Source organism: Parasteatoda tepidariorum, chromosome 7 (genome assembly GCF_982258835.1).
Source record: "Parasteatoda tepidariorum strain Cologne lab strain chromosome 7, Ptep-v5.0, whole genome shotgun sequence".
NCBI classification, from domain to species: Eukaryota; Metazoa; Arthropoda; class Arachnida; order Araneae; family Theridiidae; genus Parasteatoda; species Parasteatoda tepidariorum.
The window spans coordinates 44,825,543-44,969,721 of NC_141761.1; the positions used below are offsets into that span (position 1 = coordinate 44,825,543).

The 144,179-nt window shown below is 27.9% G+C and overlaps 3 protein-coding genes across 10 annotated transcripts; 2 read left to right on the forward strand and 1 right to left on the reverse strand.

Annotated features, from left to right (window-relative positions):
- The first annotated feature begins 8,347 nt into the window (after positions 1-8,347).
- Positions 8,348-50,054, forward strand: Pkc98E (Protein kinase C). Its single transcript, XM_016061126.3, has 15 exons — positions 8,348-9,343; positions 16,912-16,966; positions 17,077-17,239; positions 18,771-18,802; positions 18,888-18,970; positions 19,224-19,362; positions 19,504-19,646; positions 20,390-20,477; positions 24,219-24,358; positions 27,682-27,855; positions 37,510-37,664; positions 40,021-40,159; positions 44,935-45,123; positions 45,207-45,353; positions 46,721-50,054. The coding sequence occupies exons 1-15, from the start codon at positions 8,981-8,983 to the stop codon at positions 46,895-46,897; spliced, it is 2,187 nt and encodes a 728-aa protein (XP_015916612.1). The 5' UTR covers positions 8,348-8,980; the 3' UTR covers positions 46,898-50,054.
- Positions 50,055-54,172: 4,118 nt separating this feature from the next.
- Positions 54,173-67,584, forward strand: twr (signal peptidase complex catalytic subunit SEC11 homolog C twr). The gene is made up of 6 exons (XM_016061127.4): positions 54,173-54,618; positions 58,020-58,129; positions 60,182-60,331; positions 62,796-62,915; positions 65,735-65,792; positions 65,875-67,584. The coding sequence occupies exons 1-6, from the start codon at positions 54,574-54,576 to the stop codon at positions 65,923-65,925; spliced, it is 534 nt and encodes a 177-aa protein (XP_015916613.1). The 5' UTR covers positions 54,173-54,573; the 3' UTR covers positions 65,926-67,584.
- Positions 67,585-79,795: 12,211 nt separating this feature from the next.
- LOC107446463 (forkhead box protein N2) lies at positions 79,796-132,245 on the reverse strand. 8 transcript variants are annotated; one of them, XM_071183513.1, is made up of 10 exons: positions 132,002-132,245; positions 126,108-126,192; positions 101,423-101,486; positions 98,667-99,281; positions 95,703-95,848; positions 94,000-94,058; positions 91,747-91,791; positions 90,991-91,056; positions 84,905-84,977; positions 79,796-81,957 (listed from the first exon to the last, which is right to left on the reverse strand). In XM_071183513.1, the coding sequence occupies exons 4-10, from the start codon at positions 99,255-99,257 to the stop codon at positions 81,627-81,629; spliced, it is 1,311 nt and encodes a 436-aa protein (XP_071039614.1). In that variant the 5' UTR covers positions 99,258-99,281; positions 101,423-101,486; positions 126,108-126,192; positions 132,002-132,245; the 3' UTR covers positions 79,796-81,626. The 8 variants fall into 8 exon arrangements, with proteins under 8 accessions (XP_071039614.1, XP_015916617.1, XP_015916619.1 ...); XM_016061131.3 differs by having other exon boundaries at positions 131,997-132,189; XM_016061133.3 differs by lacking the exon at positions 91,747-91,791.
- Positions 132,246-144,179: the final 11,934 nt, after the last annotated feature.

Here is a 144,179-nt window from a genome sequence, read left to right on the forward strand (position 1 = left end):
TTTTCACTTGTCTTTTGAGTTGGGTAGAATACAAGTGGGTAATAAAAAGCATGGAATATGAAGGGCGGAAATTTTTTCGATATAATCGTTTTTGAACTATTATTAAGTTGCAGTTAAATTTAGATGCATAATTAAGAAACATTTTTATTATTTTTTTTATTTTTCTGTTCATACTTTAAATGCGAAAATTTCATCTTTTATTTTCTAAGACAAAAAGATATTTTTACTCTTATATCTATCTATAATGCCAAAATATATTCGACAATTTATTTTTTGAAAAATTATCTATTATTTTTAGGAATAAAATTTGTTAAGATTAAGATTTAAAAATTATCAGAAAAAATTATAAGAAAAGCGTTTTAGAGTTATTTCTTAATCTTCTGTTTGACATTTGATCTTTTTAAAATAATTACTCCTTTAATAAAATGGTAAATAATAAGTTTTAGGGTGGAAAAAAAACTTAAGCATTATTTTCTTTTCTGTTTTGAGATTCTCCATTAAGTATCAGCTAAGTTATTCTAAAGATATTCACTTATATCTATTTGCTATTATTAAACTAGCGTTATTATGTTTTTATTCAAGTAATACTTTAAATTATCTTAATGTATGCGATTTATTCTACTTCAAAAAGCTTTTTTCGAATTTTTGCGACGTGTGAAAAGAGAGAATTTCTTTTGAATTGCTTTAGCATAATTCATTTATATACAGAATGGTAAATCATAAGAAAAAAATATCCTGCGTCAATCAGAAAAACAATTGAGAAAATTTTGTTCTTAAAAATGTATGCAATAAAAACTAGTTCATATTTGCATCGAGCTAAACTACTAACACGAATTTGCGATAAAATAAAATCACGAATAATCCTTATGGCTAGACCATTTTCCATTGCTGTACAATGGAAATGTATAACTAAAAGTTCTAACTCCCAAAAGTTCTAACAGAATTCTCACGACTTGGCACCCTTGTCTTCTGAGTTGGATTCCATATAAGAGCATAATAAAAAGACCGGAATATAAAGAAAGAAAACTTTTTTAATAAAATTGTTTTTGAATTAATTGTTTTAAAGTTGCTGGTAAATTTAGATGCATAATTAAGAAACCTTTTTTTATTATTTTTTTCCTTAATTTTCCTGTTCTCAATATTCCAAGAAAAAATTATTTATATTTCTAGTCTTATAATTATGACATCAAAATATACTCGAAAATTTGTTTTTTAAAAATTATGTAATATTTTAAGAAAAAAAAATTGTTAAAATAAACATTAAAAAATTTCTAAAAAAAATCACGTTGTTTTAAATATTTTGTTTAAAAATTGTACTAAAAAAATTGTAGACTAAAGAAAACTTTTTAGTTATTTCTTAAGCTGTTGTTTGACATTTGAATTTTTGAAAATACTTATTGTTAGTATTACAAATTTTAGGGAGAGAAAAAATCAAGCATAATTGTTTTCTCTGTTTTGAGATTTTTTTTTTAAATATTAGTTAAGTATTAATAATTTGCTAAGTATTATTAATTTTTAAATATTAACTAATATATTCTGTTTTACCTGTATTCATTGGTAATTATTATACTAATCTTTTTTTGGTATTATTCGAATAATATTTTAAGTTATCCTCATTGATGCAATTAATTCTAATTCAAAAAATCTCTTACAAATTTATGTGGCACTTAAAACAAATATTTTTCCGAATTACTTTTTCATAATTTATTTACATACACAATGGTAAATGATAAAGCAAAAAAAAAATAAAAACCAGCATCAAATATAAAAACAATTGAGAATATTTTGAAATTGAAAATGTGTTTAATTGAAAGTATAAAAAATACTTGTAACGAGTTAAACTTTAAAAACGAATTTGTGATATAAAAAAAATCACGAACTGCCCTTATATGGTTAGAATGACAATAGTGAAATTGTGTAACTAATAACTCTAGCATGAAATTCTTAAATAAAGTACAACTACTTGGCATCCTTGTCTTCTGAGTTGGGTTTAATGTAAGAGGGTAACGTAAGGCAAAAAATTCATTGCAGAGAATTTTTTTCCAAATCTAGTTCAATATAACACAACGATTGAAAATACCATTTTCAAAAAAGAGATAAATTATCAAATTTGAAAAATAAATATTGCATTGTTTGAGTTGCGAATTGTAATTTATTATAAAAAATATTATAAAAGAGAAGAAAATGATGTTTTTCTTGAAAAAATAACTTACAATTATTAAAATGTATAAGTTTGCAATTGCGAAAAAAAAAGAGGAATCATAACAAAAAAGAAAGTGAAAAATTGAAAAAGCAGTTTCTTTTAAAATTGTAAAGGAAATTTTTTTTAAGATTATTTAAACTAACAATTATTTAAAAAATGCTAGTTTAAAGTTTATTTCATGCATTCTACCGATTTATTAAAGTTTATTTATTGCGCGTTATTTTGATACTTATTGTAGCTTTAAAACTAAAAGATTTTAGTGTTATAAAGTATAAAGCTACACATTTTATCAATTGCAAATAATAAAAAAAAATAATAATTATAAATAATAGAAGGTAATAAAGTAATCATAAATATAATAAAAATTTTATAAATAATAAAATAAGTAAAAATAGAAAATTGCAAAATTTTGTGAAATTAAATAACCTTTATTAATCATTAGTTCCTTAAATCTAAAAGCACTCGATAATATACATATAATTTCTAAAGTTTCATAATCTAGTGATAAAATTTCTGATTGACTCAATTACATTTATTTAAAACAACATTCAAAGTATGATTTTTAGAAAAGGTAATAAATAAAGATGTATTGGATTTGTATTATTTGACGTATTATTTTTTATTTTAAGAATATTTCTTTTTTTTTGGCAAACTGTTTGTAAATATAGTTATAAGTAAATCGATTCTCTAATAATAAATACAATAATGCAAACAAGTTTAAAACGAATACTACATATTAAACTCTTGAAGAAAGATCAAAGATTAAAATATGTAGATATTTATTTTAGACTATGTATGTAACTGTCAAAATGAAAGAAGAATACATTCTCTTTCTGAAAGAACACTGTAAACTCTGGGATAGAGGTCACGACCCCTAAGCGAAGGGAGAACGATTAAAGGATAAACAAAAGCCATTGGTCACTTTCTTATAACTATCGATACAAAACGTCACTTCCTAGGGGGAGGGTCCGAACCTTTGTTCGAGGGCTGGGATTCCCTTCACCGCTCTCTTCGGGAGTTGCGAGGTTTGGATTTTGTTTTACTATCGGACGGTGGTATAGAATAGACTCCGGGGAATAGTGACGTCACCGTCCGTGTTCAAAAGCTGCGAGGTTTGGGGTCCAGAGATACGAACGAGAACCTGATTGACGAGTTTTTCACAGGGAACGAGCTTGTTGTTGTTGTTGTTAATTTACGTCGCACTAGAGCTGCACAATGGGCTATTGGCGACGGTCTGGGAAACATCCCGGAGGATGATCCGAAGACATGCCATCACAATTTTGATCCTCTGCGGAGGGGATGGCACCCCCGCTTCGGTAGCCCGACGACCTGCACGCGAAGTCGAGCACTTTACGGTAGCACAGTTTAACGAGGACCAATACCGCACACCCTCGGTCCCTACGCAGACTGATCCAAGTGGGTCACCCACCCGCACACTGACCGCAGCCAGTGATGCTTGACTTCGGTGATCTGATGAGAACCGTGTCTTAACGATCAGTCCACTGCGGGCCCAGGGAACGAGCTAAAAATCAAATTTTTTTTTTTTTTTTTTTTTTTTTTTTTTTTTCAGGGAACGAGCTAGAAAACGCAGAAATATTTTTAATTATTCAATAGACAGGGACAGTGATGACGTATTTTATGACGTCAAACCCCGCCTCCTTCCAAACGCGTTCCAAACATTTTTTCGAACGAACCATTTCAATGGCATTTCCTATGTGAATTTAAGACGGCAAGATTTTTAGTTTATTATTGAAATAAATAAATTTATGTAGCGCTTCTAAGGGACTTATTCCTAATTTAAGTAGTTTTCTTTATACGGGGTATCAGTAGATTTTACGAGTTAAATGCTATAAAAAAAAGTTTCAAAATGGTCAAGTTATCTTTAATTTTGATGTATTAAAATTTAAGCGTCAATATTTTTAACTCTTGTTTCATGTTTATAGTAATGTCTTATTTTATTTAGAATTTGTTACATATTCTTGATCTACATCTTATTTTTTCTTTAGTTATGGATAGGCATGCATTGTTTTAAAACGTTTTGTAATTTTTAATCTATAATTAGATTGTATTTATCAATACTAAATGTCTCATTGGCTTTAGTTTTTAACTACTAAATAGGAATAAATTATGTTACTAACTTATTTAATATGTATACATATTGTTAAATGTGCACAGAGTTTTAGTTTTAACTGAGATTTATTTTGACTTGAGATTTTTTCTTGTTTATATTTGTCAACATCATCATTAATTAGTTTTTAACAATAGTTTTATGCATTAATTTTTTGAGAAAATTAAGATACCTTATTATTAGATAATTAATATTAGATTATTCTTAACGTTACTAGTGTAGTGCTATGTTAATGTTTAGTGTTATGATAGTGCAGTGTAGTGTTACTATACTATGTTTAGTTTCCAGAATTTTAATACATAGAATAGCTAAATTATTTTAAAATTTTAAATTTCTAATTTTCACTTTAAAATGTGAGAGGAACAATTTTTTTAGGTGTTATATATGAATTTATCTTAAAATCTCAGATTCCTATTTTATTCGATAAGAAAGTGCAACATGAAATTTTTTAGAATTCTTTAAAACATACTTATCCCATACATAAACTTTTATTTAACATTTATATTTATTAATCTATGTATTCACATAGGTGTTTAAATTTTACTTATTTAATAATATTAATTTCGCATGCATTTCAAGTAAATATAATTCAAATTTTTAAGAAATTTTTTAATTTAGAAACTTAACTCTTTGATGCATGTATACATATTTAGTTATAATATTTGGCAAATGTTACTGTTATCACTTTTTATAGAATAAAATTTGCATTTGACCGTCAGAATCAAATTTTTTTTAAATTACCTTCATAGTAATATTTTATTTGTTACAGTGAACGTAACATTCAAGTCATCCAAATTTATTTCATAATTTGGTTGTAAATATGTTTTAAGACCAGTCAACTCTTTTGTTTACATATTTTTTTCTTTTTTTTTTTACTTCCTATCATTTTAGCTCAAATTTATTGGCAAATTTACTATTTTAAAAACGTGTATCTTAAATGCTTTATAATTTTCACTAATTTATCTGACTTTATTCATGCTCCTTACATAACTTTTTAATTTGTTTTAAAATTTTCATTATTATTTACAATTAATAAGTTGTCTCAATATTATGAAAAAACAATTATTTAATATAATATACATATTTTACGAAAAATTAAACATAAATTAGAATTAACATTTTCCAAATAATAAGATTCACAAATTTCCAGATTATAACTACAATTTATATGGTAAATATTAAATACAAATTCTCCCAATCATACATACAAAAAGTTTTCATAATCATTTACAATTAATAAGCTACTCCAATTGATATCATAAAAAGAGATTAATATAATATTAATATATGCAACACTTTTTCTTGCCATTTCAGAGGTTAAATTCGACTCTATATTAATATATTCAAAGCTTTAATTGACCCTCTTTTAACTACATGAGAAATGCCATGTTGTTTGCTCCGTTCAAAACAAAGTTTGGAACGAGGAGAGCTAGTGACGTCGTTGATGACGTAGGACTAACCCTGTCTATTCGCGATCGCAACGCTTGAGTACGTCCTCTAGCGGGAGCCTGAAAATATCGGGCATATCCAACATAACCATTGGCAAAGACGGACGTCATTTTCTTAGCAACAAATAATAAGCCGAATATCCCGAAGGAAAAGGTAGAAGAACTTGAAAAAACTAACCAAAACATGCCAAACATTGAAGCAAAACATGCCAAGCACTTGAACAATTTCTCAATAATTTTTACCTTTCTTTTACCGATTTCATGATCACTTGCTGATACAGATGTGTGTTTTAATGTAAAATAATTTTTTCTGTCTTCAATTAATTACAAATTAAAGTGAAGTCAACATTGCTTCCGTTATTCCAATGAATAAATGCGAATTCAGAACGTACAGAACTGTAATAGTTATAGAATATTCTTCTTCTTTATAGAATAGTATATATTTCTGTATCTATATAATTCGGAAAACAACAATAAAGAATCATCCAAATTACTTGAAATAGTATCATTTGTGCTTATTATTAATAAATTTTTATCGCTTTCTTGATAAGTAATTTTTAGTTTTGAATGAATAATTTAAACTAGAATTCAGCTATTTTGTTTTTAAGCTACATATTCACAATCATATCGAGATCATACAATTATAAAATTTTGGTGTGTGATATGTTATCTAAAAGTAATGAAGGGATAAACTATGCATAGATTATTTGAAAATAAAATTTTCAAGCGAAGAACATTTCATTTGGAATTCTGCGGATTTCTAAAACAGGTGAGTGTTAAGATTTTATAATAAAAAATTTGCTTGTAAATAATATTTTTTCTTATTTGATGATAGTTCCCTACAGAATGGTTTTTTACGTCTGATTAAGAACTATAAGAATAAAAAGAAAGAAACAATATGAAAGTTTTTATTTCAATATAAGGAATTTTCGAAATCTTTTTTTATCCTAAGATATCTTTATTTTACTTTTTTTAGTTTATAATTTTTTGATAAAAATTGTTGTCAAAATACTTTTTTTTAAAAATTAAATGATATAACATAATGTGTTTACGTATACTTCTTGCATATTATCTAATGTTTGAAGTAATATGATTCAGAAAAGTATGGAATAAAAACTCGGTACTTACTTATTAACGCCACTGCCGCTGCAGATTTGACGGTTTTTAAGTGCCGTCAATTTACACTTGAAATTCTTGCAACAAATCATTTCTTTTTCTTAATGGCGGGCACCTGGGATGTATTGCCCCATGGGGCTCTAATGGAAAAACTGCTTCTCTCTTCTCGTTACCCAGTGGGCACCTGTGGATAAGCCACGGCGGTGGAGCAGCGTCGCCCACGTCACACAACCACAAACCCGTTCATAGGGCGAGAGCGGGTCGCATTTACACAAAGGAGAAAGGACATAAAACACACAGAGAGAGAAAGAAACATCCATGCCCTGAGCAGGATTCGAACCCACAACCATCGGATTCGCAGTCAGGCACGCTTACCACTCGGCCACCTGGTCGGCTTGTGACAAATCATAAAATAAAACACTTTATTTGAAATCAAAGTAGTCAATCGGATTTCAGTGGACAATGGGCCGATATAGAGTTCAGCATAGATTCAAAACAATCTCTATTTTCTTTCACCTTATGCTGTAGCCATATCAACTCTAATAAATAAGAATCCAAATGAAATAACATTTCCAAAACGTACGTTTACTAAGGTAAAGTTTCATGTCATGAGAATTGGTACTTTTTCGTTTTTTTCGATAAAATATTTCGCTCCTGAAAAAATAAAATGGCATCTTGTTTTGTTTTTGGCAAATCCCAAAGACGCATTTTTATAGCACTTAAAAAAGGCGTCAAAAAGAATTATTATTTTTTTTTGTTTCGTAAGCATTCTTTATTTTACGTTTTTGAGTTTCTAAATAATGATTTTCATTGAAACTTAAAATGTTTTAATATAAATTGTTGTCAACAAACTTCGTTTATAAAATTAAACTATATAAAATTATGAAGCTTTATGTCCTATTTTTTGTTCATTTCAATTTCTGAGGTAATATGATTCTTAAAACTATGGAATTTAAAGTTTAAATAGGCCTTTCATGTTATATCATAAAGTGCAGTGAAACTATTTCTTAGGCATTAGATTTTAACCCTAATAAGAAGATACATATTTTTTACTGTTTATTTACAAATATTTTTCCGATGTGTTTTGGATGTTCCTTCTCTAAAAAAAAAGGAATACAATTTTTTTCCCGCTTGCATAAGAAAGAATATTAAACGTTTTTCTTTTTTAAACTTAATAAGACGCAATAAAGAAGGAACGTTACAATGCTACTCGCTATATTAAAGACGTTTCCAGAACTCCTGAGTTACTGAATGACTGTTCATAAAGAAATCGCAGGTATTCGTCGCATACAACAACGCTCCCTATAGTTCGTTGCGATTGGGAATTTGTGAACAAATCGATACGAAGTAATAAACGCTTATTACTACCATCTGCCGAGAGTCGAGTGAATCACCATCAAGAATAAAGTGAATTAGAAATTTGGAGAGCTATAAGCGCGTAGCATAGTACTCGTCGCACCTACAATTTAATCAAATCCGACAACAATTTGTTTAAATTCCAGTGAATATAATAGAAATTAATTGATTTATTTATAGTTCTATTATAAATATTTCAATTAAAACTCTACCTAATCATTTCAGAGTTAGTAGCTAATAAGGAATTAATATAATATATTAATCTGAGAATTTACTCAAGCACCTTAATTGGTTCTTGTTTCAGTTTCATGCCCCAAATTATTTTAATTCACTACATTTTATTTTATCTTTTAGAGTTGAAAGAAATATTTTCATGATTTTCCTATTGTTATTATTTGATCTTAAAAACAAGTAAAATTTGTTTACTGTCGTTTTCAAAACATACTTTTGGTTTCTCTTCTTTTTCCCTTTTCTCCAGAGAAAAGCATTGATAAAATGACGCGCTTGCGCAGAAGTGTTACTTTCAGGTCAAGGAGAACTGTGGGATATCGTATGGTAATGACCATAATGAAGATGGTTAAGGCCATGTTTATATTGTAATGTTAAGGAGATTTTTTTGATTGAATGCGTAAAATTACGCAGTTCGTCAATTTTGAGAAAATTTCATAATGTGTTGAAGCATATTTAGTGAATTATTATTTTTTTTAACCTAAGCTGCCGCAGGCAGAAATGCCGCAATTTACAGGAACATTAAAATTGAAGATTTGTGAAGCGGTGGATTTACGTCCGACAGAATATGCTACTAGACATGCTACAGTTGTGGGAAAACAACAGCTAATGCTAATTGATCCTTATGTTGCAGTCGATGTCGACGAAATTCATGTCGATCGCTCCACAACCAAACAGAAAACATTCAAGCCGGTATGGAATGAGTTTTTTATGTCAGAGGTTCATGCAGGACAAATTTTGGGACTGACTGTTTTTCACGATGCGGCAATTCCGCCTGATGATTTTGTAGCTAATTGTAACATTTCATTTGATGAGCTTCTTCAGTCATCGAAAGAATCTGGCAAATATGAATCTGACGTTTGGGTTAGTATTTCATTAAGTAAATTGACTTAAATCTATTGTTTACTTATTCTCCCTATTCATCTTGTATTAAAAATCTTAAGAAGTTGCTTTATAATTTAATTATTAGTTGCTTTAGAATTAAATTGTTTTAATAATGAAGATAATTTGTGTGTATTATTTAATATAAGTCTGTCAGACAGATTTTTTTTAAACATTTCTCTGTTGACAAAAACACAATGGCCAAATTTTTTTTTATTTCCAAAACTTTCTACGATTTTCAAGTAATTAAGTCCTATTGTGCTTTATTATGGGGAGATTTCCGTAGTATGATCTGTGGGAGGTTAATCACCAAGTCTTGGCAACTTCTGGGCAGCAGCCCGCGAGAAACTAAAAAAAATAACAAACATTACAGAAGGGGACCAACTCAAAAGATATAACTCATGGCCATTTCCGGGCAAACATCTACGTGTTTTTTTTTTTTTTTTAATTTGTAAGTTTAAAATCTATTAGGCACTTTGGTGATTGTAGTTTTCATGACAGATCACTATATGGAAATATCCCCTTTATCATCTGTGTTTTTTTTTTTTTTACAGAAATTTGACATCCAAGCTTTCCTTAATGTATTGAATGTATTTGGCATTAAGTAGCTTAAGGATCTGCAAAAAGCTATGTCAAGTTAAAGAAATATTAGCAAGTTAACTTTTTAGCTCTATATTACCAAAAATTATGAATTTTCGATATTAGAATTATAGATTTTTATTATAAATCTGTTTGCAACTCATAATATTTGCTATTTGTAATTTGCTAACTTTCAAAAGAGTGCCATAAAAATTTCTCATATTTTCTTATGGTTGGTTGTCTTGTCCATGGATAGTCTATGGTGCCTAGGGCGGTCCACACAGCCTCATCTATCTGCAAGCAATTGTCTGCATAGAGGTCCTCTTCGGGGACAATTTGCTGTATTGCAGCCATTTTAGCAGGGCAGGTGAAACCATGATGAGGTCCCAGTTTGGTGTTGAGGCAGTTGTTGCAATTAGTGTTCATTCTGGTTCCATTCTCCTGAAGTGCTGGGTTGTCAGTCTTGTTAGGGTTTTGTAAGTTTTCTGCTGGTGTTCTACTAGGTTCCCCTATTTTTTATCTTTGAAACTGGATTTATGTCACAAAGCATGACAGAATGAAGAAATTCCTCATTTAGTTGTATCACTTCTTTGGCTAAGACCATAGCCTTGTTGCCATCTATGCCTATATGTGCCGATATCCATTAGATCAGTGTTCCCCACCCTAACCTTTTTATATCCGCGGACCTGTCAACGTTTGATAATTTTACCGCTCTCCGCTGGGGAGAGGGGGGACGTTGATTGTTTATATTTTAGATAATTTGGATTTAATAACTTTAATTTAATTGTACTTAAACATGCCTTCAAAATAAAATACAGTTACACCAAAAAATGAATATAAACTTACTAGCACGTTAAATCAGAACCCTGAGCATGTTTTTTTGCAGTGAGACACCTCCATCTGGGGGTAATCGGAGACAATGATACATTACAAACATTAAAAAATTTATGTCACTACCTTCGGGCCCCCCCCCTTTTTAAAAAATAAGTAACATTTTAATGGAACACAGATTTGGGTATAAGCCTAGGAATTTAAATTTAATTTCAATGAAATAGACTGCCCGGTACCATTTGATCTACTGACCGGGGATTGGGGAACACTGCATTAGATGATGCAGTGTTTATTTTGTTGGTTTGGTCCAAAGCAACATATTTATTATGAGTAATTCTTGAAAGATCTTGTTAGATTGCTTGGAAGGCAGCCTTAGAATCACTGAAGATTATTATGCCTCCAACCGCTGTATATGCTTCTTATCAGGGTTGGGTTTTTGACGTCAAAAAGTGGTTTTTGACATGACAAGGGTATAATACTGGTTTAAACCGTCAAAAACCCGTCAAAAATGTCAAAAACTGAAGTTTGCCAAGAAAATATATAAACTTCAAAACTACCAACAGTTGCCATGCATTATATTGAAATTTAATTATACTATAGGTAATCAGCAGGTTTTAAAATATTTTTAAATTAAAATTAAGGTAAAATTACAGATTTAAAATCTCAGAAATTTATATTCAAATGCATGTGCACAAAAATTGTTTAAATATTAATATTTAAAAAAAAAATTTTTTTTTTGATACTTAAGAAGATTAAAAGTTTATTACTATGCATTTTTGATATGTAAGGAACAATTAACTAATATTTATAAGGAACTTACAAGTTATGTTGTATAAATACAAACTTGATACAAGTGCATAAATTTTTTTTTTTAATGTTTTACCGAATATCTTTATTATCCAGTATGTTAATTTGAATTTAAAAGTAGTTATATTTATGAATAATGATAAATATAATTCATATTGTTTATTATATTTATTTATAATTATTACACTTATCATTTTAAAAAAATTTTTATCTCTTACTTTTTTTTTCTCCACTTGTATTAAGAATACAAATAATGCATATCTTGAAAGCAAGAAGTAATTATTCAACAGCTGAATATTTAGATATTCAACAAAACTATATCGTATTCAGCAAAATGAAATTCACAAGTATTTGGATAAACTAAATTTTCAGCATAGTAAATGAATAGGCTGAATATACTGTAAATCGACACTAACTACACTGTGTATTTAACAGAAAGCACTTAAATTTGTATTGTCTTATGTTAAAAAGATTATTAAGAAGATTTAAAAGAATATTAAAAAGATTTTTCTTTAAAAGAAGATGTCTAATGTACAAAACTGCTAATGTTTATCTTTAAAAATGTCTAATTTTTAGTATAATCTATACTACACACTAAATTTGGTTATAAATAAATTTCTTAATAATATCACTGCAAATTTTCAATACCACATGAAAATGAATACATAATATTACAAAAGATGTAAGTTTTCAAAAGTACAAGATTTTGGTTACTGTTCAAAATATAAGTGTTTCTTCAAAATTTTAAATTTATTTTTTCTAGAACATTTTGAAACACTATCCTTTATAAAAAATATATAAATTTTATGTATTAATTAAATTTCACATATGAATATAGGTTTTTGACATTTTCGACATTTTTGACAGTGAGGTTTTTGACGTGACGGTTTAAACTATGGTTTAAACTGTCAAAAACTGTCACATGTCAAAAACCTGCCAACCTTGCTTCTTATAGATGCTTATGGCTTTCGAGATGGTAGAGAAATCATATTTGTAGTTCGAGGCAATTTCTACTGCCCCAATTTTTTACTGTTTTGTGCTGCCATCTTAGAGAACAAAGTTTATCCCAGCTCCACCATTAATTAACATTTCGTCTGAAAATGCATCAGTGGAAGCCCAAACAAAGCCATTCTTTTAGTAGGACTCCATGGTCTTGATTTTTTAGCTTTGATGTTTAATAGCTAGGTCTTTTTTGGAGCAAGACTCTTGGAGATCAAGTATAATGGTAGTGTTCATATTTTTTTATACAGTAGGAAACCGATTATCCGGAACAATCGGATCATCGCTATTCCGGATAACTGATTTTTCCGGTTTTCTGAATCGCTACAAAAAGCCGTTTTTTTAATTGTTAAATCCAACTAAAAAAAAATATATATATTTGGAAATAATCTTAAAAAGAAGAAAAAACGATGAAGTAATACACTAATGATTATTTCCAAAATGATGGTAAGGTAAACATCTTTCAAAAAAGAAAGAAAAATCCTAAAATCTTATGAGGAAAAAAAAAATTTTTTTTTTTAAAAATGGAGGGAAAATTCCGGTTTTTTGGTTTTCCGGTTTTCTGATTTCCGGATAACAGGTTCTGTACTGTACTTGGTACATTTGGATATGCATTTAGAGGCTCTTACATATCGCTCATAAATAAGATTTGTAAACAATTTTACAAACTTGCAATGCAATTGAGAGGTTACACAAATATTATTTAGATAAAAGTCGGAAATGTAGCAAAAAATATTATGACATTAACATGCATTTGATTTAGATATGAAATATAAATCCATCCAATAAATTTTTAGAACGATCACTAATTTGGTGATTGATAATTGTTATTTTTTTATATAATTTCTAACAATTGGTATTAAAATTTATACTAAAAATGCTTTTGAGCTTTTGCCGAACATTATTGCTTTTGCCAAGCTAAAAAAGAAATAAATAAATAAAATTTAAAAGAAACATTAAAAAGTAAACACCAAAATTAGAAAAAAAAATTCTGACTGAAACTACTATTCTCTACAGGAAAATATATTTTTATAGTTTAACTTTTAAATCAATCGATCATATTTCATTCTATTTGAATTCATCATTTCAACAATAATCAATAAATATGCCTTATAAATTTATACCCAAAATCACAACTTGTTAGATGAATTCAAAATAAAACTGATATAGGTGATACGTTTGGATTCTCACACTGACATGAGTACATGACCAAAGACCAAACTACGTGTTAATGCTGTTCTAATTCAAAATAACGAACACAAACTAAGCAACATAAAGCAAAAAGGAGCATGGTAACAAAATTCAAGGAATAACAACGTTAAAACATTGTTCCATTGCTGTTGTCTGCCATCCAAAACTCCCCATGTATAGCACCTGCAGTTCTTTCTCTTCATATTACCTTTTCTGCTCTTGTTCTACAAGAACGTATTATTTCATCACCTGCAACATATCATGATTAATGAGATGTATGCCAGAACCAATTTTTTTTTTTTAATATTTCATCTCAAACACTCTCACTTGCTAACCTTTTTTCTTCTATCTATGCTTACCTTTTTTTTGCTCTCTCTCTCTCTCTATATATATATATATATACAGTGGAACCTCTGGAAAAAGGCCACACCTGCGTAGCAACCTCCTCTGTTTGCGACCTCTTTTGGGAGGCACAGAATTTTTTCTGGAAACTTTGTGTTGAAGAAAACCTTTAGGAGAGACCACCAAAACCTCTCCCAGGTACCAGGAAAACCTCTGCTCCAAATGTGAAAAGAGCCTCAGAAACATGAGAAAAAAAATCAAATCAAAAATATTAACAAAACAAATAAGTAGATTCAAATTTATTCAAAATATTTGTGTGTGGCAGAGCTCTTTTTGAAGATCTTTGAAAGAGATTCACAATCTCATGTAGCAGAAAGATGATGCAATTTAATTTTCAGAGTTGAAAGTTAAATTAAAAAAAATACATTGAAAAAAGAATTCAACACCTCAAACAAAAATCTTCTCATTTTTTTAAGCTAACTAATATTTATGATATAAAATTAAATGCAAACTTAAACAAAAAAAAATATCTACCTAAAATAACTCTATTATTCATAATTGGTAAATTTGTTTTTACTCATAATTATATCAGTAAAGGCCATTTTTATTGGCGCTAAATTTTATACATCAATCTGGTTTTCATGATGCCAACAGAAGTTGCATTTCCGCACCAAGAAAATGACACTCAATAAAATTAAAATTGCTTGTGAAAAATCATGTGCCTTTGCATTTTGAATAAAAACAGGTCTTAGGTTGGGGAAAAGGACATCAATGTTCATTTAACCATTATTGGCAAGAGAAAAATCATCCAAGTGACACAAAATCAAAGTGCTCCTGAATAAATTGCGATTGGTACATTAAATAGGTTGAGGGAGTAATATGGTTCTCACAGTTGGGGAAAATTTTATATGTTAAAATTCCTACATACTTGAATTTGAAGATAGACAGGATGCGAATAATAAATTATGGAGAATTTAGTTAAAGAAATAACATAAAAAGATTTGTTGAAGCTTTTTATGTGACGGTCTATATATGTATGTTATGTACAGTGTTTGTGTCCAACCGAAGTGTGGAGAATTTCCGAAGTGGCCCACAATGTCTTAGGTTAGTTAGACTTGTTATAGTGATCGCGATTTACATGTGGAGTTGAAAGGGTCTGTAGCGTTTTAAAATATTTTTAAGGACATTTATTGATGATTTTTAAGGTGCTTTTTCATTGGTTGCTTGTAAAAATGCTAAATGTTCTTTTACAAAATTAGACTTTTTCTTTACCTTGTCGATTGTCACCTTGAAATGTGAAAAAAGAGTGGTTTTCAATATACAAGGTTTTCACAATTCAATCAACCAAAATCCATTTTGTATACCGTTGTTATGTAGCACAAGAAAGAGCAACTTTACTTGCCGAATAAATTACTCTTTAGTTCGCATCCGCACACAATGCTCTGGATTCAGTGGAAAGTATTCTTGCAAATACAAATGCTGAGTAGCATGTGCACTCTCACATGCTACTCAGCTTCAGTTTGCGAGAGATTCCAGATTTAAGATTTCAACTTTCGCCCTCTGAAATCAAAGCTAAGCTAAAATCTCTCAAATTTTTGCCAATCATGGGAACCAATTTAACATTGTAAAATTCTTTTCTTCATTGGCAATACAAAATTTTATTTCTCCTTCTTGTTAACTTTTCTGCTGGTAACATTGCTGGTGGTGACTCCTGCCATCGTGTATGATGTTCTATTTAGGTTATACATCAGCACCACAATCCTTGTACTTAAGGATCCCTGTGGTCATTCACATTTTTAAAGAATTTTTTTTTTTTTTTTTTGTGGGTCGTCACCCTTTTATTCGTTTGATTTCATAAAGATAGGAATTAAATGAAATTTTTTAATAATGAGAGTTTTTACCCAGAGGACCATTCATTAGATGCATAAAATATTTTAAAATTTTATTTTAGTGTTATTATACTCTATGTGTTATTAAAATTTTCAATCCTCTTCAGTTACTTTATGAAAAAATGAATAATTTTTAAAGGTAAGGTTTTAAAAATAGTAAAGTGAAGGGCTTTTCACTATTTTAATATTTTTAGCAGATGCGTTAAAAAATCTTATTCTGTATAGATTTGTCATTACAAAAAAAAAATTATCTCTTTATCATTTGATTTAAAGACAATTGAAATAAAAAATTCAATCATCTCAGATTTGTTATACCATGAATATGGTGTAAATATAATAATTTAATTCTGTCAAAACTGTTTAGTTTCAATTTAATACTTATTGTATTAACGTTTGTAAATTACTGAAATTTATTTAACCATTTCATTAAAGAAATACTGAACCAAGTTGCATGTTTTAATAAAAATTATCATATTTGATTGAAAATGAACTTTTTTCAATAATAATAATAAGAAAAAATTTATTAGTGTGCATATCCTAATAGTATATATATATTTTAAAGAAAAGTGCTTGTTTTTGTTGAAAACTTTGACTATACATCCTGTTTGAATATAGAAAGGGAAAAATAAATAAAAATCTGTATAAAAAGAAAGGAAAGTACTTAAATTTAAAGTAATATATTTTATCTAATTTATATGTGATAAAAACGGGATGAATGAAGTTTAATCTTTTCGTTTTCATTGGTTTCAACTCAATATTTTGGGTTTGATCTGTATACTTTAAACCTGAGTAATTATATAAACATTGTGATCTTCCAAATAAAAAGTTTTTATTACTTCAATAGATAATATTCAGCTTAGGCTTTATTAAAGACTAAAGCTTTTTTTTTCTTTCTTCTTTTCTTTAAACTAGATTGATTTGGAGCCTGGCGGAAAAATACATGTTGTTATTGAACTTATTCCTGAAGGCAAGTTAAAATATCTAATTAGAATATTTTCATATTGTAAACTTGATAAATAGTTTAGATTAAAAATGTTTAGTGTATTTGTTTTTAAAAGTTTGATCTATTAATTTTAGAAAGTGCCGCTCCCAAGCAACCTAAAGTATTTAAAGAAAGACAGGGTTTCAACAGAAGGCGAGGTGCCATGCGCCGAAGGGTTCATCAAATCAATGGCCATAAGTTTATGGCTACTATACTTAGGCAACCTACTTTTTGTTCTCATTGTAGAGAATTCATTTGGTATGTTGCAATTTTTTTTCCTACATGGTTCATAATTTTATTTATTAATACAGTTAAGGCTGGGTAAATAAAAAACTTAATTAAAATATACTATAATACTGTTCTTTAAAAAAAAACAAATCTTTTAAAGCAGTTCTGTACTAAAGGGTTCATGAAGCTAAAACGTTAAGTTCCAATAATATAATTGTAACATTGTGGTCAGCAGTATCCATAAGCTGGTATCCATCAATCTCAAGCTGGGTGACCTTCAAGCCACATTATAAAGTAAAAATGATGTATCATTAGGCCACAAAAATAATTCAAATACTATCCCAAATACAGTTTACAAAATGAAGTCATTAAATAAATTTTAAAAATGCTTGATATAAAGGGTTGAAAAAAAAAATCTATGCACCCATTAAAGAAAATGACTTTGAAAATGTACTTAGTGCAATATAGAGTATATATTATCTCTATTATAATAAATCATTTGCAATAATTAAACAAAAAATAAATAAAGTAGGATGTAAATATTTCTCTTAACATAAGAATAAACCTCCTAAGTAGGATGAACATTTCACACAAAAAATTTGAATGTAAGTAAAATTATCATGAAAGAAAAATAACTCCATAAAACTTAGAATAATAATGGTCTAAAACTGTTTCTGGATGTTGTCAGGGCCTGAAAAATCATGTGATACATTCTTTGATAAACAAAAAAGATTCAGACATCTTTAATTGTCCTCAGCTTAAAATTAATTATATATGACAAAATTTAGTTGGTTACAGTCAGTTGAAATTATACTGTTGCCATACTAACTATATTTTATGCTATAAACTAAAAAACTATATTTTATAATATAAAATAATTATATTAGAAAATTACAGTTTCTGCAAAAAATTAGAACTTTAAAAGCTTTCAATATACCTTTAGTTTTGGTAAAAGCCCTTTTGGAAGTAAAATGGTTTAAAGTAAGTACTTAACTTGAATAAAATGTAATAATAATCTAGTAATAAACTGGGTTAAAATGTTTTGCATAGTTGAAGCATACAAAAGCCCTATAATAAATAAGCTTAATATAACCAACAATTTAAAGTAATTAACTTTTTTTTTCAGATTATGTTCAGTAGCTCTAAATTTTCAGAAAACCTTTTGGTAATCAAAAGTTCTGAAATAAGGAAAACCACAATAAGTAAATAAAAGTCTAGTTAATTTCGTGCTAAATAATAATGCTTCTAAATAATGAATACTTCTAAATAATAAAAGTCTAGTTAATTTCGTGCTATATTCTCTTCAGATCTGACTATTATTCCAAAGATTCAAGTGTCAGAAAGAAAAAAAAGATGATACGGTTCTAAACATGTGAAACCTATGCTGTTGTGGATTGAATATAGAATTTAGTTACAAAACTTATTAATCAAATGTTATTTGAGCTTTTACTTTAAAAAATTAAGAGTTTAATTTAAGATGAATTCATATATTGAATTAAAATTTTTTCTGCTTTGATTATTGCAATTCTTTTTATGTAATTACTAATTTTGTTTTTAATAGGGGTCTTGGCAAACAAGGTTATCAGTGTCAAGGTAAAGTTTTTAAAATAATTTTTAAATTTTCTTTTTTTATTAAAATTTATTTTTTGCTTAACACCAATTTTAATTTAATTTGCAGTTTGCACATGTGTTGTCCACAAACGTTGTCATGAATTTGTTGTAACGAAATGTCCAGGTTCAAGAGATGTGACCACCGAAGAAGTAAGTTCGACACATAATTTAATTAAAACATAATTTAATGAAATTTCAGGTACAGTTAACATTTAATAAGTTAACATTTTCTTTTCTCAAGCTAAAACTGACACTTGGTGTATTTTTGGTATTTTAATGTATTTACTTGTTATTTAAGCAATTAAGATAAACTTTTTAATTAACAGATCTTATATAATTTGTATGTTTTGAGGTAGGGATAAGACTTGATTTCATTATCAAGATATTTTAATTGTGCTTTTAGGTAATAACTGGAGTTGGTAGCAGATTCAACATAAACCTCCCTCATCGTTTTATTGTACATAACTTTAAGAGACCTACATTTTGTGATCATTGTGGTTCAATGCTGTATGGCTTATTTAGACAAGGCTTACAATGTGAAGGTAGGACATGCATATTAATAAATTCTAAATTATCAAGTTCATGTCTGTTGCTACTTTTATCACTTAGTTAATGATCTAAGTTTTGCTAAAAATATATTTCGTGTGTTATTTTGTTAAATTAACCTTAATTTTATTATTTAGTTTGTAGCATGAATGTTCATAAGCGGTGTGAAAAGAACGTAGCAAACAATTGTGGAGTTAATTCTAAACAAATTGCCGATGTTTTGAGTACCATGGGTATGTCTAGTGATAAATTGGCAAAACCTGTGGGGAGAAAAAAGAAGGTAATTATACTAATTGCATCTTTAAGTTATTCTTATAATTATCAAGTTAGAATAAAAATAACATGATTTTCCATTTACTTAAAGTTGACCTATAGCATGAATGTAAATTGTGTTGGATTAAAAATTTAATTTTTGTTTTAAAATGTGAGAGGAGTGCCTCATTTTCAACAAAATATGCAAAGAAAGTTTATTAGTTATGTAAGCCCGAAAAATTTCACAGTCACATTTTTCTGAAAGTACTAATTGATACTTATTCGTTCTATTAAATAAAACCCCTCTTTAAAAAATTATTTTCAGTAAACAGCCAATATAACTCTAATTTTTGTTAAAAAAAAATTCTTTCAAATATTTATTTTTTATTAATAATCAAAACTTTTGTCAAATTTGAAATATTCTTTAAGTTTATTCAAGTCAGGAATTCACTTCTATAGCATTTAGAAATTTCCTTTTTACCCTACAGTTAGTAATAAAGGATAACAATAATTATTTTTTTCTCTAACCTCATAGTGTTTATATATTTTTTTATTCTTTGACTTTTTATTAGTTAAATATCACTGTTGCTTAAGAATGCTGACTTTTTTCGTCTATCATATTATCTTAATTCAAACTGTCTTAAAATGTAACCAGTTGTTTAAAAATCAAAAAAATTATTATATTTTTCAAAAAAAAAATTTGTTATCCTGTATTACAATTTAAAATTTGAATGAATTACGAACATACATATATATATATCTTTATTACAGCCATCCATTAGTGAATCTCCTAATAAAATGGGTCAACTATCTGAAAAAATGCATACCTCACCCCTTTCTGTAGAATTTGATTCACTAGGTAAGTTTAAAAATGGAAATTCTTTCTTTCTTTTTTTTAATACATATGGTGTTCACATAAGAGTTATATAATTTGAGTTTAAAGTAAACACACAACTACATATGTTAAATTACAATGATAACTATTGATTATAACAATGATAACTAACCTCAAAATTACAATGACATAACTATTATCTACATTACTTATATGAACTAAATATCTTTTATGAATTTCTGCCTTTTTAACACCCCAAAAAAAGAATGTAAAATAGATTCTTCACCTATAACATCATATTCCAGACACATTGCAGCGTATTTTGATATGTACGATCGCTGCGAACCCGTTTCAATGAGAATCAGAATGAATTTGGTTTTATTATTCCCATGTATTCGTACTGCTAATGTTTGTAAATAAACCTGACGCATGTATGAAGTGTTAGTTAAAGAGCTTTCCGTAATGATTTTTTCTTTCAACCTCTTTTTATTAATTTTATTGCCATGAAATTCTTCATCCATTTTACACATAAATTGCAAATGCTGCCCATTACATTTCAAGCAATTAACTTTATTTTTACAATAGCACGCACTAAGTCTAGGTTTATAAGTCGAAAACAGATGCTCTTCTCCATAAGGATTTTTTTTTTCGAGCGTTAAACTCATAACATATCTACATTCTTGACTTAAATGGGATTTATTACAAAATATACGCTCATCCACTTTCAAATTCACCAGATGTGAAATGTTTTGTTTAGAGCTAATAATTAAATCAGCGGCAGAAATCTTATTCCTCTGGCAATGGTGAGTCATCGGTTTTCTATTATGATTTTCTAGTCCAAAAGGGGAACGAGCTATCAAAAATTTTTTGTTCCAATTTGATATCTTTTTTAAAAAAATTTAAAAGATTAGTTAATTTATCGTTTCCAGAAATCTCTGTTTTTAATTCACTTACCCCCATTGATGTACCCCCCATCACCCATTGATGTACCTTCAATAAATTGCTTGGCAATCAAGGGATATAATAAAATAGCAGAAAAATTATCTTTTGCTACACCTAAAGCTTCAAGACATCTCAATTGACCTTCTAATGTGTGGTACAATCTGACTAAAAAATACTTTTGATCTTGAGGATTCGTATTATTTATTACTAACGCAAGAACTTCTCAAATATAAACTTCAATCAACAAATCATCCCTCCCAAAACACTGTTCTAAACATTTTATAATTTCTTCATAATTTTGGAGAGGAAATGATTCTACTAACTGCCTCACTGCAGAATTTTTTGCAGTTGATTGAATTAAATACTGAGGTTTATCATCATCCTCAATGTCTGAATTCTTTTGAATTGCCCCCTCCACTGAAGCCATTCTTTAATGTTTCCATTAAATTGTTTCAATTCTTATTCAGGAAGTTTGAACTTGCTTGGCGAATTAATATTTTCAGGAGAATTTTTTAACATGGGTTCTTCTAATTTTGGTTTTTCTATAATATTCAATCATCTCTTTAAGTTAGTACTCGTTTCTAGAAATCTATCTTTGTACACAGTTATTGCGTCATACTCTAAATCAAAACTATCGTGCGAGCATGTTGAATCATCATTTAAAATGGATAAAAGTTTGTTATCCAATTCTTTCAACTCTTTGAACTTCTATTCTTAAAAAAAAAAATTTGAGTGGTTATAATATCGGGCTCATTTTCTTTCAATAAATCTAATGCCTTATTCAATGCCTTTGAAAGATAACTTCTCACTGGCTTTCGTAATTTTTTAACACTCGTATATCAAGTTTCATAAAGTCTAATAAAGTTCTTTTCTAGTTTTTCTAATTCCTTAAGTCTATCTATGTCTATTCGAATCCCAGCAAAGATGCCAGATTTTGAGTATTACTAAAAGATATCAAGAAAGGAGATAGCTTACCTCCACCAAAAGGCTGGGAACACTTCTTAATGTTACATAAACTTCTATAGAACATCTAAATAATTGTAACTGAGAGTGTAACATTCAATATTTAATTTTATCTACAAATATATGGACACACAAAATATGCAGGGACACAAACAAAAAATAACAACAGGCTTCCCAATCGGAGTTTTAATTAGTTCTCTATCGAGTCAGTGTTTGTGGGAGGAGTCGGGATTAACCGTAAAGATCATGTGCTCACGAGATGAAATTGACCGATGGGATTTTATAAATTTAATTGCATTTTCCAACGGCTTGAATAGATTAATTATTTTTGTAATAAATTTTCAAGATTTTTACATGCTATGCTACTGTGTATTTGCCATAGCCTGAACTACCACTGGCGAGTAATAAGGCAGCTTAAATGACTATTTTGAAGAAAATGTGACTATGGCAGTCACTCTTGTGTGACTCTTGGGGGAAAATAAAAAGGAAATTTCTGAAAAATTTTAAGAAATGAGGATATGTAATGCTGATTAGTTTCAGTATACTCAAATTTCTTTTCCATTTGACTAATTCATTGTAGTTAATAATTCTTGATGAAATTCTAATTACACATTTAATTATTACTTTTGCTTTAGTAACAGAATTTATAAAATATTGGTCTTGTGTCTGTGTATTTTTAAAGTATAGAGTTTTGGTTTTCTATACATTTGTCTAATGCCTCTAAATATTTTAAATTAGATTTACACAATTTATTTTTAAGTGCTAGCAATCATCTGAAAATATATAGTATTTATATTTGAATTATTATATATTTTTAAAGTGTCAATATTGTAAAAATAAGTTAAATGGTTTGACAACTATTTAAGTACCTGCAAACTGTTTTGGAGACCATTTTTTTGAAGCAACGATTTTTCAGTCTTAACTCCGGTGGCAGCCCTGAGATAGTAAAAGCATCTCTTATCATATGGTTAGGCCATTTATGAAGATATGATGATGCATACCCAGCTAAAAAGATAACCTTTCTAAGGAAAAAAAAGACCCGGCTAAGAAGAATATCCCCCAAAAAATTGCTGCAGGATGTTGAAAAAGACTAAGATTAATTGGGTGTGAATCGAATAGAAAGCAGTAATGCGGAATAAGATCCCTTAGAAAAATCTAAGAGAGGCATTTTTGGCCTGTAGCAGGCTTTAATGCTTAAGAATAAGAGGAATTACTCTTCAGGTTGTGTAAAAATTGTGTAAATGTTAATAGAAACTCAATAATTATACATTTTGAATAACTTTAAAAAAAAAAGTCTCCTAAAAATCATAGACATGCATACTCCTTCTTAAAAATTAATTCGTGATGAAGAGAAATTAGCTACTATAATTTTCAAAGATTTAAAAAATGTTTAAATTTTTCAATAGTTATTGTCATCAATATCTTTTAACACTTCATTAATTTTTATATTTTATTTAGCATCTTTCAATATATCTTGTGTGTGTATAATATTTGAACACCTTTTGTAGTAACAGAGATTTCCTTTAAATTGAGAGCTTTAAAAAGTTTACTATATAGTGTAAGTATAGTTTACTAATAAAATGTAGGAAAAGGGGAAAGTTCATGAATTCTCATAAAAATTGTTTAATTGAGTAAATAGCATGTAATCAAGAGTCAATAAAAATGAGAACAGCCAAGAGTGTTAGACTTAGTTTTGAGTAGCTGTTGAATATTATTTTACATTAAATGAAAACAAACTTTTAAAAAGTTACATTAGTTTTCCTATTTCATTTATTGTACTATAAAGTATAAATAAAACATTTACCAAAGAAATTTAATTAATGATTAAATGTTATATCGTAATTTCTGACATTTTCATAGATATATCAGAATCTGGTGGAAAGCGATTCTTTCCTACAGGCCAAGGAGATTTTTTGGATATGGATAAAAATCGACCACGAAAATTAGGCTTAGATGATTTTATCTTTATTAAAGTATTAGGAAAAGGAAGCTTTGGAAAAGTTAGTATTTTTAAGTATCTTACCATCTAATTATTGAACATTTATTTCTTAAATATTTATTATTTTATTAGGACTGAAAATGTACTAAATAGCTTATTGTCCATTTCTGTTAATAAGTAGTTTAAACAAGAATTCCGAAGTTAATGTCAACAGCTTTTCTATAATTTAATTTTATGAAAAATGTTTCAATAAATTTTCATAACTTATATAAATATAAATATTTCAGAAATTACTGTATCTTTTGTATTGAATGCTTTGAATTGCTTTTTTCTTTGTCTTGAAATGGCTAGTTGAAATTTGAACTCAACTCTGGACGCCATAAAAGAAAAAGAATTTTAGTTAAAAACTGTTTGAGGGAAATTAACTTCAGTATATTTTAAGTACTTAGGTATATTTTTTTTGAATAATGGAACTTTACATAATTTGATAAAAGGTTTTAATTAATTATCTGTGTACTTATAGAGATATTTTATGTCAGTCATTATATGGCAGGGGTTTCAACGTCATTAAAGTAAAAAACAAAGCTAGAAAAGCTATGATAATAAGAGTTGTAAGGAGAAGTATACGGATATATACAGAGTTACAAATAAAATTTGCAGAAAAAGGACCTGGTTAAAATGACATTCTTAAATTGATTCACTACAAAGGCAAAATGAATGAAGGGAACTATAGAAAGCACTGAATTTTCATTCCAAAACATTTGATCCAAATATTAATGGCTTTAAGAGTCATGGTGGTAGATAAATAGGTGAAGAAAAACAAATCCTAGAAAGGTGAACAGAATATTTTAGAGATTTACTAAATGAAATTAGAGTAAAGATTTAAACGTGGAGACAGTGCCGGATTAAGCGTATCATTTAAGCGTATGCGGAGCCCTAGGCCATTAAAATTTTTGGAGCCCTTAGATTAATTTTTTTTCTCGTATATTTTTTTATTTATTCAAATATAAAAGTATTTATATATCTTTTCATTCTAGAAAGCGTATTTAAAATTAAAATAAATAATAATAAATTGAATTTTACTTTAGTTTGTTAAATTAGAACTAAAAAATAATCATAACATATATATTTGAAATAGATTTTTTTTTAAATCGTTGTTTTTCTTTATTTTTTAAATTTATTTAAAAAAAAATCCATTTTAAGGAGTCCTCTAATCATTGGGGGCCCCAGGCCATGGCCTAGTCGGGCGTAATGGATAATCCGGCACTGTATGGAGATTAATAATGAGGAAGATCAAAACTGTTGATGAAGACTTTACACAAACCAGAGAAGGAACTGAGCATGGTGTCAAAAGAATGAAAAAAATTAAAGCCTTAGGAATGGATAATATCATTGATGAATTATCGTAAAATACTGTTTAAGCCTCCATATAAATTTTAATGAAATTTACTGCTAAGTGGGAGGTGGGGAATAAATGGTAGCATAGAAAAAAATGCTGATTTTTTAGGAAAATCAAACATATTTAATAAATTTCAAATGTTACATAATTTAATTTAGTTTAAAATAAATGAAGGTAAAATTAAATCATAAAAATAAATAAATTGTATTGAAGAAAATGTAAATTAATTGACATTTTCTTCAAATATTTTTCTCCCATTTAAAAATTTAGCAGCTTGGCACTGTTTTAACTAAAAATTGTGTGTGTTCTATTTCTTTTAATTTTCGATCTAAATTCTCTTTTTATATAAATTTATGCTTTATGTATCTATATCCTCGGTAGTAGAAATCTTCCATCATGGAAGATGGTGCTGCAGATTATCAACACACCTGCAGTGCCTGGTAAATTATTTTTTATCTCAGTTTTTTCTTTTTTAATTGTCATGGTACCTCACCTGAAAATTGTTTTTCATCTCAGATTTAAAAAAACACACTTAAAATATTACTGAGAGTAGAAACAGAGATGTAAGATCATTTTTAATCTTGAAACTTACTCAATTGCTATTTGTTTCAGGTCCTTAACAAAAATTGTTTGTAGGTCTGCTAATTCGTGAATGCATTCATAAAATTCAAATAATTTTCTTAACTTAATAAGATAAAGAATTTAAATGATAAGAAAAAAAATTTAAAAATAAGTTCTAATCTATATTATATAAAACGCTAATATATACGTATGTATCAATAAAACCGATGATATTTCTTTTCTCGCGTTGGCAACAGTTTTCATTTTTAATTGATAGACTTCGGCAAGAGCACGTAGTGAGCGTCATATGGCTGATCTATATTATATAAAACGCTAATACGTTTTAATTGATAGGCTTCGGCGCGCAAGAGCACGTAGTGAGCATCATATGTCTAATCGGGTGAATTCTCACCGAATTATAAAAAAAATTCTCACAAAATTATCTTCATCGAAGCAGATGCTTTACATCCGGCTTTCAGTACTATTTCATATTGTTTTACAACACATGGTTTTATCCCTCTGGTGGGAAAGACTTTAAAACAAAACTTACAACAGTTACTTTTCTCAACAACTGAAATTTAGAATAGTGTGAATAAGAAAAATATGTGAACTGTTTGCAATTTCAAATTAATATTGAAATGCGCAGGCTTAGAATTTTCGACAGTAAAAACTTTTCGGAACTTCAGTGTTCAAAAAAGTATACAAAAGCTAGACGTTATGAACGTATCCAATGGGCGAGCAAAGCGAGCATCGGATTGCAAAGCAATCCGAAATGAACTGCGAAACCAGTTCCGGGGGTTGGCGAGCGGCAGCGAGCAGGGGGCGTAGCCTCCTAGTTTCTAATTAAAACTTTAATTCTAATTAAAAATGAAAACCCCAATTGCTTGTTTATAAACTGTTTAAGGATTGCTTGTTTATAAACTGTTAAACTGTTTAAAGTAAAATATTTTTTTTTTATTTGAAATAAGAAATTTTTAACGTAAGTATTTTTGTGTATAATTAGTCCCTTATATATGCTAATTTTGCTGTGCACATGTTTGATTAAGTCTAAATTTGCAATGATAGTTTTTGTCTGACTGTGTTAGGGCCACAGAAATGAATTAATGAAGATTATGCTGCAGATTGAAATTATGCTACTCGGTGTATATATATTGTTAAGATATCCACGATAATCAACTAATAAGATTTCAAGCAATAAAAAAATATCCTTGAGTTATTGCAAAAACAAGTATGGAAATTAATGGTTACTTAAATTTCACTGTATTTTAAATTATTTATTTAAATTTGTCCTTATGAATGATGAAGTGATTATTATATATTTGATTTACAATACAGTATGAATTATTTATAGTTAATTTTAGCCTTATTATTTATGATGAATATCTTATCTAATCAAAATTGATTTGAAAACTTTTCATCTAAAGGTTCTATTAGCAGAAAAGAAAGGTTCAGATGAAGTCTTTGCTGTGAAAGTACTTAAAAAAGATGTTATTCTTCAAGATGATGATGTTGATTGCACTATGACAGAAAAAAGAATACTAACGTTGTCAGCCAAACATCCTTTTTTAACAGCTCTTCATTGTTGTTATCAAACAGAGGTAATCATTGTTTCGCTATGCCATTGATTCTCATTTTTTTTCCTTCTTGTACAATGTAAGCTCCGAAAATTTTCCTACGAAATTTGAGCTGAAAGCCTTTCAAAATTGTGTGTATATACATACATATATATATATATATATATATATATATATATATATATATACACTGAGGTGACAAAAGTCATGTCATAACCTCTTAATATCATGTCAGACCTCCTTTAGCTCTATGAAGTGCAGCAACTTGGCGTGGCATGGCGAAAGTCTCTTACAGGAATATTCAGCCTTAATAGATATCCATAATTGCGAAAGTCATGAACTGACCTCTCGATTATATCCCTTAAATATTTGATGGGAGTCATATCAGGTGATCTATGTGGCCAAATCATTCACAGTATTTTGTGCAGAATGTTATTTAAATAATTCGCGAATGATTAAAGTCTGGTGACATGGTGCATTATCATCCATGAAAATTCAATCATTGTTTGGGTACATGAAGTCCATGACAAGAGTGGCGCTAGACTTAGCCCGACAGGGGGTCAGCAATGCCCCGACAGGGGGGCTAAGATAATTTTGAAAATAAGCAATAATTTTTAATATACGAAAAATAATTAATATGACATAGACATATTTGTTCTGATAAAAAATTTATCATGATTCAAATATTAACAAAGAAAAAATATAAAAGTGATATCTAAATAAATAAACAATATATGCACATCCATCATAAGATTCTACAGTGTTCTCAATTAAATATTCAACTCAAACAATGCAACTCAAACAATAAAAAATTTATGCACAACTAGAAAAAATTCCAAAAATTCGAGCTTACTACTACTAATGTTTAATTCCGTAGCCTTGTAGTTTTGAACCTAATCCAGCAGACAAGAGAACTCCAGGATCAAGTAGTGGAAGAAATTTTTGCATTCGTGGAGGACGTTTTGATAGCCCGCATTTGAGTTACATGGAGAGGAAAACCACGAAATCCTCCTACGGTTAGTCTGATACCAAGGGAACTCTAAGAAATGATCCGCTTACCACTGAGGATATTTCACGTCAGCACTGTGGTCGGTAAAAGCCGGGTGTGGAATTCATATCACTCAGCCATCACTGGGATTCGAACTCGGTGCACCTCATTCGGAGGAGAATGCTCTATCCCTTGAGTCCAACTTTATTGAGTAATAACTCTGCGGCAGGTACCAATTTTCCAATTTTATTGATTGGTACCAATTTTATTGATTTACTTAAATTTAATCACCTTCAAAATGTAAATGGTAATTCAATCGTAATTTTTGTAGAAAAAAAGGGAAATAAACCGTTTTTCCTCTAAACCTGCAATGAATGCAGAAGCAACCACGAGGGTTAGTGAGCAAAATGAACAGGTAGCGGAGCCTTCCAGTTCTTTAAATAATTATTAAATTACTAGTTATTAACATGCATACTTAAAAAAATACGAAAAACATTTTTCAGTATTAAGAAATAATAATTAAAAACTGCCATCAGCTGGAATGGAGCCCCCGATCTCACAGTTTTGTGTTAGATTTCATAATCATCAGCCCCAAATATACAAACCTGCCTTGCGGATATTTTTTAAAAAATTTTTTTAAATTCAATAAATTAAGTCATTTGGATACTTAACATTCTTGAAAAATGCTTTCCAAATTAATCAGTTCATTTAGAAGTAAACCATAATTCGGCTTATCTTATTCATTTTCAGCTTATGTATATATATACACCAAAAATTATTCAAAACTAGATTAGATATAACTCAAGGACTGCAAACTTAACTGTCGGATATAAAACCTTATTTAAGATTGAAAATGGTAAAACGAGGAAAAATCTACATTCCTCGAATTAAATATTTTAAATATAGTCTGTTTTTAGGTTATAATATTCGTAATTACCGTAATAAACTTTAATCGTAATGTCGGGGTTCCGCCGATGGAAGACATTTAATATATACACACTAACGCTTTATATCAATTAGTTTTAGAATTACAATTATAGAATAATTATTATAAGATTATTATAGAATTAATAATTATTATAGAGTGAAAGGTTTTAAAAGACAAATATTTGTTAATGTTTAATATTTAATCTATGAAAAAACATAACACATATTGAAATCTAACGAATAGCCCCTGATAAATTTCGTGACAAAAAAAAAAAAAAAAATTGAAGCTTGATTGATTTCCGGATTTTAGAAACACCTTCTAGTTTTACTATTCAATCAAATTGGTTTCGATGTCGTTCATCCCACCTGTCTCACTAGTGATTCAGCATATATTGATATCATTTTTGTTTCGTTCTTACTTAATATTAATTTGCTTGCGACAATTATTTTTTTACGTATTAATTGTTTAAATATTAATTGATTTTTGAATTGACAATTTCAATCATTTCTTAGGTATTTAAAACTGCAGCATATCACATGAAAATATTAAGTATATATCATTTTTACAATAAAGTAAAATGAAAAAGAATTCTGATCCTTAGGAACAGATATTAAATAGTCTCATGATCGAATGATGGAGCATAATTACCTTTTAAACAAATCAAATTTTTTTTTTTACCTTTTAAACTAAAAATTTGCTTATTTTTATATAGCTTATTAATACTCAAATTATTCAAAAGATGATATGACAACGAAGTTTTTTTTTTTATTCAGTCATTTATTTACATTTTTTCCACTTCTTTATTTATTTTTATTTCATTAAATTAAATGCACACGGTTAAAATAAAAACAAAGCTGTCAAATTTTTATATATAGTTTCGATTTATAACTTTAAGAAATTGCTTCGACTTTGATTAGGAAATTTAAAAGCCTTATTAATGAAAAAATTGAGAAGCCTTATTAACTTTAAACACATAATAACAACAAAAAGGAGTTAAAAATAGAATGATCAATGAACAATAAAATCGTAAGCTAACTAAATTAATTAATTTCGTGTACGAACTATAATATTACAAATTAAGCATATTTCATATTTAGGGGAAACATGGAAAATTTGATCATACAGGAGTTTTAGACAATTTTTTTCTCATGTTGTAAAATTTTTTTAGCTGATGATCATTTGATTTTAATGCTTTATTAAACAAAATCATATGTTGTTTCTGTCTATTAGCAGTAATTAAAATTAAATTACATTTGTTATATCAATTTTCTCCGGAACAGACCAAATCAAGATTTTTGGCAAACAGGCCAGTCAAAGAGGGAATTGAATAGTGGCCCGCCATTTAAATAAATAAACAAAACAAAAAAATCTCAATGTATATATAAAAAACTGCTCAAATCTTTCACGTTTTGATTGATTTACCAAAATTGATTTAATAGAAACATTTGCTTACCTCCATGTGAAAGATTTATGTCTTCTTAATATCCTACAAAAAGTTGATATAGAAATTCCTATTTCATTCTCTTACGATTGATTTGAAAAATAACAGAATTAAATCAACTACAATAATTAAATAAAGTAAACAATTATGCTAGTTGAAACATTTAGGATGATTAAAGGAAAGAAAAGCTTTTATAATAAATTAGAAAAAATATCTTCTAAATTTTGTAAGAGAGAAAAATTCGAATTGAACGAGTCCCAATTTAAGGACAGTATGGAAATCTCAAGACAGATTCTAACAAGACCCTCCCCCTATCTACAGCCCTAGAAATGTTTTCTTCTTAGAAATTTATGACCAGAAATCAAACAAAAGGGTGTTTCTGTGGATATCTGATATTTCCGAAGTTAGGAGAAAAGAGCCCCTAGGCAATATCAAGAAGCTAAAAACATATTCTCACAGTGTAAAGTGAGGAGGCTATTTAACAACTCTGTGGGTGGTAGCTACGAAAGTGGGGATATTTTCATCAGTAGAAAAAGTTTTTTATTGCTCTTTTGGTTAGAAAAGTGAAGAATAACAATTATTTTATGTTTGTAAGCACTTCGATTAGATTTTGAAAAGCATCCAACTATGTAAAAAAGAAAAAATAATCTGAATAAATCTCTGAATAAAACTTTAAAAAAAGAAGAAAAAAGTGGGATCTGGTGGCCCTCTTGAGTTATAAATAATAAATAAGTTAGAATTTAAAAAAAAAAAAAAAAAAAAAAAAAAACAATTAATGCAATGAGATTTTAGACTTTTCGGGGGCCCCATCAGAACTCGGGGCCCTGGGCCAGGGCCCAATGAGCCCATCCTTAAAAATTGCTCTGGTTCAAAATTACAAGGCTACGGAGTTAAACTTTAGTAGTCGTAAACCCGAAAATTAGGTCAGCTGTTCAACGACGGATAGAATAAAATAAAATAGCAAGATATACAAATTTTTATATTATTTTGTGGAAGGTAATTTTAAATTGTAAAATACAAAATTTGAATAAAATTGATTGAATAATTAAAGATAAATGAAATTTAAACAAACCGACGTTTTTAAAATTTGAACTCAGAAACTAATCGATCGATTGCTCTGAAAGTTTGTGTTTTGAAATTAAAAGGATGTAAAAATATGTAGAACATGCAATTCAATATATCTTATTATTACTTAATAAACTAATGAAAATTAACAAATAATTATTTAAAATTATTTCTGCTTAAAATTTTGTGCATAATTTTTTTTTTTTTTTTTGTAATTTAATGTATGCATTTTTCAATACACTCAAGAAGTTCTCGAGATAATGCACAATAATCGAAGTATGAAGTTAAAATTAAAGGACCCAAACTTTCCATCTCTCTTTTTGCCATAACTTTGGACACTATCATCTTCCAGATTCTGTTTCCGCATTTTGAAAATTAAAAACCCGAAACTAAACTTTTGACAAACTTGCATGTTTATCCTGAACAAAATGCGCTTTAGTGCTCTTTTTCGTAAAAATATGGTATTGACTCTTTATACGTGAATATACGATTAAATCAAAAGTTAATCAAGGTGTTCCCTTTTTCCATTTCATACACTGTACATAAAATAAGTCAATGAGAATCTATTATGTTGATTAATATATATTTTAGGATATTGAATACGGACAGTTTCATTGTTTCTTTGAATCAATCAACAATCTTTTTACTACTAAGAAAATGATAAAAAAAAAATAATAAATTAAATCTGCCAAAAAAATTAAAATAAATTACAAATATTTTGTTAATGTTTGTTTTTCTTTTTTTTCCGACTGCTTATTTAATGCGTTGATTAAAATATAAACCTTGAATCCGAATAAGTAAATGATTTTCCTCATTTAAAAGTATTAAAAAAATGAAAAAATTAAAACTGAATTTTTTTAATTTTATTCTTTTACTTTCATTTTGCTTGAAAATTTCACAAAGCAATTATGTGATCCCATAAACCATTAATAAACATGTTACATAAAAAAGAATTTGTAAAGAGGACCTGCCTCTCTCTCTGTCCCTCAGGCTTTTGTCAGTTATTCTCCCAGTAAAGAGGGGTGATTATCTATCCCCTCCTCAGTTCTCGAGAAAAAAGAATAGCAGTTTGAAAGATAAGTTTCCAAGAAAATCAAGATGTGTTTGAGGGGAAAGGATTTCTATGGGTCTTTGAAAAGTCTTCAATTTCAACCATGTCTAATCACATCCGGAGTTTAACAATGTATGAGCAAAGTTAGGAGTAGTGCAGTGAAACTACAATTACATAGAATTTACAATATATTTTACTAAATTTTGTTACTAATTCTTAAAAATAAATAAATAAAAAGTCAACTACAAAAATTTTTATTAGGCATTTGTAAATGAATTTTTGACATTTTTTAGAAAAAAAAATGTGACCAGACTATTTTCCCGACGAGACTTTAAATTTTTCCCGATGGGGGGGCTGGCCATGCCCGACGGGGGAGCTCCAGCCCCCCCTGACCCCCTACTGGCGCCGCCCTTGGTCCATGAATAGCTGCAAGTGGTTTTCAAGTAGCTAAACATAACCATTACCTGTCCAAGATCGATGTAATCGGACCATAGTACACAGTCCATCCCACGAAAAAGCAACCCTCATCATTATGGAGCCACCAGCAGATAGCACAACGCCTTGTTGTCAACTTGGGTCCATAGCTTAGTGTGGTCACTCTCCAGACAGCTCTGAGCAGCTAAAATCGTGACTTCATCCAATTGCCTAGGATCCAACCAATATGCAAACCCAGGAGAGGTGAAGGACATGATGTTATGTTATTAGTAAAGGCACTTAAGTCTCTCTTCTGCTGCTATATCCCATTACAGGCAAATTTTGTTACATTATCCCAGAGGTCGCCAAAGTGGTCTATATAGACCCCCAGGGGTCTATTTAACAAAAGCGGGGGTCGATCTGAGCCAGGGGGTCGAATGGGGGTCGATCCGAATCGGAGGGGTAAATCGGTAAATTCAATCTTAACTACGTACAGTTATAAATTAAATGTGGAATTTCGAGGGGATTTAAGATTAAAATTGACCAATTTTGAGCCCAATATAGCGAACCTTGCAATAAAACACAGGGCACACCCATCTCATTGATTAAGAAGCAATAAATCTGTAGTTACTTTACTTATTATTTCTACTTATTTATAGTTACTTAATTTAAATAAATAATAAGGTATTTAAATTTCAACATTAATATATTTTTCATAAAACTATTGTTACACAATGTACTATTACTCTAAAAAATGCTTAAAATGATAAAATAAATGTACAAACACAGTATCTAATAGAGTTTTATTTTAATTAACAAAAAATTAGTTTTATGGGGGTCGATGGAGATTTCGAAAAATTATATAGGGGTCTATGATCAAAAAAGTTTGGCGACCCATGCATTATCCTAACGGATATGTCCATTTCACGTGCGGTATTGATGCTTGCGGTTATTTCACACAATGTTACTTGTCTGTTAACACTAGCAATTCTACGCATACATCGTCAGACTCTGTTATTAAGTACAGGTAGGTGGCCGGACACTATGTTTGTGAATGGTGGGAGATAACGCCTATAATTAGATATTCTCAACACACTCTTGACACTGTTGATCTAGGAATGTGGCCCTCACAATTTCTGAATTGAAACATGTTTGGAATTCGGAATGGTTTTGACGTGCTTGGTTGGTAGTGATTCCATAATTTTCCGATAGCTTTTATTTATTTATTTTTGCAGTTGTTAGCGCTTTTACCGCCATTTATTTTCTCAGTTTTTCAACTGTTGATGTTTTTAATATGATGTTATTACAACACACATATTTAGAATATCTAGGTATCATTTTTAATAATTCAATTCATAATGATTCCATCATAAATCCCTGTCATTTTCCGATAATTTTTCCTCTATTATTTATAATATTTTTTATCACTTTCATGGGATTTTTTAAATTTAGATGTTAGTAATATGGTATTTTATGACACACAAAGAAATTTGCATATCTTGAAGCGCTTGAAAAGAAAAAAAAAATCCTGTAAATAAATAATTTAAAATTTAGATTTTAGTGACCCTTTTTCAAATTTGGGACTTTTTAGTGGCTTTCACAATTTTCATGACATGTGAACCCCTAAAGTGTTTATATAAAGCTGTTGGAATCAATATAGGCATCTGCACATGCGCATTTAATCGCAACCCAACCCCTTTGAAAATAACTGATTGATTCCTCCTAAACAATCCAGTAGAACTGACAAGCCATGGAGGTAGGGGTATACATCCCCCTTTTAAACAGTTTCGTCTCCTCTCTTTCTAAACTGAGTCATATTGCGTTATTTCCATTGGACGAGAGGGCATTCTACCTACTAAAATTCTACACCCGAAGATTGTGAAAGTGAAACTTGTTTCCGCTTCTCTCATTTCTTCTTGAGAACTTTTTTAGTGCACACTTAGTTACTTCTTATTCCTGTTATTATTAGTTATTTCGTTATTATTAGTTGCTTCATTATTATTTTTTCTATTACTATCCCTGTTATCATTTACCGTTGATTATCATTTACCTTCATCAACTTAATTGCTTCAAGAAGGAATAAGAGCTATACTGCCTGCTTAAAGCTGTCTGTAGTTAAGCGGGGCAAGAATATGAAATAAACGACAGCTGCATCCACCGATGGAGAGAGAAAAGGCCACTGTGAACAAGACAGGTGAGCTAACGGTTTCCATTGAAACTACAGACCATGAAAAATCTAGCTTCACCTGTGTGTTGGCCTGTTCTGCCAGAGAAATTAAAACCACTCATTATCTTCAAAAGAAAAACTATTCCAAAGTGCAATTTCCCTAAGGAAATCGGTGTATATGCAAATGAAAAGGGGTGGATAAATGAGAGTATGATGTTGGAGTGGCTAGATGTTGTACATTGACGCCAAAAGAGCTTCTTTTTTTCACCCAAGTCTCCTAATCAAGGACCTTTCTGCTCATAGAGTAGAAGCAATTTAGAAAAAAATGTGACAAAATGTCCACCCAGTTGCAACCCTTTGATATAACAATCAATAGGGCATTTAAAAATGAAATTAGGAAAAGATGGAAAAAATGGTTGTGTGAGGAAGGAAGGGGATCCTCATACGTAAACTGCTAGTGGAAAGAAGAAGAGAGCAAGCTACATAATTATCATCAAGTGGGTAGTAGGCTCCTGGGCTGCTGTACCCGTCAAGACTGTCACTCGGGTGTTTGCAAAAGCCGGCCTCATCGAGCGCAGCTGGAATAACTCCGACACCACCGACTCTACTGAGGATTCTTCTATTGGTGTTAATATGGCAAATTATGAAATCTTGAAATTATTTGTCTCTGACAGTGATAAAAGTAACTTTATAGGATATTGAAAGTTAATTTTTTACATTGTTTATATTTTTTCCTCAATTTTAAACTGTGATGATTTTTTAAATCTTTTTTTTTTAAATAAATCTTTATCTTAAAATTTTCATTTTATTTTTTTCATTAACATTGTTTTACAGATTTTTATCATCAGTCGCAGCATTAATTCCTCCTCTAAATATGGTTGAATTCTTCAACCTTTCTCTCCCAGCACAAGGTCTTTATAGGCACTGCTGAGCATATTAGTTTTTTTTTTTGTTGTTGTTAATTATTTGCTCTCCTGAAGTAAAATATGACAGCTTTATTTTTTGTCTCGGTGCCAACTGGTAAGAACAATTTTTTTTTTTAGATGAAAAAGAAAAATTCTCTTTTCGCGTGAACTTTTTGTTAACGCATTTTAGGCTTTTATCTCCCCTCCTCCCAAATAATTTAGGAATTAAAATTACGTTTGTTGATGTATTTAAAAAATATTTTGTTGTACTTAATATTATTTTTTGACCATATAAAGGGATTATTTATTATGCACGCTTATTCCAAATTAACCTGTACCAATGATGATCTAGTTAAGCCTTGCCTGAACAGTCTATGTGTTGGCCGTAAGTGGGTGGACTTGTTAACAGATTTTATTATTTTTTTTAATTTAAAACTTAACTTTATGAAATGTATAAAAAATGTTTTTATTATGCAGATATTCTGAATGATAATTTAAATGTCTCTCCTCTAAAGATGCTGATATTCGCAGTGCTGTGCAGCTGTAGCGCTTATGATGACTTTTTAAAAATCGAGATGCGACGCTTGTGATGGTGTGGCGCTTTCACCAGAAAATATGATATATATTTAATTTTCTGAATATTTATAAATATAAATGTAACATAAATTAATGGGCTTATATAGATATAGCTTTCAACTATATTAATAACTTTTTTTTAGGATCGTTTGTTTTTTGTTATGGAATATGTCAATGGTGGGGATTTGATGTTCCAAATTCAAAAAGCTAGGAAATTTGATGAACCTAGAGCTAGGTTTTATGCCTCAGAAGTAACATTAGCTCTGATGTTTCTTCATCGTAATGGAGTTATTTACAGGTAACTTAATCTAAGGTGTTCTAAAAGCAATCAATAACATTTAACAATTCAATGGTACATTTTCAAACCGTTAAAAGGAACATTATCATGTGAATGAACATTTCCTTCATTGTTATCTAGGTTTTTCTTTAAGTTATTTCATCTTTAGAAAAAAAATTTTTACTCTTGAATTCTTTAACACGAACTTATAGACCTGAAATTACAAAAATATTTGCAATTCATATATCGAGGATTGTGCATGAAAATTTATTATTACATTTCATAAATCATATTTTGTATTCATGGGGAGTATGAAAGTAAAATATAATTCAATGACAACTCTCCTATCATGTTCCTTACCCATTTTAGGAGTTAACTATGTGAAGGTTTTTATATTATTTTAAATGTTAAGTATTCAAAGTTTTGTAAATGCTCAACAAAAAGAGTAGTATAATCTGTTAGCTAATAATTAAATTATTCAAATTGCTAGAATTTTCATATATATTCTATTAAGTTCTATAGTTAAAAGAACAGTAAGTACTTGTTAACTTATTTTTCTGATTCATTCAAAATAGACATGCTTATTTAAAACACATATTTATTTCTCCATCTTTTTAGAAGTATTTTCATTTTTTTTACATATAAAATGAAAATTTATTTAGCAACAAAAAAAAAATTAAATAAATAAATAAAGGTTGTGTTTCAATTTTTATTATTCTTTTTTCTTTCTTATTTAATTTTTTTTATATATTTATTTGCAAGTGATTGACTAAGTTGAATATCATTAAAAAAATTTATGTGTAAAAGTTCACTATCAGAAAATGCTCACACTTTTAAATGTAAAATTTTTCTGTTCAATGCTTCATATACCAGAAAATTTTTATAGTTCCAACCACCCAGTAAAATGTGCTGTCTAATTTTGATAAGTTGTATATATATATATATATGTATTTTCTTTTCAATGCTCTAAGCATTGAGCCTCTAAGAAAAGTTGTCAAGAAATTTTCCTGCTATATACCACTTAACTGTTTCCTTTTTACATAAAAACTGGTAACTTCATTGCATCAACTTAAAGTGTAGTAAAAAAAGCAGGAAAGCAGGATTCGTAATTGTCTTGACATTTCTGACTTTCCCGATAAAAAAGATTTTATCCTTATTTGTCCTGATTTATAGCTTTTTGTTCTCATATTCATAATTTTAATACATAGTCAAAACATCTCATTTTCTACGAATACAAATGAAATTTTAAAAAGAAATAGATTTGAAGGTATTTGTTATTGATATTGTCTCTAATCTCTGATATTATCTTCTTACTTTAATAAATAATACTAGTAGAAATCATAAAATTGGAAAGTTCAATTAAAAGACCATCCACTTGTTATATACAAGGTTCAGGCATAGTGTCTCACCCACAGGATTCATTGCTTAAACCTTTCCAGAAATTCAGTCATTTTATGAAACAGAGACTCAATAATTTTATATTATCGAATTTTTATAGTGATGAATTTAGGGGTATACACATATTTATTATTTTAAGCAAATGCAACAACAAATCTTGAAATATAGATTTTTTTAGTTACATACTTATTGATTTATCTCTTTCATGTGATTTTAAAAGTTATTGGTTTCAATCAATAATACAGTGTTATCATAGAATTTTTAAATTATGAATTGAAAAATCATCCATTAAAATTACTTTTGTACAAAAGTGTAAAGTGTCATTATTCACTGTATTTTTTTTTAAATTTCGAATTTGTTGAAACCCTAACTGTAACGCTATTTGATTAAAGAAATCTTGCACCCAGTTGCAACTTTTAATTTCACATTGGTATGACTGAATATTTTCTAATTGTTACTGGTTAGTTTTTTTTAATGCTGTAGAACTTTAAAAGATTTTCCATGCATTGATTTGAAACTAGTATTCAGTTTTGTAAAATTTTACTGGAAACTGTTAAAACTTTCTGTTCTAAACTGAACAAAGTAATTCTGATATTAAAAATAATATATTTTATTTTACTTTAGTTATAAAATGTGCTTTTATTACACCTAATTAGAGCTAATTATATTTTTTTAATACAGTAAAAGCAATTACGATTTGTGCTTTTAAAATATTTATAAAGTTGCTTAAATAATTGAACGATAATCAAGATTATTTTAAAAAATGAGTTGTTTTATTTTAAATATATTAATAAGTATTAATAAATATAAAAAATATATTAATAAATATTGCTGTGTCCCATTTTCCTTTAAATTTCGATCTCTGAAATATGTATTATTACAGTTTAATTAAAGTAATCTAATTAGTGCCTTTTTAAAGTTTTCTTTATCTAAAATTCATTACGGATGTATTACTTTTAATTTTAAATAATTTTTTTAGGGATTTGAAATTGGATAACATTCTCTTAGATAGTGAAGGTCATTGTAAAATAGCTGATTTTGGCATGTGTAAAGAAGGTATACTAAATGGCTGCACAACCACTACATTTTGTGGAACACCTGATTATATAGCTCCAGAGGTATATAATAAAAATTGTTTTTCAGATATCCCTGCCCAACTTGTAAAGTTTTAAGCCGAATTGCCCCAAACTATTAAAGGAATTTTTAATAAAGGGGTATAAGAGTAATAACACATTACCTTTATTATTATTTGAATAGCAGAATTTGATATTAAGTTTTTAATATTATTTGAATGATTTGATTACAATAGTTGTTTCTCTCAAATATGTGGCATAGCACAAAACTACTTCTTGTTTCCCCCCCCACTTTTTTTATTATTATTAGCTCTGTTTAAAGTTTTACTTGATTAAGTTTTACTTAAGTTACTTGTTAAGTTTTACTTGATTTGTATATTTCTGTGTTTGATTAATCTATTTTTTAGTTTTACATAATGTATTAAAAATCAAGAAGGGGCTAGTGTTGTGTGAACATAAAGATAAAGTTGACAAATGGAATATTTCTTTTATTTATTACTCAAAAATTCTCAGTAAATTCAGGCAGAATGGCATAACTCTGTTAATCAAAACACTCAATTGTAAAGAAGCAGATTTAAAAATAAGGTTCTTCTGATGGGAAGGTTACTTTTTTTTTTTTATTGCAGTTATAGACTATTGATTGTTTTTTTAAAATAAGGGACTCTATATCATAAATGAATATGCTCGTTACATATTTTAACAGTCATATTTGATTATCCTTTTATAATTAATTAATAATTATTAAACTAACTTATGACTTAACACTGCTTGTGTGAACACTTGTGTGTAGGGTTACAGTGGAGATTATTAACACTGTCTTTTAGTTGTAGTAAATTTATATTAATGCTGACAGAAATTTCCTTTTCTAAGATACCACATTAACCTTTGAGGTCTGGTAGGGCACAGTTCTAAAACACACACACACATATATATATATATATATATATATATATATATATATATATATATATATATATATATATATATATATATATATATATATATATATATATATATATATATATATATATATATATATATATTTTACCAAATAGCTTGTGGTAGTCACAAGTTTATTAAATAATTAAATTTTATATTATTTTTGTTACCACTATTAAAGTTTTTAAGAACTGTAGGAACCATGATACAATTTTTACATATTTACCAAGGCAAAAGTTGTCGATCCCTTTAATGTTTAAAGTGCTAATGTAATAACAAAACAATCAAGATGTACCAAAATTTGTAGAATTTAATTTTGTATTCACTTAGAAATTAACTGCACTATTATTAGGTCTTATATATTTGTTTAAATTGTTAACACATCGTGGGGCTAAATCATTGTAGGTCAACATCATTATATGAAATAGTTAAGTGTAAAATTTGTTTCCCTTTAAATATTCAGAAAACTTTGCTAAAATGGAAAATGTTGGAATTCATATATTAACATTAGTTACTTTAAAATTTTTTTAGATTATTTGCTCAAGACTATATTTTCAGCTTGAGAAGCTTGGAATAAATGACTTCTTTGTTGTTTATTTTTATTAAATCTGTCACTTTCTTTCTAAAATCTAGGTCTCATTTGGAATTGTTGATTGAAATTCTGACTTGGCTTAGAAAATTTTTAATTTTGTCGCAGATAGTTATTAAAACTTTGATTAACAGAATTGTGTAAAAAAATTACCGTCTTGGTGTCCAGCCTTGAAATTGTTTACCTTGTTGTCTATATCCACTAAATTTTGATTCTGGCACTTTTTGTTTTATTTTCTTTTTGAGGTAAGACAATGGGGACATCATAAATAATTTTTAAAACATGTGTAAGCCAGTCAATTGGGGTTTTGGGTTCTTTTAAAACCCCAAAGAGTCTTAAACTGTGGTCGTAATCCCACAGACAAACCCTATTATTTAAATAAATTTATTCATATTTTCATTATTTAATTAAATTTTTCGATGTAACTCTACTTTTTTGGCAAAATTTGAGTTAAGGTTTAACTTGGCAATCTTAGAAAATCATTAAGGTCAAATAGAGGTGAAAAAGAATGTTCTTGAAAAATTTTGACTATTTCTTGAAAAGTATAATAATTTAAATATTTATTTATCAATAATTTCAAAGTTGAACCCTTCTTAAATGTTTGAAAATTTTTTAATTTCCACTCGTTATTTAATTTAAAATCTCTAGTTTGTTTTTGTAAATGTGAGCCAGTCTGTGAACTGAATGTCAATGTCGGGCTCAAACATTGATATGTCCAGTTTTTCTTTCGCTTTATCTTGATTTAAATTTTGAAAACTAGTACAGTAGGGAACCGATTATCCGGAACGATCGGGACCATCGATATTCCGGATAACTGATTTTTCCGGTTTTCTGAATCGCTGCAAAAAGCCGTTTTTTATAGTTAAACCCAACTAAAAAAAAAAAATGGAAATAATCTTAAAAAGAAGAAAAAACGATGAAGTAATACACTAATGATTATTTCCAAAATGATGGTAATTAAACATCTTTAAAAAAAGAACGAAAAATCCTAAAATCTTATGACGAAAATTTTTTTTTTAAAAAAATGACGGGAAAACTAATGGAATTTCGTTCCGGTTTTTTGGTTTTCCGGTTTTCTGATTTCCGGATAACGGGTTCTGTACTGTATTTAATTTATTTTGCAAATTATTATTTGTATCAATTATTACATTATTTGATGATTCCGTATTAGAGGAAAATTTCTGAACAGGAGATTAATCCTTATCCATGTTAAATTTATAATGTTTACCGTTCCTTAAGAGCATTCAAGCATTAAAAATAAATTTCAATAATTAAATATTGCATTTAGAAGGAAAAAAATTCACATTTTTAATTGCTCAAATTTTACCCTTACAATCAATAAATCCTATAAACTATAACATATAAAACACTAGATATAATAATTTTAATATTTTTTTAATAACTATAATAATCATTTTACTGAATCAAAAGAAAAATTTACTGAAAAGAATTTAAAAAAATCAATAATTGTGATAAATTTTAAAAATATTTTCAAATTTTAGAAATAAACAAATTCATTAAACCATATGAATAAGCTCAATGTATTTGAAAAATATTATCAATTGAAATATCAAGGATGAGAAGAAAAATTTATAAATTTAAACCAAAGTCAATAAAAAAATTTATTCTTATTTAAACACCAACTACTTTCATAATAATGAAATATTTTAAAAATAATTGATCATTAATGTAAATACCATTAAAAAATCAATAGTACTTTTTTTCAGATACATATAAATTACTGGTAAAAATTTTTTCAAAATATTTCAAACAACTAGAAATCAAATTTAATAACACTTTCATCCCCACAAAATCTTATAAATAATCTTATCTTAATTATGAAATATCAATCACCACTTCTATTTATTGAAGTAATTGGATATCAAATTTAATTAATACTTCCTCTGCTCACAAGATTTCGCTGATGAAAATAATTATATTTATCACCACTAATTGATTTTGAAAAGCACCCACATCTGAATCATTTTTAATTAATTGCTGTACCACGCGTTTGTATAAGAATCACTTTAGTAAATATGAACTACCGCTATTTTTCAAAATTGCAAAAGCCAACTTTGCCACATTAAAAACCTTAAATCAAAAACAAAATAACTTTACATTTTTCATTAGTTTCCATAAAGCATTAAGAAGTGGAAGCCCTTTTTTTGGGAATCTGGAACAAATGGTTCTCTTTTGTATATTATTCAGATAATGTTGTTTAGAATTATATTAGAATGAAATCGAAAGTCGTTTATCTTTTGGTAACAGGTAGTGCAGCATCAAATCAAAAGTTTTGCGAATGGGGGCATCCTTCTTTCGGCAGCGTGCATGGGAATGGGTGTTCAGAACTTTTTTTCTCTTTGGAGTTTCTTTTTTTTCCTTCTTGTATGGGGGGGGGAGGGAATTCACTCTTCTTGAAGTGGTCCAATCTCAAAACAAGGGAAAATCTTGCTAACAAATCCCGATGAACTGTTAAGTCACAGAACTTTTAAGTCACATTTGAAAAGGGTAACGTTAGTAATTACAATTGATCCGTTAAATAGGTCGAAGGAATAATATGGTTCAAACACTTTGGTTAAGGTAAGAACTTAAAATGCTAATTCTTGCATATTTAAATCTAAAAATATAATAAAAAGGCAGATATAAATAATAAAATGTGAGAACGCATTTAATTTTTAATAATAAATTAAGAAGGAAAGTATAGATGGAAGTTACATAAAAAGACTTGTTGAAGCTTTCTATGTTAGATATATATTATATAGGGGAGAGTCGGGTAGCCCCGCCCACTTAAGGAGTATTGCTTATATTTCTGTATAATATTGAGTAATAATCAATATTTTTGTATGTTTCTATTGTTTTATCATCTAATTATATAATGCAAAAAGAATAAACCAAAAAATAATAGTTTAACTTAAAAAAATAGAAATTTAAAAAATTTGACTACTGTATTCAACATATTTTCAAAACTATTGTTTACCATGTTACCAGCTGCATAAATACTTGAAACTTTGAAAATAATCTTTTTTTAATATAACAATTAATGTCCGATGGCCCATTGACTTGAAAAAATATTCTATACATATGAAATTGACAGTGGATGGGGGTACCCGACACTCCCCTATGTGCAGAATTTTTGAATTCCATGCATTTTACTATGAAAATTTAGTATAGAGACCTCCTCCCCCTAATGCAAAAATCTATGATAAGGACTGGAGAATAATATAAAGTTGTGTTCTAATAAGCTAATGTAAGGGAATTTTATTGTTCAATAACTGTTATTATTTTTTATTAGATTCTACAAGAATTGGAATATGGTCCATCTGTTGATTGGTGGGCTTTGGGAGTCCTGATGTATGAAATGATGGCTGGACAACCACCATTTGAAGCAGATAACGAAGACGATTTGTTTGAAAGTATTCTTCATGATGATGTTCTTTACCCTGTTTGGCTCAGCAAAGAAGCAGTTTCAATCTTAAAAGGCGTAAGCTGAATAAGTGCTTAATAACTTGTGATTTTATATTTTGACCTTATTATGAAAAGTAATTATCTTCTTCTTCGTTGTAGTTTATGACTAAGAACCCAGCCAAGCGACTAGGCTGTGTTACATCCCAAGGTTGTGAAGAAGCCATTCTACACCATTCTTTCTTTAAAGAGGTGGACTGGGATGCGCTTGAAAACAGAAAAGTCAAACCACCCTTTAGGCCGAAAATTGTAAGTTACTGATTGATTCTATGAATGCTCCATTGGTACTTTGAATTACTTTAAAATTAAAAAGGAAGTGCTGTTAACGAATCAATTTTAATTGACACGTAAAAATCAAACCTAAAGAATGAAATATTGAAATTTATTTTATTTATACAAATGTCAGGCATTTGACCACTAAACCCTCATCTATAATCCTACTTTACAACACTTTAAAGCTGCTGAAATAGAACAGTTTTTATCATAATAAATGCAATTTCTAACTGCAAAAAAGAATAGTATGAAGATAGGCAGCGTTCTGGTATATTTAGCATTATCCAGCATACACCACAAGGCACTTTACACCCACATGGGAATTCAATTGTGACAAAAACACTTTTTCTTTGGTATTATTTAAATATGTTTACTATATTAATATTCATTGTCATTTATGTTAGCAATTATATTGTCAGGGGTCTGTCCAGACATTTTGTGAAAGGTCCGTTTTTGTAAAATTGTGAAAAAATTACTCGTAATTTGGGAATTTAAAATGAACGTTAAGTCACATTCTTTCAGCCAGGGTCCGCTTTTGTGAATTTGTGATAATAGGGTCCGTTATTGCAAAAAAACTTTTTCAAGGAGTTTTTAAACTGTAAAGACATACAAAATTATGCTCAACACTGTAAAATTATAATTAAAAAAATTAAATTAAAAAAAAATTAAAATTAAATTTTAAAATAAACAGCAATTGCTGCTACTAAATTAGAGATGCAGCATACAAATATTTAGCCAGCTTATGCTGAACGCAGAATATTCATTTCGGATGAATATTGGAAGAAGCGTCCGCCGAAGACAAAACTTAGTTCGTTTACATCTGCCTTTCTTTCCCCCCAACCCCCTGGGTAGGGTTTATTTGATTAACAAAACAATAATGAAGATAAACAAATTTGTGAAGGGTCCGATTCAATGATAGATTATTTTGTGAAGAGTCCGTTTTTAAGTTAAAATATTTTGTGAAGGGTCCGATAACGGACCCAAATTTCTTCTAAATAGTATTTATAGTGACTGATTGTATTTATAGTGACTCTGTTATTTTAATTGTCAAGTAGTTTATTTTCTCTCTCTTAGAGTTTCTACTTAACTAGATAATCATTTTTAGTAAACTGTTTTTAGTTTTTAGTGATGTTTATTGTAATTTATGGTTGTTTTAAGTTACTGCGGGAAAGCTATATTCTCACTCATTTTTTATACTTATGTTTCAACTTCGTATTTGGTACACATACTATGAAAATTCAGTACTGACCCCCATTTTTTTCCAACGTAAAACCCCCGTGCATGCTTCCGCGTGTCTCACTTTTTCTGAATATAAAATCTTAATGCTGTTTTTCAATTTCCAGAAAACAAAAAGAGATGTCAATAATTTTGATCAAGATTTCACAAAAGAAGAACCAGTATTGACTCCTGTTTCCACAGAGGTCATAAAGAATATCAATCAAGAAGAATTCCGAGGATTCTCCTTTGTTAATGAAGATTACAATCCTGCCAAATTTGTATGTGATGGTCCTGCTACATAGTGTCTGAAGAATAATTGTATAGTGAAATCCTCTCCCCTCTTTATTGTTGTGTCTAGTCATTAGTTTTGAATTAAGGTCTGTCACTAATTATCTGTGAAAAGGTTTATGCTTTTTTAGAAGTAGATATGTATTTATTATTGTGAAAGATCAAGAACATCTTGGCTCTCTCCTATCATAACTGTACAATCTTTTAAGTTTGAAAATTGTGAATTGATAAACCTAAGTCTTTTCTTTTCATACAAATCATTTATTTAATAGAAAGAAAAAAACAATCTAACATGTTTGTTTTTTCTCTTTGTATGAGGATGTATATAAGATTCATATGTTTTTAATTTATACTAAGAGATGAATTTTAGTGTATGAGAGATATTTCTGTTTAGCTTTTAACTGTCTTTGTAAGTGTTTTCTTTTATAGTTTGTGCTGTGTAAAATTATTTTGAATACTTGTTAACAATACTGCTAGATTCTACTTCCAATTGAAAAAAAAAACTATGCAATTTATTCATTAAATGTCCATCTTAATGTGTTTTTAGACTTTTTATAACTTATATATTACCAGATTCTATTCTGTTATCCATTCAAAAAATATGCAAGATTTAATATTTATTTTAATTAATGATTATGCAAAATTTAATATTTATTGTACTTAATGACTTTGCAAAATTATAAATTGAATGTTTTATTATAAAAAATCAACTTATCTAATTTTATTAAAATCTTACGTATGTAATTTCTTGGGTAACTGACTGACATTGTTTCATGCATTTAATAATGTTCAAATTAAAAAAAAGAAGCTATGCAATTTATTCATTTTATGCCAATCATAATGTTTTTTTTGCTTTTCTTTTGTTAACTTATAACCTCTACTTCCAGATCCTAATCTGTTCTGCAGAAAATAAATAAATAAAAACTGCACAATATCATTAATTTAATATTTATTATAGTTAAAGATGATGTAATATTTAATGTTTATTGTACTAAATGAATATGCGATATTATTAATTCAATATTTATTACAAGTAATCAATTTATGCATTTAATTGAAATCTTACATGTGCAATTCCATTGTTTCATACTTTTAACAATGTTTCTTATTTCTGCTCAACTTTTGAAAAACCTTTGCAATTTTATTGAAATCTTTCATCTGCAATTCAAGGGGTAACTAACTAACATTATTTCATGCATTTATTAATCTAACTAGATTCTGCTACAATTAAAAAAAAAATTCATTCAATTTATTCAGTTAATGTCAATATTAATGTTTTTTTTTTTGTCTATTTATAGCATATTTTTCCAGGTTCTGTTATCCATAAAAACCTGTACATTATCATTAATTTAATATTTATTATAGTTAATAATTATGCAGCATTTAATGTTTTTTGTACTTAATTACTATGTAATATTATGAATTCAATGTTTATTATAAAAAAATAGACTTATGCAATTTTATTAAAATCTTACATGTGCCATTGCATTGATAGCTGACTGACATTGTTTCATGCATTTAACAATGTTTCTAAATTCTGCTACAAATTTTTTAAAAAAATATCCAGTTTATGTCAGTCATTTTTTTTTTTTCGTCTGCTTAAAACCAGGTTCTATTATGCAAAAAAAGAGAAGAAAAAAATGTGTGATAATTTAATATTTATTATAGTTAGTGATTATGCAATATTTAATGTTTATTGTACTTAATGACTATGCAATATTAATTTAAATGTTTATTACAAACAATCTATGCAATTTTATTAAACTCTTACATATGACTGACATTACAACTGACTAAGATTATTTCATGCATTTAATAAATGTTCAACGTTAAAAAAACCTATGTAATTGTCATTTGATATCAATCTCAATGTTTTTTGTTTTTTTGATACTTATAACCTATACTTCGAGATTCTACTCTATTATCCATAAAAAATTATGCAATATTATTATTTGATTGATTTGTTATTATGATTATTTTGCAATATTCAATATTTATTATAGTTAATGATTATGCAAAATCTTTATTATTCTAATGACTATATAATATTTTTTAAAAGTTTATTGTAAAAAATAAATTTTTCTAATTTTATTAAAATCCTCTCATATCCAATTCTTATACAATGTTTTTTGAATTCCGGATTACATTGTGTATTTTTAAATAATTTTGTGTGTATTTATTGATTTACAAATATACCAACTTAATTATTTTAAAAAATTACCGAATTAGATTTTAGTTCTTTCAAAATATCTAATTCATTTGAGGCATCTATTGTATTGAATTGTTATATTGAAATATCTATTTTAAAAAATGCAATGTAACCTATTAGTAAAAAGCATTATTTATTTTACCACAATCTCTTAAAATTTTGTGATTCTGTTATCTGTGAACAGTTTGAAACAAGAATGGACTTGATATGGGAGAGCCTTTCATAATCAGCATCTGTTTATATACCCACTTGATAAAAAGTTAAAACATTATTACAGATAAGTATTGACTTTCCTGCATATTTGTATCACCTCTTTCATGTACAGTTTAAATCTGCCTATGCACATGTCTTCTATGAATCATAGATGAACTGAGTTAGTTTCCTCTTCATATTATCAATGTTTCATAATTATTTATTTCTTAAAGAGCCATGGCTGCATGTTTTTAGCTCTTGATCGATTTTTATGGTTGTGTATTTATTTTTTTAATTCTATTTTCTATTGAATTTTTCCCCTTTTTCTTTATACAAGTATTACTGTCAAAATATTTGTACCTGCTGGCTGATTTGCTAAAGCAAATTGAGAATTGCTCCTTTGTGGCTTACTATTGCTCCCTCTATTGAAATAGTAAATGCAAATCAGTGTTGTTATTTAAAGACAGTAGACAGGAGGTGTACACACTTTCCTTTAGAGAATATCCACAATTGTTCAAAACTGGGACATGGTTTTGTTGTCTCAAAATATTTATATGCAAATGAAAGTAACTAAAAGAAATGCATCTATGTTATTTATTCTGTGCTGGTCCTTGGAAAAAATTTATTAAAATTGTTTCCAGAAAATGTTAAGGAAAAAAATGTAGTATTGAAATATTGTTGCCTATTATATTAAATATTTTTCTTAGAATTGAAAAAAAAAATTGAATCCAGAATTACAGTGTAATTAAAGTGTCTCATTTTTTTATGCACTGCTTGTTTTTATTTAATCTCATCGTGAAATTGATTCACAGTTGCATTGCAAAATTAAAATAATATTATATCAAAATGTGGGTTTAGAGCAAATTTTTCTTTCTTTGCTTATTTCCAATAATTTTTTTTTGTACTGCCATGTAAATCAGCTCATAAAATTTAAAGGCAATTTATAACCTCTTCCTTTCCCCAGTCCACCTATGTGGACCATCGCTTCTAAAAACACGCTAAAGGAAAATTTATATTTTTTCCTTCTCTGAAACAGTCATGGATATTTAAGATTTTTTGGGACTCCGCAATAGATGCAGAACATGTAAATTATTTGAGTAGAAATTCACAAAACAGTAACGAATTTTGAAAAATGGCACTAAATCCACATGCTCGAAAGGTAACTAATTTGAAATATTATATAATTTACTTATAATCTTTTGACTTAGTAGTTATGTGTTCGCTGGTTTCGTAACTTAAAATATCGTCTGCGCTAATTAATTAGCATATTCGAGGTCACCCCTTCAAACCATTAAGAATGAGTCCTAGAATGTGAAGATCCGATTATTAGATCAAAAGTTATTCAGGGTGGTTCGTTTTTTTTTTTTTTTTTTTTGGCGCACTGTACCTTAATGTAAGACAATTAAAATACACATAAAAATATTACTAAATAGATTTAAAATTGAATACTTATAATACTATGAGCTTTCACTTCCCTACTACGTTATTATAAATTTTGCCTTACGTACCAAGGTACTTGCATGTTCTTGACTGTATTTTTAAATATTAGGTAATTACAAATTTAAAAGCTTCATACAGAGAAACGTTCTTTCTCTTTTTAAGAAGCCTTATAAAAATCATTATATGAAGACCTTTCATTTCAAAACATATTAGTCGTTATAAAATACTTCTTTATCATATATTTTGCAATAAATATAATTATCTTTTTTCATTTCAAAGACGTTTATTTGTTAGTTTAAGATTTGTAAATAAAAAAAAAATTTTTTTTTTCTCCCCGCACTTTTGACTTAATGTATATTCGTAAATGATGTAAGTTTCTTTCTTTGTATTTTAAAAATTTTGTTGCGTATAATTTACACAATGTATCTTTACTTTTGTTATTGCTACTTTTTTTTAAAAAATAATAAAAATCTAAAGTTAGTTTGATTTTGCTTAAAATTTATGTTAAAAGAAACACCATTTACTTTGCTATTAATTTGTTTAAATAACATCAAAATAATGTTTAAATATTTGAAAAAAAGTATTACGTAATTAGTATTAATAATTATTTTTTTAGAAGTCTATACCATAAATTGAAGTTTAAGTAGAAATTTTTGAGTGAAATTTTAGTTAAATTCCTTATTTTTTTTATTAAAAAATATTATTTTAGTTATTTTTTTTAATAAGAATGTTGCCTTGAAAGTGTAGTATATAATATGAAATAAATGTGAAATTATGACGTTTGTCAAACTTTCTATATCAGATAAACAGTTGAAACTTAACTTTTTCAACATAGATTAACATACTTGAATAGAGATTCTGTAAGTAAGTGTTTATTTTATTTCTGTTTAGCTTTGATTTTCTGTTTCATTACTCTTCTTTCTTTAAAACCTTGATTTTTCATTCTTGTATTTGTTTTTTCCTATGTTAACATTCTGCATGAGATTTTTTTTTTTATCACCTGTACCTGTTACTTTCCCCGGTCCTGATATCACGAAGGTAAGACCGTTATTTTTCGCTCTCCCCGTCGTGATGTCATGATCGAGTTTCCTTATTTTTAGCAGAAGTACTTGGAAAAAAATAAAAAAACGACCCAGAACAAACGAACAGTAAATCTTTCTGAAACAGAACGCGCCCAACAGTTGAAGAACAATTTTTCAATAATTTTTTCCTTTCTATTATCAACAAACTTGCAGCCTATAACTTTCGATTTCGTGATTGCATACTGTTACAGATGTGGGTATTACGGTAAAATACATTTTATTTTTTGCTTAAATTTATTACAAATTAAAGTGAAGTCAACATTGCTTACTTTGTTCCAATAAATAAATGTGATTTCAGAACGTGTAGAACTGTAATAGTTATGGAATATTCTTTATAGAATAGTTTATATTATTTCTGAATCTATATAATTCGGAAAACAACAATTGGCGATCGCAACGCTCGAATACGCCATCTGGGGAGAGACCGGTTTTATTCTTTTGCCCCTTCTCCCTTCCCTCTCCTCTTTTCAGTACTATGATATTTTCCCTTTTCTTAATATTTTTCCTTTTTATTTAATAAGAATATTTTTTAAAATTTCCGTGATGCTTTTTTTAGAACTATGTTTAATGTAGTTTTCAGTTCCTAACTTAAAAGATTTTAATCTAGATGAAAATCAAGAGAGAGACTAACGTATTTCCTTCCTCTATGACTCTCCACACGCTACTGGGGAAAGCATGTGAAGTGTTACCATAGGTAGAGAGTTCTGCTCTACGCCACCTGCAGCCCATTTCGATCGCCAATAAAGAATCATCCGAATTACTTGAAATAGTATCATTTGTGTTGATTATCAATAATTTTTTTATCGTTTTCTTGGCAAGTATTTTTTAATTTTAAATGAATAATTTCAACTATTCTGTTTTTAAGCTACATATGGATGGCGTTTCCAGTAGAAAAGTGAACAATCTCGAGCTCGGGACCTACTCTAGTTCCGGTTAAAAAGTTTGCAGCTGCTTATTACATGTTATTCTGACAGGCGATGTTTTCAAACGGATAATTTTGTTTTCAATAAAAGAAATAAATTAGATAATTTCTGAGCTCAAATCTGCTGTATTTCATAAGATATTAATGTTATTATGTAATTCTGGGGAGTTTGGAGTGAAAATTTGTTTTAGTTATTTTGTTATTTATTATTAAAAAAGGTGACATGGCTGCTAGATTTTGAATAACTCGCTTTTTTGGCAGTCTTGATTTGGCCTCTTTCCATTTGTTTATTACTGTTTGCTCGTGTAGTAAGCTGTGCACTATCTTACGTTAGTGTTAACACTTTTAGTATTGTAAACACAAGTATTGTTAGCATTGTAAACATAAGTAATAAGTAATCAAATACATTGTTTGCAAGGATCTCAAAGCACAATGAAACCAAATGGCTTTAAAATACAACTGAAACAGTAACCCGGAAATTTAGGCAGTCCCGAGCTTGCAGCGTTCCCTAGTGTAGAAAACACCATCCATTCAAATTCATATCGAGATCTTATAATTATAAAATTTTGTTGTGTGATAAGTCATCTAAAAGTAATGAAGGGATTATGTATACATTATTTTAAAATAAAATTTTCAAATGAAGAATATTTCATTTGGAATCCTCCGGATAAGCAGGTAAGTGTTATGATTTTTATGATAAAAAATTTACTTGTAAATAATTTTTTTCTTCCTAATTTGATGATATTTCTCTACAGAACGGTTTTTTACGTCTGGTTAAGAGCTTTAAGACTGGAAAAAAGGAACAATATGAAAGTTTTTTATTTAAATATGAGGAATTTTTAGAATCGTTTTTTTTAATAGTAAGCATTCTTTATTTCACGTTTTTTAATTTATAAACAATATTTTTTAATGAGTTTTAGATTTTTTGATAAAAATCGTTATCTTAAGCTCTTTTTGCAAAATTAAAAGATATTATATTATATACTTCTGTAAACTTTTCCCATGATTTTAATGTTTGAAGTACTATAATTCAGAAAAGTATGGAATGTAAAATTTAAAAAGACTTTCCGTACTAGATCATTAAATTTAGAAGTAGAACGAATTAGATTAGATCAGTATTTTAGAATTATATCAGTAGAACGATTTCTCATTCTCTAGGTTTTAACTCTAATTACAAGATTTTTAACAAATATTTTCCGATGTGTTTTAGATGTTCCTTCTCTTAAGAAAAGATAATCCATTTGTTTTCCCTTGCATACGAAAGAATATCACACATTTTTCTTTTTTTAAATTTAATAAGCCAATAAAGAAGGAACATTACCATGCTACACTGAAGAGATCTCCAGTGCAACTGGTTAGAGCCCCTGATAGTATAGGAGGCTTACAACTGATGATCCTGTTGTTTTGCTAGCAGGAATTCATCTCAAATAACAACGCCCCCTACATCTTTCGCGAATTCACTAGTAACTGATACAGTGAAAATAAACCATTCTCACTAATGTGGTGGCGCACTACCAATAGCCAGATTGATGAAACATATTATTATTCAGTACTTTCAGCAAAAGACTCACCAACCACCTTCCATTTTTTCTGGACTGCGGTTGAAAGTGTGGCCGTGCGACAACTGCACGTTGTGAGCGCATTAACGCAAAATCATCATTTATCTCTGCTGCTCTGATTTCCCTTGTTTACAAGTGAGGTGAATTACAACTTAACTTTTGCCGGTGAAGTTGACGTGTTGTTTCTGTTTACAGCAAGCAACTAGCAACTGGAATATTAAGTTATATTCTGTGCATACGGTGTACTTAATCTTATTATAGTAAAAAGATATTTTATTCAATCAAGATGCTAGAATGTTTAGATGATCTTAAGCGCATGAATAAGCGCCAAGTAAGAATTTGAATAATTTGTTACATTTATTAATTCTATTATGTTGGATTTCATCAAGATCTGAAAATGATATGTAGCCTCTTACTTTTAATTGATTTTCTATATTTGTGTCTTTAATTGCCTGTTCGCATTTTTCCTTTTAAAAGTTGTTTATCATCAGACAAAAGTTAGATATGAAATTAATGTTTGTTATTTCAATCTTGAAATGTCAATTTTCTTTATAGTGTTGTATTTTTATTGCATTCGGGATACGAAATTGAAAATTGTGATATTATATTTATTTAAACTTCTTATCTTTTTTTTTTGTTGCTTCTAATTAATATGTATTGATTTTCATTTCTTTTAAACTTTTAAACTCGTTCAGCCAGAATGTGTTCTGCAGTACTATAAGAATTAGTTGGGAATTTGTAGTTATAGAAGTTGACCTACTTGTATTGCCATCTTATCTTTGCAGGATATTTCGTAAGGACCGTTAAATTGTCAATGGTGAATTGTTTACTTAACAAATAATCCATGTTGTACCTATATTTATGTATTTTTAAGCCATGGTTCTATAACTCCTATATTATGCTTATTTAAAATTTGATAAATTTTTTTCAAGCATAGTTAATTAAGTATAACTATTAACATTTATTTATCACGTATATATTTGAATTTGGCCATAAATTGTCAAATTTATTTGAGATAGTTTTGATCATTGGCTTAGTATGCAGTGGATCTATGTCTCCTTTAAGAATTAATAACATCAAAAAGCTCCTTAAAATTTATCTATCAAATGTAAAGAATTTTATAAATCATCAATGATTTAAATTTAGCCTAGGTAAAACCAGCTAAGAAATTAAAAAAAAAGAAGAATCATTTTGTAGGTATTAACCAGTTGGAATTTTTTTTTAGATTTGAAACTTTTAACATTAGTCTAATTGTGAATATGAATCTTGTTCCACTCAAACATTTAAAGTTTGTGATTTTGACACGGTGTTGCATAGTATTTGTGATCTTGTTGCAAAACTATTCTCAAAATCTTGGGTTTCAAGTGTGAAAATTATTTACTACATTACAGCTTGCTTCTTCCAAGATATAAAACAAAATTATAAGATACTACAGGGCTGATTGTGCTCCGGAAAAAAATCCGGATTTTTCGCTAACAGTGATCAGGAAGTTTCCGGAGATCGAAGGTCCGGACGCTTAAAAAAATCATAGATCACGGAAATTTCCGGAAATCAAATATTCAAAGGTGGAATTTAAAAACACAGTTTATTTTATGCTTGTAATATTATTTAAAAATATAACTTTAGGGAAAACGGTAGTTTCTCAAAATACTTTTTCTTAAAATTTTATTTTGTGTCTTGTAAGAAACGATAAATCCATATTTTTATCATAATTTTGTGTTGATTTTTTAATATAATTTTTAATTTTCACAAATTATGTCTAAATTTTCACAAAATAGGTACCTCTCAGGAAAACCTAGACAGGCCACTGATTTTTTAACAGTAAATAGTTATTATACCTAATCATAAACTCAAGAAAGAAAGACATATTTGTAAATTTTAATTATTTCTCCAGGTCATCATAGGTATGTGTAAATGGTATAGATATGTATAAAATTTTAAAAATATTTTAGGTAAACTAAGAAATATTGAGAGGAAGGAAAAAAAAAACTTGTTTAAATTTTTTTCTAATTTTTCAATTTAAATTGTTTTTTTTTTTTTTTTTTTTACTCAAATTTTCTGCAATTTTGACTTGGGCTCACAATCACCCCTGATACTATATAATATACATTGCAATTTGACAATTTTGTATCACATATCTGTCAGTTTTTAATAAAACATGTGTTTATTAATCTAAAAAATTTTGTTTTATGGCCTTTTTATTTACTATTATGTTTTACTTAAATTTACTCTGCATGTAAAAAAAAAAAAAGGTCGCAAAGGAATTGGTTGCGGGGTATTAAAAATATTTTTAACTGCTTAAATCCATGCTCTCAGTATATCTGTAAAGCATTAACCCACAAATCAAATGTATAGTAAACTATTTAGTACAACTAATTTTTTTATTATTATCTCTTGGAATGAATTTTAAATAAATTTATTTTTAGTAGCTCTATATATACTCTCTATATATTTTGTTTTAATAGATCTATCTTATCAAATAATAATTTGACTTGGTCAGGAAAATCTGAAATTGTCTGAGACTGATTTTAGGAGAAAAAAAATCAGGAAAAATGTAAATTTTGGAGAAATCCTAGTAAATCCTGCAACAAATGTACCTAAATTTTCAAAAATAATGAATAGCCAATGGAGTTCTATGTAAAATGAGCTGAACATCAAAATTTTTTTTTTTTTTTTTTGTAAAATGCTCTGACATAGTTAAATTTTTGTAGATTACATAAAATTAGAATATTAATTTATGAAAAATACTATGTTATAACACAATGAAACCTGCCGGGAGTGTCTCTCCGTTCCACAGTAAAATAGTCGTTCTTAGAGGTTACCTCCATTTATTTCAAAATTGTTGTAAAAGGTGCATCATCTTTGGCAGACAATTTTAATTTTAGTCTGTGTCATTTTTTTGGTGCAGTAATGTCATGAAAAGACGTATTGATTAATAAAATTTAGCGTCTACTTGCAACCTGGGGGCCATTCACAGCTCGCCATTTGTTAATGTGCGGCTCACAAAAGCTTCTGAACACATTAAAAAAAATGTTTTTTTTTAAAGATAAAAAATGTCAAAAATTTTTAATTGCATATTTGAGTCATCACTTTTCGACGAGTTCAATTACAATTATCTAGATTCTATTGTAAATCTATGTTTCTCGATTGCTTTTTCTGTCGTAATTGCTTCGGAATTTTGCATGGTTTTTAAAACACGCAATATACTTATAATACAATGTTGAATTTTGAACTTGATTAATCACTTTTTGCTTAACTTTATTTTTGCTGATTTCATCTTAAATCCATGAGATTTTTCGATCTTTTTTTCTTCTTCTTTTTGTCGGGAATAAATAAATACATTAAATATTCTTTGTCGTTTCTGTAATGTAATTAAATTCTTTTTGTACTCAAAAAATATTATGAGCTTGCAGATACTTATGGATTGTGTGGGCTGATACTTTTTTTTTTTATCTTACTGTTCCTGTTATTAAACTGTTACATTGAGTATTTAATTTTTTCTGGTTTTCGAACAAAATATTCTTTTTACAAATAATTTATATACTTATATATAATTGATAGGTATACTAAAAATTTCTTGTTAAATTAGTTTTTGAAATTTTGATTTTTACATATTATTGGTGAATATTGCATAGTATTTGATGTATTTTTCTATCAAAATACTAAGATTTCATAGCTTTTTATGTAAAGAGTGATGGTCATATTAATTTTTAATTTTGTTTGTGTTTTCAGCTGCTTTATCAATTTTTGAATTTTGGCATGATAGTATCTTCTGCTTTAATGATTTGGAAAGGTTTAATGGTTGTAACTGGAAGTGAAAGTCCAATTGTTGTTGTTTTAAGGTAATTTTCTTTTTTAAAAAAATTGCTCTGTATTTGGTTTTACAAAAATTCTTTCATATTATTTAAACTTCTGATATAAAAGTGAGTCATTATTTTATGCGTTTATTATAACCTTGTTGTCTGACTTAGAGAGTGCAAAACTGTCTGCAAACATGAAATTTCGGTTAAAAAACAAGCAATTTCAATTAATTTCTGTGAGATAGTTATATTTTTTTTAAAAATGTTTTAATTTTTATAAAACTCTATATTGATTTATATCTTAGGGATTAGTTTGGTAAAAACCAAAAAAAACTTAAAATAGAAATCCGAAAATGTTCTGTCAAAAAGCACTTTTTATATAATAATAATAATAAAAGAATACCTGAAATTTAAGCAAAAACAAAGTTTATGCTGGAAGGATTTATCCATGAAATGTTATCAACGTTTTAATAAAAATATCAATGCAAGCTATTATTTATTTAAATCACATGTACTATATGAATCTCAATGTGTGATTATTAAATGATGTGAATAGGAATCTCTATTATTAGTTTTAAAATCCTTTAAATATGAATATAAATTTTTGATTTTAAAATAGCATTAATATGAATATTCATGTTTGATTTTAAAATCGAGTGGAATACAAGTTGCCTTGTAAAATGTTTATGTGTTGAATATGAATCATAATACTGGTTTTGTAAATCAAGTGAATATAAAATTCGGTATTTGATTAAAAAATAATAATAATAGGAAACTCAATCCACGATCTTAAATTGCTTAAATGTGATTCACGATGTGTGATTGTAAAATCATAACAACGTGAATTGCAATGCGTGATTTTAAATTATTTTAATTTTCTTTCAAATCGTGTTTCCATAGGTAGGAAAAAGTGTAAAAACAATTCTTTTTTAGTCGGGAATTTGACAAAAATGTACATTCTTAGAAAAAGTCTTTTTTTTTATTAAATTGAAAAAAAAAAACATTTAGAAAAAACTCATTCCTAATATCAGTATGCCTGAAAGTGAAATCTAATGACATAATTGTGGAAAACGTGCCACTGTGTTAAGCAGAAAAATATTATCTTATTAATCTCTGCACGTTTGAATAAGGAAATTTTGATTTTTTCTTTTTCTTTCTTTAATTATATAAAAAAAAATTACGTGATATTGACAAATTTTCTCGGAACAGCATTTACTTTTTTGTGTAGGTATGTTATACATATTTGCTTGTTATCTTAATAATGTTGTTAAGTTCTTATGTGCTTATTACTTGGTTATGTACTCTTTATTACAGTAACCCTAGTAATTACAACTAATTTTTTCTTCCACATTTTTGTCTTTAATGAAAAATTTGCTATGGCACTCACTGCTATGCAAAGCAGGTAAAAAAATTCTTGTATCAATCTCTGCCGGATTGACCTGCATGTTTGAGTAGAGGAATTTTTCTTTTTTTTTTCTTCTTTTTTTAAATATTAAAAAATTTTAGTCGATGTTGACAAATTTTTTGCGAATGACGTTTGCATATTTGTGCATATTATACATATTTGCTTGTTACCTGAATAATGTTGTTAAACTTATATATGCTTATAACTTGGTTATGTACTCTTTATTACTATTAGTAACCTGAAAAATTATAAAAAAAATTTTCTCTTTTATTTTTTTGTCTTTGAAAAACTTACTATGGCACGTAGTGAATACCTTAAATGTATGCAATACTAAGTGGTTTCATTTGTAATTTGGTTTAAATAACTGAGTTTTCACCTGTATTTATATTCAAGTGCTTCTCTATAAGGTAATGTGATAAAGACTTAAATACATATTTAAACTTTTTTCAAATTCAGTTTAATATTGAAAAAAAATTAATAAATAAAAGATAATAAATAACATGATTTAACTAGTGTCATAATGTTCACTTTTATGTGATTTGCAAATTTTCCGACTGAAACTTAATTATATTTTATCTTGATTTTATAGTTTAAAAGCTTCATTCGTGATTAATCCATTTATTTAGAAATAAATAACAGTTTTTTATGTATGCGATAAATATATATTAATTTACACTGTATTATTGTAGTGGAAGTATGGAGCCTGCTTTTCACAGAGGGGATCTATTATTTCTGACCAATCATAGAGATGATCCAGTTCGTGTTGGGGATATAGTTGTCTTCAAAGTTGAAGGACGTGATATACCAATTGTTCATAGAGTCCTTAAAGTTCATGAAAAGTATTCATTTTTTACTATTGTTATTTTTAAAAATATTTATTGTACATATTTTATATATTTTTTAAACGTGGAATTGCTTTTTTTTAATTGTAATAATTTAATATTAATAATTTCTCTGAGTGCTACAGTAGACCAAATTGCCCTAAAACTTTCATGAATGAATTTGTTTACTGTAAAATTAAACAAAGTGGTAATCATTTCAATTTTTAATGTGTTTGTCAACTCAGTGATAAAATTTAATAATTTCAGTTTATAATTGTATATTTGTTGACTGTGTTATAATAAATTTACTTGGACTCAATAGGCCTTATCATTTGAGATGAAAGTATTCCAAAATTATAATTGTGTGCCAGCAAAAATTTTTGACGTGTTTTGATTATCTTAATTTTATAAAATTTGGTTATTTCTTTATTTATGTAATATTCTCTAATAATAATATGTAACAACTACCAGCAACCACACCCTACCTCTTCTGATCTTGAACTTTACTCCCTGAAGAAATCCCAGCTTCTCAGGGACTGGCTGATTCCCCCCACCCACCATTGGTACAAAGGAAATGAGCCTGGAGTTTCTTTGACTCTTCCCTTTGAAAGGAGAGTCTGCACCACCCTCTCCCGCCTTGCTACCGGCCATCTAAAAGGTTTATTATTTTCTGAAGGAACTAAAACCTACCCCCCCTGCCCTAAAGGACATTTACACTGGGCTTCCGCCAATCATATCCTGGACTGTCTTGGTCTTCTCTGGGAAGACATCTACTCTACTCCTCTTTTGGTCTTCGATTTCATCCAGGTCAATTGGTCTACAGATCTGGTCTGACTTAGTCAGGCCACATGAAGATAAGCAACAGCAACAAAGTGGTGCAGAATATGACTGATTAAACCAATGAGATTCCGAGAAAATTTAGGCAGCCCTAGAAAAGCTTTAGATGAAAAAAAAATTTAAAAAAAAACTTGCTATGAAATTTTTTTTATTTATAAAAAATTTGTTGCTTCACAAATTTTTTCCTGTAAAAGAAGATTAAAAAAAATTGCTTAAATAAAATTGAATCAAGTCAATAAAATCCTGCTATTTTTAATACAATATAAAATGGAAATTGGTGCTGATTTGAGTAATCACTTCCTGTCATGCTCGATTTGTACCTATCCCACCATGCTTTTGATATTGACTCAAGAAAGAAATAATCTCTCATAGACAAAGGGACAATCCGATAGAATAGAAAGAATGTAAAATAATAATTATAATAATAAACAAGTCTCATCAAAATAAAATTACAAACTTTGAAGAGAAAAAAATATTTTGATCTGTTAGAAAAACGTACAAAGCAAGATTTTCTTAAAAAGGGTGCTGTAAAATCCGGCATTATTCAACATTGACGTTATATATTGGCAATTTTCACGGACAAGCTAATGATGACGTAGGAAGCGGGATAACGTACGAAGCGGAGAGTGCAAAACTGTAATTTAGTTCCACTGTAATTTTATTTTGTATCAAAAAACAAATGCATATTTAACTATGGATAAATTACATGCTATTAAGGTAGTTATTTATTTAGCAATTTATTGAGAAAAATATTAAAAATTAATTTTATAGAGAAATCTAAACGTTGTTTCTTATGTGCATGTGCTGAATCTTAGTACTTATTGCAATATTTTTGTTACTGTGCATGTGATGAGGGAAAATTTAATTAATGACTATAGCACTAGACTTGCGATTCAGTGTTAACTTTTGTAGTGCAATATGGTAAATTCGGTATTTGATTGTGTTTCTTTGATTCCCCGATTGATTTGATAAATCTGAGCATGTTCTCCTTTTAAGTTTCTTTTTCTGGTATGGCACTCTGCACTGAGCAGTTTTTTCTGTATTTGAAAAGCTAGAATTTTTCCTTTATATATTCTTTGATATTAAGACTACTGCTTAATAGTTTTTGATAACTATTGCAAAAGTGACCAAAAGCTTTTTCTTACGTTATGAATAATTTGACGAAAAATAGTATGAAAAATTAGTTTTCATGTCAGGAGAGGTAAATGGCAACTCAAAATTTGACGTAGGACAGATAACAAAAAAGGGATTCATTGATTGACAAAAATTTGATCCAATTACATGTTTGGGAAGAATTTAACTAATTGACTATAGCACTAGACTTGTTGTAGCTCAGTATTGTATATTTTTTAAAGTATTTTGAAAGTATTCAAAAAATTTATTATTTTTAGTTTAGTATTTATTTTTTCCATAAAATATTTTGCATAAGGAATAAATATTTGTATAGTCCCAAATGAATGAGAAATGGAGACAAAAATATTTGTTGCACCCAATTTTAGATTGTTTTTCTTTGTTTTTTTTGATAAAGAGTAAGCGATGTATTATTCGAAAGCTGACATTTATTATGAAAGTATATTAATTTTTTGTTAGTTATAAATAACTTGCTTTTCATTTTACATTGGTTTCATTTCAATTTTATTTGCAGGAATAATGGCACTGTAAAAATATTAACTAAAGGTGATAATAACTCCGTTGATGACAGAGGACTGTATGCACCTGGACAGCTATGGTTGGAAAAGAAAGATATTGTTGGACGTGCAAGAGGGTAAAAATTCATTATAAATTAACTTTTTTTTAATAATAAGGTTCATAGAATTGAATTACCAAGATAAAATTTTAATTTTTTGCAATTTTCATCTCCTACAACTTAAGGAAATAGGACGATATTATATTGTGCCTTTTTTTTTAAATTAAAAATAATAACTGAAATAATTAAGGATCATTTAAGTCATTTTGTGCTTGAAAACACACCACAAACGTGAATGTGAAATTCGCAGGACAGATAAAGCATGTTGTGGTATGCAAATGATTAGCTTATCAGTGCATTCATTCTATCAGTACAGAGTTTGATCAAGATCGAATTGTGGCCTACCGGGATTGCTGTTTATTGTACTGTAGTATTGCTGCTCGCGTTGGTCGATATCTCCTGACTGTTAGCAGAATATAGAATCGATGGGTTTATGACGGTCATAAGGAACGCTGTTACAGGATCTAATCGTCACTAACAGCCGAGAAGACAGACGTGTTATCCTCATGGCCTTAAGGGTTCATACAGCTACCTCACAAACCCTGAGTCAACAAATGGGGTCACTTGCAAGACAGCAAGTGTCTGCATGAACAGTTTGACGACATTTGCAGTAGCATGGGCTGTCAGCACAATGGCCATGGCTTCGACTACCCTTAACGCTGCATCTCAAGCAGGAGCGCCTCCAATAGTGTGATCAACGACGAACCTGGGCGTGGGAATGTCATGATGTCAATCCAGATTCTGTATACAGCATCAAGATGGCCACATTGTGGAGAACGCCCATTGGCAGCTTGCATTCGGCATCATCATACTGGCCCATCACCTGAAGTAATGGTATGGGGTGCTATTGGATACACGTCTCGATCACTAGTTGTTCGCATTGCCGGCACTTTGAACAATGCACGACCGCATGTTGCCCGCACTGTCCTGACCTTCCTTGATACAGAACATGCTCGTCTGTTGCCCTGGCCAGCATGTTCTCCTGATCTCTCACCAATTGAAAACGTCTGGTCAACGGTTGCCGAACGACTGGCCAGCCACCACTCGTCGATGAATTGTGGCATGATGTTGAAGCTCCATGGAATGCTGTACCCGTCCATGCTATCCACTCTCTGTTTGACTCGATGCTCTGGAGATTAACTGCTGCTATCGCTGGCAGTGTGAGGCTGCTCTGAGTACTGATTCCTCAGGATCTATACTTCTAAATATCCTGAAAATTTAATCACTTGTTCTTCCAACTATAATGTATGTGCCCAATAAATATCATTCTGTTATTTGCATTTCTTTGCTGGTGGTGCAATTTTAATGGCCTGTAATATATATATATATATATATATATATATATATATATATATATTATATAGCTTTTATGTGATTTAAACCATCAAGAAATAATTTTTCCATTTAATTTATAAATAATTCTGTATAGCATGAACTATATTAATGAAACATGCTGTTTTAATTTTGATTTAACTAGAATAAAACTAGTTATTTCATTCAATATGGTGATATATGTCTTAAACCATTAAAATTCAATCATTAAATCAAAAGTTGTTTAATGCAATCCAGTTTTCTGTTTTCTTAGGGATGGTAGCAAAAGGGGAAGGAATATGAAGCTTTATAATTTTAATATTCATATCAGTTCAAATTGTTTAGTAAATTTTTGACCAGTGAATGATGTTGCACATAGTTATGTAATATAGACACACACGCTCACACCGTACGCAGATACATTAGCGCTGATTCTCCAATTTTGCAGATACTTTTTTAATATTTATTGTGATATAAAAAAAAGTATCAAGTGCAAGGTTGAAGAAAGTCAGTAATTAGTTGTATGTATGCTGCTCCTAAAGAGAAAAGATATAACTGCTACTTTAGTCCAAAGCTTAGCAATCCCATCATTAGCGGTCGAGCCTACAACCAGCTGATTGTTTACAACTCAATTCAACTATTGCTTTACAACAAAAATAAACGATTGTAGTGACAGTAGGAAATTATTTAATGTAATTTCGTTTGGAGCGAAATTACTAATATTACTAAATATGATAATTACTTTATATGAATGTAGTTCTATGTTTAACGATTAATATTAATCTGCATATATATATATATATTGTCAAATATAAATGAAAATATCAAATAGTAACTGATTTCATATATTTAATAAAATTACTCTATTATCAAAAATATTATGAGCTTGCAGATATTTTTGGATTGTGTGCGCTGATACTTTGTTTTTATCTTACTATGATGTTGCGTTTTCACAATCTGCAGAATCTAATAACTGAGAACTAATCTACATTTTTGCTTTAGTTACACAAAACCTATTTAAAACTCAAATCTTAAATTTAGAATATGAATTAAGATCAGGTCAGGGTATAGGTATTAAAAGATTTGTTTTATTTAAAGAAATTTCAGTTAGGAAATTAATGATTATTTTGCAGAAATCCACCAGAGAGCAATTAATACCGATTTTCTTCTATTGCTACTTTAAACTTATAATACTTCTTTGATTGCTTTGTATAATAGAAACTATGGGAAAAAACTAAAATGACTAATTTGGTCAGAAAACTTAGGTTTATAAGGACAGTTCTGAATTATGCAAAATTATACTTGCTATAGAACCAAAACATAAGCAAAAAAAAATATTTTTTTTTTGTCCTTTAAATTTCTATTCATTAAGTTTCATTGTCTTTGTCAATTTTGAGTGCAATTTATATTTTTATTAATTTGCTTGCTCTTTTTCACTATATTTTTTATTTAAAAAAGTGATTTTTTCTGTTAGCTGCTTTGAAGATACTTAATTTAAATAAATTTATTGTTTTTTTTCATTCCAGATTTGTACCATATGTTGGTATAGTAACTATACTTATGAATGATTATCCTAAATTTAAAGTAAGTAACAAATTTGCTTAATCGATTTATCCGTAGAAATCAGTTGGACACTGTTTCTCATTTTTTTCCTTCTCTTTTGCAGTATGCGGTTTTAGGATGCCTTGGATTATTTGTACTTATTCATCGAGACTGAAAAAACAATTTTTTAAAAAAACGATGGATCATTGTTTACCATCAGGATCATTTTTGTCATGTGATGCTACTATGTAGATCACTTCATCTATAACCAGAACTTTTCTTCCCAAGTATTATTATAAATTTATTTAATTCATTTGAAAATGTTTGTTCAAAAGTTTATTTTAATTCGAAGAATATTGTCTCAAATGTTAATTGATCACAAATTTCAAAGCATGACAATTTCAAAACAAATATATTCAAAACATTATATATTTTTTTCGAACAAAGTTAAAGTGCAAAGAAACTTAAAGGAGGATGAAACAATTTTTTTTTCTTTGTCAATGTGTGCTATTTTAATCTGTAATAATCCAGATTTACTTCCATTTATATTTGAGCTTATGTGGACTGCTGATATTTTAAATTTTATTTGAAATTTTTTTATATATCAAGTTATTATTTCTTGCTGTTAAATAAAACGATAATAAGGTGTTTCTTTTCTATACTTTCTTTTGAAAGTTCCACACAAATTCTTTAAATTGTGAATTTCAGCATCTTTGTTTACGAGAAATCTGATATATAATGCTTATTATTTGTAATTTTGTTTGTTTTGTGGTGGACTGTTGGTTTTATAATGGATATATGATTCAAATTTGTATCTTGACTTGGATAAAGCAAATCTATTTTCTCTTTATATTGTTAAAAAATTTATTGCATCATGCACGCACAATTGTAAATTAATCCCCAATTGAATAAAATAATTAAATGCACTACATACAATTAAGATATGTCTATCCTAAATAAATAATCTTTATCTTGTTGAATTCAGATAATGTATTAATCTTTTGTAACTTATCCAGGTCATCAAGCAAAGTTTTATAATATATAATGGTTCAGTCGTTGTTCCTAGTGTATTAAAAATAAAACTAATATTGGTTTAACTTTTTATTTTATTTTTAAGGCTCTTACTAAGTGAAGGGCCAAAACTAGCTTACTTAAGAAAAATTATGATTCCTTAATATCCTAAGTGCTCAGTGTGAGTGTTTCAGTGAATTGATATTGCTTTAGAAACAAATTTATTTATTGTTCTGAACTTTATTTTTTTTTTTAAAAAAAGCTTTATGTAAAATACAGAACAATCACCAACTGTTCCAAATTTTAATTTTTACTTCTTTAATATTTTTTCCCTTTTGTTTTTAGTGCTTTTATATTTTGGAATAATATTTGTTGTTTATAATTTCTGTTGAGAAATAAATCAGTTTAAATTTGCAATATAAAAACAATGAAACTCTCAACATACAAAGATTACATCGGAATATATATTTTTTAAATATAATAATCATAATAAAAGTAATAGTTTAAAGTTAATCACATGTTAACGATATCCAATAAACTTTTTTGTAACTCATTTTCATGCAAGCTTATTGTGAAAAAATTTAGAAAATATTTTTTCTGTTACATTTTCTAAGTCAGAAATTCTTAAGCAAATTTAATCTGAACTCTCTTTTTAAAACTTGATGGCATTCCTTTATGCATTTATCTCTTTTTCTTTTTGGTCAAAAATGTTATAGAAAAAAATTTTGTTCTGTACTTTCATATCAGTAATTATAACTTAAAAGGTTTTGAAAATCTTGGTATTACCGTACTTTTCTACATAAATAAAAAAACTTTTCAGTTATTTTGTCTTCATTTAATGTATTCATTTATGTTTATTGTACATCCATTTAATTTTTATTGACGCATGCTTATACCGTAAGACTTCAATTTACGTGCAATCTAAACTGACAACTACAATGCTATAACTGACATTTTTCATACATATGAACATCACAACAAACATGTATATTTAATCTTAACTCTCTTTTTAAAATTTAATGGCATTCCTTTTGTTTTTTCTTTTTGGTCAAAAATGTTATAGAAAAAATTTTTGTGTTAAAGTTTATAAAATAGGGACTATAAGGAAAATCTTTTTTTTCTTTTTATTTAAAAGCATGAAAACTGTGAGAGTATAACCAATAACTTAAATATTTTATGTAGTTAATTACAATATTTATAATAAATATGGTGTCAATAAAAGTTAATGTGAACATTTATTTACCTAATTCATTGAAATATAAACATGCGTATATTTAATGCAAATTACAAACTGTAAATGCTGTAATTTAGGGAAGTTACACATATTTAATTCATTACATTATTGCATATTCTTAAATTTTAAAGAGTGAGTTTTATATAAAAACTGAAAATTTTCAAATTGCTAACAATAAATGTTGTTTACGTCGTTATTAGGCAGTTATATTCTCATTTAAATATTTGTGTTAACTGAGTAAAAAACATTTTGATCCCGATTTTACGTAACATACAAGAATCAAGAGAGGGGGAATTGATTGTTTATATTTCTGATTTATTAATTTTAATTTAATTGATTTTGAACATGCCTTCAAAATAAAATACAGTAACACCAAAAAATAAATAGAAAGTGATTTAACATTTTAACTTACTAGAACTTTAAATCAATGAGAACCCTGAGCTTCTTTCTTTGCAATGAGACAGTTCCATCTGGGGGTAATCGGAGACAATGATACATTACAAACATTTAAAAATTATGTCACTACCTTCGGGGGCCCCTTTTTTTCAAATAAATAAAATTTAATGGAACACAGATATTTTCGGCCCGGTACCATTTGATCCACGGACCGGGGGTTGGGGAACACTGCCCTAAAGGACATCGCAAAAGTGACCTTATAAACGAGGTGACCTTTTAACCGATTCATTAGCAGTTCGTAACTAAGCACGTAAAAGTACACATTATGATTTTTTAAAAATGGTAATACAAACGAAAATGATCTGCCATAAATTAAATATTTAAGTCAATAAATTTGAACAAAATTAGTAAAGAATTAAAGAAAGTTAAATTTTTTAATTCAAAATAAAGCTGTTTACAAATTTCCTCAAAGCATTCATATGTACATTACATCTTACCTTATTTAAAATAATCATTTATGCAAGTCTGACTCGTTTTTGGTTTCATTTTTCGAACAATGCTTTCCGGATTTTGCAACTTCTCAAAATATTCCTTAGCTCCCTCATGGTTTGTAAAAAAATTTCGCATGGCATTTATTGCATTGAAGGCTTCCACTTGGGTTACAGATTAGTCTCAGGATCACTGTCATTGTCCTCACCGTCTACAACTTGTGAAACAATTTCAGAAATTGTAGCTTGTTCGTTAGTTGCAACATTTTCCTAAAACTCGAGAGGGGTAATTGCCTTGTGAGGAAGTTAAATAAGCTTTTGTTAGAAGAGAGCTCCCCTCACCTCAGATAAAAATGACCTTATGCGATAACGATTTTTAAAACTTGACCATATATTCGACAATCTGTAAAAAGAATTCCTATTCAGTGAGCCGAGACTTTGGAAAAGTGACCTTATATTGAGGTCTGACTGTATACATTATTATAGTTACAGAACAATAAAATAACACAAGACAATAAATGTAACACCAAAAATTTTATTTCTTCATAGCTTATTGATATGTACATGAAAAAATATTGGTGCAATCTGTCAAATATTACAAGACAAAACTGGTAGATAATAGAATTTTTATTTAATAAATTTATTACTTTGATGATAATTTGAGAAATATTGAGTGTATAATTATAGTTTAAAAACAAATTAACATAAAAGCTTCAACTGGATGTTTGGCACAGTTAATTTTTGTTCACTGTGGAAGACTTAAATTTTTTTTATTTACCAATATGTGGTCACAAAGAATCAACTCATATTTTAAACTGTTATATTTCTAACTTAAAAGTTCTTTCTTAAAGTAAGTTAATGTTTCTTTTGAAGTATTACAAAAACTACATTATTTTATTAATGGCATCAAGTTGACACAATCATACAAGTTATTAAATAATAGCTGTCTTTACAGCATTTTTCACATTAATAAACAACTCTCAACATATAGAAAATATTTTTTATTACAGGTAAATATATAAGTTCGACAAAATGATTGTTTATGATAGTTAATAAACTCATAGTTCCAAAAAAAAAAACCTAAACAAAACACATTAAATATTAAAATAAGAGTTAATGAAAATTTTCTCAGTGACCACATTTTATACACAAATCCAGTATACGATTTTCAATTGAAACAATTAGTATTGGCACATGGACTGCTAATACTGAGTTCAAGATTGAAATATTTTTAAAATGAACTTTAAATTATAAAGAATATTCAATCTTTGTTTTCCATCATTAAAATATATCTATTCTAATTCAACTAATATAAAAACTGGACCGAATTTCAATGGAACTAAAATCTTGTAATAAAATATTTTAAATGCCTCAAGAATATAAATAATGACATAAAACTTCTTTTTTTTTTTTTTTCAACAATTGAATTATGTAAAGAGCAATTAACTACAAAAATATTTTATAGAAAAATCATTATTTTTTTAAAAATTGGTGCTTTTAAGAAAGTAACTAAGCTTTTAGCTACTTTTATAACAGGTTAGTCCCCAAATGAAAGGGAAAAAATAATTTTAAAGAACTTTTAACAATGATCTTATTTTTCAATAGCAGATAATAGTTCTTTTACAGGAAGTCAAGCACTTTAAGTGCTGGAAAGTCAGTACAAAAAGAAATCAGAAAGCAAACTTTTTAGAAACCCTACAAACATGGTTGCATAAGGTACAAATAGCACCATCTGTATTGAAGCTTTAAACAAGGTCTTCGATAGTATATAACACACAGAAGTTTCAGCATGAAATCCTGCTTTCATGTAACTTTTTACTGGAGAGAAAAGATATAAAAAGTTTTTTTTTTTTTTCTTTTTAAATTTATTCATTTATTTTTTATTGCATTCCTTTAGTACTCTTTTATTATTACATTACAAAAGTGGCTGACTAATTTTAGGATAAAAATTCGTGAAAGAAATTCAGCTAAAATATTAATAAGTGGGCATGATTTAACAGGAATGAGGTAGTAGCTATCATAACAGATTGTGGCTTTTCCTAAATATATTTCTGTATTAAATGCTCTTTTATAATGAAATATATTAAACATAGTAATGTTTTTTTGTACTAAGTAACATGTGTATAAAAATAGTAGAATTCAGATTATTCATTTTCGTACAATACTATTGCAATTACTATTTTTTTTTATTTTTAAATAGCATGAAATTTCACTATTTATTGCCTAACTTCTCTTAAAATAATACACACACTATTCTTATAAGAATAACAGAATGTATAATGGGAATTAGTGCTCCATATTTATTTATTGCTTTTCACAAAAAAAAGAGAAACCATCAAGATTAATTACATTAAAAAATAATGTAAGGGACAAATTTAATGAATCCGTATAACAGAATACATTTCCCCCCCAATCGAAACATCATACACATATCACTTTGTACAATTCTGATTTGCTTTAATTAAATCAATAAAATTATTACTACAACATAACTAAGACTTTAGATACATAATCAACTTCCTAGACAAATCACAGCACTTTCATAATGATGTAAGTGTTATATGCATAGGTAAATTTTATTGCTCTTTTTCTAGTTTTTTCGTTGTAATTTAAATATTATTAACATAAAATATATTGCTTCATGCAGCATACTGTTAAACTTCAATATTTTGATGATTAAATATACCACAACATCATGCTATTTCTAAAATTATATGTTATTTAATTTATAATACATAATACGAAGTAGTTTTCATAAAATGTAAAGCAAATAAATAAAATAAAAGAGTTTTAAGGGAAAAAAACCCAATATAGCTGATTTTTTAAAACAGAAGTATCAATAATTTGACTTTCAATGAATTAAACTATATTTATTGTTTAAGTGGTGAGAAACAGAATATTTTTTTAGTGCATTAAACAATAAATAATTTGCTTAATACACTATATCTAGTGCAATTTTTCATAAATATTATTATAATAGAATTTGTGCGTAAAGACAAAGTTTGTTGGGGAAAATATTTTTTTATAATTTGGAAATTATGTATTTTTGTCATTTTTTTAAATACTAAAATGCTGCATTTTGTTAATGTTTTTTTTTTCAGTACCATTGGTGTTAAAATAAATAATATTCGAAATCCTTAAACAGTCCTTATTCTAAGCAAGCTATCAACTTCAACAACAGCATTCAAATATGTTAACTGCAAAACCTGATTATTCCAGGTCTATATATACACACATTTTGTGCCTTATAATTTAAATTACAATATTTACAATGATTAATTTTAGATTATAATAACAATTTTATCAAAATAAATCTGAATCACTAAAATAACATACCTAAGATAAAACAAAAATTGTTATAGAAAAAATTACTAATACATCAGTGATTGAGAAAAAATTACAAAACCATAATCATTGGAAAGCAGCATTCATATAAAACAAAATTCAGTAATGTAAACAATTGATACAGACTATTAAGCAGTATATATAACAATTCTATGATTGATACATTATTTTACCATCAATGAAGTTGATACTTGATGGCACTCTCGAGCGAATTATCCTGAGAGTTTAAAAATTGCCCAACTAAAAACACTAAGTATGAATCAAGTGAATGTTAAATAATTATTGAAATAAAGATCTGCTTTTGTGTAATATATTTTACAAGTAATTTTCACATATTTTCAACAGTTATATACAAAGTTTGATTCACATTAAAAGTTTAGGAAATTTCTAAAAACTGTTATAAAAATAGGTCATGGTACTCAAGTTGATTGAATTAAGAGGGAAAAAATCAAACAGATGATTAAATATCAAATATAAATCTATAGTTAGTAAAAAACAGCAAAGCTGACCTACATCTATAGGATGCTTTAAGAGAAACATAGAGACACACACATTTATATATATATATGTATATACATATATATCAGACAAAAAAACATATTTCAGATTTTCTATAAGACAAATTACATATTTGGCCAACATCGTAAGATATACTAAATATAGTGCACACACACATATATATATGAAGAAATAACAAATGAGTTATTGCTCAGCATAGGAAAAATAAAGCATACAGTGAAAACAATTTTTAAATATATAGAATCAGCATTGAAAGAATAACAAATGCATTTTATAAAACAATAGTTTTCTGCATAAATAAAAATTATACAAAACACTCATTTAAAAAAAAACAACATAAAATATAATTGTTAGTAAATCCGAGATCTCAAGGGTAAAGAAGAAAAATAGTTAGCTCTTAAACTATTATCTCTAATAAAATATTTTATTTTTTTAGTAGAATCATATCTTTTATTTTTTAAAGGGATTCATTAATTTTACATTCCATATCTAAAAAAATAAGCAAAAGTGTCTCATACAAGATGTAACCTCAGACTCATAACTGCAGGACGTGCGGTTCTTTTTGTTTAATTGTAAACTAATTGGGACAACTCTATAGAAGAGACAAGCTTGGTAAAGTAGTTTTAAAACCAACTCAGTTTTTTCTGTTGGCATTGAAAATAGTCTTGGATTGATGTTAATGACTTTTTATTATTATTATAATTTGTCTTGGATTGATGTTAATGACTTTTTATTATTATTATAATTCATCTTGGATTGATGTTAATGACTTTTTATTATTATTATAATTTGTCTTGGATTGATGTTAATGACTTTTTATTATTATTATGATTCATCTTGGATTGATGTTAATGACTTTTTATTATTATTATAATTCACTTAAAAGATTGTGTCCTGCCACCAACTTCATATATTTGTTCAGATATTCAGACCTTGTAAACATTAAATAGTCGAGGACTAAAAAAAATTTCTATGGGCCTCTGGTTGACTGGTTACTCCTCTCCAGACTAGACCCAATTTAAATAATCGAGGACTAAAAATGAAAAAATAAATTTTTTTAAAAATTTTTATATACATAACAGACTGTCAAACTAAACAGGAGAATGCTTTAAGAGGCAACTTTAATAGTAATAGTTAAAAAAAAGTAGAAGAAAGATCTGGCTGGTATGAAGCAATGAGGGGAGTTTTGAAAATGGTAAGATGCGCAAAAAAAACTATACAATTTTTACTTGAATGGAACATTTTTAAGCAAGCTAATATATATATATATATATCAATGTATACATAATTAAACACTAAACACCCCGCACCTACATTTCAAATTATTGACTAAGTATAAAAGAAGTTTAATAATGTTTTAAGTTTTTTCACCTGAACAATTTCCTTTTTTGAACTTATCTTATTTTATACCATTTTTTCTGTCCCCAATTCATATACTTTCAAGATAATAATTTAACGACTATGAAAACAATGTTTTAGGCGTAAACTATTATTTTAAATTTTTTATTAAAATTAGATAATTTATTATATAATTATTTAATAATTTCTGATTTTCTTTTGTTTATTCACAATTCAAATTTAACTCACAAATATTATTGTTAGACAATTTTTACTTGCTTTAAAAAACTCTATGATTAAAAATTTTCGTTCCTTTTTTATTACTGTGATTGTTAATATGTTACATAAATCATTCAATATAATTTTTGTTATAATCAGTAACTCTAAATCATCAACTTGTAGAAAATTTACGAAACACAGTTGTATAATGGAGAGGGAACTGAAGGTTGTTTATATGATTTAAGATTTTTTTTTTTTTTAAATATATGTAGTTACAATTGAACCTTATTAATTCTGATATTCTATAGAGCATGATCTCCTTAAAATGGCTTGTGTGCTAATATGCAATCTACACAACTTTGAGGGGGAAAAGTAAGTTATAGTCAATTAACATTTTGCTGATAAAATTTTTGAAAATAAATTCAACTATTATATTAACTTATTGGTATAATGGGAAATATTACAAAACAAGGACAAATAGTATCACTCAGTTACGCAGTCGCAAATTAAAATTTCAAATTCAGCTCGAGTAACAAGTTTACTGACTTTTTAAGAACACTTTTATGAAATAACTGTGCAAAGTAATTCATTAACAAGAAATATTCTAGGTCTCCAACAGTTGAGCAGTAAATTAGTCATTGACTTGCATTTAGAAGTAACATCAACCCAAAATATTTTTCTAACATTCGCTATCTATAGATTGAAATCAATATAAACTCATTTATTTCTAAGTGTCAATAATTTGTTTCTTTTTTAAAGTCATGATTTATTATGCAAGAGCTATTTTTGTTTTTAATATACTGTAAAAGTAATCTTTTCATGTATATTAAATGTTTCATAAGTAGAATATTTATACTTTAATTACAACCAATGTAATTTGAAATAGAAATTAAAAGAAACTACAGGTGAAAATAGATACATATAAATAGTATATATTTTTTGCAATAACATCATAGAAGACATCTTAATTGAGCAATAGGTATCAGATGTGACAGAAATATATATGGTATATCATTTCTGCTAACAAAATTTTTTTCTTCTAACTAGTAATTATAAAAATCCAAGCATTTTTTTATATTTATAAAAAATGTGCAAGCATGGAGCAATTGCCTAAACAAACCAAATATTCTTGAATGAGAAAGAATAAAAACTTTCACACAAATGTTCTACAATTTTAAACACCAAAAAAAAAAAGTATATGTTTTTTTCTTCAGTTTAAAAAAAAGTAAAAGTTAGAAGGCAAGAACTTACATTCAAATTAATAGAATTTCATAACGAGAGCAAGTTGCTCAAACCCAGATATTCAGCAAATTTCATTAGTGATACAAAAACAGACATAAAATTAAATTTTCAACAGCTGTTGCAATCAAATACATGGGATGCATATAACCCATTGAGAAAGGAATAATTCCAAAAAGAGATTCACAATTAATTATTTAACAATTATAAACTCCATTATATACACAACACAGAAAACAGTGGCTGAAGAATTTACAAGAGGTAGTTTCTTTAAATTAATTCTTGAGTTACTTAAAATTTACAAAGCTATTTATTTTTAAACTTAGTACAAAAAATGGTTCAACTAAATCAGGAGACTAAATTATTCACACTTGATTTAGCCTTGCGATACTACAAATATTACATTTTCAACAGCTGACCTTACACCAATTGAAAATCATTAATTTGCTTACTTTTATAATTTTTACCACATAATTTATCTTAATTAAGAATTTTAAAAGATTTTCTTAAATATACACCAATTTCATTTTGTATATGAAAAGGATTGCAGTTATATAGGATTTAGGTGTCAACAATTTAGGAGAAATTAGAAAAAGTTATTAGTTAGGTCATATTATTAATAGCAGAATTAACACATATGTATGGATGGTGTTTTCTAAATAAGAAGGCATTGACATATGTTCTAGATATGTCAGGTTCATTATATTTATTCTTTTTCATTGCCATTTTTGGCACAATTTGCCATTTTTGGCACAATATGTTGATTGTTGTACATTTTTCCATGTTAAGTCTTATTTTTACAAAACTGAAATTAACAATGAATGAATTAACATACATATTAACAAGTGCTGGAATAGAACCAAATCAGGTAAGTAAATACAGCAATTTTTAAAAAATCTAAATTAAGCAACATCTCTTATTTTTTAATATCCACTAGAAATTTATATTCATCTTTTAATTTACTGATTCGTTTTATTTAGAAGAATATAAGATTTTTCAGAATATCACATCACACACATAAGATTGCAAGCATTTGTTAATTCTTAATTTCGTGTTGAAAACACCATTCATATTGAGATCTCTGATTCAGGATTTATGCAACTAAGTGAATTAAAATACAACAGAACTTTTAATATTACACATGAATACAAGAAGTTAGTATTAAAAATCTTGATTTAGGATTACAGTCTAAAATATGGCTTCCAGCCATTGAATAGTGATTCGTACTAGAAAGTACTAAGATGAATATCACAGATACAATACTGATATTAACAGAATAATGTGATAGTTAATATACGCATGCACACCTTTAAATAAAAAGTGCTTTTTAACAACTGGAGTACTTTATTAAACTGAAATTAATATCTTTATACAGTATCAAAAGATATACGATAATAATAAAAAACTATTAAAGTTCATTTTCATAATTTTTCAGAACCATTAACTTTTATTTTACTACCTAGAACAAGAATTTTTATTTTGTGATAATAAAAATTTTGATAATTTATATAACTTAAGTTAAAAAAACTTACCACGTTATTAATAACACATTATTCAAATTAATTTTTGAGTATCAGCTCTTGATGTAAAATATGCATAGTAATATATTGAAAACTGCATGATATAATTCATATAATTATAGCAATTAAAGTTAAAATTATTTAATGCATTATTAATAACACATTATTCAAATTAGTTTTTGAGTATCAGCTCTTGATGCAAAATATGCATAGCAAAATATTGAAGACTGCATAGTTATGTGTTGAAAACTGCATAGTAATATTTTCAAAACTGCATTGTTTAAGCAAGGTAATTTATTTGAATTTAACGTAAATATCATATTTTTGTTTTTAAATCCTTCCTTTTAAAATTAACATTTATCTACAAATTTTTCAATAGAAAAATACATCAAATGAATAACATTTTAACAGAAAACACACCCCTTTTCTTAGTACTTAACATATTTAAATTGAAATAATCCTTAAAAAAATTAACAATTGGCTAAAGTAATTTATCAAAAAATTATTGATTTAAGAACACAAAGGAAGTTTTATTCAATTAATAGACATTAAACAAAAAGCATAACGATATACTTTGCCTCTAGAATCAAGTGATGTAGCTATCAATTAATTTATTAAAATGAATGCAATTAAAATACATTTAATACTATTAGGCATAAATTTTAATGAAATGTTCAAAATTTAGGGATGAGATATGAGCCTGAAGAAACACATATTCATAAATTAAACTAATTCGCAGTTATGTAATCTAATCCATAATTTATTTTTACACATGAATTTGTGTAAAAATCTCTTTTTTATTAAAAAAAATTTGAGATTCAATTAGAAATCCTCCAGATACAATTGATTATTATTATTTGATAAAGATAATAACATGAATTAAATATAATTACCAATATTGCATTGAAAATGCTTTTCTTACTGATATTATTGACGGATTTTTTCGAACTTTAAGCACTCGATAAAATAATAGAGTTAGTTTAAAATAGATTAAAGTTAAATGAACTTTTTTTTATTTTAACTTCATCTGATGATTAACATTTTAACTACCTAAAATCCAAAACGAAGAATTCATAAAAATTTCTTTTTTCCTAACCTTGAAATTGGCACAAATACGAAACTAATTTTCAAATCGTTATAGACAGTGATAAATTTTAAAAGTGCTTTATATAACAGTTCAATGCAAAATAGTACATGCTTGAAATTTTATTGCATTTCATTATAAACATTTGGCAACTTAGAAAGTATTAAGCATTTCTCTCCTCATATTCTTTTTAACAAAAACAAGTTTTGCAAAATGCATCAAATTTATAGATCCATATCACATTTTCTTACATCACATATCATATATATGAATTCTTTGAAAATAATAGGTTGTTTAAAAAGTGTATCATAGATATAGTTGAAAACAATTAATAGATAATATTTGAAAAAATAAATAGTTAAGATTACAAAACACTGCAAATACAAATAAAGACAAATACAATCACAAAAGGTTATGCTAAAATAACATCAACTAATAATATTATTTACAAAAAAAAAAAAAAAAATTCTACAGGTTTTGAGGCTTTTTAATTTTGTATCTAAAATACAAATTTTTTAAAACTATCAGCAAATAGTAAAATTTATTGTTATCAAATGATAGAGAATGGCAATTTTTTACTTATTAAGTATGTTAATTACTATATAAGTGTAGAAAATAAGAAAAATTTAAATGTAGAAATATGATAAAATTATTCTGTGCAAAATGAAGAGCCATTAACAATAAATAAAATAAAAATTTTTAGTTGATAAGATGAAGAAAGACGGACATATTTAAGATGATAAGCAAAATAAAGAGTTCTTTTTTGGGCTTCTATCTTTTTAGATAAATTAGAAATAAGAGTTTACACAAAAAAAAACATTGTCTAACAATCCACTTAGTTTACACAACTTTTTTAATGAAAAAATTAAAAAAAACAATTACACCTCAAAAATTACTTTATCAGTTCAATCAGCAGGGTGGCCACTCAAATCAAGTTTTGAATTTCCCCAATTTTTCCAAGTAAAAATCTAAAAATTTCAAGATCAGTGTTTTTTTCTCTTTTCCCTCATAAAATGTAGGATGGGTACAAAAAAAAAATTTCAATGAAGTATTTTATTTAAAATGTTATTTTATTTAAATATATCTTGAAAGAATTATTTGACTAAATTTATTTTAACAATTTCGCAAGATGTTGTTGTTTACTTTTTAAAGTTTTGGTACGATATTTAATTTTTAAAAGATTATTGATTTGGAGAAAATAATACGTTTAGCTTGTAAACTATAATGTTTTTATTGAATAAAAAATGTTTTAATTTGTTACTTAAAAAGCTTTTGCACTAAGTGTACCAAATGGTAAATCCAGAGCGACCCAAAAAATCTTGGACAGAATCCTTCAATATATTTTCATTAAGCAAAAAAAAAAAAATAATTTAAGAATATTATACTTCAATAAAGTTTTATATTTATTCACATTTTGATATAGAGCCATTTTATACTGTATTTTATCCAAACAATCCTCTTTATAAAATTCATTGGTCATACTTTCTTTAAACCAATATTTAAAGTCGAATGTTTAAATAATGTTGCTTGTTTTGAATTGGCATTATTATTTTAAAATATATTTAGTATTCAAGAATGAATGTTGCACATGCAAATTTGTCTAATTTCTTGTTGCATACTCTTTGGAAAAGAACAGGACAAAATTTCTTAAATTTTATTCTTTTTTTTTTTCCTATTTGAAATTGAAATACTTAAAGAATTTCAATCTAACCACATGGCTTTTTTAAGTTTAGATTAGTTAAGTTTTTCTATTTTTACAACTAGAAACTTATACTTGTATAGTGCAGAACAAAAAATCAAAGCTTCGTTCTCCTTCATCCTAATAAACACATATGTTGTTGTCAGCTTTATAAGGTAAAAGGTGAAAAAGTTTCGGAAACATAATCTCTGGAATGCAAGCAACGCATACGAAATTTCGACTTTGTGATTACTACACTATTCGAATCAAAAATCAAATATTTACCAGCGAATTTGTAAAATTAGATGCAAAGATATTGATAATTCTTAAAAGAACCTTTTCAAATTGAAATGTGTTATAAAACATTAAATTGAAAAATTAGCATCAATACAACAATTATAACGATTTGTCGACAAGCAATGCTGTTAGCGATTGTAAGAAAATGTGTGATTAGTTGGCTTCGCTGAGAAAAACTAATTCAACGATTTCTTTGGATAGGAGTATAAAAGCTTTCAGAAAAAGAGTGTTAATTAATTTTATCCAACTAATTTTCGGTAAATTTTATAAAGTTAAAAATATTAGAACATTTTGTCAAAAGAAAAAAAAATAATACAACAAACTTAAACTTAACCCCTTTTTTCACCTTCACCACCACAATCTTTGCCTTTACTAAACTGCATATTTTCGTAAGAGGACAAAGGTTTCTACGTTTATTTAGCAACCATGCTTCATGTGGCATAATAGTTTAACAGGATGGAGCAAATTTTGATGCAAACTATAGCAAAGTTGATATTTCAACTTTTTGGTGATAATTTCTGTCTAAAAAAATGGGTATAACAGATGGTAAAATAATTTAAAATACTAAAATCGAAGAAAAAATATGTTGCAAATTTCCCTGACTTTTCCGGTATAAAAAATTTACTGATAATTCTAGGCGGATAGCCACCCTGATCAAGTATTGAACCAACAAATCATTAAAACTTGAGATTAATCAATTCAGCTACAATCAACTAATACCTACCGTTTCATTTATTCTGAAATGATTTTATTATAAATATTGGGATGGATAGATAAACTAATTGCAATATCAGTAAAATATTCATCATGTGAATAATAGATGACCTGTAGTAGTAAATTTACACCAGTGTTGATTAATATATAAAAGATATCAATTATGTTGAATCAGCAATAATAAAAAAAAAAAAAACTAATGACTTTTCTTCGAAATTAGTAGTAAAGTAAAATATTTCCAAAAATTGTTTTGATTAGCAGGAAAATTGAATAATGTTAATAATAAGAGTAAAAAAGAGGGGGGGGGGACATGATGATTATGAAGTGATAAAGAAAAATGATGCTGTTAAATCTATGTTAGCTGACTACAAGCAAGGCAACATTTGTTTATTAATCATTTCGTAAAGGCATAAATTACGCCATTTCTTTTATAATTGTACTTGTTGAATTGACTTAAATAAGATTGGGAATGGATCAGTTTGAGGAGATAGTCAGCTTTGCAGGTTTCATTTAACAATTCTAATCAAACCACGTTTCTAAATTCATTAGATAAAACCTTTCAAAAATCTATAACAAAAAAAAAAAGCCTTTAGTTTTAGTAAAATTATAGCCATTGGACACTCACAAATAATATTCTAATTTTAAGTTGTGGCAATGTTCATTATTTTATAAATTATACAGTCCTTCATACAATATAAATAAAAAGTATAAAACAAAAGAAAAACTACTAGCAAAAAAGATAATATTTAAAAATGATTGTACTAATGTCCTCACAGAAAGCAAAACACACTTATTCAAGAATGCTTGCCATGAGACTTTCTTAACAATCGTTTTGAAGCAATTTCAGCCAAATTCATAAGAGCATGAGCCCCTTCCTCTGCCTCGTTTTTTCTTGACAGCAAGGTCACTTTGGATGTGCACTTTCCATTGAAAGTAACCTTTCCATCATTGTTGTTTTTCTCGCCAGGCCATCGAGGTAACTCATCATCTAGCTCTGATGTTATACTAAGGCTACATTTTGGATCATTCAGGCAGGCACTGTAGGTGTGATCTTCACTTGGACTGCTAGTTATTACAGGTTTAGTGACTTTAATTTTCTTGGCTGCAGGTGTTTGTGAGACATGCCTGCAAAAAGCGAAAATTTGACGAATTAAAATATGCAGTACGAAAACCATAACAATAGTTGAATAAGAATAGGAGGATTAGGTCAATGCTAAATGGAATTGAAAAATTATAATAAGCCCAAATAAAAATTGTGAAAGAAAAATAGAGACAATATGCATTTTTTAAATAAATAAATAAATGACAAGTAATACAAAAAAAAAATTAAAAGTCAATTACAGTAGGGAACCGATTATCCGGAACGATCGGGACCATCGCTATTCCGGATAACTGATTTTTCCGGTTTTCTGAATCGCTACAAAAAGCCGTTTTTTTATTGTTAAACCCAACTAAAAAAATAATTTTTTTTGGAAATAATCTTAAAAAGAAGAAAAAAGGATGAAGTAATACACTAATGATTATTTCCAAAATGATAGTAAGGTAAACATCTTTCAAAAAAGAAAGAAAAATCCTAAAATCTTATGAGGGAAAAAAAAAATTTTTTTTTAAAAAATGGCGGGAAAATTTATTGAATTTCTTTCCGGTTTTTTGGTTTTCCGATTTCCGGATAACGGGTTCTGTACTGTACTACTAAGGTCAAAAAAGAATTTTTTTCTAAAATTCCTTTTTATTAAATAATTACAGTTAATATAAATATGTATAAGGCATTTATTATTATTCCATGCGCATAAAAAAATCTTATAAAAGAGAAATTTTTTTCTCCAATATAAAACATAAATTTAATTAATGAATTAATATTTGAAAAAAACTGTATTAACATCAAGTGTCGTCCACTACAAGTTTAAAAAAAATGTATTTGAGCTTGAGTGGATGAATAATTAAAGATTGAAAATTTGATCAAGATATACAGTCAAACCCTGCTATATAGTGAACACGGTTTATAGTGAACTCCCAGATATAGTGAACAAAATGTTCCATCCTGTGCCTTGCTATACACGGATAATGTTATTTTTTGTGGACATAGTGAACCAAAAAAGTGAGGAAGTTGGATACAATGAACTTTTTTTTGTCTTCAACTGACTTTTTAAAATTTTTTTTTGTAATAATTTTGAAATTTCTACTTCAAAATAAATACTTATACCGATTTTCAAAACAATCTATAGAGGGGAATGTAGCGATAAACATTTTTTCCTGTTTGCTTCTTTTATTTCACTTTCCCATCCCTAAACAAACCAAGCAGATGTTTCCAACCCAGGCAGACGATGCACCTGTAAGGTGTCAGTGGGATCAATATGCATTTTCTGTCAGAGGGAATGAGTAATTATGCATTATTGGTCAAAGGGTTGAGCAATAATATGTATTGACAAGGCCCTCATTTCAACACCTTTTTGCTCTCATTTCAGTTAAAAAAATCCTGCAAACAAGTGTCTCAAATTTAACTACGGCGAGCATTAAACGTAAAACATTCTCCATTGATGATAAAATGGGCATAATCAGAAAAATTGAAAATGGATGCAATCAAGCATATATTTGCAGGGAATATAAACTAACAAAATCTGCAGTTTGCAACATGTGGAAAAATAGGCAATTAATAATTTCTGCTCATGAAAAAAATTTAGATGGCAGAAAAAAGTTGAGAAACGCAGATCTCAAGGATGTTGAAGAAGCATTAAGGAAGTTGTTCACCAATCCAAGAAGCTGCAATCTTCCAGTATCTGGACAAATGTCGATGAATTTGCTAAGCAATTTTATGAGACTACTTTTATGTGCTCCAGTGGCAGGTTAGAGAGGTTTAAAAAGCGGAATAACAGAAATTCAGGAAAAATTATCTGAGATTCGGGAAGTGTTTCCATAATGTTGTTGAACATGCTGAGGATTGCTCATCAGCTAAAGATTACCAATTTTTTTTGTACACAAGACAAAGAGTAATGAAGATAAAAAAAACAACATTTTTTTGCTACTACATAATATTTTTCAGTCATTAATTTAAATGATGTGTAATAAAAGGGAGGAGTTTGGGAACCATTAGTTAAATTGCCTGCGTAACGGACATAGTGAACTCCCGGTTATAGTGAACCAAAATTTTGGTCCCTTGAAGGTTCACTATAGTGGGGTTTGACTGCATAAATATATATAGGGAGGGTGTGAAATAATAGTATGAATTGAAAAAGCATCCTCTTTAGTGCCAAGATTAATAGATGCTAAGTCAATCTCTATCACAACGTTACAAAAATACTGAACCATATCTTCACTACTTCTATTTGTATACATTTGATTGCTTTCTGCTTTTTCAATGATATTTATGGTTATAATTAAAAATAAAAACTATAAAGATTTTTTTTTATCAGAGATCAATTAATATTTAGCAATAATAATTCATAAATTTATTGAGCCTCTAAAAAGAAATTTACAAAGATTTTGAATTTATCTTTTCGACATTAATGAACATATATGGGTTATAAAAATTTCTACAAATGATTGAATATCACCCATACTACCTTTTTGACAATGGATTATAATTCTAAGAATATGATATTACATGATGTACACATAGAATATGATATATTACGATTCTAAGAAGTCACCAAAGTCGTCATAAGAGGGAGGCAAATGGAGTATTTTTCAGGCCTCCATACCGCTTATATTCAAAATAACTTTCGTAAAGATTAAAAAAATTAAGAAATACTAAAATGCAAATTTCTTTTATTAATATGCATATTACATGAATTATGCATTCCTAATACAAGCAGAGTTGCCATTAATGGAAAAATTATCAATTAGAATCTAATTAACTTTTAATACAAAAATAAATAAATATACTTGTCTTGTCATATGACTGTTCTCATAGATATCTGATAAAAAATAAAATGAAATGATACATTAAAAAAAAAAGATGATTCCATCTAATTTATTCAGATTAGCAATATAGATAAATATTTAAAAATTTACTTTCAGTAATCTAAATTTTTTAAACAAAAATTGTATAAAATAGAAGCAGAACAAAACTTACTTCAATCTTAATCTTTTACGAACAAATTTTTGATTGGATTGTATAGAATCATTTTCTGATTCCTCACTGATGCCTGAAATTTTGCAAAGGAAAGTTTAAAAATTAAAAGAAAAAATTGAAACCTTAATCTCAAATTAGATGCATGCAATGAAAATTTGAGAATACAAAATAAAATAGCACTTTTTCATGCATGTTTGTCCAGCTAATATAGTTCTTTAACATATTATGTATATTGTAACAAGAAAATAATTCATTACATTATGCTAATTAGAAGACTAAAAAAAGATTTTTCTCTTCTGTTCTCATAAAATTTATGGCTTGTTTCATTTCTTCAAGCCTTTTCCACCTGAGTTTATATAATGCAATGAAAATCTATTGGTTAATTCTCAACAGATTCTGATCTCACTTAACATTGTCAAACTAGTAACTTGGGAGTTTCTTTTCATTCTAGGGTCATTCCATGTCAGTTCATCCAGCCATGGCACCCACCATCTCAGATTTTGATGAAAATTTGCACACTTATAGAATTTTTGATGCTGATTTCAAAAATATCAATTATATTTAAATCAGTTAAGGGGTTTAAAAGTTATAAGCATTTATATTTTTGCCAAAATGGCACATTTGCTGCCATTTTGATTCATACATCAAAGGCTATTAATGATTGTAACTCACCATATATTTGTCATAGAGCAATAATTTTCTTTTATTTTGTTCAGAATAAAATAATCTGTCATTTAAACACATTTGTTTGCAAATAATTATCTTACTTATTTAGTAAATGGGTCTGTTCTGCAGTTTTTTGATCAACGGAGTTGAGTAACTTCAGGAGCTGATTTCTGGCAACTCACCCCCTTCAATTTCAAAAATATTTTAGGCAAAGATAGTTGAAAGTGCAAACTAGCATCTAATATAAAAATTTTGATGGGCGGTTCACTCACTTTTTTAAAAAAAATATTTTTCTTATGAATTATTATGCATTAAAAGTACTGGTAGTTTGAAGATTTATAGTCCTTAATTGTAACTTGACTATAATAAAATGATGTAAAAAAATTTGAATGGTAGATTATGATGTAAAACAAAGTGATCATTTATTAAATTATATATTTCCTTCTTTCTTTGAGCCCCCCCCCCTCGAAAAAGAAAAGAAGAAAGGAAAAAATTTGAGAATGAACAAGAAAAACGCAATTTCTGCATCACAAACACAATTTCTGGCCAGGGATTGCTGAAATTTGCAATTTAGCTCCATACTTTCTTGGTCTTATTGGAAGGAGAATTAAATAAGTCGCAAAGTTTATATATATATATAAATAAATATTTTATACTGATACAAGATATGCTCCTCATGTATAAGGCATATAGTTGAACTTTTCTTAAAACTTAAATTGCTCCTTAATAAAATAAATTCTATGTTCTCAAAAGAAAGTTCCAAAATCTTCTGTGAGTTTAAACTGCATTTAAAATCTTTCAAAGTTAATCCAATACTACATAATACTTGGGTTTCTATAATAAAACTCTTCTTTAAATACAAAATTGATACATATAAAATTTTTGAAAACTTATTTCTATTCTGTTCTAAATTAATGGAAATACCATTTTATTGATTTGAAAGAAAATAAATTTTACATGAGACTCAATTCTGATTGGAACAAACAGAAATGTTCTGGCAAATGATACATTCTGATTAGTGAAATTTCTTTTTTGGGAAGGTAGGGATGGAGTGTGTCAATAGTTTTTAGTATTTTTTTCTATTCAGACGTTTTTTTTGAAAAAAAAATTTGGATGTATCTAATTATAATAAAAGTCTTACAGAATAAAAAAGGCCTGCAGGTGTTAGTTATGAAATAAGAGCATACAAATTATCAGATAGTTGGTGATTTAAAATCATTTCAATATAATTAAAATAAATAGAAACTAAATATTTTGAGCTTTATCAGCGTTTTAAAAGAAATTTTTTAGGAGTATCTCATTACCATAACAATCATTGTGACCAGGGTTGGGATTTTGGACGTCCTAAACTGGTTTTGGAAAGGACACGTGGGTTATGAGTAACCAAGCACTTAGTCCCTAATAGCTCAACCTGTATGGCAAAGGTCAAACTTCAGTTATGTACTATTGAAGGAGAGGACCAATTGAACTTGATTGCTGATTAATCTTCCTTTGTTTATTGTTTAAATTGAAGAGTCAAACAATATTAATAAAACATTATATTTTTAAAAACAAATATTCTCTAGTAGATTTAATTATCAATATGTTATTAGTTCTATGTTTATTTTACCTTCTAAATATTGTTCAGATAAAATTGTGACTTAATTTGAGTAAAAGGGTTTTGGACAGTTTAAGACAGTTTTGGACAAAGAGGTTTTGGACAGGACGGTTTAAACCGTGGATTCATCCATTCTGTCCTAAACCTTGCCAACCCTGATTGTGACAAATAAAAGGATAAAATTAACTATAAATATTCATAATTTGGTCTTGAATTACATTTTAGAATCAAACAAAATGTTTGAATTAAAATAAAGTGTACAATGATTTTCTCTCCTTCCATAAAGATCAAAGTTAGTTCAATTAAAAATAAAATTTAATGGCTGTTTTTTATTATTTGGTATTGCCCTCTACTCTTTTAGAGAAACTTTTATTTATCTTTTTTTAGATTCTGATCACTCTTATTTATCAAAGGTATATGATTCTGGATAAATTTATTTACAAAAAAGGTGAAATTTTGTTCATTCTCCAATTTTTTCCTTTTCTTTTTTGAAGGGGGGGGGGGCTCAAATAAAGAAGAAAAAAATAATTTAATAAATTATTACTTTATTTTACATATTTTTCTACCATTCTCTTATTATTATACTCTAGTTACAGTTACAATTAAGGACTATGAATCATCAAACTACCAATACTTTTAATGCATAATAATTCATAAGAAAAATATTTTTTTAAAAAAAGTTAGTGAACCACCCATCAAAATTTTTATATCAGATGATAGTTTGCACTTTCAACTATCTTTGCCTAAAATATTTTTGAAATTGAAGGGGGCGAGTTGCCAGAAATCAGCTCCTGAAGTTACTCAACTCCGTTGATCAAAAAACTGCAAAACAGACCCATTTACAAAATAAGTAAGATAATTATTTGCAAACAAATGTGTTTAAATGACAGATTATTTTATTCTGAACAAAATAAAAAAAAAATTATTGCTCTATGACAAATATAAGGTGAGTTACAATCATTAATAGCCTATGATGTATGAATCAAAATGGCGGCAAATGTGCCATTTTGGCAAAAATATAAATGCTTATAACTAAGGCCCGGATTTTGATGACATTTGCATTTTTGGTCCTTTAGAGCATTTTTTTAGATTTATAGGGCATTTTTTAAAAAATTTTGGGGCGTATTTTGCATTTTAAAGCCTTTTTTAAGGTTTTTGTTAATTTTTTCCAATTTTTATTATTTTTATTACATGAAATGCAAGATTTGTCTCATAATTTTACATTTCATATTGTAACTCTCAAAGAATGTTTCAAAACATTCGCTCCCAGTCAGCTTTGTCCCCTAAACTAATAATCACACGATGGGGTGCCTGATTGGATGCATGCGTATACTACAGTGAAAATTTTAAGATAGTGAAGTCTATCGTCAGTAGTTTTGAATTCAGAAGGTGCTGCATCAATTAAGATAGCGCTAAACGTGTTCGCTTCTGATAAAATCAAAGGAAATTTAGCATTTATCAAGTCTAACTTTGCTATTGTGTCCTCGACAATTACAAGCTTGGAGAAACAAGAACTCGATCTTAGCAATGCAATAAATTATATTGATGTACTGAGTCGAGTGTTGCAAAAAGCAAGGGGAAAAATAGGACGAAGTATAGCAGCTAAATTGAACAAAGGTTTGGAGAAGAACACAGGCTTCCAAACAATGAAGAAAATCTCTAGGATACTAACAGGTGAAGCAACAACTTTTCAAATTGAAGAAGAATTGTCAGTAAGTGAGACCGTCTTTTTCAAGTACGCACTATTAACATCAGTAGACATTGAAAGAAGCTTGTTTACATTTCAAAATATCGAAAAACATTTAAGAATCCAATGTAATTCTGATAATTAGTAATATTATTAGATGTAAGTTGGTATATTCATTAAAGTTTCTATACAAAATGAAAATGTTTTGATGCCAATATATTTTTCTTTTTTTTGTTATTTTAGGATATAAAACATATTTTTCAAACTTTAATGAACGTAGAACAAGTATTCCATTGCTTTATAGTTTTTGAAATGACTCATAATTTTAAAGAGTAAAACATTGTTTTAGTTCGATATTTTTACTTTATTTAAGTCATGTCATAAGGCATTTTTAGCGCAATTTTCACACTTTTTCAGGGCATTTTTTAAGGGCATTAGTTGAGATTTTTTAGGTCATCAAATTCCGGGCTCTACTTATAACTTTTAAACCCTTAACTGATTTAAATATAATTGATATTTTTGAAATCAGCATCAAAAATTCTATAAGTGTACAAATTTTCATCAAAATCTGAGACGGTGGGTGCCATTTTCGTAAAATCCTGTACGATTTGAGGTGGAATGACCCTCTATGCATACTGTGTGCTTCCTATTTTTTAAAGAATGACTTTCTTTTTTGGATTAGAGAGATAGGAGCAGAGCTCTAAAACTATATTTCTTGTCATGCCTAGGGCAAGTTACATAAGAATGAATTTTGAAAAAAATTTTCATTAAGAAAAGTGATAATTTAAACAGTTTCAAGTGCGGAAAATTAATTATATTTGATAAAACCTAATTTTTACTGAATTCAATTATGAAAGAAAAAATTTATTCTAATTATTGTGCATTAAAAAATAATAAATATAAAAGTTTATGTTGCAATGTGAAAGTAAACATCAGACATCAAGGCATTATTTTCATAACAGTTACTTATCATGTGTTTCAAATTTTGAATGAAATTTTACACTGTTGAAATATGTTACGTTTTTTTATATGTAAATTTTGCTTAAAATTTGCCCAAGTTTGCCATGCCAGTTCTACAACAAGGATGTAAAGAAAGAATGTAACGCAGAACAAATAAAGAAAATGAATTGTTTTCTAATCCTAATAGGAAAGCTAGACAGTACAGGCATCAAACGAGGGGGAAGTTTGAGCTAACATTTAAATGAAGGAGAAGAAACAAATAGAAGAACTTTCAATCATGTTGTAATTAATTTTTTGTAGAGACAGATAAAAATGTCCCAGCCAGATATCAATTTTTAAAACCTGCAAGTCTAAGGAAAATTTAGAACAAAAAAAAAAAAAAAAAAAAAAACACGCAGTTACAACTACTTTTAAGAACAGTTTTAGGATTAAAGAATTTTATAAAAAACCAGAAACCAGGAAATTTATGGAGAAGAATAGAATGTGTAATCGTTCATAAATGTTGTGTGAGCAATGTTATACTATGAATGTGAAACAAGAGATCCTCACAAGACGAAGAAATGTTACAGGAAGGATGCATTAAATGTGGAGATATTTAAAGAACTGAGTGTGGAAGATAGAAATAAATGCTAGTAGGAGGATACAACACATTTCCAAATAAGACAATTGATCATAGGTTCTAGCCTGTATACTTAATCAAGAATTTGAAAGGAACAATTGCAAAAAGGATGATATAAAAAAATACTTATTTTAAAAAAACTTGAACTTTATTAGAGAACAATTTCAATTTACAAGAAAATATCATAAAAACAAAAATTATAACATAAATACGAAATTATCAAAATAATTCTTATAAGAAAGGAATTGAAATCCACCTTGTTATTCATGCATTATGAGTTCACATGTAAGCAAATGTCTAATTTATTACCCAATAGGAAATTACTACATAAAAAATACAGTATGAAATGAAAAAAAATATTATTACATAACTACTAATATTTAAAGAATAGTGCAGTAACATATTTTTTATTAAATGGGTTAGATTGAGCACCAACTTAAATGAGGTTAAATAACAAGCATTCACAAAAGAATGGTTGGTTTATCTAAAAAATTCAGTATAACAATAATTATCACATGCTAAAATGTACGCTTAAATATATAATTAAAAATACTAACTTTGGGTAATTACACTTGGAGAATTTTTTAAAGTGAGCATTGTAGCGGCAGCATCTACTTCAGGATCTGTAAAAAAATTCAACACATGCAATAGATGAACTAGAATAGTGTTAAAAGGAAATATAATGGGATATTAAGATAAACATGAGAAACAATACAAATTATTAATTAATCTCATGTCTCTTTCAAAAAGTGTGAATACCACTTTGGAATTTTTTTAGAGTAATTTTGCCATAACTTATTTTCAAACTGCATAACATCAAAATTTTAATATAGTTATACGTTTTTATAATAACTTTAAACGGTTGTTTTTGTGCTCAAAATTTGGGCGATTTCAATTATGAGAGAAAGTATGACACTCAAAATAATATATATATATATATATATATATATTATTTTTTTTTCTTTTTTTTTAAAAAAAAGGGTTAAAAAAAATCCAAAAGAATGATTGAGAATGAAATAAAGTTCTTTTTCTTAAATTTGAATATAAAAAGACAATTATAAGTAAAATCACAGCCTAACGGAATAAAAAATATAAAACTATAATATTGTTGGAAAGCAATAAACCATATTTTCCTCTCGCAGCAGACATCGAATTTTATTGTCCCATGCATAATTATTTTTTTTCCATCCAAGGTTAAGGATATTGAGTTATACATATCAGATATAGACTTCAACGCATTCAATTTTAGTGAAATAAGTTGTTATAAAATGTCATGCATAACATAGAAAATTTATTTACAAATATTATCATACCTTTCATACTACTAGCAAGACGTCGAGAAAGAAACGGAAAAAGCTCTAAAAAAGGAAAAACAAGTTTTAAAAATATGAGGGCAAAACATTTTCTAATGAACTCAAATGAAACACGAAAAAATTATCCGTGAAATAGAAATTTTGTGCTAGCCTAGCACAGATATAAATTTTTTTTTAAATCTATGGCATCAATTCAGTACAATACTTTCTAAATTGTGCACCATAACAAAATGGTCATGAAAAATATTTTCTCTAATGAAAAAAAAATTTGAATAAAATAAATGCATGATTGATAGATATTTAGCAAGAAATATTAATGCCGGTTAAGCGTAACTTCCATAATTTATGGACATTTTGTATTTTTTGCCCCCGATTTTGACCAGAATGTTAATAAGGATAGGAAAAAACATTCATGATGACTAGGATGGATAAACAATTTAAAAAATAGAATGCACAAAAAATGTTAAATATTCATGTTACATGGAAAAGCAGCATGCTTGAACAAATTTTTTTTAAACATATTTAATACTACTTGATGATAATTTGGTTTAAATTATATAAGAAAATAGTAAAATATTTCAAAATATTAATTTAATTAGTAAATAGGCTTCTAAAACATGCTTCATAAGAAATCTTGCAAATATTATATTACAAACAAATTTGTCACGATAGCTCAAAAACTAATCTATCAGCAACCCTAAAAAGTCATTATATTTACAATACTATTATACTTGGTAAAAATATTTTTATACAATTAGGGATAGACAATTAATTCTTTACAAATCCACCAAATAGCTATTTTGAAATTTGAAAGTACATACACATAATTAATTAACTAACACATTGTTAACTGGTGACTGCTTAACTTGTCTTTTCATGCCCAGACATTGTTGATCAATGATGAGTTAACTCGTCATTATACTTGCATTATCTATTTCAATGTAAGAAATGATGGAGCGATACAGAATATTGCAAAAGCTTTACGCATTGTGTATAAAAAATAATAGCTGGTGACATGACACAGTTTCTGTGTAAAATTGCCAGTCAGCAAAGTGATAACATAGCTTTTGTTACTTTGGTCATGCACACATAAGAATTGAAAAAAAAAAAAAAAAATACTGAACAAATCTGATAAATTACACTGAGTTGTTGAACTCATAACAAATGGAAGCAAATTATCAACTGTTATTTTCAGGTTTTGAATTTATTCCACTATACTGTACTGTTATTCCTACACTAATATCTGCATTCAATTAAAGGCTAAAGGTAAAAAAAATATATAGTCCAAACCATTAATAAAAACTATTTTGAAAATTTTGATTCACATTCTTCATTGTTTTGCAAACTATTCAAAGTTAGTGCACCACTCTATTTTATAATAATTTTAAAATTAAAATATTTTAGTAGGAAATTTTGTGCCTGAAAAGAGTTTTATGAAATTCATATTCTGCAATTAAATTAAAAAATATTGATATTTCAGTTTTATGATCAAATTAACAAAACTGATGTTTTTAAAATATCCAATCTTAAATTGATGCTACTTTCTAAACAAGTGTTTTATAAGTTTTCCCACTAATTTCAAGGAAAAAAATCCTGAATTTTCTAGGTTTATCAAAAAGTTTTTTTTATGAAAATCCAGACCATATTTTAAATTTACCATGCAATTTTTCATCAGAAAATTTTGCCTTTTGAATTGTAATATCAAATTTTAGAATTTGTGAGCCAAAAAAAATATCTAATAAGGATGGAAGCATGGAAGTTTCACATTTTTGTAACAAATAATTGTAATAGATGGCAGAATAAATTAACTCGAATCTCAATAACTGATTAGTGCATTGACAATTCTGGGACTGGTAATTTTCTAGGTATAATTTAGGAATTTGTTAAAAAAAAAAAAAGAGGCGAGTTTTACTGACAAATTCCTGCTTTATAAAATCAAAATAAAATTCTCTGACAATCCCAGATTTTATCTTTTCTCCCTGAGTCTTGGAAGCCCTACTTATGAACAAAATAATCCAAACTTTTCTAGTTTATATTAACTTTTGAGAGAAATTTTTTTGTTCCTCCACTTTATCCATTCTAAGAAAAGAATTTTTTCTAACTTCCACAGTAAATAATATACTGGAAAAAATATTCTATCATGACAAAAACTTTTAATTTGAAAGCAAAATATTAATGAAGATATGACACAAATACAAAAATAGAGAGTGACAGAGTATTAGGTATGTTGTGTTTCAAAGTTTTATACATTACCTGGGGAAGGAATTTGTATTGCTTCTTGGGAAGACACTAGAAGACATGGTTTAATTTCACTGAAATTAATATAATTTATATAAATGAAAAATAATTCCAAAAATTTTAAAATAACCTTACAAAAAATAGCGACATAAAATATATGCCTCATTATTCAGTTATACATGAGATGTTTAGACACTTTTTGTGAAAAGTTACTCCCTCAATCACAATCAAACTTTATGCACATGCTAGAGTATGAGCCACATTGGCTCAATAGTTAGGGCTTTGAGCTGTCACTGTGAAGTACTATGGTTTGATAACCAGTTGTGGGTCAAAGTTTACCTAACCTAAGATCAATAGGTACCAGCTTATTTGAGAAGCAAAGGCAAAAAAAAAAAAAAAAAAAAAAAAAACTGATAATAGAAACTTCAGTTTAGTAGACAATACATTTTTGTTACTTACACAAAAGCGAAAAGTTGCTAAAAAATACAGACTTCTGCAAACTTTATTTTATTTTATTTATTATTTTAAACACAAATTAAATAAAATAAAAAAATAGTTGAATTTTCTTGAGCTTGACAAACTTAAATGTACTGACAATACTTAGATCTTTACAAAAATATAGTGGAAAATATTCTAATACGCAAAATTGGAAAATTTAAATATCGAGCAATCTCTATCAATCAAAGAAAAGTTGATTTTGGTTAGTTTTAAATCATTTCGAGAAGAGCAAGACAAGAAATTTTTGATCACATGGTTTTTGTTTAGCATCCTCAGAAATATAAAAAGAGGCATAAATCATTGTTGTGAAGAAGTATTTCCTGCCTAATGTAAACAAAAAATTTATAATGTATTCTATTTCATAGAAATAACAAACAATGCAACAGCATATTTTTTTTTTTTTTTTTTTTTGTATTTATAGTGCATTTAATTTAAAGCAAATTACAAATAATGTAGCAGTTTTTTTAAAAAATATTTCTTAACAAAAATGTGGACTACATTTTTCCTCATGTACCAAGACTGATTTATATGCTGGGAAAAAAGCTTTGATTCAGCAAATTGCTTTTATCCTAGTTAATTTTCAGAAATGATACAATTTAATAGTTTTAAATTAAATTTATGTAAAAAAAAATGCACAAAAGTACTTTTGTTCTTATGAATGTTCAAACCAATCTTATGAAAAACAAGTTTTTTAAAACTAGAAGAAATTTGTATAAAAAAAAACTTCCAGCACATCCCAATGTTGATGATGTATTACGATGTGAAGTGCATAAAAGCTCCATGTAATAGAATTTTTAAAATTGAGATTTTAAGTTTTCACACAATCTCACCATTCATCAGATTATTTCAAGTTCCCATATTGAACTAAAAGCATTATAAACATTCTATAAATGAAATGAATGAGTTGCCATCTTTAGAATGTTATTGCTTATTTTGGCTATTAATTTATTTAAACATCCAATATGTTTTTACGATACTTTTTTCCATACATTATTTTAAATAATGTGGGAAATAAGAAAAATAATGGTCAATGAAACACAGTTTTAAATAAATAAAACTCTTGAAAATTGGAAAGAAGGAGTAAACCCTATTTTACTTAGCATAGAAATAATAAATTGGAAATAGCAACCTCCCCTTTTTTTGTCAAACACGGAATCTGTACATAGTAATAAATTTAATTGCATATAAACATATGGGTAATAGAAATATAAACAATATACCTATCAATTTTTCCATTTGAATTTGCTGAAACGCATGCGAACTGGCTAAATTCCACATTTGCCATACTCGGTGCTTTTTGTAAGGCTTGTACAAGATTAGGACGGAACTCAGGATCAATACACCATAATGATCCTTTCCCAACATTCTAAAAATAGAAATTTAAGAATAATATAGATTAAGCAAAAAAGGCAAGACCAGAATTTATATTATCTTTAGATGAAATTTTTTTTTCTTTATTTCAGTTAGGAATAGTTATGAATTTGGATAGCACTTTACGCCAGGTTTACTTATTCATCAATAAAATTTTTTTTTCCTTAATATATTAAAAAATTATTTTGAACATATTTTTTTCTAAAAATTACACAAAAAAGAATTTTTTTACACAGTATATTTTATAACAGTATATTATAATTTTTACACAGTATATTATATAATAATTATATACATTTAAAGCAAAAAAGATTTTAAACCTCACTTTTTAAAAGCATCCCTTTTTCTTTTTCTTTATTTAATTTTAAAAATGTGAAATGAAACAAACTAACATTAACAATAGCATGAGTTAACTTACATCAAGGTATCAAATTCATCAAATAATAACTGTTTAGAATGAATGCTGTCAGTAATATACCCTGAATAACTTTTGATCTAATGATCAGATAATCAAGAACTATCTCTCTTATTGGTTCAAGAGGTGAACCTTAAATATGCAGCTTAGTTAGTGCTAACTATTAATTTACAAAATACTTTCTCTGAATAAACAAAACTTTTATTTATTTATTGCTTTTTTTTTAATTCTGGACCATTAAATATAGTGGGCAGTTGCAGTCTCAGATATATGAAATAATGTTAATTTCACTTCATGCTTATGCATTTTGCTATATCTTAGGACCATTTTAAGATAATTGAATACTCTTATTGTACACAGATATAAAACTTGTTTAGCCTAAATAAATTACATAATTTTTATTTTTTTAAAATTGAGTTGTAAGGCTGACAAAATATTTAAAAAATAACATTTTTGATTTATTCTATAAGCAGGGTTCATACAGAGATCAGAAGATGAAATCCAAGGAGCATCCAAGGAGTTCAAAAATTTTGTAAAACTTTGTGTAAAAGATAACTAGACAGTTTTTTTCTTAATTAAAAAAGCAGTTATTATAAGGAACTTGCAAAAATGTATATTTTGCATATTTTTTCCTAGCCCTTTTGATTGAGTAATTTTCAAATACTAGGAGGCTTCGCCCCCTGCTCGCTGGCGCTCACCAACCCCCGAAACTGCTTTCGCAGTTCATTTCGGATTGCTTCGCAATCCAATGTTCGCTTTGCTCGCTCATTGGATACGTTCTTAACGTCTAGTTTTTGTATACTTTTTTGAATACTGAAGTTCCGAAAACTTTTCACTGTAGAAAATTCTAAACCTGTACATTTCAATATTAATTTGAAATTGCAAACAGTTCACATATTTTTCTTAATCACACTATTCTAAATTTCAGTTGTTGAGAAAAGTAACTGTTGTAAGTTTTGTTTTAAAGTCTTTCCCACCAGAGGGCTAAAGCCATGTGTTGTATAACAATATGAAATATTAGTCTGCCACTGAACGCCGGTTCTAAAGCATCGGCTTCGATGAAGATAATTTTGTATTTTTAATTCTCTGAAGGGCGCCACCCTAATAATATGGAATTTGTAAAATAAATGTATAGATTTTTGATTATTGATGAAGGCCATCATTTTGTGTTTTCATCAGTGTTCAGAAGCAGAACAACTATAAGTTTTTTTATTTTATTACAAAAATATAAAATGTATAAAAAACAAAGAAAAGAGTAAGAAAATGAGTATAGTCATAGAAAAAGTTAAAATTATAATATAGTATTTGTCAGTTAAAATAAAACTTTTTGTTTAAGTCATTGCTAACAATTCAAATTTCTCCGAGGCAATTCTAAAGTATAAATTAAGGTAGTATTGTTAAGTTGAAATACAATATTTTTAGTTTTGATGTCAACAATACAATTCAATTTTTCACAAAAACGATTATTTTCATTGTTAAGTTCAATGTCAACAATTCAAATTTTTCTGAGGCAACTCTTAACCTTTAAATATTATTTTTTTTATGTACACATTTCTAAATGTCAGTATTCAACCACAAAACAACTTAAAGTCCTCAAATTTAGCATGAAGTTGTAAAATGTAATTAAAGTGGGTCATATCAATAATGAAAGTAGAAATAAAGTTAGTACTGTAAAATTAAAACAATATTTTTAATCAATGAGCCGAGTTCTTCAAGAAGCAGTTGAAGAAGTAGGTTGTTTATTTAAAACTTTTTGTAGAATATCTTTAAAAACACAGTTGTTAATTTGGGCATTTGGCGATACAACACTTTTAGAATTGAAGGATTTGTTACGTCAAGCGCTCAGGTATCATAATTTTGATCTAGCTGCGCTTCTATGTCATTTTGATTTATGTTGCTAAGTTAACTTTCAAAAAATTCTATGGCTGGCAACAGCATTTATATTTTTTAAGATGTTTATTTTTATTTCTTTTAGAATTCGTTATTTTTTTAGCGAAATGTTTTTTAACCTAACAGAATTCTTTGCCGACTGTTTTCTCTATGAATGAAGAAAATAAAGTAAATATTTAACTGTTGTGAAAAGAATCTTATTTAGTTGTACAAAGTACTTCAGCCAAAATTTGGGAGCCACGTAAGAGAATTATATATATTAGATCAGAAACACATCATTAAAAGGCAAAATGCTTTGGTGTTTTCAAAACAAAGCAAACGTTGCCACCGGCGGAAAAGAAATACAGCCAAAATTTGGGAGCCACGTAAGAGAATTATATATAATAGATTTCCTTAGTGAATGTAAATGAAATGTAACCTTAAAAAGATGTAAAATTTTTTATTAAAAGATGCAAAACCACAATAACTATAAATTAAACTTTAAAAGACAGATAAAATTATTACTTACCTGGCCTTTTTCCTTTTCCACTTTTCGAAAGCATTTACTTAAAGACAAATTGTGACGAACTGAGTTCTTCCAACCAGTAGGTGCATTTTGAAAATATGGAAAACGAGTAAGAATCCAATTATATATATCTTTGACAGGCAAAGCCTTATTTGCTGATTCTTCAATAGCCATGAAAATGAGGCAACTGAAAGAAAATGGAGGTTTTGAATTGGCATGAAGGGTTGGATTGTACGGTGCGTGGCCTGAAATTGCCTCACTCACATTCTGTTCACTACTTTCACTGCCATTTACAGTAACATGCTCAATTGTTTCATCCAAATAGTCACTTGATGGGCTGTCGCTTAGAACATCCTCACTTTCTATTCCATAGTTGCCTACCTGAAAATTTTTCAGGAGATTAGTGTCCTGTAACCATGCCAAACTAGTGAGTTCATCATCTTCACCAGTAGTCTCTTTTACAAGATTTGTCACAAACAAGCTGTTAGGATTAGAAGATTTCCCTATGGATAACAAGCCATTTGGAGTATGCTTAAAATTTGTTGTCATAGCAAGGATTGATTTATCTTCTTCAGCATGTTCTTCAACAGCCATTAGATATAAGTTTTTCTTTTTCTCCTTAAAATAAATATCAATACAATTATCAGCCAAACAGAAACAAGAAGGGGAAAAAAAGATACACAAATACAAAATCATATAAATAATATGTTGCGCATTATTTTCCAAAATAAATATCTCATCTTCTTCAAACGTCTTCTGTATAAAATAAGGGTCTTCCACAAGCTTCTCTGGAACGGACCAATGATGACTAGATAATATTTAAGCATTTTGCTGAAATATCTCATTCTGCTCAAAACAATCGTTGAATAAGAAAATGAGAAAGGCCTTCTGTTAGTGAATCGAAAACTATGTTATAATTATGTCTGTAATGGTATTCAATCTCTTGTTAAGTTTCCCCCCCCCCATTTCAGTACAGTAGACATGCTTAGCATTTCAATACAATTGTATTTTGTCTGTTTCACAGATAAAAACAAAAATTGATTTAAAAAAAATGATTATTCTATTCCAATTTTTAACAAAATACCAACATACTACATAAAGCTTAGTAATTTATACTAAACTAAAATTAACTGTCATCTCCTTTCTGCTAATGCATTTTTCTGACTATATTTTATCTTTTAGCTAATATTTCCTAAAAACCCTCTAGTACAAAATATTGAAGACCTCTAGCATAAATTACTAAGCTATACAGTTCTAGAGACAAGGCTATCAGACGATGGCGTAAATAACCCCCGCGGAGAGGAGGTCACATGAGGTTTGAGGGCACACAATCTAGAAATAATACATAATATAGGGGTGCGCAACCTGCGGCCTGAGAGCTCTCGTGGTTCAGCCGCCTGAGGCAGTTCCTGAACGTAAAAATAAATAAAATAAAAACTATTATAATTTGTTTTGGAAAATAAAAAATCGAAAATTGTTTGAATTTAAGTTTTGGACACGCCAAATCTAAATCAATGTAATTTTTTTTATCGCTTTCCTCGTTGGTTATCACAACAAATTTCCACAGTTTTGAAAATCCCAATATTTTTAATACAACAAAATTATGATTTGTAAATTTCGAATTTTAGTAATCACTTTTGTAACTCCATTTTTTTTATAGTTAATCCAAGGGACTTTTCGATCATACTTTGAAAGGCTATATTGTCGGTCAATATTATAACGATCTGCGAATTTCGAATCATGTAAATAGTTATTACTTTTGACAAGCTTTATTTATTTTATCTTACTTTATTATTTATTAATTTTATAGTAAATCCAAGCTATTTTCCCATCGTTATCATTAATAAGCATTTTTACATGGTTTTGAAAATCCCTATATTTTTAATATGCATTAATACCACACTCAAATCGTTTATTTCCAATGGGCGCTTTATTTGCACTGATTTCAGCTCAAATTTAAGAATTTTTTCTTTATAGTATTTTCAATAGTTATTGCTGCGCTTTTCCACAGGGTTTCAAAAATCCTGATATTTTTTATCTGGTGCTATAACGAGTTGCGAATCAGGCAATTTCACAATCTAAGTTTAATTTTCAATTTTTTTTTAAAAAATTTGATATGTTGAATGTATTATAACGTAATGTGAACCTTGAATGTGAGCTCTTAAACTGCTAACTGTTTTTGAACTTCGCTTCTAATTTTTTGTTGCGTAAAAAAGGATTTTAACTTTTTAATTGCAGAATTAAGGTAATAAAAAAAGAATTATAAATATTTAAAAGAACTTAATTTTATGCCCTGATATTTTAATAAAAATTATCGTATTTTCCATCAACATATTAAAATACATGGATATGAATTATAAAAAGATATTTTTTATTCACATTAGAAATCAAAAAATCTCTTAACTTTGAATATAAATATTGCAAGATAGTGAGTTATTTTGTCGTATTTTTAAGATTAATTTCATTTCAATGTGTTAAGTCAGTAAGTGTATACAATGCTCCAACCTTAATTTTTTTTAGATACTGCCTTACATTGCAATTAATTCCCTATTAATCCATTTTAAATACATAAATTAAAATAAAATAAAAGATTATAAATGTTCGTTTCATATTATATTTTAAAAATTTTGTGTTAAGTCTATGATAGGGCGAATTTTAAAATCTTGCAGGGGTGTGCACCTAAGTCTATGTATGCCACTGCTATCAAATGCTTTGAACATCACAGAAAAGAAGAAAGGATTTAAGATTAGGTAACTTACCAATATTAAAATATAGTAAGTTGCATCACTTTGGTTTTCCTTTCATAAATTATTTCTTCAAAAACTGGAATAAAAAATGAAGCATTAATAAATGAACAAGATATATGGTAGATAACTAATTAGGAAAACATGTGATCAAGTAACAAGGGATTAAAATAGTAACCAAGTAAATATTCCCATTCAATATTTTACCCCTAATCAGAAATACCTCTAAATCAGAAAATGCTCAAAACCGTGATGCACCTCACAGCATAAGTTACATCTAAGTCAAGATGAACATTTCAACAGCTGTTATTAATTCTTGATTCATTACATAGGAATTTATACATGATTTGATATTTATTTAATAGAGGTTCCTTCCTCTTTTTCTTTAGAAATTTCAGTTCGCAAAACAAAATTATTCATCAGCTAAAAAAATTGTATTAATTTAACTAGTGAGAGTTATTTGTTCATTTTATAACAAAACATCAGAACATTTGCAGTTATAAAAAATCTTGTGACAGAATCTTCGATAGTTAACTAACAGTGGTTCTTTTGTAATACGGATGACATAAGTGTTTCTCTAATAGGAGGGTCAAAACTTAATGATAATGAGACATAAGTTGTTTTTAAATTTTTGTAATGTAGCAATACTATTTTTCTGTATTAAAATTAGTAATTAGTAATAAGTAATTAAAATTAGTAATAAGTAATTTTTCCTGATCGCAAGAAAAATAGAAGTACAATAGGATTAATATCCTACTCAATTAGGATATTAATAAAGTTATAAAGAGGAAAAGTAAAAATTACTATTTACAGAAGATTGTAATTTATGGGATATCACTTGCAATTATTTAATTTCAAATAAGGCTTTAGACAGTATATTTTTCGATAGATCAAGTCGGATCTCCATCCTGATTATTACAATCTTTACTATTTAAACAAAATCTACAATTCAATTAAAAAAACATTATAATTACCATGCAACTTAACTGTACAGTTTCATTTGGTGCATTTATACTCCTTGTTAACTGAAAGCTAAAAGGGACTTAAAAATCTTTTACTATTATCAATATAGTAAATCAATGTTTTTTTCTCTCCCTTGCTTAGTAAATGTCTCAGATAGAGGTGTGTAAAAAGGAGGTCAAGGGGCAAGAGCCTCAAGCTTTCAGACAAGGGGCAGTTAATAGACAGCTAAGAAAAAATTAAGATTCCAAAAAAATTTACTATCATAAAAATTGTAATTTTGATTCCCCCCCCCCTCAAATAGCAAAGATGTAAACAAGAAATAACTTCAAATAAGTGACAGCCAAATTTGAAATAAAAAAAAAAATTGTTGAGTTATTGTAAATTATAAAATAACTGCTCAGCAATGAAAGAAACCAGTCTGTACTTAGCAATTTTCTTTTCCCTTGCATTTGTTTCCAATAATTATAGACAAGTTTACCTACTATGATCAGAGTCGGATTATACCTTTCGTAGGCCCTAGGCATAGCCGTTTTTGGGCCCTCCCCTCCTTTCCTCTTTTCAAAATATATGCTAAAATTTTCTTGAATATTTTTTTCTTTACATTTTTATTAATATGGATTTTAATTTACAAATTTGTTTATCGAACTTTTTGCGTAGTTTGGAATTCGACAACACAACATAATACAAGATTTCGTTGAATCCAAAAATCGCAAAAAAGTAATATATTTGATCATAAGATTCTGCAAAATAATTTATTACCGAAAAATATTATATTTTTACTTGTATCTTCATAATTTTGTGCAAAATACACTTGTTGTTCTTAAAGCTAAATTATTTTTGTCAACAAATTTTTTTCTCCTAAGTTTTTTGTAGGCCCCTGAATTTCGTAGGCCCTAGGCACATGCCTAGTGTGCCTATACGTTAATCCGGCCCTGACTATGATGGGAAGAAAATATAATAAAAAAGTTATCTTATATAGCAGGCAGGATACTTGCTACTCTAAATATATAATTTATTCAGTAATATTCTAAATCTATAACTGTTTCTTATATAAAGTAAAACTTTTAATATCAGGTAAATACCTACTCAGGTCATAAAAAATATTTTATGTTGAATATAAAATAATTTGAAACAAATTTAACAATGCAGTTTTAGGTATCAAAATATTAAAGAGATAGACCACAATCTTAATAAAATATAAAATAATTTTTACCATTACAATAATTTCTGCTTTAATTTACATAAAATAAATTTAAAATATGAAATTAGATTTTTAATTAATTAGGTTTCTATTGGTTCCTTCCAAATCTCTGAATTTTTTTCAGGGAAAACAAACAAAAGAACCAACCCCAGACATCCACATACCACATAAGCCTGGGTTGAAAAATAAAAATTTATGTTTTTTTTTTCCCTCGGTCAAAACCCATAACTGTATATTTTGCTGAATGAAATACATCTGCAAAGAATGGAAAGATAATTTATTTTTACTTGCCAAGAATAAACTTTTGTAGATACTTGGTGAGTAAACTGGATTTTAAAATTATCTAAGTTTTTAAAATAGTTTTTTAAAATTTTTCCATATACAGTCAAACCCCGCTATAGTGAACACGGGTTATAGTGAACTTCCGGATATAGTGAACGAAATGCTCGGTCCCGTGCCTTGCTATACACGTATAATGTTATTTTTAGTGGATATAGTGAACCAAAAAAGTGAGGAAGTTGGATATAATGAACTTTTTTCTGTCTTCGACTGATTCCCCCCCCCCCCATTTTCTTTGTAATAATTTAGAAATTTCTACTTCAAAATAAATACATATACCGATTTTTAAAACCATCTATAGAAACTACTTTTATGTACTCGAATGGCTGGTTAGACAGGTTTAAAAAGCGGAATAACAGAAATTCAGGAAAAATTATCTGAGAGTCGGGAAGTGTTTCCATATCTGATGTTGAAGATTGCTCATCAGCTAAAGATTACTAATTTTTATTTGTGCACAAGACGAAGAGTGATGAAAAATAACACATTTTTCGCTACTACATAATATTTTTCAGTCATTTATATGAATATAATGTAATAAAAGGGAGGAGTTTGGAAACCATTAGTGAAATTACCTGTGTAACGGATATAGTGAACTCCCGGTTATAGTGAACCGAAATTTTTGTCCCTTGAAGGTTCACTATAGCGGGGTTTGACTGTATTACAATTATACTTAAAAACATATGAATTAGTTGAAAAATTATAACAAAATTAAACTCTTGACAGGTTTTTTAAAGGTAATTCTTTTTTAAAATTTTTTTTATGAAAGGAGAAATCTGTGATTAATGATAAATAATTACTTTTCCTTTATTCAAATTGACATCAATATAAAATGCATTTTTTTCCTACTAGAAGACTCGACAGCTCTCTGTTTAGAGACTTAGTTAAAGGGTGCAAATAAGATATTTGAAACACGAAGTAAATTAATCTGATATGCGAAATGAAACCAAGAATTAACAATGATATATCCGCACACACTTTTGGCAGCTTTAGCATTACATCAATATTGGTAAAAATACAACAATTTTTCCACAGCATACAGCAAAGCAGACCACTTTGTTGACATCAGGGTTGGCAAGATTTTGCCGCAGGTGGAAAAAACCATGGTAAATACCGGTAAAAACCGTCCTGGCAAAAACAGGTTTTTGCCAAGCAAATTGGTAAAAAGTGGCAAAAACCTATATTTTCCAAGATGAGAGGACAAAAACACATTTTTGATACAAAATTATTCCTAAAATTGAAATATATTTTATGAATATAAATAGTTACAAAAAAATTAACAAAATTATTATTCCATAATTAAATGATAATGTAATAATATATCATTTTAGTAGTTTAAAACATTATTGATTGGAAAATTTGTGATTATTCTCTTTTTTCCAGTGAAATGAACTTATTTTAAATTAATATAACTATAATTTAAAGCATAAAATATCTTATCAACATGTGTAGTTAATTATTGTACAAATAATAATTTTTTATAATAAATAATAATATTATACAAATAATAATATTATACAAATAATAATATTTATTTGTAAAAAAACATATTTTAGGATTCTAATATGAAAGGAGATCAAAAACTTTCAATCTTTTAAAAATTATTACCCTTATATTAATTATTAATATGTTAAAAATAATTTTTTCATGTAATGTATCAAAATTATTATTCCTTATGATTGATTTAAATTTGTTTCAATTATTTTGTAATAATATTTAATCAGCAATTTAGATAATTTGGTTTTTGCTGGTTTTTACCAGTTTTTGCCACTGTCCTGGCTAAAAACCCTTTTTGCCGGCAAAAACTCCAACCCTGGTTGACATTATAAGTTGTTGTTGTTGCTAATTCCCATCTGGTCTGACGGGGTCAGACCAGATCAATGAATCCGTTGATATTCAGAAAATCCGAAACCAGAATGGGAGAGGAATGAATGTCATTCCAGTCCAGCCCTAAACAGTTCAAGATGTGCTCAGGTGATGCCTGGTTTTGTTGGCATTTAGGGCAAAGAGGAAAGACTTTTTGATTTGCAGAAAATGTGAGACATTTCAGGTGTCCACTGGCCAGTCGGGATAAGCAGGTGTTGGTTCGCCTGTCACCAGGGAGAGATAAATAGAGTCCTGGTCTTTTTGCTTTATACCAGTAGTGAATAGGTGGAAGCAGCCACTTTTGTTTGTTCTGGGCCTTTTGCCTTGCAAACAGTTCAAGGTATGTAAGCTCTGAGGTGGAGGGGACTGGATGGTCTAGTCCCTTCTTTGCAAGAGTGTCAGCCAACTCGTTGCCGTGGATATCGACGTGGGACGGGATCCATTGAAAGTGGACCTCATGCTGTTGGGAAATGAGCTTTACTTTTTGTAAAATCGAAAAACTGGTTTTATCTCCAATGAGGGCCTTACCTTACGGTGCTCCGGTCTTTGGACAACAGAAGCTGCATACCCCCTCCCATGAATCAGTTGACATTATAAGTAATATGTATCTACGTAGATTTTGAATTACAAATTTTAAGGATCACATTTATGACGCCACAATGAAAAACAAAATTGTAAATTTCTCGTAAACTGTTCTATAGGTGAATTAGATCACCTATAATGGAATCACAATCAGAGATGAGATTGGCCAGAAGGCAAAAAAGCTGCATTTCCATGCGAGTAAATTTTAAGCATGTGCAATCATTTAATAATAAATTCCAGACAATTTAAGATAATAAATAACTATGTGTTGACATAAATTGTGTACAAATTTATTAATATATGAATGATTTTAATGATACCTAACATTTAATAAAAAATAAAATTACCAATTGAAAAAATAAAGCTAAAAATTATATTTTTCTTCAGTTCACATAAAGGAGACAATTATTACTAGAGAAACTGCTTGGTTCAGCAAATTAAAACTATTGAGAACATACATTAACAATACTTTTCTTTTAATAAATACTGTTACATGATTTATAACAAATATATCAGTAACATGACTCTTTAAAATTATTTAGAAAACAAAAGAATCTTTTACAATTAGAATCACTATGTTCATATTATAATCTAATCTAGCTAGAGCCCTGTGTAACATGTCAATAACTGCGAAGTAGAAACATATAGTAACTCCTTAACATAGAAAAATTACATGATAATCAGCAGCTGTTTAGATAATTATTTTTCATCTGATAAGAATTTCGCATTTCATGGCATAAATAACAGCAGCATTATTTTTTAAATTTTTGGTGCTGAGTTTATCAACTCTTTTTCCAAAATATATTTAATCACTTTTTAAGTGATTGCCTTGGTTTGCTATATAATTTTTTTTTATTTTTGTTTAATTTTCTGCCAAAGCTTCATGTTTTACAAAACAAGCAAGCAAATCCTTTAAAAAGGTCAAATTGCTCGCATTGCAGCTTGTGAATGAGGGGAAACAGACGACATTACGACATTAATTAAGTCGTTAGCCCATCTTCTTTCTTTACCTGCCTATGTCACATTCTTCTTTGCAAGCACAGAATGTAAGTTTTGAATATGCCTATTTATACTAATAATTGTCGATAGAAAATCAGTAACATTTATAGTAACTAATTAAAGAAAAAATTACTTCTTACGAGAATCGCGATAATTGATTTTAAAATCGCGCGACTATGAATCACGATAATGGATTTTGAAATCAAGAGCATACGAAACTCGATTTCAAAAAATGAGAAAACAAAAACTGCGTTACAGAATTTTTAAATTGTGTAAATAAAAATCACAATTCATAAATCGCGTAAATACGAACCACAATGTGTAATTTTTAGATCGCGTGAATGCGAATCCCAATGCCTTATTTTAAAATCACGTATAAATATGAAAATCGATGTTTAACATTATAACCACATGAACAAATCACGACATTGCATTTTAAACTAGCGTGAATACGAATCGCTATATAGGTTTTTAAAAACGCGTAAATACAATTTGTGAGAGTGGATTTTTAAATCTCGTAAATAAGATTCGCAATGTACGATATTAATCGCGTGAATAAGAATAACAACGCGCAATGTTTAAATCACGTAAATACGAAAAGCTGTGTTTGATATTAAAATCGCGTGAATAAGAATAGAAATGTTAGCAGATTCTGGGCTTGGGACTTCTAAAAGGCTTCTTTGAAGCAGCGACATCTTTATTACGAAAATATGAGCTATCTGGCGGGCGGGTAAAAATGCGGAAAATCTTATCTTCTGCTCGTAAAAGCGGAGAAAATAGCTAAAATATGTAAAAATGTGGAAGGGTTGGCAGCTATGTAGTTTGAATTTTCTGTTTATTTTTGAAAATCGGAAATAAATATTAAAAAAAAAGAGAAACTTTTAGATAATCGGAGTTTTCGATTAAAAAAAAAATCGGAAAAATCTCATCTCTGCAGAATATAAGTAAAGCGGATTTAGTCTTCTGTTTTAGCGGAAGTACCGATTAAGCACAACCAATTCCCTATAACATTTGTAGCGGAGTGGCAGCAGATGAAGAACTACAAAATCACGAAAAATTGTTCCTCAGACTAACAAAGCTTCTTTTAGTTCTTTTTTATTTTACCTTATTACGATCGAATCTGTGCTAAATTTTCGATATCCCGACTTGGTATAGCTATAAAAGACATAGTTAGTAACATCTTTTGACAGAGGAACATAATATAGGAAGCCCTCCTCTGAAACTTGGTGCATGCGATGCGATGAGTCGAACTTAGCAAACTTACAATGCATTAACTCAACACGCGCTATTTTTTCATTAAAAATTATTCTTAGAAAAAGGAAAAAAGTTTTACAATTAAAATACTTTTTCGAATCTATTAACTGAGCTACTTTGATCGGTAAAAATATCCAACGCTCGTGCGCGATTAAACTGAATATTATTAACAACCGCTTCCAGCTTTGTAGAATCATGTATTTGAATAATAAATAATTGGTCAAATAATCTAATGTTGAGCGATCTAATGCATAACGATATGTAACAAATCCCATTCCCGTGATTTTCAAATACACAGTCTATCGAATACACAGTCGCGTTTACTACTCTATATCATCACACAAAAGTACAATATTTTAAATTTTCAGGGTCAAATGATCAATATTAACAACGTTCACATCAACTTCAATGCGAGTCCAGCAATTATCAAATCAAGATCGATTTATAAAATAAAAATTAATAAAGGTATCAAAAACTGAAAATTCGAAAATGAAAATTGGAAATAAAAGATGCTTTGAAAATGCTTTAAAGCTCGTGATGTTGCTTTAAAAAGACACGATGGAAATTGGAATCAAAACCCAATTCTCGTACAAGTTTAGGGAGGAAAAAAAATAACATTAACTATACGTGTCACTTAACATTCCCTTAACGCCTTTATTAACAAGGGAAAAAAGATCTAAAATTAAAAAAGTAGCCGCCCAATCACCGAAAATCAAACAATAGCTTTGATTTTGGAAAAACATCTTAGCTTCACATAGCTAAAAAATACTTAATTTCATCTCTTTCTATATGAAAATTTTAATAGTTTAAAAAGTTGTTTATCAAGTTATTTAATCGTTCGCTTATTTAACAAATTTCCGGGAAGGGGGTTAATATTGTTTTGAGAAGTTTCAAGGTTCCACACATTTATGCGAATTGATATTCCCTAAGCTATAAATAATCATTCAAATTACACGATTACAAAAAGTTAATTATAAATCCTTAAATAGAAATAAAAACTGATAAATTCAAACAAGAGATGAACTGTTTCGCTTTAATATTAGGTGTAGTTAAACAAGTCCTAAAACGAATATTATTACATTTTTAAATTTCAAGCAGCTACTAAAAAACTCTTAAAAACTACAGTTAATACTACATCACAAATAGAAACAATTCTGTAGAAAAACGTTTAATATTTTAACTTTAAAGAAAGGCAATTAAACATTCATAAAAAAAATATATATCTTAGTTAAAATAATTGAAAAATTATATACTAATTTATTTTCCCTGTTAAACTATGATTTCTATAGCATCTACGAAAATCAGTCCTTGAGCCATGAACTAATACATAAAACAGGGACTCTTTTCAATTTTTAATGTTTAAAATTAGATTTTTTTTAAGACTAACTTTTAGAATAAAAAAATAAAAAATAATGTTATTCCAATGCATTAAATAAAAATGATATTTACCAAACGTGGTTATTAAAAATAGAATTTTTATAATTTACTCTTACTTAAATATTTAAACAAAAAATTAAGACTCATTTTTAAACCTGCTTCTTTAAAATTATTTTGTACAAGTTTATTTTGGAGTTAAAGATAGCTATAATTAAACATTTAAATGAAGTAAAGTATTCAAAATAGAATAAAAATGCTAGAGAAATATAGCATAAAACTAATCAATTTAAATTAAAAAAAAAAAAATAATAATTTTAAACTAATAAAATAAATTTGCAACCTATGGCTAATCTAAAGAACTACTTCTAATCAATGACCAAAATCACCATCCTTTTCCTCTGATGCACATCCACTCGTCGTCATAGCAACGTGGAACATTCTCTGCGTTTTCATGAGATCGGAGATTCCGATAAAAGCACACCCACACATACTACATTTAAAATACACACATACACAACATTTTGAAAATCATACCTCTAGAAATATTCGAAACAAGCATTTTTATGAGCATGTTATTGAAAACATATTTTAATTTGGAATATCTTTATTTACAAAGTAAAATCTTAAGAGCAAACAAAAAATCGTCTGCGAATTAATTTAATTCAAATAAAGCACTCGTCGCAAAAATAAAATATCGAACAAAAATGCTATAGAAAGAAGAAAAAAATCAAAATTTTTAAGTAAAAGTATCTACTTACGTGAGAAGCAAACTAAGATAAGAAAGAATTTTGATTTTCACGTGGCCTTTCAGTAGGCACAAAGCAAACGATTCTGACGACAGCAAACTCATCTTATGGATGGGGGACCGAGATGCGTCATATCACCATAGCAACGGAGGTGAGCTCGATGCTATGTATTCCATCTAACAAAGGTCGAGATGGCGCTTTTTCATAGTGATTATCACAAATGCTTAGAAATTACTAGCTGCTATTTTTAGGAAAAGCAGAGAAAATATAAACTACTTTCAGTTATTTATATAATGAATTCATCATTTCTTTATGAGATTCCAAATTAAGTTGGGAGCAAATAAATTGGAAAAAAGTTCAATTCTCTTCAATCATACAATGATTTTTAATTAACTGAAACTAATAACTAAAGTTAGATCTACATGATCTGAATCTAAAATAAGTTCATTTCGGTAAAGCATTAAAGTTACAATTAATTCAATAGATTTTATTCTTCAATTCAATTCAATTGAATTTACTCTTCAGTCACAATATTCTTATTTTGACAGGCACTAATAAACGTTGAGGAATTTTAAAAATTAAATGAAATATCAATAGAATCGCAATTACTATAAAACAGGTATATTTGTCAGTTGTTTTATCAAAATTTACACAATACACTATGTATGTGAACTAAAAACCAATAAAGAAATAAACAAAATTTGTTAGAGCAAGAAATGGTAAACTTTTCAAAACTAAATTTACTTTTATTTATTTAAAAGAAAATACTTATTTTTAAACTAAAATAACTAAATTACTATTCTCATTTCTTTTCAGAACTAATTTATGCAATCGTTATTTTATATAGAATTCTGAAAAGGAAATAAGTAATCCTTGAATCAAGAAATGACCAATATTAAGGTTGAAATTGTGATTGAAATAAATAAATAAAAAAAAGGTCTCGCTTTTCTTTGTTTTTTCTAATGATTGAAGAAGATAAAATGATAAAGCACTTTATCTAAAACAATGATAAAAGTAAAACGGACATGGGATTTGGACAGGGGTAGGCCAATAAATTGATTTATCTTTATAAAATTCTTTTTTTTTTTTTCCACAGTATATTCTCAATCGAGGGCTACAACCCTGTGCCCGCGGGCACCTTTGGGCCCACAGCCATTTCACAAGTTCCCGCCGCTGTGCGATGATAACAAAAATATTTAAGTTTTCCCTAATACTATCTAAATTAACCTGGGAAAAATTAATAGTGCTAGGTGTCTGACCGGTATTCAAGAAAGTACTCTTAGGTACAAAAAGATTAGAGATCCCTGTCTTTTTTGATAATTTATATTTACTTATTAAAAGAGTTACACTTAGATTATTACACTTTACTATAAAGCTTGGAGATCCATGTTTTAATTGATATTTTATATTTATAAAAATAATTAATATTAATTTATTTATATGTATATTATAATTTCTTTTAAACATGTAAATAACCCCAGTAAATATTTTAAAAAAAGTATCCGCAAAATTTAAAAATTACCACGGGTTGTGTTTGAGCACGGTGTGCGTCTGTGTTATTTAATTCTGCTTATAGCAACAAAAAAAAAAAGGAGTTCTTCGTGATTGATCAAAGGTTAAAATTAGTGAGAAATAATCATCTAATTATAAATATTTATTCGCATCCAAGAAGATAATATATAAGGCGACTCCAGTGTCATCTCAACTTCGAAGAATAATAAAATGTAATATTATTTAAGTAGCTGTTTCTCGCATACGTCTAAAAAAACAAAACAAGCAGATTTTCTCTTTAATTATTGCTTGTATTAACTAAGGTTTTTCTGAGACATTGGGGACGAATTGATGTCTATCTATTATTAAATCAGCAAGAACAAAAACGACAGTTGAACTTGGTAATACCTAAGATATTTTAGATCGTTCCGGGGTAAAATACTGCTTTTACATTTCATGTGTTAATAACCTAACGCTTATTTTTTTTAAAAATTTTTCTTTCTTAAGAAATGAAAACTTTATTTGTTGCAAAAGATCGTCTGTACATTACTAGCAGAACGTGTGAACATAAGGAGCAACGGAACGAGTTACTGTACAATCAAATTTGGAAAAAGATTTTCCGGTCACCCTGCATTTGCCAATAAATTAACACGAAACGTGCGAGTCACTTAATCTATCCTAACAATAACTTTTTTCTTCTCTTTTTTATTTTTGTATCATACACAGCCAACAAAATTGTTCAATCTTGATAATTCGATTATGTGCATACTATCGTCAAGTTTAAATCAATTTTTTTTTCAACTGAAAAGTAAAGACTTCAAATGAAGTAGGACTTAAAAAGCATTTACTTATTTAAAGCATGCATTTATCAGTCTTTTTCTTTTCAAAAAAACCATAAAAATTTCACTGTAGGGTTCCAAAAATTAATTTTTTTCTTCTTCCTGTTTTTTATAATGAGTAAATTTGAATATATAATTCTGAACAAAAAATTTGAAAGAAAATGTGGTTTATTTAATGTTGAATTGCAACTTACTTTATTATTACTTTTTATATAATAACATGGAACCAAAAATGTTATTATTTCTCTATCTAAATTGATAACACTAGAGTCATTCGTAATTCATTTTGTTAGATTGTCTTAAGTAATAAATTAAGCAGTGTTTAATAATTAGTTATACGTTAAGCATCTGTTGAGATTCCTTTTGGTAGGTTGTCTTAAGTAATCATTTAAGAAGTGTTAAATAATAAGTTATACATTAGTTATATATTTATTTAGATTCGTTTTGTTAGGTAATCTTGAGTGGAAGTTTTAGTGTTGAATAGTCAGTTACATGTAAAGTATTTATTGTGTGTGTATGAGAATAATTGTGTACTTTTATGGATATAAAAACTTTGTTACGAAAAATTATTTAGATTTATTTTTGAGCAAAAAAAAAAAAAAAAAATCACCCTGAATAACTTTTGTTTTAATGATCGTATTTTCCCGTACTAAGTGTCTATCTTAATGGTTTTCGGATGGTAACTTCAAATATGCTAATTAGTGATAACTATTAATTAAGTTGCGAAATCAGACATAAAAACACACTTTCTCTGAACAAACATGCATTTTTATTTACATATTTGGATTTCTGATCCTTAAAATAGAGGGGCTCCAATTTTGAAAAAATTGCATCAAAATTTAAGGAGGTAGGAAGTTTTATATATTTGGTGTCGTCCCAAAAAGATGCCAAAAATTATCGCCATAGCAGAATTAGAAATTTAATATAACCATACAGGGGTCTGTTCAGAAGAAATTTGGGTCCGATCTTTTCATAAAAACGGAACCTTCACAAAATAATTAACCTTTTAATCGGACCCTTCACAAGAGAAACTCGAAAGACATTTGCGTATTATAGTAAATGGGCAGAAAAATTGACTGATGCTGAGCGTTCAGCTATTAATAGATATTTTCAAATCTGGCAATCGACGTATATTACTCTAATATTTTGTTAATCATGCTTTTCTGCTATAATTCTAAGGCTAAGTTTGATCTCATTTCATTTATATTATGTACCTTAACCTCTTCGAAGTAAAAAAAAATAAATAAATAAATTCCAAATGCAGTATTCTAAGAAAATATTTCTACTTCTACAAACATCGTGTGTACATTCTTATTGATACTAAATTATATTTTTTCGTAATAATTGAGCAATATATTATTCATAAAATTAATTGATAAACTATTATGTAAATTAAATAAAAATTAACTTATATCAATTTTAAAAAAAAATTATATTATAAATTTAAGAATTGTTTAAGTTTTCTTTATGTGTAACACATTAGAAGTGATACATAACTATGTTGTGTTATTTAAAATATGTCAATTGAAATTATTAAAAATGTGAATGATTTTGTTTCCATTATTCGTCCGAAATGAATATTCTGTGTTGTGCAGTATAGGCTAAATACCAAATATTTGTATGTTGCATCTCTAACTTAGTAGCAGCAATAGCTGTTTATTTTTGAAAATTTAATTTTTTTAAATTATAATTTTACAGTGCTGAGCATAATCTTGTATCCATTTACAATTTAAAAGCTCCTTGAAAAGGTTTTTTTGCAATAACAGGACCCTATTTGCATAAATTCACAAAACAGGACCCTGGTTGAAAGAATATGACTTAACGCTTATTTCATATTCACAAATTACGAGTAATTTTTTCACAATTTTACAAAAACAGGACCATTCACAAAATGTTTGGATAGATCCCTGCCATACTCTAGCCGCTTAATCGACAAGAGAGAAATAAAAACTGAAGCTATTCTTCGTTTACAAATTATTTATAATTTTCTAAGATTTTAGTATTTGAACACAAACTTTTTATAAGTCATTATTTAGTTTTTGGGGATCATTCATTTAATCATACAGCATATTAAATTAAAATATTTCAGGCGATATTAAAATTAGTTTTACGTCAGATAATGATTACGGCTCTTCGATTGAAAAAACCTAATAATAATTATTAAATTAATCATAATTGTTAATTAAAACATAACAATTCATCAAACTTTCTAAAAAGTTCAAAGCAGCACATTTTTTAAATTCATTTTTGTTATTTTAGTTCTTTTATTTATTTATTTTTTGACTGCTGCTCTGAAATTTTTTTTAAAATTTATAAAAAAATTTCTTCTAGAAGTGAAATTTCAAAAGTCGAATGAAACAATAGAACACCCCTCTCCACTGTAATCAAAGTTAAGTAGTTACTAGTCAATTATTTCAAACAAGTAAACGTCACCGTCTTATTTTTCATATATCGATCCGTAATCTATTTTAGATATGTTTTAGTGCATACTTAAGGTCATAATTCAATCGAATTTATATTTCACCCTTTATTTTTTCCTTTGCTTAAATAACTCAAGTTATATGATTAAATGTAAGAATAGTAAATATGATGGAAAGAGGCTTTTCACTACTTTTCCTCATTTATTCAACAGCTCTAAACAAAATAAAATAATAAGTTTAGTTTCTAATATTTTAATTGTTTCTAACTGTTTCAAGCAATTAAGTGTTACATCCAAGCAGATTTCAACTCTGGGGATAATTAAATCATTGTCACGTTTCAATTGAGCACAAAAGAAACATTAACATTCTTGTTTTTCTACGGTCAAATAGAAGAACAATTTATACTTATAATTTCTAAAAAATGTACATTAAAACAATTTTCTAAACATATTAATTATAAACTAAGGTAAACAACGTTAAAGAGCACAAAAATATTATTAAAAGCAGACAGCTGTTTCGGATGCTCAAAGGGCAACCTTCATCAGTGCATCAGAAAGAAATGAGAGAAAATAGGGCTTCGTAGGCTTCATGTTCCTTGACACGGCACTTTAAGGCACGTTTAGTTTGGCCAAACTAAACGTGCCTTAAAAACAAGAATTTAAACGCTCATCTATTGCCCAACATTGTTGGGACTCTAATCATAATTTTGATTTTTCTTCTTCTAAAGTTATTCAAAATTGTTCTTCAATTTTTGATTTAGATTTTTACGAGTCCTATAATATTTTCAAAAATTCCAAACTGTTGGTCAATGACCTATCCAGCGTCCCTTATCTTTCTCCTGTTTGGAAATCTATGATTAAACCTAACTAATTTAATGATTAAACCTTTTTGTTCCTTGCTTCCCATTCGTCGTCATCCTTTCACCCTTCCCTCCTATTGGCCATTGCTCTAATCCCCTTGTGACGTCACCTTTCTCTATATATTTACCCTATTTTCTCTCATTTCTTTCTGATGCACTGATGAAGGTTGCCCTTTGAGCATACGAAACAGCTGTCTGCTTTTAATAATATTTTTGTGCTCTTTAACGTTGTCTAACTTAGTTTGTATTTTAACACAAAGGTCGCCCACTTGTGTATTCATATTAATTATATCATCTATAAATAATTTGTCATCCAAAAATCAATTTATATATCTTATTTTAGCATTATGGAAATTCTAAAGTTAGAAAAAGAACAATTTTTTGAGATGTTCTAAAAATAGCATGGTTTTGGAATCTTTTTGCAATTTTCTATTTTTAGTGTTTGCTGTTTAACAAAATAAGGCATATTGCACATTTTCCTAAAACAGCAATATTTTTAAATTGTGCTAAAGTTGAGAAATAATATTAACAATTTTTTTAAGCGAATTTTTTCAGCATTATCTTCTTTAAAAGGGCAACTTTCTTAAAGTTAACTTGTCAAATAAAATTATATGAACATAATTTTTTGTTCATTTAAAAAATAAACCAAACTAATGTACTTTTTTGCTTTGTACACATACGCATTTACTTTTCATTACTCAAATAAATAAGAAACAATAAAAAAGACAATAAATAATTTATCTTCATTTTTCAAAAAAATAATATGCTTAGTAAATAGTCAGCTGTTCTGCATAATCATAATCAGCAGAATATTTATAATTTCTTAACAAGATTTAATTCTCAGCTAGCTTTCAGTAATTCTACATTTTCTTTTTATAAAAACTTGATAATAATTTAAAAAGGAATTTTACTTTAAAGGAAAATATAAATTAAAGTACATGAAACAATTGATTAATGGAAATTAATGGAATTGATTAATGGATTGTTAATGGAAAAATAATATATGTGGTAGCGCAAAGAATAAGATTTTGAAAAATGTTAAAATTTAATTGAATAGTTAGTAAAATAATTCCGCGAAACAAGGGCGGACAGATAATTAACAAATTTATTTTAAGATTAAGACGATATATAAGATGTTGAGAAATTTTAAGATGCTTAAATATGTTGACTATGTATTCATTTTAATAATTATAAAATATATGTTGAAGAAACTGATAAACATATTATTCCAAATCTATGCATGCATTTGTATATTATTGAAACTGTATCAATTATTGAAAGAACTTAAAAAAAAAAAAAAAAAAAACTTATGTATAATCACATTCTATTAGAAACATGTTTTTATAAAAATCAACATTTGTTGAATAAAATGTTTTTATCTAATAAAATATTTTATTCAAATTTCTTTATTAACTTACGAATAAATTTTTAGACGACTAAAAAAGAAATATCTTATTTTATAATTTAAAAAAAAAGAAAAAAGGATTAGCAATAGGTTAACAGCGAAAAAAATTTCATGAAATTTTCTCTAAGCGCGCAAGTCAAGTTCCTCGTAGGTAAACCACATTTAAATATTAATCGCTCCATTTAAATATTTCTTCATTGTCGCCTAATTATTTTTTTTTAAATAAATTTTCTTGGCTTCTACCAAATAAAAACTGTTAAAACTTCAGATTTTGCAATAGAAAAGCAGTAAATTAATATGGAATAAAAAAAAAATTTATACCTCATAATTCAAAAATATTTCATTCACAATTAAATTAAATAACAAAAAATAATAAATAATTATTAAAAATTATTTCTTGCATGAAATTATCTTTGGGTAAACAGGTTTTATGAGCGAGTGAAATTATTATTTTTTTTGAATAGCTTAATTAGTCTCAAAAATATGACTTAAAAAGCAAAAACTAAAATCAGGGTATCTGCTACATTTTAGAATTTCAAATTCACGACTTTTCATGACTAATATCAAGAACTTTTTATGACTTGACGAAGTTACTATTTTCTCTGACAAAAACAGAATAATAAATTTAAAAAGCATTATAATAACATTAATTAAAATGATAAGTATAACAAAAACTTTTATACGCTGCATCTTCATATTTATTGATTTTAAATTTAAAAAGCAGAGTAAAGAAAGAGTTGAAGCAATAAAATAGCTGAAAAAATAACAGCTGAGCAAATAATTTTTTTTTCTCTGCAGAGTTATACAGGTATTCTAAAGATACTTTTCTTGTTCATCAGAGAGGAAAGAAATACTCCTGATTATTCTGTTCTCATTTCAGAATTTAAAAAAATTGCCAATAACTGGCTTGCTTCAGCTAGAATTTTAAATTGATAAAATAAATAAAGATTAATAAATAATAATTTTGAAATCACAGAAGTTTAAAAGATATTTCGCTCTAGAAATGATGTTTTTTCTTTCATTTTTTGAAAGAACACCATAATTTGTAAAGAACATAATAAAAACTTTTTATATTTTAATAAAAAATGACTGAGTGGGGATTTTTTTTACAAATTCAGATATTCAGAGCACAATGAAACAAGTGGGGGGATTCCATTTTAAAAATAAAACTTTCCGGTGACCTATATCTATGACTTTTCATGATTTTTTAAAAAAAATAGTTAAAATCATGACTTTCCAGGTGCGCGGATACCCTGTGAAATTAACATTAAGGGGTCCAAACTTTGGATCGCTCTCCTGACCAAACTATGGGGATCATATTTACCAGATTGCGACTACCCTCTATATTTTGAAGATTAAGAATCCAAATATGTAAAAAAAATATATGTTTATTTAGAGAAAGTACGTTTTTGTGTCCGATTTTGTAACTTAATTAATAGTTAGAACTACTTAATTAGCATATTTAAGGTCATGCAATCCTGATACACATAATTTTTTTTTGCTCACTGTACATGCACTATACGTGCTCGTAACATCTATGGAATCGAAAGTCCCACGGTCGGTCACTGAGCGGTACCAGGGGTACAGGAATCTGGAAGCACTGCCTTTCCACTTCATATCGATGTAAAATTGTGGAAGTGGCCTCAAGAATGAGTGGTGCTATCATCTAGTTTTGGGGTTATGAGCTAAGTCGTACTTTCACCTTAACGGTGCTTTCTTGTCGAGGTTAGCTTAGGTACGAAAGGCTAACTTTATTCAAAAGGCCAAAAGCTGGTGAGCTTGTGTCATTCAAAGCCACAAATACAAAATAAATTATCGTAAAAAATTCTTACCGCTTTCAACATTAAAAAAAAAAATCCTATGATTTTCTGTAATTTACATAATTGACCAACGATAATAGTGATTTAATGGAGCACATAAAAGTTTTTTTTCCTCCAATTAATTCAATGAATTTTATTGAAAAAAAAATGAATGACAAAAAATTATGCACTGTAATAAAATTATCTATACAAAACAGAAAAATAAATTAACCTTGTAAGGGGTCTACTTTAATTCAAATAAATTACAAGTGACTGTAAAAAACCAGAAGCTTAAAACTCTTATTATTATACCAAGGGTTGGAGTTTTTGCCGGCAAAAAGGGTTTTTTGCCAGGACAGTGGCAAAAACCTGGTAAAAACCGGCAAAAACCAAATTATCTAAATTGCTGATTAAATATTATTACAAAATACTTGAAACAAATTTAAATCAATCATAAGGAATAATAATTTTGATACATTACATGAAAAAATTATTTTTAACATATTAATAATTAATACACCTAAGGGTAATAATTTTTAAAAGATTGAAAGTTTTTGATCTCTTTTCATTTTAGAATCCTAAAATAAATGTTTTTTTACAAATAAATATTATTATTTGTATAATACTATTATTTATTATAAAAAATTATTATTTGTACAATAATTAACTACACATGTTGATAGATATTTTATGCTTTAAATTATATTTGTATTAATTCAAAATAAGTTCATTTCACTGGAAAAAAAGAGAATAATCACAGATTTTTCAATCAATAATGTTTTAAACTACTAAAATGATACATTATCATTTAATTATGGAATAATAGTTTTGTTAATTTTTTTTGTAATTATTTATATTCATAGTATATATTTCAATTTTAGGAATAATTTTGTATCAAAAATGTGTTTTTGTCCTCTCATCTTGGAAAATATAGGTTTTTGCCACTTTGCTTGGCAAAAACCTGTTTTTGCCAGGACGGTTTTTACCGGTATTTACCATGGTTTTTTCCACCTGCGGCAAAATCTTGCCAACCCTGATTATACCCTCTCATAAAAGGCTAAGAATTATCCTCAAATTATGGACATGCCGAATCAAGTAAACTACATTTATACATGATACTTAAATTTTGTCTGAGTCAAAGTTAGCAAGAGAAATACTGTTTTGACACCAATGAGAGCCTATAACAAAGAAAGAAAAAAATAAAACAGCCTAAAATTCAAAGCTAAAAATAGAGACAAAAGGATTTTATGCAAAAACAAGGTTGGGAGAATTTCTTTTCTTCTTTTTGCTATTTAAAACAAAGGGTTAAATAATACTTTATGAACTAAATTAAAAGTAATTAGAAGCCACTATAAAGTATAATCATGAAAATTTTTTCAACTATTAATTAATGTTATTAACAAACAATTAAAAAATATTAACTTTCCTTTCATAAATATGCAAACATGTTAAAAAGAAAATAATAATTGAAGATTTGGAACATGTTTATACATTACTTTACATTTCAACTTAACACGCAAACAAAAATTTAATATCAAAATGCTCTATTAGTAATATGTGTAAATAAATGTGTTGCCTTTGTTAGTTAGTATAAATGAAGTGCCATAATTTAGTGTTATTTAAAGGGATTATTTAGCAGTATTCAATTTAAAATATTGGAATTGATAAAAAGGGCTAAAATATCAAATGGGCTGCATGTCTGAAATCTGGTAAATCTTATGTTTTACTAGTAAAACCTAACTTTTACCAAAGTGGTTTGATAAAAGTCCAACTATGCTTTATGATTCCATTTCGGCCTTTTACCAAGCCTTTATGATAAAACCTATAAGTTACCAATGCTTTCCAACAAAAGAACTCCTAGGTTTTATAACAAAGGCCTAAATGGAATCACATTAAAGCACACTTCAGACTAATACCAATCTACTTTGGTAAAAGATAGGTTTTACCAGATTTCAAGTTTTTACAGTATAACTTAACGCACAAAATAATAAAGTAAGGTTATATTTTAGTAATAATGATTTAATAATAAATAAAATTAATGAATAAACTAAAGCAAAAAACAACGTGAATAAAGCACAAATGAAAATACATAAATTGACATATAATGACAATACATAAAGTACATATAATTCACATAGAAATACTCCCAAAAATCGAGTTAGGAAGGTGAAGAGCAGTGTTGAATAATTCAAGTAGAAGGAAAATGAGATTTGAATTTCACCTGTGTACAGCGATAGAAGATCGGTTAATATCCTTAGTGTTCTTTAAGTCTAAGTTTAAAGATACGTTTTTTTAGTAGTATCTCCAATATACGCAAGACCACATTGACATGAAATTTGAAAAATACCATGGTTTTTAATATCAGCAATAGAATTTCTAAGGTTGGTGTTAGTTTATTTACAGGGAAAAAAAATTAAATTCATATTTATTCCATATCTTTGCAATACAACAAATGATTTTCGAATAAGATAATATAAAGCAATCAATCGATAAGATAAAACAATCAAAGTTTGATGGATTGCGAGATTAATTTTCTATAGTTGGAATCAATAATACTCAACCACGGTACTTGTAAAACCACGGTTTACAGCGATAGCTTTAAGGTAAAGCAGCTTTTTATTGAGGAGATAACTATTTGAACAGATTTTAGAAACACGGTAAACAAGTGAGCATGAGGTAGCTAATTTTTGGTTGGGGAGAAGGGATGAACGATTCTGCGGGGGGAGTGAAACCGCAAATGGTTTACAATAAACAGTAGTGAGAAATTTATCACATTTAATAAAAACGTCTACGAAATATAAACATCTATTTTCCACTTAAAACATTAATTGTATGCAAGGATCTATAGAATTCATAATATTGAGAGCATGATCAATGTCAGTATTGTCCATCAATGTGAAACAATCATCGACATATCGTCAATAAAAAGGGAACTTTAATAAACGAAAGAGTTTCACTTCAAAGTAGTGCTAAACAGACCACTTAGAAAGGCGAAACTCTTTGCTATACAAAGTTGGAATTCACAGGTTTTATTTTTCTTCTACTAAAATCATTCAACACTGCTCTTCACCTTCAGAACTCGATTTTTGGAAATCATCATATATTTTGAAAATTCTAATAGTTTAGTTAATGATCTTCCGAGTATCCCACGGTTTCCCAATTAATTGGAAAACCATTTTAATTTAATCTATTGCCTTCTGGGGTTCCTACTAAATATCCTCACACCTCCAAAAACTGTCTGTGCACATGTTCCATATTATTTAAGCCGTTTGAGTAAATTATAGTTAGAGCACATATCATTTTTAAGTTCGTTTGGTGTTAAATTTTATCAGCGCTTCGACGGAGATGGGGCTCATAACTGTTTCGAAGAAATGATCAGCAATGAAGAAAATGAAATGGACGAGAATTTTTCATTCTACGTAGCTATTTACGATAACTTGCAAACATGAGGAGAAAAATCTGATTCTAAAATTGTTACAGACATCAAAAATTGCAAAGTTATTTCCCATCAAGAAATAGAGGAATTAGACTCAAAAGATGAAATAAACTCATCAGTGCCATCTTCAATGGAAGTCAGAAAAGCACTTAATGTATTGCGGCAAGCTTTAGAACAAAGAGGAGGAATATCGAAAACTATAAAAACTTCTATAAACACTAAAATGATGTTGAAAAGTTAATTTCAAATACTGCAACTCAAGCAACCATTGATCGGTTTTTTGCAAAACTTTTGTAAATTTAATCTTATGTAGGGTTTTACTTTATTAAAATAATTAAATTAGTTAAAATAAAGCATTAATGTGGTCATTATTTCAGCTTTTAAAGTGTGTGCATTTAGAATATATCGTAATTTTTTTTTCAAATGTTGAATCGCCTCTTAATAAAATCAAAAGAGCATAAAACGAAAGAAATTTTAATAAACGGCGGGCACTGTACTGCTTTTATACAATAAAAATGTGTTTACACTGATAAAAATTTTTTAAAAACAAACTGAAAAATAAAATATAATATTAAGAAAAGCAGCTCATTCCAATTTAATTTATTTGATTATTAGAAACTTTTGATCTTATTTTTTTTCCGTAACTGCATTTTTTAAAATAATTTTAAAAATTATCAGAACATGGAGTTGGCAGTGGTCTACAGTAGAATTTTAAGACACAATATGACCTAATCTTAAAATGACTCACATTAATTTAATTTATAAATATATTTTTGCAGAAGCAAAATATTACATAAACATTTAAAAAATTACATTTCCCACACATTTTTTAAACCAACACAGATTCACATTAGAAATTTAAGTAAAGATTAAAAAAAATTTTATGAAAAAATCTATTTCCTTTTTAATTTGGTTACATTTAAACTAAAACAAAGTACATAGCAAAATCTCTCAACAAAAAATAATTTTAAGCACCATATACATTGACAAAAATCAAAATAATTTGAAAGACTTTACAAGATCATGACAAAATAACTCTCTTCTTGATTATATTATAGCCACCATAAAAAGATCGAGAGATTTTTTGGTTCAATTTCAGAGGGTGGAAAATGAAGTCTGACATTGAGAATATCTAGCAAAATGCATCAGAGTTGCACATGAGAGTGCAAGAATCTCAACCCAACTCAGTAGATGCATATGCAGACTCCCAAATTTTTCATCAAACATGTAAAACGATTGGCATTTTCATATGCTACAAGCCTTTGGTACATCGAAATAGATTGGGGACGAATGAATTGTGAAAATGATTAACAGAACAATGTCTTTTGTATCAACATCGAAATGTTAAAGAAAAAAATCTCATTTTGAAAATTGGAACTTTTTTAAGCCTTTTTGTAATGCATTTTAGTTGACATTGTTCAACACTGTACAAATCAAATTCAGAGCTTCCAGAACAATTTTGCAAGTCATCAATCAAGAAAAAGAAATGAGTACTTAACCACTTGCTTCTAAGATTAAAAGGTTGAAGATTGCTGGAAAAAATTCCACTTACAAATTTTAAAATATGAGCTCCCATAATTCCTAAAATCACCCTTCCCGTGCTTTGCCCCCCTCCACACTTCTGAATATTTCAATATGTGTTAACATGGGAGAAATAAAATAATGGAGATTTTACTAGCAATATTTTTTAGGCTACGAGTAAAGTTTTGATACATCATGTAAGTCAAAAAGAGAAATTCAGATATTTGATCCCAAACTTTTTTTCATTTTTAAATTTCTTCAACAAATATGGAGAAATTTGAAAATAAACTGGTAGAAAGGAGCTAGTCGTAAAATACAGGAGTCTTGGTTAAAAAACAGGAGACTTAGCCACTATGTATTTCTCAAGGGGGAAGCCTCTTACAGACAAAAGGACAATAAGATAGAATATCAGAAAAGTTACAAACAGCTAAAAAACAAGTTTGAGCAAAATTTGCAGAGAAAAATAATTTTGACTTGTAAGAGAAGTGTATAAATCGGGATTTTCCTAACAAGGGCCACGTAAAATCCAAGATAATTTAACATTATCAGTATAGGCTATTTTCTCAGATCAGCAGAAAATGATGTAGGAAGCGGGATGATGTACGGATGGACAACATAAAACCAGGCTTTCACTGTATTTAAGAAATAATTTGAAACAAGAAATTGTTATCAAAAAAAAATATTTTTAACAATTTCATCATTTATTTTAAATAAATATAAGAAAATTTAACCATGGAGAAGTGAAATTTTTCATTATAGTTAGATTTACTTACTTTCTGGACTGTGAATTTCAAGATTGATCATTTTCCAGGTTTGCTTCAAGAAGTTTCAGGACTTTAACTTAAAAATGCAGCGTTTCATGATTTTTTGTTTTGTTTTATTGTTGAATTATTTTTTTTTTCTTAAATAATAAATCCAGGTTTATATTATCTCATGGTGTCTCGGAATCCTACATTATATACAGTACAGAACCCGCTATCCGGAAAACCAAAAAACCGGAAAGAAATTCGATAAATATTCGAGCCATTTAAAAAAAAAAATATTTTTTTTTTCCTCATAAGATTTTAGGATTTTTTTTGCTTTTTTGAAAGATGTTTACCTAACCATCATTTTGGAAATAATCATTAGTGTATTCCTTCATCGTTTTTTCTTCTTTTTAAGATTATTTCCAAAAAAAAAAATTTTTTTTTTTTTGTTGGGTTTAACAATAAACAAACGGCATTTTGTAGCTATTCAGAAAACCGGAAAAATCAGTAATCCGGAATAGCGATGGTCCCAATCGTTCCGGATAATCGGTTCCCTACTGTATTATAAAATTAAAAATTATAATGAAAATTAAGGACAAAAAAAATTATGTGAAGAAAAAAGAACAACTTGTTGAAACTTATGAACTTTCATAAATTTTATGAATAAATTAATGAGGTGGAAAATTATAAAACAATTTTTCATGGCTCGAAATCCAAAAAATTCTGAATAGAATTTTGATATGTATTTTAACTATTCAAATTATTATTTTTTTTAGCATAACTTTGGAAAATGCTTTATATCCTGCTAAATACATAAAGACATAGCATTCACTTATAAAGTAGGTATTAAAGGAACTTACTCAAATTACTAAGTTTTTCACAACTGCTCTTAATGCTCTAGAGAAATTATAACAAGTCCTCTTTAAAGAATTCACCATCCCATAGCTGCAATAAAATCATTAGTTAAAGTTAACTAACAGTGTTATTAAATTATTAATTAAAAAAATCAAACACAAACAAAGTAATAAAATATGATAGACATTCCATGCTTCCTTGCCTTTTAATGTCATTTAACCTTTAAGTTAACATTCCATGCGGCGGAATTTTTCACACCTTTCTGAAAAAATTCTTTCGAACACTAACACCTTCCTGAAGACCATTTTAAATATTAATAAATGTATATGTTACCAATTTAAAGTAACAGAAGCACTTAGTGTTTACAAAAAGTCTTTATATAACATAAAACTGCTTATAATTTCTTAAAATTATAAACGTAAGAATTTTTTTTACTCTACATAAAATAGAATATAAATTCTAATATTAAGGGAAATTTTTCCCGTTTTCAAAAGGAAAAACCTATTAATTATTTTTTTATGCATTTTATATATCGTAACCAGACCTGAATAATATACAGACACAATAGATAATACACAAATACGAGAATAATACACAAATGCCGTTCACGAAAAATTTGTCACCATCGCAGAAAACTATTTACTAATACCAAAAAAAAAATCTGTTTCTACAAAAAAAGTTTGTCCTTTTCGAATTTCCAAGAAGAAAAAAAAACTTTTTCACTTTTTCCAACTAATGTAAACGCGATTTAAAATCACACATCATGATTCCTATCAATGCAATTTAAGATCATGCATTGTGTTTTTCAAACATATAGCGTTTTGCATTCATGCAATTTAAAAGCCACTATTACGATACATGTCCAAGTGACTTACAAATTATACATCGGAATACCTATTCACACAATTTTAAATGAAACATTGAGATCCGTATTCACACGATTTTTAAATCATATATAGAGATTTGTGTAATCATGATCTTAAAATCAAGTATCAAAATTTGTATCCATGTGGTTTTAAAATCAAACATCGAAATCACACGATTTTAAAATTAAATGTGGAGATTCGTATTTGCGTGATTTTAAACACACAGGCGAATCATATTTACAAAATTTAAACAAATAAATAAAATCTTGCATAGGTATTTTTTATTAAAATGTTGCTTACATTCTGTCAACAAATACTTCCAACATAACCTTTTTTCTGGCTCAAATTTCAGGTATTTTTCAATTATTTAAAAAAATGTTTTTGCATATAACCATATAAAATTTTAGGATTTCTATTTTCAGCCTTTTTGGTTTTGGTCATTCATACTACAGAACTCATCTCTATAGTATGAATCAATATCTAACAATAAAAGTTTTGTAAAAATTAAAACATTTAAAAAAAAAAAATCTGTGATTTTCAAACAAATTTTGTCAAAATGAGGTGGGGGCGGAAGGGTTGAAACTAGTTAAGAGTTAATCAATGTGTGCAGAAAGTTTTTCGTTTCATCTAAGCCTGAGCATCATCACATTAAAAAAAATATTTCAAATCTGTGACAGTAATTGACAGTCTGATAAATTCTATTGAAAGAAATTATAAGACATCCTCAACTTTCGCAGAAATCAGTAGCAAAAACTGGGAAGGAAAAAAAAAAAAAAAAAAAAAAAAAAAAAAAAAAAAAAAAGAGAGAGAAAAAAACAGTGCATCACTGCATTAGAGGTAAATTAATCAAATGCATGAAGCGCAATAATATTGGCATTAAAAAAAAAAAAATCCGAAGAATATCAATAGCAAACTGAGCAATGAAAAATCAAATGAAAATTTGTAACAATCACTGAAAAAAATTGTCAAAACACTATTTATTACGAAGGATTTAGCATGAGCTGTTAGTGATAAAGGGAAGGCTCAAATGCGTGGTCCAAAATTTTTGTGCTAATGTTATATTCAAAATATTGAATATATTTTATTTTTCCAAAAATAAAAAAAGGAAGGACAAATATACCGCAGTCATATGTTATTAAAACGTAAAATAAAATGTTCTAAAACAAAATTTCTAGAGAAATAACAAATTAATATAATATAAATTTGGAATTCTAGCTAAAATTAGTCATTGCAGAATTTTTTTGTTCACAAAGGGAAAAAAAAAAAAAAATCATGAGTATTTCTTCCCTCTCTGATATCCAAGAAAGGCATCTCTTGAAAATAATTCTGTATAAGGAAAAAAATCTTTCTAAAAATTCTGCAAAAAATAAGAGAAACCCAAATTTTTTTGCTTCACAAATGAAAAAATCTTTCTACAAGAACTATGTAAGGTTCGGTGACAATGTCGCCATGATTCTTTCTCAGAAAAACAATTTATTAAAATTTTTAATACTTAATAAAATTCTATGGAATAATATTAATTAATAAAACTTTCCCTTTCAAAAAAAAAGTTATTATCTAATCTAATATTTGAGGAACTTATCTCAGGAAATATAAATTTGATTTTTACCTTAAAAAAAATTAAATTTATTAATATTTTTGACACATTACCAGATAAAGCTTAGCACATACTTTTTACTTCAGTAAAAGTAATTCATTCCTTATTTAGCTATAAATATAATATAATACAACAACAGAATCAATTTTAATCACCATTCCACATTTAGAATTTGCAAGTGCTAAAATAAATATATTTTAATAAAATTTGCTTTTAATGTTTGATTACCCATTTTTTGGGGGAAATGGGAGACTTTCGTGCTGTAAAAGTACATGAAGTATAATACAAATTATTGCTAAAATTTAAATTTGTGAAATAGAAATTTAGTTACATAAAACAAGCTTATAAATCAAAATAAATTATGCCAGTTCACTAAACTAAATTAAGTTTTTGTTTTGTTCAAGTTTATAGGTCAAGTTGTGCTTATTTTTTCCTTTTTTTAGAGGAGGCGAAAAACACCTCAATCTCTTTGAAGGAAGGCTCTCTTGCACTCACTATGTTATTAGAGGTGTTTTGGATTGTGTTTATGCTATCAAAAATATTGAGTTACAAATCAACAACTAATAGTAGTTAAGGAAAAAATGATACGTAGCTACTTTCATATATTAATAGCAGGGTTGGCAGGTTTTTGACATGTGACAGTTTTTGACGGTTTAAACCGTCATGTCAAAAACCTCACTGTCAAAAACCTATATTCATATGTGAAATTTAGTTAATACATAAAATTTATATATTTTTTATAAAGGATAGTGCTTCTAAATATGTTCTAGAAAAAATAAATTTTAAATTTTGAAGAAACACTTATATTTTGAATAGTAACCAAAATCTTGTACTTTTGAAAGCTCACTTCTTTTGTAATATTATGTATTCATTTTCATGTGTTATTGAAAATCTGCAGTGATATTATTAAGAAATTTATTTATAACCAAATTTAGTGTATAGTATAGATTATACTAAAAATTAGACATTTTTAAAGATAAACATTAGCAGTTTTGTACATTAGACATCTTTTAAAGAAAAATCTTTTTAATATTCTTTTAAATCTTCTTAAACATTTTTAAAGATAAACATTAGCAGTTTTGTACATTAGACATCTTTTAAAGAAATTTTTTTTTAATATTCTTTTAAATCTTCATTTTAACATAAGACAATACAAATTTAAGTGCTTTCTGTTAAATACACAGAGTAGTTAGTGTCGATTTACAATATATTCAGCCTATTAATTTGCTATGCCGAAAATTTAGTTTATCCAAACACTTGTGAATTTCATTTTGCTGAATACTATATAGTTTTGTTGAATATCTAAATATTCAGCTGTTGAATAATTACTTCTTGCTTTCAAGATATGCATTATTTGTATTCTTAATACAAGTGGGAAAAAAAAATTAAGAGGTAAAAATTGTTTTAAAATGATAAGTGTAATAATTATAAATAAATATAATAAACAATATGAATTATATTTATCATTATTCCCAAATATAACTACTTTTAAATTCAAATTAACATACTGGATAATAAAGTATTCGGTATAACATTAAAAATTTTTTTCATACACTTGTATCAAGTTTGTATTTATACAACATAACTTGTAAGTTCCTTATAAATATTAGTGATATGTTCCTTATATGTCAAAAATGCATATAAACTTTTAATTTTCTTAAGTATCTAAAAAAAAATTTTTTTTTTCAAAATATAAATATTTAAAAAAAATTTGTGCAAAATTTTTCTGCACATGCATTTGAATATAAATTTCTGAGATTTTAAATCTGTTATTTTACCTTAATTTTAATTAAAAAATATTTTAAAACCTGCTGATTACCTATAGTATAATTAAATTTCAATATAATGCATGGCAACTGTTGGTAGTTTTGAAGTTTATATATTTTCTTGGCAAACTTCAGTTTTTGACATTTTTGACGGATTAAACCAGTATTATACCCTTGTCATGTCAAAAACCACTTTTTGACGTCAAAAACCCAACCCTGATTAATAGCTACAAGTAGGTCAACTGAATCAACTCAAGCTCACTCAGTCAAAGTACAGATGTCCTAAATTTGTAACAAGACATTAATATAAGTCAATTTAACACTGATCATCAAATATAATATATTACATGATTCAGATAATAAAATATAGGAATATTGGTATATATTTTCTTCACATTCACATTCTGATTTGCATTCAAGATTGCAAAGTTGAACTTTCTACACATTTTGCAAGTGAAATGGCTGATCAACTTTAATAACAAAAATCATAATCATAATTTTAATAATACCACTTGGACTGTTGTGGTATTCAGAGAACCTGTCCAAGAAGCACACAACTGACTACTTTATATATGTAAAGTGATTCTCTTGGATGACTAGAACTTGGCCGTAAGGCAGATAATAACACCACTAAGTTCAAAACATTCTTAAATAGGCTGTGTGAAAATAATATTAACATAATGAGAAGATTTCAGCAATGTGATCTGTGGCAGAATAATCTCCAAATCTTCGCAACTTGTGGGCAGCGGCCAGCGAGGAACTAAATAAAACATCACAGAAAGGGACCAACTCGAAAGGCATAACTCGCAGCCACCCCCAGATTATTCCCCAAAAATTTGCAAGTTTAAAATCCATTTGGCTCTTTGGCGATTGAAGTTGACATGGCAGATTATAAAACAGAAATTTCCCCAACATAACAATCTTTACTGCCATTAAATATAATTTAAAAATTTTAATATAATTTTCATTCAAACCTAAAAATAAACAAAGCAATCATAGCCATCACCTTCTAACTTATTCAATAGATTAATAAATCTTTACAAAGAAGTTATACTTCTAAAACAATGCCAACAGCATGCCATATTAAACTATACCAGTAAAATATAATAAACTCATCATTATAGTAATTACTAGATCACAATTTAACTAAAAATATTAGCAACAATTACAATTTAAGTAACAATTTGCTTTCATTCTTAACTGCAAAATCTGAAATTGCATAAAACCATATTATAATAAAAGTTGTTGCGTATAAAACATAAGCAAAGAACATTAAAACTTAACGTCGGTTTTAAATGACAATAAGAGACTCCTGGAAAAAGTCAAAAGAAACTGAAATACGTCGAGTCAATGAGAGTAGTATGTTCGTGTATCGTTTTCCTCAAAAGAAATACGCTTTAACCCTAAAAACATGATCGAAAACGTTTTACTAATTCTTTGATATAAACAGACAAACCAGAAAAGATTAAGAATTCTATTATTTAATCAATATTGACAGTTATATCATTATAATGAAGTAAGAGGATAAAAGGACAAAACACAAATATATCAATACTAATTTCCCTTCACAACCTAAACAAATAACTACATCAAAATTTTCACTTTATAAGCAATCTAGAATGCATGATAACATAATATAAAATTATAATTGTTATGAAGCTTCACCTTACACGAAAATGAAAGTTTATTTGGAAGAAAAATATCTGGTTAAAAGTCATAACATAAACAACACAACCATCTTTGATCACGAAACACGCACCACCCGGAAATTGTTGCCAAACAAAAACGTCATGTCCTGAGAGATATTGCCAACTCACGAAAAAATAAAAGAATTTTAAAAGAGACCGTTAGCAGCCCTAAGGTTTATGAATTAGGTCGCGTTCCAATATTCACATTGGTTACACTAGTGACATTAAAGTGAACTAGTCATGTGACCTTAGTTACCGTTCGCACCATAATTCTGGATCAATCAGTGCGGTTAGGTCGAGTTCCGGTGCCATTAGCAACCAGAAGTAAACCCTCTTCTCCTTTGTAATCTTTGCGAAAAATGTATAAGTGATTAGAGATTTATTTTTTGGGTGTTATATTTATTTTTTGGCCATTCTATTTCTGCATTACTTGTTAAAGAATATATATTTCTAGTCTTTAAAAACCGGTTTGTTGAATTAAGCAAAAAAATTATGCTCCCGCTATATGATTAGCTTCAGTTTTTCTAATTTAGTTTTCAAATTTAGTTGATTAAAAGTAAAACTTCTATTGTATTTACTATTACTAGTTTTTACTTCTTTTTGTATATTTTACTGAATTGAAAATTGAATGTTTGTTTTAAAATTTCAGCACAAGTTTTATATTTAAATATTTAACAAAAACCAAAGAGAAAAATAAAAATCTACTCAGTGCAATTTTTATTGTTTTACTTCTAAATATACTGGTATCATAATTTTGTTTGTTTATTTTTTGTGCAAAATAAATCGTTATGCTTCCAGCAATGAAATAATATTAATCCATAAAAGTAGCTTACATTTATTGCAGAAAATTCACCTTAAATTTTCATTAATTAAGCAGAAAAGAAAATTTATCTAAGCCACCAGGACTCATAAGAAAAGATTGCAGTTTTAAAACTAAATATCACTTGAGTTCTTTTATTTAGTTAATAAATAAATTTGATAGTTAATAAATTTGATACTGAATAAATTTGCAATATTTATGTCAATCTGACCGAAAATTACTCAAACACATGCAAAAATAGATACACTTAAATAAACTATTAAAAAGAAGTAACCACCGAGAAAGAGGCAGTCTGAAATATTGCTACTGCAAAAAAAAAAAGAAGTACACCTCTATCCCACCCCTACATTACACAAGAAAATGGAGTACTCTATTTTCTTATACTTCAATAATACGTATTATTGTCTTTGCTTTATGTGCTAGAATTTTAGGAAGTTAATCAGCAAGCAAAAAATAGGACTTAAATATTTTTGATTAATTTATTGAAAAATGATAAACATTCCAGGCATTTTAGTTACACTAAAATATTTTAAAAATTCTTCAATTTAATACTTAACATTTAATCGCATACTTAAGAAGCATTAAGACCAATAACTACTTTTAAAACTCATTATCCAGAGCCCAAGAGAGATTGGAATTTAATGCAGTATTCTTTTTTTCCTTGGCCAGAGTGAGTTTTGATTATTCAAATTTTAAAAAAAAGAACATTTAACTTGTAAGTTGAGTAATTGATCCATTTTAAATATGTTTTAAATTTACTTTCATGATAAATTTCCTCACGAGAGCAACTTTATCTTAGTATAATAATATCTTATAAAATGTAAACTTAATAGCATTTGTAGTTCATAAGATGACACCTTTAAAATGCCTCTCGTGGTTAGTGAATCTATCATACACACTATTTATTTCTGGTAATCCAAATAAAAGTGAAAATGTCTGTGACAAAAAGTTAAAATAACTGTAATATTTTATTGCTTAAATTAAGGAAAATTAATGCCGCTGCTATTTTGTTAGAGATGGTATATGGTGCAATGTTGACTTTAAATGGGAGCAATGGGGTTACAAATGGGAGTTTTCACATTCCATCAAAACTGTACACTTATTCTATTTTAGTAAAAAAAGTTTTAACGCAGTTATAACCTTTTATTGTGAAGTACAAAAAAAAAATGAAATTAAAAAAAATTTAAGAAATAGAAGTTTTGCAACAAAACAAGAGGTGAACTAATGATAAAACTTATAGAATTAAGGTTATAGATTGTTTACATCCAAGAATGAGTCTTAACCCTTTCGCGCCTAACGGGACGCATACGTCCCAAGCAAATTTCAAAAAAAATTTTGGGGACAGAAACGCTTCTCTGTCTAATGGGAGACTTTCCCATCAGTCCTGCCAATATTTTTGACGGTATTTTCATCCACAGAGCATAGATGGCACTACAGTACATAGTGCTACCCTACTCATAGTTTATTCGACCAAAATTGTTCTGCTGTTAAAAAAAAAAAAAAAAGAAAAGAAAAGAAAGAAAACTCGTCGAGAAAGGGTTAAATAAGAAATTCACCAATATTGAAATCATGCAGACATTGTTGCAATAATAAATTTTCCATGTTGGTCAGAAATATTTTAATTAAAATTGGTTGTAATATAACAGCGCACAGTGACAGCTACCTTTGCCATCAAATTTAAATTTAAAATCTTTTCAGATAAGCTTAACTATCCTTTGTAATTATAATGTAAAATAATGGTGTGTGCAAAGATGTCTAACTTAAAGTTAAATCTCCCTGTCATAACTACAAAGTTGTAGTTGTCAAGAAAGCTTTAATTCCAAGCTTTAAAAATAAGTTCTAATATTAACCTGAAAGCTTAAGATGACTCAGGTTAGTCAGTAACCTACTTCGGTCTTTTTTTTTTTTTTTTTTTAAATCTTTTTACCGAAAGTTAGATTTAGTAGTATAATTCAACAAAACAGTATATAAGATAACAGTCATTAATAAGTGTTTCAGAAATTCTCACGTTTGTGTTATAAAAAATAAATGTTTACATTACATATAGATATAAAGAATACCTTGCATTACAAAATAATTATCATTAAGAAATAGAAACCTTGAAACAAAAATTAACGAAAGAATAAGAAACGTAAATAGAAGTTGTTTTAAATTTCAAACAGAACTAAAACTTAAATTAAAAGCTTACCAATGGAATATAAAATCTTCATATTGTTGATATATTATCATGTCATAGTATAATACTAGAATGTTTATTATATTGTGATGTTGAGAATTTATTTTAATTAAAATTTATGAAAGGAATTTAAATATTGACTTAAAAGCTCAAGACATTAAAAGCCTTGTTGTAATAACATCGGCCAATAAATGACCTTTGCCATCGAATTTTATTTAAGATCCTTTCACCCAAACTGAACTTTTATATAGTATCATCTGTTATTAATCTAAGACATTGATTTGCATGTGTGTGAAAAGGGGCAGCAGATCAGTAAATCGTCACTACGATATTGCGGTTGTCAGAAATAATTTAATATAAAAAAGAAATATAAATTTCAATCTAAGCTCAAGACATTGAAGGCCTAGTTTTAAAAACACAGGTCAGTCAATGGTTAGTTCAGCAATGGTTACTAGGGAGCGCTGCAAGCTCGGGACTGCCTAAATTTCCGGGTTACTGTTTCAGTTGTATTTTAAAGCCATTTGGCATCATTGTGTTTTGAGATTCTTGCAAACAATGCATTTGATTAGTTATTACTTATGTTTACAATGCTCACAATACTGTTTACAATACTAAAAGTGTTAACACTAACGTAAGATGGTGCACAGCTTGCAACACGAACAAATAGTAATAAACAAATGGAAAGAGGCCAATTCAAGACTGCCAAAAAAGCGAGTTATTCAAAATCTAGCAACCATGTCACCTTTTTTAATAATAAATAACAAAATAACTAAAACAAATTTTCACTCCAAACTCCCCAGAATTACATAATAGCATTAATATCTTATGAAATACGGCAGATTTGAGCTCAGAAATTATTTAGTTTATTTCTTTTATTGAAATCAAAATTATCCGTTTGAAAACATCGCCTATCAAAATAACATGTAGTAAGCAGCTGCAAACTTTTTAACCGGAACTAGAGTAGGTCCCGAGCTCGAGATTGTTATTGTTTACATTTCTATTGAAAAACCATCCAATGGATGGTGTAACACAGTAAAAACTAAAAGTATCATTCGTTATTAAGCTAGGACAATATTCATCGTTCCAAGCCTGTTATGATGTTATGAAATATAGAAAGGATATAGGAAATACATTTAAAACACAAAGGAATATTGACTGGATTTGTTTATTTTGAAAATAATATACATTGGACGAAAAGTGTTATGTGAAAATTTAATGATAACAATAATATATAAGCATGAGAAAATGGGGGAATTATCATACGACAAGTTGGCGACGAGTTCCGTTTGCTCGCCGAGGAAGGTAGATATCGTTTCTGGAGGAGGGAACCAGCTTTCCCCTGATTATGATAATGACGTTTACGCCTCTCTTCCTTCTCGATTATGACGTCTTACGATTATGACGTCTTGGCTCCAATTCCCTGACTAGTCCTTGGAGCTTATCAGTTAAGACATACCAGCTATAAAGACTATAAAGTAAACAGTTCGAAATCCTTGTTCTTAAATAACGTGTAAAAAAAAACCTTAGCTCTTGAATAACGGTGTTAATCCCGAACTTAGCAAGCGTTTAATCGAAAGTCACGAATACATTATTTTAAGAAAGAAAATCTATTTGACTCTTTTTAATGAAATTACATTTGATTAAAAGCTTTCATCATTATTAACAGCACTCAAACTCACAAGAAAGTTGTTCGCAAGCATAATACTAGTTTCCATATCACGTATTTCAGTTGCAAATTTGGAGTCTAATTAAAAAAATCTATGACTATAATCGTAATAAAAAAAAATTTATTTTGCAAATCATTTTCAAGAAATTCAATCATGCTTAGTAATATAGATGTTAAAAACTAAATCAAATCACTAAAAATATTATTTGATTTATTTAATTATTTATATTATTTATTTATTTTTTCTTAAAAAATTGAAAATAAAAAACGCTTCTGAGGAAACACCAAAACATGTCAATCCAATGCATCAGGCCAATGCAAAAAGGTATTTATATTTCTTATTTATTGAAGACAACGGTCTTCACAATCATAAAATTGAAAAATTAAATTCCAGCTTAGAGTTTAAGATTTAGTTAAAACTAGGAGGCTTTGTCCCCTGCTCGCTGGCGCATGCCAACCCCCGGAACTGCTTTCGCAGTTCATTTCGCATTCTCGCAGCTTCGCAATCCGATGCTCGCTTTGCTCGCTCATTGGATACGTTCTTAACGTCTAGCTTTTGTATACTTTTTTGAACACTGAAGTTCTGAAAACTTTTCACTGAAGAAAATTCTAAACCTGTGCATTTCAATATTAATTTGAAATTGAAAACAGTTCGCATATTTTTCTTAATCACACTATTCCAAATTTCAGTTGTTGAGAAAAGTAACTGTTGTAGGTTTTGTTTTAAAGTCTTTTCCACCAGAGGGCTAAAACCATGTGTTGTAAAACAATATGTTATAGTACTGAACGCCGGATGTAAAGCATCGCCTTCGATGAAGATAATTTTGTGAGAATTTTCTTGATAATTCGGTGAGAATTCACCCGATTAGACATATGATATTCACTACATGCTCTTGCGCGCCAAAGCCTATCAATTAAAAATGAAAACTGTTGTCAACGCGAGAAAAGAAATATCATCGGTTTTATTGATACATACATACGTAAGTATTAGCGTTTTATATAATGTAGATTATTGTTAAATTTTATAAAGTCAATTTTGTGTTTTCGAATATTAATCAAATCTGATGTAATTCTGTAAATGCCGCCTAAGCACTTTTATAAAGTGCTTAGTAATATAGATGTTAAAAGCTAAATCAAATCACTAAAAATATTATTTGATTTATTTAATTATTTATTTATTTTTTCTTAAAAAATTGAAAATAAAAAACGCTTCTGAGGAAACACCAAAACATGTCAATCCAATGCATCAGGCCAATGCAAAAAGGTATTTATATTTCTTATTTATTGAAGACAATGGTCTTCACTGTCATAAAATTCAAAAATTAAATTCCAGCTGAGAGTTTAAGATTTAGTTAAAATTATTGTTAAATTTTATAAAGTCAATTTTGTGTTTTTGAATATTAATCAAATCTGACGTAATTCAGAAAATGCCGCCTAAGCACTTTTATAAAGTGCTTAGTAATATAGATGTTAAAAACTAAATCAAATCACTAAAAATATTATTTGATTTATTTTTTCTTAAAAAATTGAAAATAAAAAACGTTTCTGAGGAAACACCAAAACATGTCAATCCAATGCTTCAGGCCAATGCAAAAAGGTATTTATATTTCTTATTTATTGAAGACAATGGTCTTCACAGTCATAAAATTTAAAAATTAAATTCCAGCTTAGAGTTTCATATTAAGACTAACTTTGAAAGATTTAGTTAAAATTATTGTTAAATTTTATAAAGTGAATTTTGTGTTTTTGAATATTAATCAAATCTGATGCAATTCTAAAAATGCCGTGAAGAAGAAAAAAAAAAAAAAGAGCATCGAGTTTTATGTTGCGCTTCTAAATGTAACCAAGTCATTAATATGGTAACTATAATTGTTTCTGACATAAATGACGGAAATTATTACTATCTCTGATTTTTTACTTTTTCTGCGAAGCACACTTTTGCGTAACCCCCTCGCATGTTTATGATTATAAGATCATGTGTTAGAGGTGATGAGTATTGTGGGGATGGTAGTTATCGACAATGTCAACCTTCATCTATGAAAAGGTACCCCATCATAGAATCGAGTTAACATGTCTTATATACTAGTGAATTGTAGTTGTAATTTTGTAGTGGTAGGTACGCTACAGTACTCCCCCACCAGAATTATATCTGTGATAGAATTCGATGCACGGATACCACTAGTTTAATTATTGCTGTTTTGTGAGAAGCCGGGAGAGCTGTATTAAGATCACCGTACTTTTGCTGATCGTGAGAGCTGTATTGAGATCACTGTCGTTGTCACTCCTGTGTTGCCGTTAGCAGTCGAGTGAATGCAAGTCGACGTTGTGAGTGATCGTGACGAGACTGAGTAGCAACAGTGCGAGCAAGTAGATAATGTCGCAGACACAAGTAGCAAGTCAACTATTCAATGTGAACCGTCCATCGAAGTAGGCATGTTCATATCGAAGTGGGCGTTACTGCCTAGGTAGGCGTGCTCACATCACGTCCGGGTCACCAATGTGGGGATGGTAGTTATCGACAATGTCAATCTTCATCTATGAAAAGGTACCCCATCATAGAATCGAGTTAACATGTCTTATATACTAGTGAATTGTAGTTGTAATTTTGCAGTGATAGGTACGCTACAAGTATCATGCGCTACACCACGTCCTATAAAAACAATAGAATTTTTTTTTCAACAGTGTTAAAGGTCGTTTTTGAAACATCTCGTAACATTTAAATTTTTTTAACAAAATAAACTAGTATTCCAATTTTGTTTAGCATAATTCAATAATCAAAGGCTTCTAAGAATAACATTCAATGACATATTAGCCTTTTCTTTAAGAGACGGGATTTAGAAACATTTTATTCACTTGTGTAACTTTTTTATATTCTTCCTGACCATAAATTTATTTAAAAGAAATTTTGAGATGTTTTCTTTTTCTTTTTTTAGAAAAAAAAATCCTTATGGTCAGCTGCTATTTCATAATAGAAAGGGGGGAGGAGCAGTTTTTTTTCTTCTCATTTTTAGGCAATGATAAAGGTAAGAGAGGAAGGTAAGTTATTTATTTTTATAAAACATTTTTTATAAACCCATTTCTTAGAGAGATATTCGATTATTATGATATTAAAAATGTATTTAAGAGATCTCTTCTCTGACATATTCTTAACGCAACTTTTCCTTTCTTGCATTTTTTTAAACCAAACATTGATTAAAATAATGTGCTAAATGATTTTTCCAAATTTGAAGTTATGAAGTTCAGAGAGTTCGAATTTATTATTATTATTATTTTTTCATCATTTTATTTTTAAGAAAACATGTTTCTCACATTTATCTCTAAAAATATTCCCTTAATTTCCATTGTGTTTTTATGATAATTGATACTAATAATGCAATTCTCGACAATGTAGCGAATGAGCTTTTCTATATAGTCTTATTGTATTTTTTTTAAGTCATAATTTCACATTTTTCGAGAAAATAACTTTTGCGGGACTGTTAAAACTTTAAAGCAGGGGTGTCAAACTCGCGGCCCGAGATGAACATTTTTGTGGCCCAGTCAATATATCCGACGCAAAGTAAAAATAACTTAGAAATGTGAATTAGAAAGAAAAATAGCATATGAAATTATAATATAATTTATTTATAAACTTTACGGATCATTTTAAATTGTACGCGCGAAAATGTAAAATTCTAATTGGCTTGCGGCACCTGCCATTCCAGGGATACTGCATCGTATCAAAAATACGCAGAAAAAATTTCAAATGTTCGAACGGAATTTGAAACAAAGTTTAAAGATTTTAATTCCTCGGAAAACAAATTTTGTTTGTGTTCGTCGATTTTCTCAGTAAATATAGACTTAGCAGTATGTAAATGGAAGTGATTGAGATTCAGTGAGACTCAAATTTGAAGGCAAAATTCATTAAAGTGGTTATGCCTGAATTTTACAAATATTTACCAGCAAGGTTTGAAAATACTCGAAAATTCGCATATGAAATTCTTTCCATGTTTGGAAGTACTTATCAGTGCAAGCAATTATTTTCTGTTATGAATGGAAATAAACCTCCTGTCACCTGTCCGAAACCGTATTAATAACACTCATGTTGGGTCAATTTTGAAAGTAGTCTCGGTCAAAAAAATTTCTCCCGAAATAGGAAAGATAGTAGCAGAGAAGAGATGTCAAGTATCAAACAATAATTTAACTTTATATATGTTTATTACAATGTGCTATTCAAAATAAAAATATTTGTTTCTATAAACATTGATTTTTTTTTTTGCGGCCCACCTAAAGTTAAGCATTGTTTATTTGGCCCAAGTTAGCTTTTGAGTTTGACACCCCCTGCTTTAAAGCTATGAAGCTTAAAAAAAAAAAATTCAAAAATAGAGATATAGATTATACTCTCCTAAATTGTAGATACTTCGATCATTTATAATCTCATGGAAGGAAAATAAAAATTGGCTGAATAGTTTCTGATGTATCGAAAGGTCGAGGATGAATATATTTTTTCCGGACGAATGCGAATTGTGTCTGACGATTTGCATGCGTTGCTCATCCACTGTAGCGTGTAATTTAAAAATATCCAATTTTAAAAATCGATATAATTTATTATTTTATACATAATAAGCTTTCCAAAAAAGGGGGAATAAAAAAATATGAGAAAAACGTGTAGTATTCTCCCAAAAACCAGACAAATTTTAAATCAAAAAGAGATGTCCAAATATATAAACAAAGTTAACAAATATTTATAAACAAAGTTATTTATACAAGAATGAGTGTTTTTAGTATTTATGACTTAACATCTTTAGAAATTAAACTGTTAGAAATATTTTGTCATTCTTCTCAAACTACTAAGTCAAAAATTTGCTTATTAAGAAAAAAGAGTATATTTTTGAATTTTAAATCATTTATTAAATTATGATTTTCACCTGCGCGAATTAAATTGAATACCTTAAACGTGCCTCTCAAAACACGGAAACTGCATCTTAGTACGAGTAATGTCTTGTTCAACTAATTTTTATTAACGAAATTCATCTTTGCTATCATAAACTTTAAATTAAAATGAATAATAATATGTTAATAAACATTGAAAATATTTGGATAAACAGTCTTATTAAATTATTAAATCTTATTATTTTATTAGATTTTTATATAGGAAGTAAAAACCCATTTTTACATGTATAAATTTTTTTTTAATGTCTATGTATCTGGAAATTAACTTGCATTTCTCTCTTGTTTTAATCTAGTCATACAGTATGATTATAAGTTCCAAAAATCACAATCATACATCATGCCTTTATCTAGTAAGCAACATTATTTATAACAGAAGATTTTCGATTGCAATTGTTGAGAATACAAAAGAGGATCAAGTTCTTGATTTCAGAGTTGTAAAAAAATGTAGCTGCACCACAAATAATAGCTGATTTTCTACAGAAATTTTAAATTTTTTATTTGAAATATGCTCGAACAGCAAGACAAATAAAACAGTTTGTTTTATTCCGCTTACAATATGAGTTGTTTCTTCTTTCTCACCCCCATTCTTATAATTTTTCAATTTAAAAAGACCGAGAGAGAAGGGGATTAATTTAAATAGTTTACTTGAACTAAGCAAAGTGCATGAAACAATAAGAGAAATCATGCTAAGTTCACAAATAATTCAAATAGTCGAAAATAGTTGTTCTTATTATTAGACTAGCTGAATATCCGTTCTTCGCACGGGGCGAGTAAAAAATAAATAAAAAAAACAGTAAATCAGTATTGAAATCAGTATCAGTTGAACACTACGAAATCATGCTCAAAACTGAAAATCATACACCGACACAATTAAAGAAATTGGTGGAAGAACCAGGTAAGTGAAATTATTCGGGAAATTAATGAATCAGAGAAAATAAAAGAAGTGGTTGTATCAATAGGGGTATGTTTAATGTTACAGAACTGTTTTTGTCTTCACTCAAATCTTAACATAACTAATTTCATCAGTCTTTAGTATGCTTGCATGATTTTTATTTCAAATTAGGCAGGGGTAAATAAATAAAAACGAAGAAATATTTGTCCCTCTTTTTAATAAATTGGTAATAAAATAGTTCGGATGCAACTTTTTTTTTAGTTCTGAAAATGTCACTTACCTGGTTCTTCCACTAAGTTTTTCAATTAATATAGTTAAAATAATTGAAATTTTTTTATTTAATATTATTTGTTACTCTTTTTGGTGGCATTGTTTTATTGAAGTAAGCAAAACCCTTTTTTTGTAGTTTATCCCATTAGAGCAAAGATAAAATGTATTTAGTATCACTTCGCATGATGCTATTGCTCTATCAAGTAATTTTCTAAGGTACGTGTCCCTTTCGAGGATCTTAAAACGCTTATTTCCAAAGTATCAGTATGAAAACTGCCAAGTATTGGTGCTGTCTTAATAATCAATAAATATATATATATAATATTTTATACCTATATTAGTATATTTGGAACATATTACATAATCCTTCAGCATTTAAGTTTTGTGAAAAATACATTTATCAGTAACAGCCAACTAAAGCCGAAATTTAAAAGAAAAAAAAATAGAATTCTAATTAGAACTTGATAAGAATTTTGGAGCTTGGGCATTTATCTATCCGACCTTTAATTTACTATTAAAATATATTTAAGTAGTAAAGAAACAAAATTCCTAATCCATTAAAATACTAACACACTATCTTTGCTACCACTGAAGAAAATAATTTCTTAAATTACGGAAAAGCCGTTGTAGAATTCTTATCAAAATTGCACCAATTACCGTAATACCAGTAGAACATATTAACGTCAGTTGTGCACAATAAATAAGAGTCATCCGTAAATGATGATTTTCTACGGTTTTCCTTAACGAATTTCATATTAACCTTTTTTTCCTTTAACTTCGCTTTTTAGCACACAGCTTGTTTTATTTTATTTCAATTAATTCATATTATCAATATTAATTAAGCATTAGTGTCAATAATATCGTGATTTTTTACGGCTCCCCAAAATGAATAAGTATATTTTCTTCATTATTTTTCCTTTTTAGTACCTAATTTTTTTTTTACACCAATTAATATATTACTAACATTAATTACGGATCATTTTCGCCAATGATAGTGAAGCATATCTTCCACTACAAAAATACAATTCCAATTCCCTAGTATATAAGACATGTTAACTCGATTCTATGTTGGGGTACCTTTACATAGATGAAGGTTGACATTGTCGATATCTACTCTCCCCACATTGGTGACCTCCGGACGTGATGATGTGAGCACGCCTACCTTGGCAGTAACGTCCACTTCGATCTGAACATGATCGATGGATGGTCCATATTGAACAGTTGACTTGCTACTTGTGACTGCGACATTATCTACCGCCTCGCACTGTTGCTACTCAGTCTCGTCTCGAGCACACACAACGTCAGCCTGCATGCACTCGCCTGCTAATGGCAACACAGGAGCAACCACGACCGTGAACTTAATACAGCTCTCACGATCAGCAAAAGTACGGTGATCTTAATACAGCT

What these genes read in the sequence shown, in the direction of transcription:
- Pkc98E (XM_016061126.3), top strand. Translation starts at nt 8,981, where the DNA reads ATGCCGCAATTTACAGGAACATTAAAATTGAAGATTTGTGAAGCGGTG. An exon ending in CTGTGGGGAGAAAAAAGAAG is followed by an intron (nt 19,647 to 20,389) that starts GTAATTATACTA and finishes TCTTTATTACAG; the next exon opens with CCATCCATTAGTGAATCTCC. An exon ending in TGTAGAATTTGATTCACTAG is followed by an intron (nt 20,478 to 24,218) that starts GTAAGTTTAAAA and finishes ACATTTTCATAG; the next exon opens with ATATATCAGAATCTGGTGGA.
- LOC107446463 (XM_071183513.1), bottom strand. Translation starts at nt 99,257, where the DNA reads ATGGCTGTTGAAGAACATGCTGAAGAAGATAAATCAATCCTTGCTATG. An exon ending in TCAAATGGAAAAATTGATAG is followed by an intron (nt 94,059 to 95,702) that starts GTATATTGTTTA and finishes TATTAATTTCAG; the next exon opens with TGAAATTAAACCATGTCTTC. An exon ending in TCCAAGTGTAATTACCCAAA is followed by an intron (nt 84,978 to 90,990) that starts GTTAGTATTTTT and finishes GCAAAATTTCAG; the next exon opens with GCATCAGTGAGGAATCAGAA.
- twr (XM_016061127.4), top strand. Translation starts at nt 54,574, where the DNA reads ATGCTAGAATGTTTAGATGATCTTAAGCGCATGAATAAGCGCCAA. An exon ending in AGCGCATGAATAAGCGCCAA is followed by an intron (nt 54,619 to 58,019) that starts GTAAGAATTTGA and finishes TTGTGTTTTCAG; the next exon opens with CTGCTTTATCAATTTTTGAA. An exon ending in ATGATTATCCTAAATTTAAA is followed by an intron (nt 65,793 to 65,874) that starts GTAAGTAACAAA and finishes TCTCTTTTGCAG; the next exon opens with TATGCGGTTTTAGGATGCCT.